The following is a 113,974-nucleotide window of genomic DNA, read 5'->3' on the forward strand; positions in this document are numbered from 1 at the left end:
TGCTTTGGTGGGGTCTTTAAAACATTTCCCAACTAAAGAATAGAATCGTAAAGGAAAAGTGGTACTGTTCCAACCTGCAATGTCTGTTATAATTAGGTTATTAGTTTCCCAGAGCATGGTATTCTCGTGTCGTGAGCAATGGTCTGCTAACTGGATGGGGTTTTCTTATTAATAAGCTGGCTGCTTCGGCTTCTCTTTTAAAGGAATGTGGATCATAGTGATTTTTCCTTTTAATTGTATTGCTCAGAAATGAGGCATATCCTAAAAATCCTGGAGAGCTGTATTTAATGCATTTTTGCACTAATTGGTCCTTAGTTTAATTCTGTTATATCCCTTTATTTAAAAAAAAATTCATCATACCAAAAAGTATAAGTGAAAATCCCCTTTAAAACAAAACAAAAAAATGAAATAAAATTAGGCAAATTGACAGACAATGAGAGTTTTACAAACATGATAGGTATTCTGCTCGGCAATTTGTAAGTTTATATCTTATTTAAGGATAAAGGTAAATCATTCAAGGCAGTTACCAACCACTAACTTTTTGTTTTCATTTTTGTCTTGTAGAAGGTTTATATCTTGTTTTACCTTGGCTCATTAGTGTTTAAAAATGTACTGATGATGTGCTTAGAGAAATTCCTGGGGCTTTCTTCGTCGTAGATCAGAATTTCACCAGGGAGTAAAATTACCTGAAAATGTAAGAAGTTTTAAATAGCTTTTCACACAAATTAGATGCAACTGTTCCCATGTCTGAGTACTTATTTAAAAGAAAGGTAAAGATTGGCCTGTTAGAAAAGCATAATGTGAGCTTTGGATTACTGGATTTTTTTTTTTTTTTTTTTTAACACACCTCAAGAGGACATTTGAAAACACTGTTCTTACCCTTGAACCCTGATGTGGTTCCATTATGTAAATATTTCAAATATTAAAAATGTATATATTTGATCCTGGGGACTCATATTCTTTCAGAATCATGTAAATAAATGGCATCATGTTGTAATTGTGTGGTGCATACTAGAAAACTTAAAAATATGGGCTGAATTTTTTATGGACTTGATTTTTATGACTATTGGTATCTAAAGGTCAAGGAAGCCATTTACATTATTTTGGATGAATCTACTATACATCTATGGAAATGCCTCTTTTTATTATTTTAAATTCTGGTTTCTCAACGGAAAATTTCAGAAAAGATGCCCCTTGCCATTTTCGTTTATTTTTCAGTCTTTTCTTAGACACACCCCCAGCCTAAGACCTTGTTCTTAGGCTGTAAGCAGTTTATTGTGTCTGTCTTTTCTTAACATACTGCACTGTTGCTGTTTCAGCATCATATTATGTTGTTTTTATTTAGCCACTATTAACATGAAGGTTTATTCAGGTAGATTTGATTTCCTTTGCTTAGTTTCTTCTACTGCTCTGTCAACTATACTTATCTTAAAGGGCCACTCTAAAAACAAGGGAGATCTCGTAATCTGAAACCTTTGGGGAGATGTACTCTTTACTGCATAACATCTCCAGTGAGGTTTGTGACAGGACCTCAACTAAATATATGAATTTGTGCAAGTTCATACATTAAAGTTTCTGCAGCAGAGTGAAAATTGGTACAGTAAATGTGGTAGAAACTGTTAATCGCTTAATGCCAGTTTAAATCATGTTTTGTAACCAAGCTTCAGTAAAAGCCTTTAGATTGTCAGAGTTGGTTGTTTTATAGAATTGTATATATAAAGAATTAGACATTAAACAGGCATATTCTAGTGTCTGAAAATACACGTAAGAAATTTCTATTAAGTTGCTTGAACTTTGTGGGTTAATTTTACCATAAACCCATAAATTAATTTTAGTTTGAAAACCTTATACAGTATGAATTCATTTTGCCATTTCAAGTTGTTATATAAAGAGCATGAAAGTCTTTTTTTGTTGTTTTTTTTGGGGGGATTTGTTTTTTTGTTGTTGTTTTTTTGTTTTGTTTTTTTTGTTTTTTTTTTTTTGAGAGGGAGTTGTGCTTTTGTCGCCCAGGATGGAGTGCAATGGCGCGAGCTCAGCTCACTTCAACCTCCGCCTCCCGGGTTCTGGAGATATTCTGCTTCAGTTTTCTGAGTAGCTGGGATTACAGGTGCCCACCACCACACCCGGCTAATTTTTTGTATTTTTAGTAGAGACAAGATTTCACCTTGTCGGCCAGGCTGGTCTCAAACTCCTGACCTCAGGTGATCCACCCGCCTCAGCCTCCCAAAGTGCTGGGATTACAGGCGTGAGCCACCTTGCCTGGCCAAAGCATGAACATCTTAAGAACCAGTCTTGATCTGGCAATTAGAATACTACTTTTCTTTATTTGTCCCTAAAAACAAAATAAAGTATGTACATCTGTTCACAAGGAAGAAAGGTAAGTTTGAAGTTGTTTTTTTTAAACTTTAATGTGACCCCAAATCATCTGAGGAGTGCTTGTAGAAATAGAGACACTGAAGTAGCAGCGCTGGGGTGGCGCCGCAGGCTTTGCATTTCTGGACAGCTCCCAGCTAATGTTATTGCCAACTGATCCAAGGACTACATTTTGATTAGCACTTTAAGGTGTCTATTCAGTATTATTTTATCCTAACAAACTACATAAATGGAGCTGAATTTTCCTTTAAGTAGATTTTAAAGGGAAAAACATTTTTTGAGGCAAATGCACATAATTCATGAACGTAATGTAATCTTGCAAAATTATGCCTGAGAAAGCCCTAATATTCTAGGCTTTTTTTCCATCCAGCCCTGAAAATTTTTTCTGTAGATAACTTTATGTTGTAGCTTATTCTGAATCTTATTATAGCACTTCCCTGTAAACTATGTAAGTGTAAGCTAATGATTATTTTGTGAAGAGTGCTGTTTCAGGTATTAATCTGGCATGAATACTAGATATAGTAGAAAAACTGAGAAAATATTTAGCTTGAGAGCCAATTTGAACTAGACACTATCATTTTTTTCTCCTTTTTTATGGAATAAATTTAATGCAAATAAGTGTAAGCAGATATACAATGTTTAGATGAGGCTTATTTTCCCAACTCTTTTTAACAAGTTTTATGATGTCCCCAATTTATACCCAAAAGACAGCTGAGAGGTTTTATGTCAAATTGATTACAAACTTCTCTGGGTTGTATTTCAGTCTTCTGTTAAGTATGAAATTGAGAAATAGTTTTGCTCAACAAAAGATGATGAGGAATTGATTTGTGAATGTCACTGGAGGTAAAAGGGTATGAGAAGGAATCCCAAGCAAGCAAAGAAACAGTCTAGGTGTCAAGAAGAAAACAGGGAGGTATATACCAAACCCAGGAGCTACTAATATAACAATCATACTATAGACCGAAGTGAACTTACACTTTTTGATAAACTGATAGATTTTTTGTAATGTGATTATGGTAAAATACTGAAATATTTATGTTAATTTATTTGCATTTGAATGCTTACATTTTTAATTGACAGAATCTTTGCATTTCATTACTTGAGTCATGAAGGCCAAATTAAAGAATGGCAGTCTAAAATACCCAGGAAAAAAAGATAATTTCTAGAAACAAAAATAAAAATTCTTTTCAAGCCATGTTGTTTGAATTAAATGATACTCCTGAGTCTGTCTATTTTTTTTTTTTTTTTTTTTGAGACAGTGTCTTGAACCCAGGAGGTGGAGGTAGCAGAGAGCCGAGATTGCGCCACTGCACTCCAGCGTGAGCAACAAGAGCGAAACTCCATCTCAAAAAAATACATACATATATTTCTGGTAGCTGATCATCTAATGGTGGCAAAAAAAAATTACATGAGTTCAGGAACATCATTAGACATAAATACAAAATACTATGTGAATTATCAAATGTGATAAGCTAACAGAGGAAATGGGAAATAGGAAGATTCTCAGTAGAAGTAGTAATATGTGGAAGGGGCCTTAGAGGTCACCTAGTCTATTTTGCCCATAGTAATTATGTCAGTAGTCCCTGCAGGTGGTTTATCTAGAGGAGTATATATGGCGTTCTAATTCGTGGTCTAGCATTGCACTATTAAATAACCACTAATGACAAGTAGCTTTACATGCATTCACGTGAAATCTTTCTGTTTGTTTGTTTGAGATAGGGTCTGCCTCTGTCACCCAGGCTGGAGTGCAGTGGCAAGATCTTGGCTCACTGCAACTTCTGCCTCCTGGGCTCAAGTGATCCTCCCACCTCAGCCTCCCAAGTAGTTGGGACCACAGGTGCACACCAACACACCCAGCTGATTTTTGTAGAGGAAGGGTTTCACCATGTTTCCCTGGTGGGCTTTGAACACCTGAGCTCAAATGATGCCTTGATCTCTCAAAGTGCTGAGATTACAGGTGTCAGCCACTTCACCTGGCCGAAATTTTTTATTTGTTTAGAGATAAGGATTCCCTGTAAAGCTGCAGGGGCACAATTATGACTCTCACTGCAGCCTCGAATTCCTGGGCTCAGTGATCCTCTTGTCCCAGCCACCTGAGTAGCTAAGACTACAGGTGCACGCCACCATGCCTCCTATTTTTTGTGTTTGTGTGGAGATGAAGTGTGTTGTCTAGGCTGGTCTGAAGTGATCCTTCAGCCTCAGCCTCCTAAACTGCTGAGAATACAGGCATAAGCTTTTTTGATAAAGGAAAAACTAGTGAGCATTTCCCATTGTAGAATCCAAAAACATGAAAGTTAATTTTTTCCTGTCAATTTACAGTTTGTAAACGTACCCAGGTGAAGAGACTGGTCTGTTACTGCAGATAGAAAAGTACCAAAACAAAGTTTTACTTTGTTCAGTATACTGTCAAGGCAAGTTTCTAAATGAGAGGGTCCAGGTTCTTGGTTAAGAAGGAACTTAGAATTAACAAAACAGTGACAAACATTTGTGGCAGCGCGCCTCAGAGGGGGCACCAGCTGCAGGGGTCTGCCCACAGACCCTGACCCTGCGATGGATGAATAAAGTACACTGACACACAGATACTCTGTTTTGCCAGTCCTGCTGAGGGTGTCCCACCGCTTACAGACTCCCTGGAGAGTTCTGAAAACAGTTGCAACTAGGCCTCAGTCAGCTAGTGAGGCTTGCATTTATTCAGAAAGACTAACAAAGGCTTGAGTCAACACCATTAGAGGGTAATTGATATTGTGGACTTCCCAAGTAAAAAGCACTTAAGCACCCGTGGTACATCTAAGATTAGTCTTAAGATCATATGAGTAAACAAACTAGGTAAACTACTATGCCTTCCTTTATTACTACTTTAATTTGTTTAAAAGTAAAGATCAGGTTTCCTTCAACCATATCTATCACCTAAGCTATGCAAACTTCTCGGCCTTCCAAGAATTGTGTCTGTCTCTGTAACTATCTTTAATGTTTTTCCCACCAGCCTGATTGAATCCCAACACGTATTCAGAACTTAAGGCTAGAACAAGATGAGGAAGATATGACAGCCCATGATTTTAAGCAATCTAAGGAAACCCATGCTTGCAAAGAATTCAAATGACGTGAGAGCTAATAAGATAAAATGTGGCCATGCACCAAGCCTTGACGGCAATATTTAATCTCATAACAATTCTTATTTCCTCCTATATAAGAAGCATGGCAGCGACACTGTGCATAAATTAAGGCAAACTGTTTTTATGTGAAAATGTTAATGAGGTAGATTCCTTTGGAATCATTAGTGTGAAGAGCTGGTTTTTGTTTTCCCATTGCCTAGGTCCTGACTTTAGTAGTGACTGATCCAGCTTTTCTAGTCTAACAACCCTCTCCCCCAAGTAATTCTTTCATGCCCTGCCCTTCAGCTTCATCTTTTACCACTTACTATTGGGTTTTGCCACCATTTATTTTATCATTCACTTATCTGTTCCTCTTCCTAAGTTACAAACGCTTCTGAAGCAAAAGGAAATGCATCACTGCAGAGAGTCTAGGACCTTTAGTGTTATTTGGTCATTTACTGTTCATACACTGCAGCTTTTACTGTTTTGAACCTTCATTGCTATAGTAGGTATTGAAAAATACTGAACGACCAGAAGTGATTTGATTTCTCCCTCATCTGGTAAATAATCTTTTTTTTTTTTTTGAGATGGAGTTTTGCTCTTATCGCCCAGGCTGGAGTGCAATGGCGTGATCTCGGCTCACTGCAACCACCACCTCCTGGGTTCAAGTGATTCTTCTGCCTCAGCCTCCTGAGTAGCTGTGATTACAGGTGCACGCCACCACACCCAGCTAATTTATTTTTTATTTTTTATTTTATATATATATATATATATATATATATATAGTTTTTTGAGACAGAGTCTCGCTTTGTCACCAAGGCTGGAGTGCAGTGACGAGATCTCAGCTCACTGCAACCTCCGTTTCCTGGGTTCAAACGATTCTTCTTAGCCTCCCGAGTAGCTGGGATTACAGGTGCACACAACCACACCCAGCTAATTTTTAAATTATTTTTTATTTTATGTATATACATATATATATTTTTTTTTTTTGAGACAGAGTCTTGCTCTGTCACTAAGGCTGGAGTGCAGTGATGAGATCTCAGCTCACTGCAACCTCTGTTTCCTGGGTTCAGACGATTCTCCTGCTTCAGCCTCCTGAGTAGCTGGGATTACAGGCGCAACGACAGCATGCCTGGCTAATTTGTGTATTTTTAGTAGAGGCAGAGTTTCACCATGTTAGTTAGGCTGGTCTCGAACTCCTGACTTCGTGATCTGCCCGCCTCAGCCTCCCAAAGTGCTAGGATTACAGGTGTGAGCCACCACGTCCAGCCTAATTTTTGTATTATTAGTAGAAATGGGGTTTCACCATGTTGGCCAGGCTGGACTCAAACTCCTGACCTCAGATGATCCACTCTCCTCAGCCTCCCAAAGTGCTGGGATTACAGGCGTGAGCCACCGCCCCTGGCAAATAATCCTTTCTTTTCTTATTTCTTTTTCTTTTTTTTTTAAAAAAAACAATTATTATGAGGCGCCTTCTCTCCAGTTTATGACAGAATCCACCTTACCCCTGTTTTTGTAAGCAAACGTACTCCATGCATCCCAATCTAGAAGACCCTCTCCCCCATGGCACTGTTTTCTAACTACATTCTACAGTTTCTTGAATGTTGCTCAGGTATTTCCTTTATCTGCTTTCTCCCTCGGGTCTGGAACATGGAGGAACAACATAAAAAATTTATCTTAGATCCTATCTCCTTTCCATTATACTATCAGGATTCCAGAAATAGTATTTTATATATGCCTTCCAGATTTCTTGAGTTTCACTCAACCTATTCCAGTTTGTACTTCACCATTCCTTTGATGGCTGGTGACAGCCTGTGTGAGAAACAGGCATGTAAGAGGTGTAAAAGGAAAATAAATCTTGGGGACCCCAAATCACTAAGCTAAAGGGAAAAGTCTAGGTGGGAACTGCTTATGGCCAACCTGCCTCCCATTCTATTCAAAGTTACCCCGCTGCTCACTAACATGGATGCATATCTGATTGCCTCCCTTCAAAAGGCTAATCAGAAACTCAAAAGAATGCAACCTTCATCTCTCACCTATCTGTGACCTGCAAGCCCCCTCCCAGCTTGGAGTCTTCCTGCCTTTGCTTCAAGTTGTCCCACTTTTCCAGACTGAACCAATGTACTTCTTACATATGTTGATTGATGTCTCATGTCTCCCTAAAATGTATGAAACTAAGCTGTGCCCCGACCACCTTGGGCACATGTCAGGACTTCCTGAGGCTGTGTCATGGGCGCATGTCCTCAACCTTGGCAAAATAAACTTTCTAAATTAACTGAGACCTGTCTAAAGTTTTCAGGATTAACAGAGGCTATTCCTTAGTTTGTCTTTTAGCACCATGTACATTTCCTGTCTTCTTGGGACTCTTACTTGGTGTCTAGGATATCACTTTTTCCTTGTTCCTGTAGTCTGTTTTTCCCAGTGTCTTGCTGGCTTTTCCCTGGGTGTTCATATTTATAAAAAGATGAAGGTAAACAGGGCAACATAGCAGGACCTTGTGTCTACAAAAAAAAAAAAAAAAAAATGCCAGGCAAGGTGGCATGTGCCTGTAGTCCTAGCTACTTGGAAGGCTGAGGCGGGAGGATCGCTGGAGGCAAGGAACCCAAAGCTGCTGCAATGAGCTTTGATTGTACCACCTTCCAGGCTGGGCGACAGAGTGAGATCTTGTCTCTAAAAAGAGTAACAAAAATTTTTAAAAGATGTAGGTTTCATGCGCGTCCGTGTGAAGAGAGTCCACCAACAGGCTTTGTGTGAGCAACAAGGCTGTTTATTTCACTTGGGTGCAAGTGCGCTGAGTCGGAAAAGAGTCAGCAAAGGGAGATGGGGTGGGGCAGTTTTATAGGATTTGGGTAGGTAGTGGAAAATTATAGTTAAAGGGGGTTGTTTTCTTGCGGGCAGAGGCAGGGGTCACAAGGTGCTCGGTGGGGAGCCCCAGAGACTTCTTACCCAGGAGAAGGAATGTCACAAGGTAATGCCATCAGTTAAGGCAGGAACCGGCCATTTTTACTTCTTTTGTGGTTCTTCTGTTGCCTGAGGTCATCTGGATGTATACATGCAGGCTTGGGCTCAGAGGCCTGACATTCCTGTCTTCTCATATTAATAAGAAAATCAAGGCTGGGCGCGGTGGTTCACGCCTGTAATCCCAGCACTTTGGGAGGCCGAGGCGGGCGGATCACGAGGTCAGGAGATCGAGACCGTCCTGGCTAACGCGGTGAAACCCCGTCTCTACTAAAAATACAAAAAAATCTAGCTAGGCATGGTGGTGTGCGCCTGTAGTCCCAGCTACTCGGGAGGCTGAGGCAGGAGAATGGCGTGAACCCGGGAGGCGGAGCTTGTAGTGAGCCGAGCTGCGCCACTGCACTAGCAGCCTGGGCAACACAGCCAGACTCCGTCTCAGAAAAACAAAAGAAAATCAAAACGAAATAGTGGTGAAGTGTTGGGGTGGCAAAAATTTTGGGGGGTGGTATGGAGAGATAATGGGCAATGTTTCTCAGGGCTGCTTCGAGAGGGATTAGGGGTGGCGTGGGAACCTAGAGTGGGAGAGATTAAACTGAAGAAAGATTTTGGGGTAAGAGGTGATATTGTGGGGTTGTTAGAAGGAGCATTTATCGTATAGAATGATTGATGATGGCCTGGATGCAGTTTTGTATGAATTGAGAAACTAAACAGAAGACACAAGGTCCAAATAAGACGAGAAAAAAGGTATTAAAGGAGTAAGAATTGAGAGGACCTAGGACATCCAGTTAGAGAATGTCCAAGGGGGTTCAGTGTAATTATTTGCTTGGTTGGCGAGTTTTTGGGCTCTATCCTTGAGTTTTTTTTATGTTGTCACATACCAGGCCAGATTGATTTAGGTAAAAACAACATTCTTCATTTAGAAATATGCAGTCTTCCTTTTTCAGCAATGAATAAGTCAAGGCCTATTCCTGTCTTTTTATATTAATAATAAAAACAAAACAAAATAGTAGTGAAGTGTTGGTGTCATGAGGAGAACAGGAAGCTGTTTGGTCCCATTTGCAAACTGAATTTTGGGAGTAAGGAAAACTAGCGTGCATGTGCCTGTCCAATTAGCAGGTAGACACATGTAGGTAGAGGAGCCACAGAGGAATAAGAGAACTTGTGCAAGGCAAAACTGGAAATGCAAAGTGAAAAGATGAGAAAGAGTACTAAAAGAGGTGTCTTGTACCCAGACTTCTAGGGATCCAGCTAGGGTGGCAGCCATCAGAGGTTGTAATGGGGATTGATGGTGTAACTGCGTAGAGGGGGAGGTTCGATTTTCATGGTGTATGAGAAAGCACTGAGTGTCTATGAGCAACCTTTCACTGTTATTTACGGGGCTGGGTATAAGATGTGGTTCAGGACTTGTGTTGGGTGCTAAGTGAGAAGCTGGGTTGAAGTCGGGCCCATGGGCAATAGTTACTGTTGGAGTTTCAATAAAGAGTGAATAGAGCTGGAGGAGTCGAGGGGCGGACAGTAAATGTGAAAAGTGTGAGCAGGCTATTAATGCTTGAAGGTTGTGAGAACTGTTGAGGGTAAGTGGAGCATAGCTTGTGATTTTGAGAGCTTCCAGAGGTATTAAAGCGGCAGCTGCTGCTGCATGCAAACATGAGGGCCACCCCAGAATTGTGAGGTCAAGTTGTATAGACAAAAAGGCTACAGGGCGCAGTCCTGGTTCTTGTGTAAGAATTCCGACCACACAGTCCTGTACTTCAGCTGTGTGTAATGAAAAGGGTTGGGATGAGTTAGGGAGAGCTAGTGTGGGAGCAGCTTCTAGGGCTGTTTTTAAAGAACGGAAAGAGGAGTGGGGAAAGGATTTAAGATCTATGGGGTCAGCTAGGTTTCCTTTTGTGAGTTTATATAATGGTTTAGTCAGGATGGCAAAACCAGGTATCCAAAGGCGAAAGTACCTAACCATGCCTAGGAAGGAAAGGAGTTGTTGCTTTGTAGAAGGGATTGGGGTTTGGGAGATTAGCTGGACACGATTAGCAGGGTGAGCACGTGTGTTTTTATGAAGAATTAAGCCGAGATAGGTAATGGATGAGGAAGAAATTTGGGTTTTGGAGGGGGATACGCGATATTCCTTTGGGAACAGATGTTGGAGGAGCAGGAGGATGTCCTGTTGGGAAGATTTGTAGGAGGGGCTATAAAGTAGAAGGTCATCAAAATATCGAATAAGGTGAGAAGCAGATGGACAGAAAGAAAGTAAATCATGAGAAAGGGCTTGACTGAAGTAATGGGGGCTGTCCTTGAAGCCTTGCGGCAGTACAGCCCAGATAAGTTGCTGAGGCTAATGGGTGTCAGGGTCAGTCCAAGTGAAAGCGAAGAGAGGCTGGGATGAAGGGTGCAAAGGAATAGTAAAGGAAGCATGTTTGAGATCCAGAACAGAATAATGGGTTGTGGAGGGAGGTATTGAGCATAGGAGAATATATGGGCTTGGCACCGTTGGGTGGATAGGCAAGACAATTTGGTTGATAAGGCGAAGATCTTGGACCAGCCTGTAAGACTTGTCTGGTTTTTGGACAGGTAGGATAGGAGAGTTGTAAGGAGAGTTTATAGGCTTTAAGAGGCCATGTTGTAACAGGCAGGTGATAACAGGCTTTAACTTTTTTAAAGCCTGCTGTGGGATGGGATATTGGCGTTGAGCAGGGTAAGGGTGATTAGGTTTTAATGGGATGGTAAGGGGTGCATGACTGGTCACTGAGGAGGGAGCAGAAGTATCCCATACTTATGGACTAAGGTAGGGAGACACAAGGGGAGGATGCGAAGGAGGCTTTTAACTGGGGAAAAGGGTGGCAATGAGGTGTGGCTGTAGCCCAGGAATAGTCAGGGAATCAGATAATTTAGTTAAAATGCCTTGACCTATTAAGGGAGCTGGGCAGGTGGGGATAACTAAAAAGGAGTGCAGAAAAGAATGTTGTCCAAGTTGGCACCAGAGTGGGGGAGTTTTAAGGGGTCTAGCAGCCTGGCCGTCAATACCCACAACAGTTATGGAGGCAAGGGAAACAGGCCCTTGAAAAGAAGGTAATGTGGAGTGGGTAGCCCCCGTATTGATGAAGAAGGGGATGGACTTACCCTCCACTGTAAGAGTTACCTAAAGCATCTGTGATGGTCCAGGAGGCTTCTGAGGCGATCGGGCAGCGTCAGTCTTCAGCCACTAAGCTGAGTGGGTCTGGGAAGGAGTCGGCCAAGGAACATTGGATTTGAGCTCCAGGAGCTTTAGGAGCAGTGGCGATGTGAGTCGGACAACCTGACCTCCAGTGGGGGCTCGCATAGACAGGGCACGGCTTAGGAGGAATCCCGGGCCGCGGGCATTCCGAGGTCCAGTGGCCAGGCTTTTGGCATTTGAAGCAAGGTCCACGAGGAGGTTTTGAAGGAGCCCCTGGGAACTGTGGCTTGGATGTTCTGAAGTTTTTGTATGCTGGAGACGTGGTTGTGGGTTGTGTTACAGCAGAGGCAAGTAGTTGTAACTCAGAGATGCGTTGTCACTTGGCTGCCTCTTTATTATTGTACACCTTGAAGGCGAGGTTAATTAAGTACTGTTGTGGGGTTTGAGGGCCAGAATCCAATTTTTGGAGTTTCTTTTTTAATGTTGGGAGCAGATAAAATGCATATTGAGAATAAGATAGCCTTAGGGCCGGGCGCGGTGGCTCACACCTGTAATCCCAGCACTTTGGGAGGCCAAGGCGGGCGGATCACCTGAGGTCAGGAGTTTGAGACCAGCCTGACCAACATGGGAGAAACCCCATCTCTACTAAAAATACAAAATTAGCCAGGTGTGGTGGCGCATGCCTGTAATCCCAGCTACTCGGGAGGCTGAGGCAGGAGAATCACTTGAACCCAGGAGGCGGAGGTTGCAGTGAGCCGAGATCAGGCCATTGCACCCCAGTCTGGGCAAAAAGGTGAAACTCCATCTCAAAAAAAAAAAAAAAAAAAAAAAAAAAGAATAAGATGGCCTTCTGGCCCTTCTGGGTCTAGAGCAGTGAAGCATCTAAGGGTTGTTGCCAAACGGGCCATGAACTGGGCTGGGTTTTTATATTTGATGAAAAAGAGCCTAAATGCTAACTGATTTGGGAGAGGTCAGGTAAAGAAAAAGGAGCATTAACCTTGACTGTGCCTTCAGCTCCAGCCACCTCTTTAGGAGAAATTGTTGGGCAGCTGGGGGAGGGCTAGTCACGAAACAAAACTGTAAGCTAGACCAGGTTTGAGGAAGGGAGGTGATAGAAGGATTATAGGGTGGGAGAGTGGAGGCTGAGGAAGAATTGAGACCTGGCTTGGCCTGGTGAGGAGCAGCCTGGGGAGAAGGGGAGAGGTCAGATGGGTCCGTAGAAAAGGAGGATTTAAAGAACTCAGAGCTTGGGGTGGAGACTGAAGGAACACACAGGAGAGAAAGAAGAAAGATTTGGGATGAGTTGCATTGGGAGCAGAGACTAGGGAGGGATCAATGTGTAAAAGAATGCCTGGACGTCAGGCACCTCAGAGCATTTGCCCATTTTTTGACAAAAATTATCTAGATCTTGTAGGATGGAGAAATCGAAACTGCCGTTTTCTGGCTATTTGGGACCATTGTCGAGTTTGTACTGGGGCCAAGCAGGGTTGTAGAAGAAAATAAGGTGTTTTGGTTTTAGGTCAAGTGTAAGTTGAAGAGGTTTTAAGTTCTTGAGAACACAGGCTAAGGGAGAAGGGGGAAAGGAGGGTGGAAGGTTGCCCATAGTGAAGGAGGCAAGCCCAGAGAAAAGAGAGGGTAGAGACTTGGAGTGGGTAGTGGTACTTGCCACCCAGGGGAGGAGGTACTTGCCACCAAGGGGAGGTGGTACTTGCCACCAAGGTGAAGGATCAAGGCAGGGGTCCCCGTGGTGATCAGACACCTCTGAAATGTGAGTGAATAATCAAGCAGGCATCCCTGCAGTGATTAGACACCAAGGGAAAACTGTCTTCCCGAGTCCGTGACCAGTGCCAGAGTTTTGGGTCCACAGATAAAATGTGTCTCCTTTGTCTCTACTAGAGAGGAAAAAGAACTGGAATTGGAAGGACAGGGAGAGTGAAGCGTAGTGAGAAGGCTGAAGAAGAGAGTGAAAAGGCCGCTTACCCAATTTGAAATTGGTGAGATGTTCCTTGGGCTGGTTGATCTGAGGAGCCGAGGTCATAGGTGGATAAGTCCAGAGACTTATTATCAGGGAGAAGGAATGTCACAAGGTAATGTCATCAGTTAAGGCAAGAACTGGCCATTTTCACATCTTTTGTGGTTCTTCAGTTGCCTCAAGCCATCTGGATGTATACATGCAGGCTTGGGCTCAGAGGCCTAACAGTAGGACATAAAGAATATGAGAAGAAAATTATCTGAAGGCTGGTTATTCAAAGTTAGGGTTTGCTCTTTTTAAAAATCTTACTGCCTTTTTCTTGCAGGATTTCTTTTTTTTTTTTTTTGAAAAACAGAGTCTCACTGTGTCTCACAGGCTGGAGTGCAGTGGTGCAAACTCGGCGCACTGCAACCTTTGCTTCTCAGGTTCAAGCCTCAGCCACCTGAGTAGCTGGGATTACAGGCCTGCATCACCATGCCTGGCTAATTTTTGTATTTTTAATAGAGACGGGGTTTCACCATGTTGTCCAGGCTGGTCTTGTACTCTCAACCTCAAGTGATCCTCCTGCCTTGGCCTCCCAAAGTGCTGGAATTACAGGCATGAGCCACCATGACCAGGCATTCATGAAAAGTTTTCATGACATTCTGTGAGGTGGGTGGACCATAATTTATTGTACCACATTTATTTATTTATTTATTTATTTATTTTTATTTTTTGAGACATAGTTTCGCTCTTGTTGCCCAGGCTGGAGTGCAATGGCACGATCTTGGTTCACTGCAACCTCTGCCTTCCAGGCTCAAGCAATTCTCCTGCTCAGCCTCCCGAGTAGCTGGGATTACAGGCATGCACCACCAGGCCTGGCTAACTTTTTTTGTATTTTTAGTAGAGACAGGGTTTCTCCATGTTGGTCAGGCTGGTCTTGAACTCCTGACCTCAGGTGAGCCGCCCACCTTGGCCTCCCAAAGTGCTGGAATTACAGGCATGAGCCACCGCACCCGGCCTGTTGTACCTTATTTAGTTTCCCAATTTTTTGCTATATAATATTCCATAATATCTTTGCCCAAAATTTTTGTAGATTGTTTCTAAGAATAGTTCATCAGCATTTTAAGACATCCTACTAATATTAGCAGACTGCAATCAGATTGAAGTAGTTCACAAATAGATGGGTTTTAGCATATATTTGTTCAATACTGAACTATTGTATGTATCAGGCACTGTTACGTATCAGGCACTGTTCTCAGCACTTGTAAAATGTATATGTGCTGCCGACAAGCACGAGCACTTGTAAATGAACAAACTAAAATCCCTACTCTTGTTAAAGTGGGGGAGGGGAAGAATTTTAAAAACATCTTTTTTCGTTCAACCTTCTCCCACAACTTATCTTTCATTCTGCTAATGGAAAATATTACTTTTGTTCTTAAATATGAAGCTTTTGTGTGTAAAAAGTATTAGAATCTGATGTTTTTGAGCAGGGTTGGCAGTGGGTTGGTGGGGAGGGATTGCAGATTGATGCAATAGGAATGTGAAGGGATAGCTTGGGGTGCATTTTATTTTTTTATTTTTATTTTTTGAGATGGAGTCTTGCTCTTTTTTTTTTTTTTTTTTTTTTTTGAGACGGAGTCTCGCTCTGTCACCCAGGCTGGAGTGCAGTGGAGCGATCTCGGCTCACTGCAAGCTCCGCCTCCCGGGTTCACGCCATTCTCCTGCCTCAGCCTCTCTGAGTAGCTGGGACTACCGGCGCCTGCCACCACGCCCGGCTAATTTTTTGTATTTTTAGTAGAGACGGGGTTTCACCGTGGTCTCGATCTCCTGACCTCGTGATCCGCCCGCCTTGGCCTCCCAAAGTGCTGGGATTACAAGCGTGAGCCACCGCGCCGGGCCAAGAGATGGAGTCTTGCTCTGTCTCCCAGGCTGGAGTGCAGTGGCGCGATCTCAGCTCACGGGTTCAAGTGATTCTCCTGCTGCAGCCTCCTGAGTAGCTGGGATTACAGGAGCGCGCCACCACGCCCAGCAAATTTTTTTGTATTTTTAGTAGAGATGGGGTTTCACCATGTTGGTTAGGCTGGTCTTGAACCCCTGACCTCAGGATCCGCCTGCCTCGGCCTCCCAAAGTGCCGGAATTGCAGGCGTGAGCCACTGCGCTCGGCCGCTTAGGGGTGGATTTTTAAAGAAACTTTAGAAGAATGTAACTTGCCCAGATACCATGTACCGTTAATTTCATTTTGGTTTTTTGAATACCCGTGTTTGACATTTCTCCATTCACCTTGGTTAAATAAGGTAGTATTCGTTTTTTTTAGTTTTAGCTTTCGGATATATGTGTAAGTGTGGTATGCTGCCTAATGAATTAGACGTTGGTACTGCCTTTACCAAAACTGGACAAAGAGCTGGCAGATGCAAAAATCAAGTGACCCAGCAAACCAGACACATTTTCTGCTCTCTGCTAACTTGCCACCTGGAAAGACTGGTTGTCAAAGTTGGAGTCCAAGAATCGCGGAGGATGTTTAAAATGCAGTTTCTCAGGTTCTCGCCACCTACCAGAAGTTTTGATTCATTGGGTGGTCGGAGAGGGCAGAGATATTTGCAATTTTAACAGCATTCTCTTGATTGTGATGCTGCTGATTCGCAAATAGGTACCCTACAGAAATGACAGGTGTTAAATTTAGGATGGCCATCGCTTGTATGCCGGGAGAAGCACACGCTGGGCCCAATTTATTAGGGGCTTTCGTCCTCAGCTCGAGCAGCCTCAGAACCCCGACAACCCACGCCAGCGCTCTGGGCGAATTCCGTTAGGTGTGGAAGGCCAGGTGGAGCTTTGGGTTCTCCACGCAATCGTTGCTCCAGGCTGGAGGCCCCGCCCCCTTCCTCCTGGCTCCTCCCCTCCCCCGTGGGCCGGCCGCCAACGACGCCAGAGCCGGAAATGACGACACCGGTGAGGGTTCTCGGGCGGGGCCTGGGACAGGCAGCTCCGGGGTCCGCGGTTTCACATCGGAAACAAAACAGCGGCTGGTCTGGAAAGAACCTGAGCTACGAGCGGCGGCGGCGGGGAAGCGTATGTGCGTGATGGGGAGTCCCGGGAAGGCAGGAAGGCACCGCGTACACGGGCGGCCGCGGGCAGGGCCCGGCCGTTTGTGGCCGCCCGGGCCGCGGAGCCGGTGTCCTAAGAGATGAGGGGCGGGGCGCGGCCGGTTGGGGCCGGGGAACCCCGTGTGGGAAACCAGGAGGGGCAGCCCGTTTCTTGGGCTTCGGGCGCGGCCGGGTGGAGAGAGATTCCGGGGAGCCTTGGTCCGGAAATGCTGTTTGCTCGAAGACGTCTCAGGGCGCAGGTGCCTTGGGCCGGGATTAGTAGCCGTCTGAACTGGAGTGGAGTAGGAGAAAGAGGAAGCGTCTTGGGCTGGGTCTGCTTGAGCAACTGGTGAAACTCCGCGCCTCACGCCCCGGGTGTGTCCTTGTCCAGGGGCGACGAGCACTCTGGGCGAAGTCCGCACGCCTCTCGTTCGAGGCGGAAGACGAGGTCTGATGCTTTCTCCTTGGTCTGGACTGTCTCGAGGCATGCATGTCCAGTGCCTCTTGTGTTTGCTGCTGCTTTCCTCTCAGATTCTTCTCACCGTTGTGGTCAGCTCTGCTTTAGGCACATTAATCTATAGTGGAGGCTGGGATGGGTGAGAGAATTGAGGTGACTTTTCCGTAATTCAGGTGAGATGTGATTAGAGTTCGATCTGCGGTGGTGGCAGAGGCTTACAAGAAACACTAACGGGACATGGGAACCAATTGAGGATCAGGGAATAAAGTGTGAAGTTGACTAGGAGGTTTTCAGTTTAGAACGTGGCGGAGACATTCTCAGAAATAAGGAAGTTAGGAAGAAAGAACTGGTTTAGAGAGGAGGGCGAGGAAGTGGTTTGGAAGTGTCACTTTTGAAGTGCCACTTTTGAAGTGCCAGCAGGTGAAAATGCCCTGTGAACAGGACTGGAGCTGAAAACAGGAGTCAGTTCCATAGATTTCCAGTTGATGTTGGAGCAGTGGAGAAGTCTAAGCTAAGGAAGGGGAAGAGAAGGCCAAGGCAAACACTTAGGAACACTTGTAACGAGGGGGTGGAAGAAGAGCAAGGAGCCAGCTGAGGAGAATGAGTGTGGTTGGAGAACCACCACAGCGCAGGGTCGCCAGAGCTGAGGAAGGGGAGGGAAGCTTCAGGAAGGAAAAGGTTGGCAGGGATTTTGAGTGTTAGGCCTGGTGTAGCAGAAGGAACAGAAGATTTAGAGCAGCACTAGCCAATAGAAATAAAATGTGAGGCTCGGCGCGGTGGCTCACGCCTGTAATCCCAGCACTTTGGGAGGCCGCGGGGCGGATCCTTGAGCTCAGGAGTTCGAGACCAGCCTGGACAACACGGCGAAACACCGTCTCTACAAAAAATTAGCTGGGCTTGGTGGCGCGCGCCTGTAGTCCCAACTGCTCCCAAGCGAGGCTGAGGCAGGAGAATCACTGGAACCCGGGAGGAGGAGGTTGCAGTGAGCCAAGATTATGCCACTGCACTGCAGCCTGGGCAAAAGAGTGAGATTGTCTCAAAGAAAACAAAACAAAAACAAAATCTTTTTTGTTTTTCTTTTGGAGAAAAGGCATACAAATTTATTAGCAGGCACACTGGGAGAACCACAAGGTGATTATCCCTATTTTAAATTTTCTAACAAACATACTATATTTATTTATTTTATTTATTTATTTTTCTTTTGGAGACGGAGTCTTGCTCTGTCGCCCAGGCTGGAGTGCAGTGGCGCGATCTCGGCTCACTGCAAGCTCCGCCTCCCGGGTTCACGCCATTCTCCTGCCTCAGCCTCCCCAGCAGCTGGGACTACAGGCGTCCGCCACCACGCCCGGCTAATTTTTTTGTATTTTTAGTAGAGACGGGGTTTCACGGTGTTAGCCAGTATGGTCTCGATCTCCTGACCTCGTAATCTGCCCGCCTCGGCCTCCCAGAGTGCTGGGATTACAGGCGTGAGCCACCGTGCCCGGCCGGCTATTTATTTTTTTAGAGATGGGAGCCTCACTGTGTTGCCCAGGCTGGTCTTGAACTCCTGGAGTCAAGTGATCCTCCTGCCTTGGCCTCCCAGAGTGGTGAGATACAGGCACAAGTCACTGTGCCCAGCCATAAACACATTTTTAAAGGTAAAAAGAGGCCGAGCGCAGTGGCTCACCCCTGTAATCCCAGCACTGTGGGAGGCCGCGGCGGGCGGATCATGAGGTCAGGAGATCGAGACCATCCTGGCTAACACGGTGAAACCCCATCTCTACTAAAAAATACAAAAAAAAATTAGTCGGGCGTGATGGCGGGCGCCTGTAGTCCCAGCTACTCCGGAGGCTCAGGCAGAATGGCGTGAACCCGGGAGGCGGAGCTTGCAGCGAGCCGAGATCGCGCCACCGCACTTAAGCCTGGGCGACAGAGCGAGACTCCGTCTCAAAAAAAAAAAAAAAAAAGGTGAAAAAAGGCTGGGTGGCCGGGTGCGGTGGCTCACGCCTGTAATCCCAGCACTTTGGGAGTCCGAGGCGGGTGGATAACCAGGTCAGGAGATGGAGACCATCCTGGCTAACACGGTGAAACCCCGTCTCTACTAAAAATACAAAAAATTAGCCAGACATGGTGGCGGGCGCGTGTAGTCCCAGCTACTCAGGAGGCTGAGGCAGGACAATGGCGTGAACCCGGGAGGCGGAGCTTGCAGTGAGCCGAGATCACGCCACTGCACTCCAGCCTGGGCAACAGAGAGAGGCAGTTTTTTTGTTTTGTTTTGTTTTGTTTTTTAAAAAAAAGGCTGGGCGCAGTGGCTCACACTTGTAATCTGCCAGCACTTTGGGAGACCGAGGCAGGTAGATCACCCGAGGTCAGGGGTTCGAGACCAGCCTCGCCAACATGGTGAGACCCTGTGTTTACTAAAAATGCAAAAAATTAGCCGGGTGTGTTGGCGTGTACCTGTTATCCCAGCTACTCGGGAGGTGAGGCAGGAGAATCGCTTGAACCCAGAAAGTGGAGTTTGCAGTGAGCCGAGATCACGCCACTGCACTCCAGACTGGGCTACAGAGCGAGACTCCATCAGGAAAAAAAAAAAAAAAGGGTAAAAAGAAACAGATGAAACCAATGTGAATAATTTATTTTAACACAATATACCTAACATTTTTATTTCAATATCTAACCAGTATAAAAATTTACTTGTTTTGCCCTCTAGATAGTAAGCTCCTTAAGTAAACAAGAAGTAATACCTGATTAATTAGAATTCCCAACCCTCATCAAGTGTGTGGTTATATAGAAGAAACCCAGGAAGTGTTTGTTGATTGAAAGGTGTTAATACTCCTGCTTGGGTGAGAGTGAGGAAAAAGGTATTAGTGTTGACTTTTCACAGTGCCTTGTACGGTTTCTTGTTTAAGTTGATCAAAGCAAAAGAAAGACTGCAGGCAATGATAAATGTAACAAGTGATTTACAAATTAATTAGATGTAAATAATCATTTTTTATTAAAAATTAGTTGTATTTTGTCCATTTCCACAGAGAATTTTAGACAATGATTTTGAATAATCATATCTCTCTTACAGAGTTATTGAAATTAAATAACTTATTGGGAAAGATTCTTTATAATTATACAAAGGTATATAGGACCATAGTCTCATATCCAGAGTTCTGAAATCCGAAAACTAGAAGGTTTTTCTTTTTTTTCTTTTCTTTTTTTTTTTTTTGAGACGGAGTCTCCCTCTGTCGCCCAGGCTAGAGTGCAGTGGCACAATCTCAGCTCACTGCAACCTCCGCCTCCCAGGTTCAAGCAATTCTTCTGCCTCAGCCTCCCGAGTAGCTGGGACTACAGGCGTGTGCCACCACACTGGGCTAATTTTTGTATTTTTAGTAGAGACGAGGTTTCACCGTATTGGCCATTCTGGTCTCGAACTCCTGACCTCGTGATCCACCTGCCTCAGCCTCCCAAAGTGCTGGGATTACAGGCGTGAGCCACCGCACCTGGCCAAGGTTTTTCATAACTAATTTGACAGCAAAATCTGGCCTAGTTAAAGTCTTTATTTTCTTTTTTTAATGTGATTTAAAACTATTCATTTGTTTCACTATAGCTTAATAATTTGTTTGCTTTTCTGCTTCTAAGACCCTGTAGGGGCATTATATAACTTCTGGCATTTGCATAGTACCTTTACAAAATCCAAAAAAATCTGAATTCTAAACACATTTAGTCCTAAAAGTTACAGATAAGGGATTCTGGACTTGCAATTCTAAGTCTTTGTTCGTTTTTATTGCATTTTCTGAGCCAACATAACCATTATTTAAAAACAAGTTGCTATAGTAACTCTACATTACAGACCTCCCCCAAACTCAGCAGTTCAGAGTATGTATTCTCACTCAGAGCTCTGCTTCGTTGTAGGTAGGTCTGTGGATCAGTGGGGGCAGTTCTTATTTGTATGCCTTATTCTGGGGCCCAGGCTGAAGGGGCAATGGCTATCCATGATAAGCTTTTCTCAAGGCACCAGCAGAAGTACAAGAAGTCAAGGCCAACTGCACAAGCATAGTTCACATGTCTGCTTATGCCACATCTGCTAAGATTGCATTGACCAAAGCAAGTCATATGATCATGCCCAAAGACTTAGGAGTTGGTAGTAGACTGCAACCACCATGCAGCCAAGCAAACTACAGAGCCAAGCCTATAACATCGCTGGAGAGAGGTGTATTCCTCCCTTGGCCAGGCTGGGGGAGGGAGTGAATATTGGCTGAATAATAATCTAATCTACCACAGATGGTTAACAGAGGTGGAGTGGGATGGAAGGAGAAAAAAAAAAATCACCAAATGGGATGTATCACTACCCTTGCTCTTTTTAGCGTCTACTGCTTTCACAAAGCCTTTTATAGGGCTGGAGAAATGATTTGCTCCTAGTCTCTTAAAAACCAGAGGAGTCTTTTGAGGATGTATTCCTAAAGTTTTTAAATTAGTTTTAAAAAGTTTTTTATTAATTTCAATTATAGGCTGAGCACAGTGGCTCACTCCTGTAATCCCAGCTAAGGTGGTGGATCACCTGAGGTCAGGAGTTTGAGATCAGCCTGGCCAACATGCTGAAACCCCCATCTCTACTAAAAATACAAAAAATTAGCTCGGCATGGTGGTGGGCATCTGTAATCCTAGCTACTCAGGAGGCTGAGGCAAGAGAATTGCTTGAACCCAGGAGGTGGAGGTTGCAGTGAGCCATGATCGTGGCATTGCATTCCAGCCTGGGCGACAGGAACCAAACTACATCTCAATAATAATAATAATTTCAATTATAGGTTGGAATTTAGAGTTTGGTTACATTTACTATTGGATGTGAACCTTTAAAAACTCAAGTAGGGGCTTTTCCAGCCCATTCATAACATCAGAAGTTGGGCCATCTGTCCAGGGAGAAGCTTTCAAAGTAACACTAAGGCTGATTAAATACTTTTGTAAAATAAAGAATAAATCACAAGCTCATTGGCACTTGAAAACTTAGCATTGCAATGCAGATGCAGCAGAAAATACTTGTAGCAGTTTTCTCAGTGAAAGAGAAACTAGTCAAGTAGCTTAGAGACATTAAAACAAGCCACAAGCCCTTTGTGCTAGAAATCATGGTTAAAAGTCCCCTGAAGATGTTTTTCCACAGTACAAATTTTGTTTATATTTATGTCTGAGAGTGAAAAAAGAAAATGGTATCAATAAGTAACCATGTTCTGTAGGACTTTGAGGTTTTGTTGTTACATTGGGATGTAGTGAGAGAAAAAAACGTATTAATAATTTTCTGTTGGTACTTTCTTGAGTTACATTTTTAATAAACTTATTTTGAGATTCTAAACATTGCTCCTGTGATAATTTCTGAAGTGCTGATGGGTAGAAGGTTTTCTGGTTAGACTTCTGTTCAGCACATATGAGCTTTGAGATTATTTGTAGTTCTCCTGGGGCTTTTTAAATCTCTTTGTATATAATAGATAAATTCTAGTTTCCCATCAGAGAAGGATTTCTTTTTCCTTTTGTCTGATTGAGCAAGTGTCTTGAGATTAAGAAAATGGATGTCAGTGAATTCAAGTGTTGTGCTCTGTCAGTTTGCAGCAGGTGACCAGAGAGCAAAAACACCAAAGTAGATTCTGTCCCTACTCCCACCTACTCCTCAATTCAGGTCCCATGAAAGATCCTCAGATCCAAGTAACTGTTTGTTGTTGTTTTTGTTGTTCACAGGGCTAAGAAAGTTCACGGCTAAAAATGTTAAAAAGTCTCCTAGTGTCTTTTACCATGCCGCCTGAACAGTGGGCTCATTGACCGCCATGCAGTCCTCAATTGTTTTCAGCTGTTACTGGACCAAAATCAAATCTAGCTTTGCCTGCCCCTTTCTTTGTACCAGTAGCGCTTGTTTGTTCACCAGGCCTGACTGAAGACCTAGCCCTGTTGCCTGCCTCTGCTTCCTACCGAGCCCCCTGTAAAGAGCAGCTCTCCCAGGGAGGCTCACCTTGTAGCATTGTGATCTTCGGAAGCATCAAGGGAGGCACAAGATTTCTCTGGGTGAACTGGAAAAGACTTGGTATGGGTATCAGAAGACTTGGGTTCTGGAACTGGCATTGTTTACACTCGCTCCGTAACTCTGTGCAGGCAAAATCTTTCACCTTTTCTGAGTTTTTTTTTTTACATGTCAGTACAGATTCCTTTCCTCATGAGGTTTCTTTAAGACTCAAATGGAAGAATAAATGTGAAAAGAACTTTGAAGATAGTATTGGAAAATGCTAAAGTGACTGCTGTATTATTGATGATTTTTACGGGATTTGTCTGAGAAAGCTCCAGTATGACCAGATTGTACCAGCTTGTATGGTTTCTTGTAATAACTGAACAGATCCTATTAGCATAGGGTAAAAATGGAAACTACTTGTTTTAAAATGACCAGTGGCTGCAGTGGCTCAGGCCTGTAATCCTGACTAGTTGGGAGACTGAGGTGGTAGGGTTGCTTGAGGCCAGGCAAGACCAGCCTGGGTGATACAGCAAGACCCTTTCTCTAAATGAAAAACTAGCCAGCCGTGTAATCCCACCTGCTTGGGAGGCTGAGGTGGGAGGATCGACTGAGGCCAGGAGTTCAAGGCTGCAGTGAGCTATGATTGCCACTGTACTTCCAGCCTGGGTGACAGAGTGAGACCTTGTCTCTTAAAAAAAAAAAAAAAAAAAAAGATTTGCATTATAGCTTATCCTTTTTTTTTTTTTTTTTTTTTGAGATGGAGTCTCACTCTGTCACCCAGGCAGGAATGCAGTGGCGTAATCTCGGCTCACTGCAACCTCTGCCTCCTGGGTTCAAGTGATTCTCCTGCCTCAGCCTCCGGAGTAGCTGGGACTACAGGTGTGCGTCACCATGCCCGGCTAATTTTTGTATTTTTTAGTAGAGATCGGGTTTCATCATATTGGCCAGGCTGGTCTGGAACTCCTGACCTTGTGATCTGCCCACGTTGGCATCTCAAAGTGCTGGGATTACAGGCGTGAGCCACTGTGCCCGGCCAGCTTATACTTTTTTAAAAAAAACATAAATACTAGGATATTGAGATTATTGAAAATGCTTTTAGTGCTTCAGTTGTGAATTTATACTTAGAGCAGTTTTTGAAGTTTAAGATCTCATTTACTTGTAAGTAATAGATTTACTAGTAATCAAAATCGCTTCAAAATACCATAATCCTCATTGCTGTAAACTCCTATGGGGCAGGTATGGAGTTTTATAAAGAGGCAATATAGTGTACTCTGTGAATTCCAACTCCTTGCTTGCCAGATGTGACCTTAAGCAAGTTAACTTCTGTGTGCCACATTGTTTTCATCTGTAAAAGGATAAAGTGAATATAATAAATTAGTTTGTTAAGCCTTAGTTTAATAATGTCTGTCTCTAAGTTTTCCATATAAGTTGACAGTGTCTTTCTTGTTTGGTGAATAATCATTCTTATTGTTTAATAGTATCTCTACTAAATGTATTGTATAAGATTATACTAATCTTGTTTAGTACATGGTAATCACTTCTGCTCATATTTAACCTATAAACGTAATATAGTTTATTTATATACCATTTATTTTATTTTATTTTATTTTTTGAGATGGAGTCTTGCTCTGTCACCCAGGCTGCGGTGCAGTGGCGCAATCTTGGTTCACTGCAACCTCCACCTCCCAGGTTCAAGCGATTCTCCTGCCTCAGCCTCCTTAGTAGCTGGGATTACAGGCACAAGCCATCATGCCCAGCTAGTTTTTGTATATTTAGTACAGACAGGGTTTCACCATGTTGGCCAGGCTGGTCCCGAACTCCTGGCCTCAAATGATCTGTCTGCCTCGGCCTCACATAGTGCTGGGATTACAGGCATGAGCCACCACGTCCGGCCTACTTACCTTTTATTTTTGCTTGCATTACCCTTTCTTTGCCTTGTTTCATTTGGCTAAGACTGTCTTGTTTACTTGTTTGTTTCTGAGGGATTATATGAGAGTTCTATGGGTTTTTCCATAATGGAGTGTTACTTCTATTATTTTATTATTTGTTTTTTTGAGACAGGGTCTCACTCTGTCACTCAGGCTGGAGTGTAGTGATGCAGTCACTGCTCACTGCAGCCTCGACTTTCTTGGCTCCAGTTTCTTGGCTCCAGTGATCTTTCCACCTCAGCCTCCTGAGTAGCTGGAACCACAGGCACCCACCACCCACACCCAACCAATTTTTTTTTGTATTTTTAGTAGAAACAGGGTTTCACCATGTTGGCCAGGCTAGTCACGAACTCCTGGCCTCAAGTAATACGCCCATCTCAGCCTCCCACAGTGCTGGGATTACAGGCATGAGCCACCGAGCCCGGCCTCATGCAATTTATTGACTACTTCACTGAAAGTGAACTTGTATGGATACTCAAAAAGTACAGTTTGTACTGAATACATATTGTTTTTGCGTCATACTAAAGCTGAACAGTTCTAAACTGAACTGTCATCAGGGACCGTATGTATTGTGAAATCTTAATTTTGTCCATATTAGAAGACAGGAACAGGGCTGGTCGTGGTGGCTCACACCTGTAATCCTAGCACTTTGAGAGGCTGAGGTGGGTGGATCACTTGTGATCAGGAGTTTGAGACCAGCCTGGCCAACATGGTGAAACCCAGTCTCTACTAAAAATACAAAAATTAGCTGGACATGGTGGTGCACACCTGTAATCCCAGCTATTCGGGGGGCTGAGACACGAGAATTGCTTAAACGCAGGAGGTAGAGGTTCCAGTGAGCGAGATCGTGCCACTACATTGCAGCCTGGGTGACAGAGCAAGACTGTGTCTCAAAATAAAGACAGGAACAAAGGTATCAATAACTCTAAGTATAGGTTAAATTCCCACAAAAATCTAGTTTTAAAAAATCTTTTTTTTTTTAAACAGTCTCACTCTGTTGCCCAGGCTGAGTGCAGTGACGAGATCTTGGCTCACTGCAGCCTCTAATTCCTGGACTCAAGCAGTCCCCCCACCTCAGCCTCCTGAGCAGTTGGGACTACAGATGCTTGAACCCAGCTAATTCATTTTTTGTAGAGATAGTGTCTTGCTATGTTGCCCAGGCTGGAGACTGATCTGCAACTCCTGGCCTTAAGCTCTTTATTTTTTAAGCAAATTTGCACGATGTTTTCAATTAATATGAATTTGCATTTCGCTGATCTCATGCCAGCTGACAATGGGCTGAAAGTGAGGGGAGGAGAAAGATGGACGTGGTATATAAAAGCATTTATGATAAAGTGGAACGTCACCTTGGTTAAAAATGTGTAATGATTTGAATGATACAAATATAAATAGTTAAGGGTTATTTTGAACTTGATACCTTTGCTAGAGGAAAAATTACTTTATGCATTTTTGATGAAAAATCATTAGAAGAAAAAAATGGAATATTTAGAGGAAAGAGTATCCTGATGTTAAAAGTGAAAATGAAATAGGACATTGAGAAAATTTTTTTATGTAAATGTGTATATGGTAATGTATTAATTAGCGTTAGGTATGTACACGGATTTTTGCCTTCTATATTTCTGAAAACCTTTTGTGAAAAGGAAAAGTTGAAATCATAAAGAATTGGCTGATGGAAATTAAGGTAGACAGGCAAATGGGAATGTGGCCCCCCCCCCAGAGGGTGAACTCTGAGAGACACAGTCGTCCCTGTAAATAAGGCTGCACCAAGATCAAAGGAGAGGCCTGAGGCTGGGAGTCAGGAGTCAGCCATTCTTTTTTTTTTTTTTTTTTTTTTTGATACGGAGTCTCGCCTCGCTCTGTAGCCCAGGCTGGAGTGCGGTAGCACCATCTCAGCTCACTGCAACCTCCACCTCCTGGGTTCAAGCGATTCTCCTGCCTCAGCCTCCTGAGTAGCTGGGATTACAGGTGTGCGCCACCACACCTGGCTAATTTTTGTATTTTTAGTAGAGACGGGGTTTCACCATGTTGGTCAGGCTGGTTTCGGACTCCTGACCTCGTGATCCGCCCGCCTTGGCCTCCCAAAGTGCTGGGATTACAGGCATGAGCCACCGCTCCCGGCTGAGTCTGCGATTTCTTGCCAGCTCTACCCAGTTGTGTCATCTTAAGCAAGTCACTGAACTTCTGGATTCCCTTCTCCTTTTGTAAAATAAGCATGTTATCTGTTCATCCTGCCTTGGGCATTGTGATAAGGATAAGATGAGATTATAGAATTCTGCAAAATTTAAAGTGCTAGACAAATGATTTTATGAAAATATAACGATTAGGTTGAATTTGGTCAGCATAGAAAAAGGAATGTTGAGGACAACATTCCTTAAGATTAACTCAGCTCCCTTTGCTGGAAATCAGAAGTCATTAAGTATCTTTGTGGTTGAAAATGTTTGGTGTCTCAGGCGGTTCTACTTATTGCTAAAGAGGTCTACCTTGAGCTTATAGTAAATTTGTCAGTTAGTTGAAGGTCGTGACAAATTAATACATTCCTGGCTTACAAATTGATCTTATAAGTATTTGATTGGTTTAAATGAATTTACTAGGATTTAACTAACAATGGATGACCTGGTGAAATCCTATTTCAGACCTAATCTGGGAGCCTGCAAGTGACAACAGCCTTTGAGGTCCTTAGACAGCTTGTTCTGGAGGAGAACACATGAAAGAGAGGTTTGTTTCTGCTTAATGTAATCTATGAAAGTGTTTTTTATAACAGTATAATTGTAGTGCACAAAGTTCTGTTTTTCTTTCCCTTTTCAGAACCTCAAGAGGCTTTGTTTTCTGTGAAACAGTATTTCTATACAGTTGCTCCAATGACAGAGTTACCTGCACCGTTGTCCTACTTCCAGAATGCACAGATGTCTGAGGACAACCACCTGAGCAATACTGTACGTAGCCAGGTACAGTGTCAGTCTCTGAAACTGCCTTTGCCAGACTGGATTCACTTATCATCTCCCCTCATCTCTAAGAAATGCTGAGGGGGCTGAGCAGGCTTTCTCTACTTTACCAAATTTATAATATATTTGTTGAACTTCAGCTGATTGCTGGGGGACTCAGGGCTGTTTAACACATAGGTGTTGATACAGTTCCTACCTAACTCACATATCACCACCTCAGTTGAAGCCTTCTCCAGCTTCCCAAGGTGTGCAGCACCTCATAGTTCATGTTGTTTATTATTTTACCTATCTTGCTCTTATTCTTCTACGGCTGAGTCCATTTTATTTATCAGTAAATATTCATTATAATTGTACAATGCAAGGATAAGTGTAGAAGTTCTAACAGTTCGAAGGAGGGATTCAGGAAAAGAATCTGTGCTGTCGGACAAAGAGACTCCTCACCAGCTACATACACAGACATGAAATTTGACTGCAACTCTACTAGCTAATCATCATAAGTGAGAGCAGAGGCCAGGCGCGGTGGCTGATGCCTGTAATCCCAGCACTTTGGGAGGCTGAGGCAGGCAGATCACCTGAGGTTAGGAGTTCAATACCAGCTTGGCCAACATGGAGAAACCCTGTCTCTACTAACGATAGAAAAATTAGCTGGGCTTGGTGGCAGGTGCCTGTAATCCCAGCTACTTGGGAGGCTGAGCCAAGAGAATCACTGGAACCCAGGAGGTGGAGGTTACAGTGAGCTGACATTGCGCCATTGCACTCGAGCCTGGGCGACGAACGAAACTCCTTCTCAAAAATAAATAATAAATAAATAGAGAAAGAAAAAGAAAGAAAAGAAAAGAGAGAGAGAGCATGGATGTCCTGTGAGACAGTTGGAGTATCTATGGGATTTTTAGAGGTGGAACCAGAATAGAGGAAAACATAAGGCCAACTATAAGCTATCCAGTTGCACTAGGTGTGGGGTCAGATTTTCCTCTGTTAGGACCAGAGAGCAGAGTTAGGAATAGTGGTGGAAGTTACCAGGCAATAAGGTCTGGATCAATAAAAAGAACTTTCTCATAGCCTGGCATGGTGGTGCATGCCTGTAGTCCCAGCTACTCAGGAACTCAGGAGGCTGAGGTACGAGGATTGCTTGTCTAAGAGTTTGAGTCCAGCATGGGCAACATAGAGAGGTTCTGTATTATTATTATTTTTTTTTAATTTTCCCAGAGTTATGGTACATCTGGGCTGCCTTGTAGGCTTGTGTGTACTTTTCACTACAAACAGTCACAAAAGTCTGGAAGGCCACTCTAGCAAGATCTGTAGAGGATTAGTCTGTGAATTCAGCAGTTGAACTAGAGCACTGAATGGCCTGGAACTTCCTTTTACACTCTGAAGATTTAGGATTCTTCACTCATCAGTAAAATTAGGTAATTTACTAGATAATTTGAAAATTCTTTCCCAGCTGGAAAGTTTTGATGTGCCTAGAAGGTAGGATGGCCAGTTGTCCCAGTTTGTCTAAAACTAGAGGTTCTAGAACACAGGACTTTCAGTTTTAAAATTGGGACAGTCCTGAGCAATAGGATCAAGTCAGTTACCTACCAGAGTATAATCAAATTGAAATAATTTTGGATCTGACTAACCAAGTCTTATTCAATTAGTTGACTTTCTTGTTTAACTTCGAGTACTATTACAGTTCTATATTGTTACAGTTCAAATAGAAGATAACATCTAAAGCACTTCTCATTCCAAAGGTTAAATCTTGCCTTTGGCTTCATTTCTTCAACTCTAAGCAAATACTGTGACGAGCTGCTATAGCCTGGAAAATAGTTTTCCTTTTGTGGGCTGCTGTGCATAATCTCATTCATAGTAAAGGGATTTGAAGTTTGATGACAGAATAGTCAGAGAGCTGAAGTTGTGTTTGTTTTTTTAGCCCAAATATTTATTTCTCAAGTTTTTGTTGTGAAATGTTTCAAGCACATACAGAAAGTATGGCACATAAGGTAATAGGCACCCATGTACCTATCACCCAACTTTATTAAACCTTAACTTCTTATTTGCTGTTTTTTTGATAAGCTTTTTTTGCTTCTATTGCTTATTGATCCTACACTAAATAAACCCTAACTATACAAAACAAGATTTTGCATTTAATTTGAAAAGAGACTAGTTATATGACAAAAAATTGCAGATAAAATTGAAGTGCCCCTCCCCCATTCCTTTTCCTCTTTTCTCAGGATAGTTACTGTCCTGAATTGAATATTTATCATGTTTAATAAAATTGAGTATTAGGCTTACTATAATATTTATGTACATAAATCATATCACATTATGTAATACACTTGGCATGTTTTAAAACTTTAGGCTAGGTGTGGTGGCTCACTCCTGTAATCCCAGCACTTTGGGAGGCCAAGGCTGGTGGATCACAAGGTCAGGAGTTCAAGACCAGCCTGGCCAACATGGTGAAACCCTGTCTCTACTAAAAAAAAAATACAAAATTTAGCCAGGCGTGATGGCAGGCGCCTGTAATCCCAGCTACTCCAGAAACTGAGGCAGAGAATTGCTTGAACTCTGGAGGTAGAGGTTGCAGTGAGCCAAGATTGTACCACTGCACTCCAGCCTGGGCAGCAGAGTGAGACTCTGTCTCAAAAAAAAAAACAAAAAAAAAATGCCAGGTGCGGTGGCTCACACCTGTAATCCCAGCACTTTGGGAGGCGGAGGAGGGTGGATCACGAGGTCAAGAGACTGAGACCATCCTGGTCAACATGGTGAAACCCCGTCTCTACTAAAAAAATACAAAAATTAGCTGGGCATGGTGACGCGCACTCATAGTCCCAGCTACTCGGGAGGCTGAGGCAGGAGAATGGCGTGAACCTGGGAGGCGGAGCTTGCAGTGAGCCGAGATTGCACCACTGCACTCCAGCCTGGGCGACAGAGCGAGACTCCATCGAAATTAAAAAAAATTTTTATGGTTTATGTCTGAAAGTTGAAGAGAATTTCCACATGTATGTTAGTATATGTTGCAAAAGAGACTATGTAGAATTTTGGGCATTCATGTATATGTAGATGCATGTAGCTCTAGCATTCGTTTTCTCTTGTGAATATATAAAAATAATTCTGTTTACAAACATTTGGTAGGTTCCAGTTTTTCACAATAACTGACAGCGCTGCAGTGACATACTAATTCATTAGTCTGTGTGCACTTGTGTGAGTTTCTCAAAGATAGTTGCTGTGATTGAATATATGGATCTTAGAACTATTTTAGAGATTGCTAGGATTCTTCCAAAGTGGTTATGTATCAAGAGTATATTGCAGGCCAGGCATGGTGGTTCACGGCTGTATTACATCTATCTTGGAAAAATAAGAGAAGAAAAGCATGGGTGATCTTGGTGATTTCCCCCTTTCATTTTCTAAATGTTGTATAATACAGTTATTTAATAATTTAAAAAGCTATTTTGAAAAAGTAATCTCACTCTGTCACCCAAGCTGGAGTGCAGTGGTGCAATCTCAACTCACTGCAACCTCGACCTCCTTGAGACCAGGATGGTCTCAAGTGATCCTGCCACCTCAGCCTCCCAAGTAGCTGGGACCACAGGCTCATGCCACCACACCCAGCTAATTTTTTGTATTTTTAGCAGAAACGAGGTTTCACCATGTTGCGCAGTCTGGTCCTGAACTCCTGAGCTCAAGTGATCCACATGTCTTGGCCTCCCAAAGTGCTAGGATTACAGGTGTGAGCTACTGCGCCCAACCTTATATATATCTAGATATCTAGATAGATAGATATATCTATCTAGATATCTAGATATATATACATATATTTTTGAGACGGAATCTCGCTCTGTTGCCCAGGCTGGAGTGCAGTGGCACGATCTCGGCTCACTGCAAGGTCCGCCTCCCGGGTTCACACCATTCTCCTGCCTCAGCCTCCCAAGTAGCTGGGACTACAGGCGCCCGCCACCACGCCTGGCTAATTTTTTGTATTTTTAGTAGAGACGGGGTTTCACCGTGTTAGTCAGGATGGTCTCGATCTCCTGACCTCGTGATCCGCCTGTCTCGGCCTGCCAAATATTTTTTATATTTTTTAATGTGAGGAAAGCTCACAAAAGAATAGTATGCTACCTGAGGAATATCTGTGGAAAGGGATCAAGCATTCGAGGTTTTCTGTGATGACTGACTAAAGTCATGGAGTTAGAACAGCTGATACAAAAGAAACCAAAAAAGGCCGGGCATGGTGGCTCACACATGTAATCCCAGCACTTTGGGAGGCTGAGGCAGGCGGATCACTTGAGGTCAGGAGTTTGAGACCAGCCTGGCCAACATGGTGAAACCCCATTTCTACAAAAAAAAAAAAAAAAAAATGGGTGTGGTGGCATGCACCTGTAGTCCCAGCTACTCAGGAGACTGAAGCATGAGAATTGCTTGAACCCAGGACTCAGAGGTTACAGTGAGCTGAGATTGTGCCACTGCACTCCAGTGTGACAGAGTGAGACTGTCTCAAAAAAAAGAGAAGAAAAAACACAAAAACTGGTTAGCATGAGATCTTTGAGAGCATTCTTATGTTCTTATTGGTAATTGGAGTTTATATTATGCCCCTTTCATCAATAAAAGCTTCAGTTATGTTTCTTAGTCTCCATTTGAAAAAAGAAATGTTCGCTGGGCATGGTGGCTCACACCTGTAATCCCAGCACTTTGGGAGGCCAAGGTGGGCGGATTACTTGAGGCCAGGAGTTCCAGACCAGCCTGGCCATCATGGTGAAACCCCATCTCTATTAAAAATACAAAAATTAGCCAGGTGTGGTGGTACCCCCTTGTAATCCCAGCTACTTGGGAGGCTGAGGCAGGAGGATTGGTTTCAAGGTTCACCTGGGAGGTCAAAGCTGCATTTAGCCGAGATCACACCATTGTACTCCAGCCTAGGTGACAAAGTGAGACCCTGTCTCAAATAAATACATAAAAATAAACAAAAAGCAAACCTATAAGCTATTTAAAGGACCTTGAGGAGAAAAAAAATAAATGGGTGATCTAAATTTAAATAGAATCTGCAGCTCCAGTTAGCCTTTGACAGTGTTTTTGTATCATTATAGTTATGAATTTGTTTTCTCAGTTGTGTTAAAGTGGAGTAAGGCAAAAAAGAACTTAAAGTCTCAACGACCTCCAGAGAAACATGCTAGCTTTTGCATGAGTAAAATCTCTTAGGCACAAATCTTAATAATATGTTAAGAAACTTTAGGCTTAAGCCTAACATAACAGCCCCATAAGTGTTCAGTATTATCTCTAACCAGTTATGTCAACTGTTTGTGGAAATGACAGCCTTTCTTGGCGTTAGAGGAATGGCTAAACCCCTGACTCCAGGGAATCACAAAGCTTGGTCAGATGCTGAATGGAATTATGTGTGTGGTTGGAAACATGTTCCCTATGATTAATAAATGTTTTCAAGTTTTCCACTTAACTTGCCAGTTCTTTGGTTAAGCCACTCTTCTAGTCCTGTCCTACAGAGCAGGCTTAGAGCCCCGCATTTCTCATTGTAGAAATTCAAACAATATCCATTAAGTCTTTTTTTTTTTTTTTGCGCATTAAGTCTTAAAGGATTAATACATTTTCTTTCCTTTTTTTTTTTTTTTTTTTTTTTTGAAACGGAGCCTCCCTCTGTCGCCCAGGCTGGAGTTCGGTTGTGCTATCTCGGCTCACTGCAGCCTCTGCCTCCCAGGTTCAAGCGATTCTCCTGCCTTAGTCTCTCAAGTAGTTGGGATTAACAGGGTTGTGCCACCACACCTGGCTAATTTTAGTATGTTAGGTAGAGATGGGGTTTCACCATGTTGGTCAGGCTGGTCTCAAACTCCTGACCTCAAGTGATCTGCCCACCTAGGCCTCTCAAAGTGTTGGGATTACAGGCATGAACCACCGCACCCGCCAATACATTTTCTTACAAATATTAATTATTGAAAAAATGTATTTTAAGTAAATATTCAGACTATAAATATATCAGCATAATTGAATACATTATAACCACGTAGACATGTTAACTGCTTACATGTGTGCATGAAATATTAAGGGAAAATGGTAGAATATTTGTAAACACTTATAACTATGTAAACATGGGTGTATATATTGAAAAACATTAGGATTTGGGGTGTTGTAAAAATAAGTTTCTGTTTTCTTTATAAAATTGCCTAAGTTCATATTCAACTACAAACAATTATAAACTTCATTGTAGAGCTAGATGTGGCTCATGTCTGTATTCCTAGTACTTTGGGAGGCTGAGGCAGGAGGATCTCTTGAGGCCAGGAGTTTGAGACTAGCCTGGGTAACATAGCGCGATCTTGTCTCTACAAAAAAAAAAATGTGAAAATTAGTGGGGTGTGGTAGTGTGCTTCTGTGGTCCCAGCTACTTGGGAAGCTGAGGCAGGAGGATTGCTTGAGACTAGGAGGTTGAGGCTGCAGTGAGCTGTAATCATGCCACTGCACTTCAACCTGGGCAACAAAGTGAGACCCCGCCTCAAAAAAAGAAAAAAATGTGTGGCAAAAACTGCCATGAACAAAGTCCAAAACAAACTAGGACAAAGGCTTGAAATATATGACAGATATATCCCAATATACATAGAATTCTTATGAAATTAAAAGGAACATGAACAACTAACTCAGTAGCAAAGGTTACAAGCAATATTTATGGAGTAAGAAATAGAAATGGCAATAAATATATGAAAAGCCTAGTTGATCAGCCTTACTAATAGAGATAAAAATTAAAACTTCACTTCTTACCTATCAGTGAGTTAAAATTGATACACTGCTGCTGAGGTTGTAGGGAAATAGGCTTTCTTGTATGCTGTGTTCTTTGGAGTTAAGTTAATATTTATTTGGAGGCAAGCTCTTAATTGAATCTACAGATACACATGCCTTTTGGAACTAATTTAGGAATTTAACCTAATCTAATCTCACCTAGCATTTCACTTCTGGAAGTTTATCCTATAAAAATATTACCAGAGAAGTGCCAAGAATTTTTATTGAAGTTTTATTTATAACAGTGAGAATGTGGCAGTAATCTCAGTCTTTATCATTAATTGCTTATGGTTTACCCAGTTAGTAGTGCAAAGGTACTGGTTAACAGGGTCTCTTGACTAAACAGTTGGACTTTGAATCTCCATTCTAGAACTTCTTAGCACTATGATCTTTGGCAAATTAACTGGCCTCGCTAAACTTCAGTTTCTTTATCTGTTAAATGAAGTTTATAGCAATTAACTTAGAGTTTTTTTTTAATTAAATGAGATAACCTGAATGATTAGTACACTACCTAGCACATACTTGTTCAATAAATATTAACATTTCTTATCAAAATTGCCATATTTAAGAATGAGGTATATTTATATGTCTAGCATAGAATCAAATATATATTATCATTATTATTTTTTTTTGAGACAGGGTCTCCTTCTGTCACCCAGGCTGGAGTATAGTGGTGTGATCATAGCTCACTGCAGCCTCGAAGTCCTGGGCTCAAGTGATTCTCCCATCTCAGCCTTGTGAATAGCTGGGAGTACAGGTGTGTGCCACCATGCCTGGCTAATTTTTTTTGCTGTTAGTTTCACTTTTTTTGTAGAGCTGGGGTCTCGCTATGTTGCCCAGGCTGGTGTTGAACTCCTGGGCTCAAGCGATTCTCCCGTCTCGGCCTCCTGAAGCATACAGATTTTTTAGGGCAGTGAATCTATTCTGTATGATACTGTAATCATGGAAACCTGTCATTGTCTGTTTATACAAACCCATAGACTGTATAACACTAAAAGTGAACCCTAAAGTAAACTGTGGACTGTCAATGTAGGTTCATCTGTTGTAACAGTTTACCACAGTGGTGCGGGATGTTGATAGAGAGAGGCTGTTGGAGGGGGTATGTGGGAACTCTCTGTACTTTCTGCTCAATTTTGCTGTGGATCTAAGTCTGCATTTAAAAATATTTTATGGCTTGGTGGCTCATACTTGTAATCCTAGCACTTTGGAAGACTGAGGCAGGTGGATCACTTGAGCTCAGGAATTTGAGACCAGCCTGGGCAACATGGTGAAACCCCATCTCTATGGAAAAAAAAAAAAAAGTAAATAATACTAATAGTAATTAACTGGGTGTGGTGGCATGTGCCTATAGTCCCAGGTACTTGGGAGGCTGAGGTGGGAGGATGACTTGAGCCTGTGAAGTGGAGGTTGCAGTGAACAGTGATCGTGCCACTGCACTCCAGCCTGGGCAACACAGCCAGACTTGGTCTCAAAAAATAATAATAATAAAATTAATAATAAAAATAAGAATATTTAGAAAGAAATGAGCTATCAAGCCACAAATGCAAAAGGCTTCAAGTTCCTGTCTTTTAGAAATACATACTAAAATATTTATGAAGGAAATGATATATCTAAGATTTGTCTCAAAATAATACTGGAGTGGCAAAGTGAGCGGGGGAGTAGATGAAACAAGATTAGCATGAGTTCATAATTATTGAAGTTGAATAAATTGCACATGGGCTTCATTGTACATTTCTGACAGTATTTGTTTGAATTTTTTCCATAATAAAAAGTTTTGTTTTGTTTTGTTTTTGAGATGGAGTCTCGCTCTGTCGCCCAGGCTGGAGTGCAGTGGCATGATCTCGGCTCACTGCAAGCTCCGCCTCACAGGTTCATGCCATTCTCCTGCCTCAGCCTTCTGAGTAGCTGCAACTACAGGCGCCCGCCACCACGCCCAGCTAATTTTTTGTATTTTTAGTAGAGACGGAGTTTCACCGTGTTAGCCAGGATGATCTCGATCTCTTGACCTTGTGATCCGCCTGCCTCGGACTCCCAAAGTGCTGGGATTACAGGCATGAGCCACCGCGCCTGGCTTTTTTTTTAAAATAGCCTTACAGGTAATACCATGCTTAAGTCATCATTCTCATATTTAGCTACCAAGATTTTTCCTTTTGGAAATCCTTCAGTATTCTAATACCACTTTCCTCTCATATGACACTTTTCAAAGCACCTACACACTCCCTTGAGAAAGATACTTTTTTTTTTTTTTGCGATGGAGTTTCACTCTTGTTGCCCAGGCTGGATGGAGTACAGTGGCACGATCTAGGCTCACTGCAACCTCTGCCTCCTGGGTTCAAGTGATTCTCCTGCCTCCGTCTCCTGAGTAGCTGGGATTACAGGCACGCACCACCACACCTGGCTAATTTTTTTTTTTTTTTTTTTTTTAAACTACAGATGGGGTTTCACCATGTTGGCCAGGCTGGTCTCAAACTCTTGACCTTAGGTGATCCGCCTGCCTCAATCTCCCAAAGTGCTGGGATTACAGGCGTGAGCCACCACGCCCAGCCCCAAGAAAGATACATTTTTAAAAACAGCTTTATTGTGGTATAATTAACATAAAATGTACATACTTAAAGTATACAGTGTGATGTTTTGATATATATGTATACTGTTGAAACCACCACCACAGTTAAGATAATGAATATGTCCATTACCTCCAGAAGTTTCTTCATGTTTTGTTGTAATCTCTCCTCCTCCTCCCTGATTCCTTCCCATCCCCAGGCAACCATGTTTTGTCACCGCGCCCAGCCATTTACTATTATGATACTATTTTATATAAATAGTATCATACAGGCCGGGCATGGTGGCTCATGCCTGTAATCCCAGCACTTTGAGAGGTCGAGGTGGGTGATGACTTGAGGCCACCTGGCCAACATGAAACCCCTTCCCTACTAAAAATGCAAAAATTAGCCAGGGGTGGTGGTGTGCATCTGTAATCTCAGCTCTTCAGGAGGCTGAGACATGAGGATTGCTTGAACCCAGGAGGCAGAGGTTGCAGTGAGCTGAGATCGTGCCACTGCACTCCAGCCTGGACAACAGAGTGAGTCTCTGTCTGAAAAAAAAAAAAAAGTCATACAGACTCTTGTCTGGCTTCTTTCTTTCTTTCAGCATAATTATTTTGAAATTCGTCAGTTATGTGGTTCCTTTTTATTGCTGAGTTGTATACCACAGTTCTTGATCTATTTACTTATTGGTAGATATTTGGATTTTCAGTTCTGAAGCTTTATAGATAGTGGCTGTTACGGATATTCATGTAGAGATCTTTGTATGGGCATATGCTTTATCTTGAGCAAATACCTAGGAGTAGAATATGATCCAATATGGTAGATGTATATTTAACTTTTTTTTCTATCCATCCATCCATCTATCTATCTATCTGTCTATCTATCTGTCTATCTATTTATTTTTGAGACGGAGTTTCGCTTTTGTTGCCGAGGCTGGAGTGCAGTGGCGCGATCTTGGCTCACTGCAACCTCTGCCTCCTGGGTTCAAGTGATTCTCCTGTCCCAGCCTCCCCAGTAGCTGGGATTACAGGCGCCTGCCACCACGCCCAGCTAATTTTTGTATTTTTAGTAGAGACTAGGTTTCTCCATGTTGGCCAGGCTGGTCTTGAACTCCTGATCTCAAGTGATCTGCCTCGGCCTCCCAAAGTGTTGGAATTACAGGCGTGAGCCACCACACCTGGCCAGTTTTTATTTATATTTTTTATAGAAGATGGAGTCTTTCTATGTTTCACAGGCTGGTGTTGAACTCCAGGCCTCAAGTGATCCTCCCGCCTTGGCTTCCCGAAGTGCTGGGATTATAGGCATGAGCCTTTATGCCGAGCCTTATATTTAACTTTCTAAGGTACTACCAAAGAACTTTCCAAACTGGTTGTATAATTTAACATTTCTACCAACAGTATGAGTTCCAGTTCCTCCACATCCTGTCAGTACTTGATACTGTCAGTCTTTTAAATTTTTTAGGTCTTATAAAAAGGTATATAGTTATATCTCATTTTGGTTTTAATTTACATTTCTCTATTGAGTAATGATGTTGAGTTTCTTTTCATGTGCTTGTCATCCTGATATCTTCTTTGGTGACTTGTCTGTTCAAATCTCTTGCCCATTTAAAAATTGCTTTCTTAATGGATTTTGAGAATTATTTACATAGTCTGGATACAAGTCCTCTGTAATATATATGATTTGCAAATGTTTTCTCCCAGACTGTGGCTTTTCTTTTTATTAACAGCGCTTTCTGAAGGGCAGATTTTTTTTTTTTTTTTTTTTTTTTAAGAGACAGGGTCTTGCACTGTCACCCAGACTGGAGTATAGTGGTGTGATTAGAGCTCACTGCAGCCTCAAACTCCTGAGCTCAAAGAATTCTTCTGCCTCATTCTTCCAAATAGCTAGGACTACAGACGTGTGCCAGTACCCAGCTAATTCCATTTGTATTTCATTGATTGTGTTTTTGGTGTCACATCTGAAGAAACTTTGGCCTACCTCAAGTTCTCAGGAGTTTTTTCTTACATTTTCTTCTGGAAGCTTTATAGTTTCATGTTTTACATTAGGTCTGTGGTCCTTTTCCAGTTGATTGTTATACATGGTCCAAGGTATGGATCAAAGTTCATTTTTCTGCATATGGATATTCAATTGTTTCAGCACTGTTTTTTAAAAAAGATTATTTTCTCCACTGAAGTGCCTTTGTACCTTTGCAAAAATCAGTTGTCCATATATGTGTCAATCTGTTCCATCAGTCATGGTTCAAAGGCTGTTCTCCTGGGGAGGCTTTTGAATTTGAAAAACTGAAACTCTATACTCATTGAACAACCTTATACCCGTTGAACAACTCCCCATTTTCCATTTCTTTCAGCCCGTGGCAATATACTTTCTGTTTCTATAACATTGACTACTTGAGTTTTTTTCTTTTTTTTTTTGATGACAAGATCTCACTCTGTCGCCCAGGCTGGAGTGCAGTGGCATGATCTTGGCTCATGGCAGCTTTCACCTCCTGGGCTCAAGCAGTCTTCCCACCTCAGCCTCCTGAGTAACTGGAACTACAGGTGCACCCCATCATGCCTCGCTAATTTTTTAATTTTTTTGTACAGACAAATTCTCACCATATTGGCCAGGCTGATCTCAAACTCCTGGGGTCAAGTAATCCCCCCACTTTGGCCTCCCAAAATACTGAGATTATGGGTGTGAGCCATCATGCCCAGCTGGCTAGGTAGTTCATATAAGTGGAATCATACATTATTTCTCTTTTAGTGACTTGCTTATTTTGCTTAGCATAATGTCCTCAAGGTTCATCTATATTGTAGCATGTGGCAAGATTTCCTTTTTAAGGGCTGAATAATATTCTGTGTTATGTATATACCACATATCTGTGAGCAGACATTTGGGTTACTTCCACTTCTTGGCTATGCTGAATAATGCTGTGGTGAAAGTGGCTATGCACATATCTGTTTGAGGTCTTGTTTGTAATTCAATTCTTTTTTATGTAGACTCATTGGTATATATATATAAATGGGATTGCTGGGTCATATGGTAGCTTTGTTTTTAATTTTTTGAGGAACCTCCATATTGTTTTCCATGGTGGCTGCACCATTTTATATTCCCACCAACAATGCATAGTGGTTCCAATTTCTTCACAACTTTACCACCGCTTGTTACTTTCTGTTTTTTGGTAGTGGCCATCCTAACGGGTGTAGTGTTTTTTTGCATTTTTCTAATGATTAGTGATGTTGAGCATCTTTTCTTTTTTTTCCCCCCATATTACACAGATGTAGAGCATCTTTTCGTGTGCTTGTTGGCTATTTGTATATCTTCTTTGAAGAAATATCTGTTCAAGTCCTTTGCCCATTTAAAAAAATCTAATGATTTGTTTTCTTCCAATTGTTTAATTGTAGGATTTTTTTTTTTTTTTTTTTTTTTGAGACAGAGTCTCGCTCTGTCGCCCATCCTGGAGTGCAGTGGCGCGATCTTGGCTCACTGCAAGCCCCACCTCCCGGGTTCACGCTATTGTAGGACTTTTTAATGTATTCTGGATATTAATCTCTTAGCAGATACATGATTTGCTTTTTTTTTTGTTGTTGTTGTTGTTGTTACAAGGTTTTACTCTGTCACCCAGGCTGGAGTAAAGTGATGCAATCTGGACTCACTGCAACTTTTGCCTCCCAGGCTCAAGCAGTCCTCTCACCTCAGCCTCCTGAGTAGCTGGAACTATAGGCACTTGACACCACACCCAGCTAATTTTTGTGTTTTTTGTAGAGACAGAGTTTCACTATGTTGCCCAGGCTGGCCTTGAACTCCCAGGCTCAAGCAATCCACCTGCCTTAGCCTCCCAAACTGCTGGGATTGTAGACGTGAGCCACCACACCCAGCCTGATTTGCAGATATTTTCTCCAGTTCTGTAGGTTGCCTTTTCACTCTGATGACTGCTTCCTGTGGTGTATAGAAATTTGGTGTAGACCCATTTGCCTATTTTTGTTTTTGTTCTTCAATTTCTCTTAGCAATATTTTGTAAGTTTCATTGTACAGGATATTTGGGGATCTGTAAGACTACCCTCAGGTTCAGTAATTTGCTAGAAAGACTCAACTCAGAAAAGGTTTTATACTCAAATTATAGTTTAGTACATTGAAATGATATGGATTAAATTTAGCAACAGAAAAAGACACATAGGGCAGGGTCCAGGAGACACCCCAGGCACAAGCTGTCAATAGTCCTCTCCCAGTGGAGTTGTGCACACGGTGCTTAATTTTTCCAGCAACAGTGTATGACAACACATGTGGAATATTGGCAACCAGGGAAGCTGGATGAGCCTTGGTGTCCAGGTCACACATGGCTGACTTCAGTTTTCTGGCTCCTTTAGAGGCCAAGCTGATACTGTGTGACACAAGGCCCTCACCATAGATCACATTGTTAGCAGAAACTTGTTGGCATGACCCAATGCCTCATGTAAACAAGGGAAATTGTTTTTCTTTTTAACTAATTTAATTTTTTTTTTTAGATGGAGTCTCACTCTGTCACCCAGTCTGGAATGCAGTGGTGTGATCTGAGCTCACAGCAAACGGCCTCCCAAGTGATTCTCATGCCTCAGTCTCCCCAGTAGATGGAATTAAGGCATGCACCACCACACCCGGCTAATTTTTGTATTTTTAGTAGAGATGGGGTTTCACCGTGTTGGCCAGGCTGGTCTTAAACTCCTGGCTTCAAGTGGTCCACACACCTCAGCCTCCCAAAGTGCTGGAATTATAGGCGTGAGCCACTGCACCCAGCCAGGAAGTCTTAACAGGACAGATATTCTAAGGGTTTAGAGGTTGTCTTCCAGGAGCTGGGCAGGGAAAAAAATCCTTTTTTTGCCTGTGCAGAGTTTGGACAACCTTGATGTGCTGAGTCTTGTACATCTTTTCATCCTTCAGGTTTCAGGTCATGTTGTGGTACTTCCTCAGACAGGTATTTTCTGGCCGTATTATTTAAAAGTAGTCCCATACCAGGTGTTCTGTATCACATCACCTTGTTTATCCCCTTTTTTTTTTTTTTTAACTGCTCCTTGCAGAGCTGAGCTAGCCCATAGGCAGTGCACTGAGAGCAGCCTGTTTATTCCTTTTATAGTACTATCCCACTGTAATTATCCTGTTTATTATCTGTCTCCCTCTGCTTGAAAGCAGTTCATGAGAGCCAGGAACCTTATCTCTTTGCTCCCTGTTGTATCCCTGGCACTGCACCTAGCACAGTGTCTGGCACATAGCTGGCATTTACCTTTTTCAGGGGGGACAGTTCCCAGTGACAACTAGAAAACGTGCTAGACAAATTTTAAAAGAGCTGTAACACTTATTTTAAAAATTAATTAATAATTAGAAATTAAGGCTGGGCACAGTGGCTCACGCCTGTAATCCCAGCACTTTGGGAGGCCAAGGCAGGCGGATCACCTGAGGTCAGGAGTTTGAGACCAGCCTGGCTAACATGGCGAAACCCCGTTTCTACTAAAAGAAAAAAGAAAAAAAAAAAAACCAGGTGTGGTGATAAGCGCCTGTAATCCCAGCTACTTGGGAGACTGAGGCAGGAGAATCACTTGAACCTGGGAGGCCAAGGTTGCAGTGAGCCAAGATTGCGCCACTGCACTCCAGCCTGGGCAACGGGAGCAAAACTCCATCTCAAAAAAAAAAAAAAAGTTATATGGAAAAAGGACATAGATGAAAAAGCACTCAACCATCCTGATAATAAGAGAAATAGATATTAAAATTATGCCAAGATTCCATATTTCTCCCATCAGATTGGTAAAAATCTAAGCACTTGCTAACATAAGGTGTTAGCAACAGTGTGGTGAAGTAGGCAATCTCTTGCATTGCTGATTCTCTAAATTGGTGCAATCCATAGAGAGGGCAATTTGGCATGCTCTCGTTCTCTCTCTCTCTCTCTCGCTCGCTCGCTTGCTCACACGCTCTCTCTCCATGAGAAGGAGAAAGAGAGAGAGAGCGCGTGAGCAAGCGATTGAGCGAGAGAGAGCACGTACCTGCAGTCCCAGCTGCTCAGGAGGCTGAGGTGGGAGGATTGCTTGAGCCTGGGAGGTCAAGGCTGTGGTAAGCTGTGACTATGCCACTGCACTGCAGCCTGGTGACAGAGAATCTGTCTCAAAGATAAGAAGAATGAGGATATTCTTTATGTACTGATGTGTAGAAAATCTCTAAGATGCATAGTTAAGTGGAGAAAACAAAATGCTGCATGGTGCATTTACTGTACTACATTTGTGTGAAAAGGGGGAGTAAGAGTATGTGTTTGTATTTGCTTGCATATGTAGAAAGAAACTTTGAAAGGATTCACAGAACAATAACAGTAGTAAGCAGGGGGATTAGGAAACTAGGGAGATTTTGTACTCTATACCTTTTAATACTTTCTTTGAAACCACGTGAATGTTTTACCTGTGTATTTATTTATTTTTAATTTTTGCTTTACCTGCTTTTAAACAAATAAATTGTACTTTTTTTGAAGAGCTCTATTTTTATTTCCTTTTGATTATCATCTGTAGATTCTTATGTCACATTTTACTTTAACAGCACATTTAGACAGAATACAGTCTTTAAATGGAAGCCGACAATTTATTTCCCTGGAAAATTTTTGAAGTACAATAACATTTGATTGATTGAACTTTATTTAGTAAGAATTCTTAGCAAAATTCCCTCCCAGGCACACCTACATGGTGCTTCATTTTCAGTGAACTACAAATCTCTGAAACCCAAAACTCCAATCTAAAAGTACAAGATGGCTGGACTCGATGGCTCATGCCTGTAATCCCAGCACTTTGGGAGGCCAAGGTGGGAGGATTGCTTGAGCCCAGAAGTTCAAGACCAGCTTGGGCAACATGGTGAAACTTTGTCTCTACAAAAAATTAGCCGGGCTTCACAAACAATCTTGTAGAAGTGATTCATTAATTAACTCAGCAAACAGAGTACAGGAGACACTAGAGATCCAGCAAAGGTCAATAACATGTGCTGTCCTTAGAGAAAACTTTTATTCTAAGGAGATAAAGATGAATAATCAAGGGACTAACAGGAGCTACATCAAATAATCACAAGTATGCTTCAGAGAATTAAAACCAGATCAACGTAGAGAAAGGCTTCCTTACATTCGATAGTCAGGAAATTCTCTCTCTACCAGGAGGGAACTGAGTGACAAGGAATAGTCAGGTGGGAGAAGGGCATTCCAGATGAACCAGCCCTGAGTGGGGAACTAGAAGGCCAGTTTGAGAAAAGGAATGGAGAGAGGAGGAACAGTTTGTGGTCAGAGCAAGGACCAAACCATTTTAGACTTCATGAGCCTAAGAAATTTTGATTTTGTTATGAGCATGACAAGAAGCCATGTAATCGAGTTTTAAACAAAGGAATGACATGATCTCATTTTGTTTAAAAAAAAAAAAAATCATCCTGGCTGTAGTGTGGAGAATGAACTAGGGGAGCATAAAAGCAGAAAGACCAAATTAGAAGCCTATTAACAGTAATCCAAATGATAGATAATAGTGGTTTGAACCACAAAGATTGTGGACATAGAAAGAAGTAGATAGATCCAGGAGATGTTTTGGAGGTATTCTAGCAGAATTTGCTGGATGACTAGACAGAGGTACTAAGGCAAAGAAAGGAATCAAGAATAATTCCTAGATTGGGGACTTCCTAGAAACTGGGAGAATGGTGCTGCTGTTTACTGAGATAAATGGAGAAGACAGAATAGAAGCTTAGAATAGAGTTCTAGGAGAGGTCAGAGATGGAGATCAACATTTGGGAAACAGATTTTTCTAATTCCATAGTGCCTACAATTTTCTATCAATAGACTAAAAATGTCTGGAATTTTATATGCAGTTTCATTTGGACAATACCCTAAGAGGAGATCAGTTATACCTTGGCCCCTGCTAATAGCCATAGGAATGTGTATATGTAGAATAAATGATAAAACTACTGAATGGTTAATATGTGCCAGACACCATGAGATATGTCCTTGAAGTACTATCCCAGTAGAATTTACAACAACCCTATCAGGAGATACTTTTTTTTATCACCATTTTACAGATGAAGACACTGAAGTTCAAAGAGGTTAAATAACTCGCCCCAAATCACACTATATAGAAGAGAAATCTGAATCCTGGTAGTCTGACCCCAGAACTTGGGCTAATTACCACTGTATAATACAGTGTCACTGGGGTAAACCCAAGATGTGATAACATAAGTTAGAGACTTTTAAATTACAAATTTCACACACTGTGATTTCACCCATAAAATGTAGTGATTCAGCCATAGTCTTCTGATTAGTTGGAGTACCCTATACAATACTTTAGGAACTTGCTTCTTTTATTTTCATATATATATGTTCATTCATAAATTAAATCTGGACAGCCAGTAAATCTGCCATTTTTATCTCTAACCAACACTTCTGTCACCAAATTGTACTTTTTTTGTTGTTTTTTTTTTGAGACGGAGTCTCATTCTGTCACCCAGGTTGGAGTACAGTGGCACGATCTTGGCTCACTGCAACCTCTGCTTCCTGGGTTCAAACGATTCGCCTGCCTCAGCCTCCCAAGTAGCTGAGATTACAGGTGCCCGCCACCACACTGGCTAATTTTTGTATTTTTAATAGAGACAGGGTTTCACCATTGGCCAGGCTGGTCTTGAACTCCTGACCTCGGGTGATCCACCCGCTTCAGCCTCCCAGAGTGCTGGGATTACAGGCATGAGCCACCATGCCTGGCCCAAATTGTGCTTTTTTTAAATAAATTAAAACAGTATTTTTTTCCTTAAAGATGGTGTCTCACTACATTCCCTGGCTCAAACGATTCTCCTGCGTTAGCCTCCTGAGTACCTGGGACTATAGGTGTGTGCCACTATTCCTGAAAACATAATCAGTTTTGAAGGTAGTGTCTGGGCTGGGCGCAGTGGCTCACGCCTTCAATCCCAGCACTTTGGGAGGCCGAGGTGGGCGGATCACCTGAGGTCAGGAGTTCGAGACCAGCCTGACCAACATGGATAAGACTCAATCTCTACTAAAAATACAAAAAATTAGCCGGGCACGATGGCGCATGCCTGTAATCCCAGCTACTCAGGAGGCTGAGGCAGGAGAATTGCTTGAACCTAGGAAGCAGAGGTTGTGGTGAGCCAAGATCGCACCATTGCACTCCAGCCTGGGCAACAAGAGTGAAACTCCATCTTAAGAAAAAAAAAAAGTAGTGTCTGGCCGGGCGCGGTGGCTCACGCCTGTAATCCCAGCATTTTGTGAGGCCGAGGTGGGCGGATCATGAGGTCAGGAGTTCGAGACCAGCCTGGCCAACATGGTGAAACCCTGTCTCTACTAAAAATACAAACATTAAGCTGGCGCAGTGGTGGATGCCTGTAATCCCAGCTACTCGGGAAGCTGACGCAGGAGAATTGCTTGAACCTGGGAGGCAGAGGTTGCAGTGAGCCAAGATTGTGCCACTACTAGGTGACAGAATGAGACTCTGTCTCCAAAATAATAATAATAATACTAATAATTAAATAAAAGTAGTATCCAGCGTACTACAAAGAGGAAGGGTTTGTGAATGTGTATGTTACTGTTAAGTTAAACAGTGTTCTAGTATCCATCTCATTATCAACCTTGGGCAGGGCAAGGTTGAGTTGGCTAATGTTCATTACAAACCAGATCATCCGGTTGGGGACTGTGAATGAGCATATGATTGCCCCTTTCATGCTAGACTTAGCTAATTAAACTGTTCATATGACCTAAAAGGATGGCTGTGGTGCCATAGAAAGAAAACAAGTTTTGAGGCAAGAGACTTTAGTTTGATTCCTACCTCTGCTGTTTTCTGGTTGTGAGATTTTGGATCAGTTGCTTTTGTGTTCATTTACCAAAACTTCTCAAGACAAAAAGAATAAATGAGATAATGTGACAGTGCCTTGTAAATATCAAATACTATATAGAGATAGCTATTATTACTTGTGTGTTTATTGTGAACATTGATCAGCCAATCAAGTTGTTCAGACTTGTACTGCTGAACATCAGTTGCAGATATAACATTCTTGGCAGATGACTTAATCACCTCCTTCTGTGGAAGAATAGAAGATAGACAGCTCCTTGCTGTCTATCACACTATGTTCTGGTCCCTTTGGCCTCACCTTCCATATAACCATTTCCATTCTACTGGGCTTTAGCCACTCTGGTGACTTGAGTTCAGCAAGAATAACCTTTCTTGATGGGTGGTGTATATATTTCTACCTTTTATGCTTTAGAATAGTTTCCTTTTCATTTCTCATAGGGTTTGGGTCTTCATAACTGTTTGAAGAGAAATCCTGACCTCCAGACTGAAGGAGAGCGCACCATGCCTTTATAACGCCAGCCTCGGTCTTTTTTTTGTTCCCCTCTGTCTTAGTTCATTTTGTATTGCTATAACAGAATACCACAGACTGGGTGATTTATTTATTTATTTATTTTGTTGTTGTTGTTTGTTTTCTTCTTTTTTGTATCTTTTTAAATTCTTTTTGTTGTTGTTGTTGTTGAGACTGGGTGATTTGTTTATTCAGCTCATGGTTCTTGAGGCTGGAAAGCCCAAGAGTATATGGTACCAGCACCTGAGGAGGATTATGCCATGGTGGATAGGCAGAACGGCAAGAGAGAGCTTGCTTTTATAACAAAGTCACTCCCATGATAACTAACCTACTTCTGCGATAACAACATTGCAGGTTCAGTATCTCTGATTTGAAAGTCTGAAATTCAAAGTGCTCCCAAATCTGAAACTTTCTGAGTACCAATGTGATGCTCAAAGGAAATGCTTATTGGAGCGTTTTAGATTTTGGATTTTTAGATTTGGTATGTTCAACCTGTAAGTATAATGGAAATATTCCAAAATGCAAAATCTGAAACACTTCTGGTCCCAAATATTTCAGATAAAGGGATACTGAACCTGTAATCCATTCATGAAGGCAGAGTCCTCATGACCCAATCACCTCCTAAAGGCCTCACCTCTTGATACTACCACAATGGCAACCAGGTTTCCAGTACATGAATTTTTAAGGGGATCATTCAAACTATAGCACCCTCCTTTATCCCTTAACCTATTCCGTTAGTTTTAATCCCCACTTTGTCTCTTCCTCTAATCTTCAGTCTACACTGTGACATGATAGGTATGCTCAAGTCTCTAACAGCTCCAAAATAACCTTTTCTGTTTTTTGGGTTTTTTTTTTGGTCTTCATTTCTGGTGGGTTTGGATAAAAAAAAGTTTTTCAAGTTAAATCCCTCTCTATTGCAAGCCCCTTCCACCTTTTTTTTTTTTTTTTTTTTTTTTTGCTTCGAAGAATGATTGCCTTTACCTTCTCAGTTCTCAGTTATTTTCCAGCCCATTATGATTTTATGACCTTGATACAGAAGGGCTGGGCTCCTGGCTAAATTTCACCCTTAAACCTGAAACTGTGACCCTAAGTGAAAACAGCTGACCCCATTTTTCCCCACCCAAATGTTGTCTCTTTGGCCTGCCATGCCCCTATCCTGTGCCCATAAAAATATTTCAGCTGGGCTGGGTGCGGTGGCTCACTCCTATAATCCCAGCACTTTGGGAGACCGAAGCAGGTGGATCACCTGGGGTCAGGAGTTCAAGACCAGCCTGGCCAACATGGCAAAACCGTATCTCTACTAAAAATACAAAAATTAGTTGGGCATGGTGGTGGGCACCGTAATCCCAGCTACTTGGGAGGATGAGGCAGGAGAATTGCTTGAACCCAGGCGGCGGAGGTTACAGTGAGCCCAGATTGTGCCAGTGCACTCCAGCCTGGGCAACAGAGTGAGACTCCGTCTCAAAAAAAAAAAAAAAGATTTCAGCAGCTGGCAGAACAATATAAGCAGCTGACGTCAGGGATATAAATGGCTGAGTGTTGGAAATACAAGCGGCTGATTGTCGGAAATACAAGCCACTGAGTGTTGGTGATACAAGTGGCTGAGTGTTGGAGACTATGGATGGACGTGGCTAACTTCAGATGGTGCAGCTTTGGAGAATAGGCCCAGCCGGAGATGGCCTGGCTTCAGGGAAAGATCACCTTCTTCCCATATCATCCCCTTTTCAACTCCCCATCCTGCTGAGAACCACTTCCATTGTGCAATACAATTTTCTGCATATACTACCCTTCAATCTGTTCATGTGATCTGATTATTCCTGGACACTGGAAGAGAACCTGGGTGCCAAGAGGAGAGGGCAGGGGCTGCCACCCTGACCCTCCACTGAGCTGGCTGGCACCTGGCCATCCCCGAATGGCCGAGTTGAAGGAGCATTGATTGTAACACACTTGGATGCTGCTGCATGGCTGCATAGAGCCTGCGCCTGCCAGAGAGGAGCAACTGGCTGGTTCCTGCATTCGCTTACTCTGGTTCCCACACTTACTCACTCGCTTGCACACTCTCTCTTGCAAGGGGTTTGAGTGTGTGGTGGCTGAGTAAACGAGCCACGCTCCGAACCATGTGGGGGTCAAGGGAATTATCCCGTCTCATCTCAATCCGACTTCCCTCTTCACTGTTTTACTTTTGTAAAACCCTTGATGAACTTCCATTGTCAATTCAGGGTCTTTTTAGCTCTCATCCTGCCAGACTGTTGATGACACCTCTGATTTGTGCTCCACTTTTGGCTTCTGTTAGTTATATTGATTCCTGAGTTTTCTTCCCTCTCCTCTATTCTCTTAATCTTGTTTTCTGGTTTTCTGACATCACCTGCTGGTTAAGCTTAGGGGTTATTTACACTTCTCTCCTTGGTCATCTTTTTACTGTATTTTTCCCTCCACAGCTATTTCATCCATTTCTGAGGCCTGAGATTTCATCCATTTCTGAGGCTATAGAGAGCAGCGACTTCCTCTGACTCTTCTGAGCTTGAAATTCCTATTGGTAACTGCCATTGGACTTAACTGCCTGGTTATATCTCTAACTAAAGTACTTCTCTCTTCCAGCCTGTTTATCTTATTGTGTTCCATTGTGTTCCTTATCTCTACCAATGCTAGTTCCTTATGCTAGAAATCTCATTCATTGCCACTCAATCAAGTTTGCTAAAAATGAAACATCTGATTGTGTCACTTATTCAACCTTACCAATTTTTTTTTTTTTTTTTTTTGAGCCTTGCTTTGTCACCCAGGCTGGAATGTAATGGCACGATCTCTGCTCACTGCAGCCTCCACCTCCCAGGTTCAGGTGATTCTCCTGCCTTAGCCTCATGAGTAGCTGGGATTACAGGCATGTGCCACCATGCCCGACTAATTTTTATATTTTTAGTAGAGACGGGGTTTTACCATGTTGGCCAGGCTGGTCTCAAACTCCTGACCTCAAGTGATCCGCCCACCTTGGCCTCCCAAAGTACTGGGATTTCAGGCACCTGGCCTGTTACTTCTTGATTATATGCTAAACAAGGGGTGGATTATTCATGAGTTTTCTGGGAAAGAGGTGGGCAATTCCCAGAACTGAGGATCCCTCCCCTTTTTAGACCATACAAGGTAACTTCCCTACATTGCCATGGCATCTGTAAACTGTCATGGTGCTGGCGGGGAGTGTCTTTTAGCATGCTAATGTATTATAATTAGCGTATAGTGAGCAGTGAGGATAACCAGAGGTCACTCTCCTCACCATCTTGGTTTTCGTGGGTTTTGGCCAGCTTCTTTATTGCAACCTGTTTTATCAGCAAGATCTTTATGAGCTGTATCTTGTGCTGACTTTCTATCTCATCCCGTAACTAAGAGTACCACCTAACTTCCTACGAATGCATCCCAGTAGGTCTTGGCCTTATTTTATCCAACCCCTATTCAAGATAGAGTTGCTCTGGTCCAAACGCCTCTGACACAAGGATTTTAAAGTCTTATTAATTAAGGTAAGATAGTTCCTTGCATAAGTGGTTTGAAATCACAGAAAGCTGAGTTTGAAAAAGTTGTTTGGAGCTGCAGCCAATAAACAAGGTTTCATGCAGGTGTCAGTATTTCAGCTACATCTCAAAGGATAAATACAATTGTATTATGTTGGGATGAACAGGGAGAATGGAGCAAGCCAAGACCCAGGTAAAAGAGAGGACCTGAATGCCTTCAGTGAACAATGATAGATAATCTAGACTTTTAAACTGCATACTTCCTGTACATTGTTTTATCTTGCTTCAGGTTTTTAGAACTCATAGTGACAGGTCTGTTGTTAATCCCAGGTCTAACCGTTACCTTGATTCTGCTGAGAATCTGATTTACTGAAAATGTTTTTCTTGTGCTTATAGAATGACAACAGAGAACGGCAGGAGCACAACGACAGGCGGAGCCTTGGCCACCCTGAGCCATTATCTAATGGACGACCCCAGGGTAGCTCGCGGCAGGTGGTGGAGCAAGATGAGGAAGAAGATGAGGAGCTGACATTGAAATATGGCGCCAAGCATGTGATCATGCTCTTTGTCCCTGTGACTCTCTGCATGGTGGTGGTCGTGGCTACCATTAAGTCAGTCAGCTTTTATACCCGGAAGGATGGGCAGCTGTACGTATGAGTTTTGTTTTATTATTCTCAAAGCCAGTGTGGCTTTTCTTTACAGCATGTCATCATCACCTTGAAGGCCTCTGCATCGAAGGGGCATGACTTAGCTGGAGAGTCCATCCTCTGTGATGGTCAGGAGCAGTTGAGAGAGCGAGGGGTTATTACTTCATTTTTTTAAGTGGAGAAAAGGAACACTGCAGAAGTATGTTTCCTGTATGGTATTACTGGTTAGGGCTGAAGTTATGCTGAATTGAACACATAAATTCTTTTCCACTTCAGGGCCATTGGGCACCCATTGCTCTTCTGCCTAGAATATTCTTTTCTAACTTTGGTGGATTAAATTCCTGTCATCCCCCTCCTCTTGGTGTTATATATAAAGTTTCGGTGCCGCAAAAGAAATAGCACTCGAATATAAAATTTTCCTTTTAATTCTCAGCAAGGCAAGTTACTTCTATATAGAAGGGTGCACCCTTTCAGATGGAACAATGGCAAGCACACGTTTGGACAAGGGAGGGGAAAGGGTTCTTATCCCTGACACACGTGGTCCCTGCTGCTGTGTTCTTCGCCTATTGGCTAGGGTTAGACTGCACAGGCTAAACTAATTCCGACTGGCTAATTTAAAGAGAATGATGGGGTGAGTGCTTTGGCAGGAGTCAGGGCAGAGCAGGTAGCAGGTAATTGAAATGAGGGTGGAGCAGGTGATCAGAATGAGTAGGGTGGAGTAGGTAATCGAAAAACATTGCTTTACAAGGAAGTTAAGTTTAAAAGTAGAAGGCAAAGAATTGAACATACATATTCTTTGAAATTTAGAACTCACATCTAACATTGGCTTAAATGTTAAATCCTCAAAGATAACATTCCTGTTTCTCATAACAGGATTAAGTCCTTCTTAGTATCTTTTCTCATAGCAACTTGTTTTTTCTCACTTGTCACAATTTGCAAATATATATTTATTTACATTGTTTATTTAATGCCTGATTTCCTTCTTTATTGCAAGGCCTGTGAGGGTACTGAGTCTCCAGGGTGAGGTGTATAATAAATGGCCAAACAAATCGTCAATTCAAAGGATGAACAACTAATTCAAGCCAGCACTCTCTAGACTCTTGGGGGGCTGTCATGTGGATTTCCCGGTGCTGCTGTTGTCAGCCCTTGGCCTCCAAGAAAAATGCTTGATTCAAATGTCATCTAGTTCCATCTCTAGGACTCTCATGGGGTCCAAAGAAGAGTTTTAATTGAGTTTTAGAATTTGAAGTTGTGAAGTGTCTGAAAAACTACATGGTGTTCTGAAAGCCAAACTTTTAGCCTTTTGGGAGGGCATCTAAGACAGCAGATGAAGGGCAGGGGTTAGAACTAGAGGGATTGAAGAATATTATCTGTATAGGTTAGGGTTAGGTTTGGCAACGTATTATAGAACAAACATTGGCAAGCTACAGCCACAGGCCAGATCTGTCTGCTACCTTTCCACAAAGGTGTAATAACAAGTTATTCACAAATTTGTGAATAAACTTTCATTGGAATGTGACCATGCTCCCTGGTTTATACATTGTCTGTGGCTCCTTTCACGCTACAGTAGCACAGTTGAGTGGTTGCACTGGAGACCATATGACCCATAGAGCTTAAAATATTCACTGTCTGGCTTTTTACAGAGATGTTTCTAACTTTGTTAGTAGAAAATCAAAACAATTGGTTTAAATAATGCACATACTTTCTCTCTCATAGAGTAGTGCAGAGGTAGGCAGTCCAGATTAGTATAGTGGCTTCACGTTCATCAAGGACTCAATCTCCTTCTTTCTTCTTTAGCTTCTAACCTCTAGCTTACTTCAGGGTCCAGGCTGGAGCCCTGACCTTCATTCTGACAGTAGGAAGGAGTAGAGGAGAAAAGTTCATAGGACATGTCAGCAGAATTCTCTCCTTTCTTAGAAGTTCCATACACAACACATCTCCCTAAAAGTCATTGCCATTATTTGTTCTCATAGCCATCCTAAATATAAGGGAGTCAGAAGTAAAGTGTTTTTGGCTGGGAATGTTGGCACCTGGAATAAAAATATTTTTCTGTGAATGAGAAACAAGGGGAAGATGGATATGTGACATTATCTTAAGACAACTCCAGTTGCAATTACTCTGCAGATGAGAGGCACTAATTATAAGCCATATTACCTTTCTTCTGACAACCACTTGTCAGCCCACGTGGTTTCTGTGGCAGAATCTGGTTCTATAACAAGTTCCTAATAAGCTGTAGCCAAAAAACATTTGATGAAGTATTATGATTATTTCAATATAAAGCACCCACTAGATGGAGCCAGTGTCTGGTTCACCTGTAAGTCCTTCTTTCCATATGTTAGATATTTTCTTTGAAGCAATTATTTTAGAGTGTAGCTGTTTTTCTCAGGTTAAAAATTCTTAGCTAGATTGGTGAGTTGGGCAAAAGTGACTTATAAGATATGAATTGAATCGAGAAAAAGAAAATTCTGTGTTGGAGGTGGTAATGTGGTTGGGGATCTCCATTAACACTTACCTAGGGCTTTTGTGTTTGTTTTATTGTAGAATCTATACCCCATTCACAGAAGATACCGAGACTGTGGGCCAGAGAGCCCTGCACTCAATTCTGAATGCTGCCATCATGATCAGTGTCATTGTTGTCATGACTATCCTCCTGGTGGTTCTGTATAAATACAGGTGCTATAAGGTGAGCATGAGACACAGATCTTTGCTTTCCACCCTGTTCTTCTTATGGTTGGGTATTCCTGTCACAGTAACTTAACTGATCTAGGAAAGAAAAAATGTTTTGTCTTCTAGAGATAAGTTAATTTTTAGTTTTCTTCCTCCTCACTGTGGAACATTCGAAAAATAGAAAAAGGAAGCCAGGTGCATGTGTAATGCCAGGCTCAGAGGCTGAGGCAGGAGGATCGCTTGGGCCCAGGAGTTCACAAGCAGCTTGGGCAACATAGCAAGACCCTGCTTCTATTAAAGAAAACAAAAAACAAATATTGGAAGTATTTTATATGCATGGAATCTATATGTCATGAAAAAATTAGTGTAAAATATATATATTATGATTAGTTATCAAGATTTAGTGATAATTCATGCTATTTTGGATTTCAATGCCTTTTTAGGCCATTGTCTCAAAAAATAAAACCAGAAAACAAAAAAAGGTGTAACTGAAAAATAAACATTTTCATATAATAGCACAGTCTAAGTGGGTTTTTGTTTGTTTGTTTGTTGAAGCAGGGCCTTGCCCTGTCACCAGGCTGGAGTGAAGTGCAGTGGCGCGATTTCGGCTCACTGTAGCCTCAACCCACCAGTTTCAAGCGATTCTTCTGCCTCTGCCTCCCAAATAGCTGGGATTACAGGCGTGTGCCACCACACTCGGCTAATTTTTGTATTTTTAGTAGAGATGGGGTTTCACCATGTTGGCCACACTGGTCTCGAACTACTGTCCTCAAGTGATCTGCCCACCTTGGTCTCCCAAAGTGCTGAGATTACAGGCATGAGCCACTGCGCCCGGCCCTAAGTGGTTTTAATATTTTGATTGACAGTATACTGAAGAAATATACTCTAAGACCTCTGTGAATCTCCTCATTCACAAATAACACTGTAGGATATAATGGTCCCTATAAAATACAGTATAACTAAAATCAGATTTTCATATTGGAGTACAGAACAATAAAGCCATCTTCAGATGCTGGTATTAAACTCACTGGTGACTGGTCACACCTTGCCTAAACTGGTAGCCATCATGCACCCTCTCACCATTTCTACTATACTACTTCCTTCCTTGGGAAGTGGGGCACTGGGAGGTTGTACGGGAAAGACACAGACCCACCCTTCTCAGCCTCTCCTCCCCAGCTCACTCTTTTGCCAAGTTACCTACTGCTGAGTTTCAGCCAACTAGCACGTTTCAGACTCATACCTTAGAAAAAATTACACATTATCACAAGTCATGCACCTTTTAAGGTCATTTTCAAATAATAGAAATTAATGTTTGGCCAGGCATGGTGGCTCATGCCTGTAATCCCAGCACTTTGGGAGGCCAAGGCAGGAGGATTGCTTGAGGTCAGGAGTTTTTTTTGTTTTGTTTTGTTTTTTTTCCCCCGAGACAAAGTCTCACTCTTGTCCCGCAGGCTGGAGTGTGACAGCGCGATCTTGGCTCACTGTAAGCTGTGCCTCCCGGGTTCAAGCAATTCTGCTTCAGCCCCCCGAGTAGCTGGGATTACAGGCACCTGCCACCATGCCCATGTATTTTTAGTAGAGACTAGGTTTTACCATGTTGGCCAGGCTGGTCTAGAACTCCTGACCTCAGGTGATCCACCCGCCTCAGCCTTGCAAGTGCTGGGATTACAGGCGTGAGCCACCATGCCCAGCCGAGGTCGGGTTTGAGACCAGCCTGAGCAACATAGTGAGACCTATCTCTACCAAAAAAAAAAAATTAACTTTCCAAATGTAGGAGTCTACTCTGTTTCCTTCTAGTATTTATTTCTGTATACTTTTCTAACATGGTTAAAATGTATAATCAATATGTGTCCTTTTACTTTGGTGTGAACATTTTTTCTACTTTCTTTCAGCCTCCATGGTTTCTGATAAAAATCAGTCATTCGAATCACTGTTCTTCTAAAAGTAATACATTGTTTTGTTCTGGTCACTTTCAAAATTTTCTTTTTCTTTTCAGCAGTTTAATTATGGGACTGTGTGAGGATTTCTTTGTTCATTCTATTTGGAGTTCACTGAGCTTTTTGAATCTCTAGGTTTATGTCTTTTACCAAATTTGGAAAATTTCGAACCATTATTTCTTCAGAATTTTTCTGTACCACATTCTTTACTCTCTTATTTTTTTTTTTATTTTTATTTTTTGAGGCAGAGTCTCACTCTGTCGCCCAGGCTGGAGTGCAGTGGCGCGATCTTGGCTCACTGCAACCTCTGCCTCCCTGGTTCAAGCGATTCTTCTGCCTCCGCCTCCCAAAGTGCTGGGATTATGGGTGCCTGCCACCATGCCTGGCTGATTTTGTTAATTTTTAGCAGAGATGGGGTTTTACCACGTTGACCAGGCTGGTCTTGAACTCCTGGCCTTAAGTATTCTGCCTGCCTGGGCCTCCCAAAGTGCTGGGTTACAGGTGTGAGCCACCGCACCCGGCCCTTTTTTTTTTTTGAGACCGAGTCTCGCTTTGTCACCCAGGCTGGAGTACAGTGATGTGATCTCGGCTCACTGCAGCCTCAGCCTCCCAAGTAGCTGGGATTACGGAGATGTGCCACCATGCCGAGCTAATTTTTGTATTTTTATTAGAGATGGGGTTTCACCATGTTGGCCAGGCTGGTCTTAAACCCCTGGCCTCAAGTGATCCGTCTGCCTCAGCCTCCCAAAGTGCTGGGATTACAGACGTGAGCCACTGTGCCTGGCTCTTTACCCTGGGAGTGACGACCAAATAACTTTTTATTCCACAGGTCTCTGAAGCTGTTTATTTTCCAATTTTTTTCACTATTGTTCTGGTTAGGTAATTTCTATTGATCTGTCTTCAAGTTTCCTGAAATTTGCATTTTGTTATTAAACCTATTCAGTGAAATGTTTTTGGTTATTTTTAGTTCTAAAATACCTATTTAGCCCTTCTTTACATTTTTTTATTCTGAAACTTAAAACTTTCCTTTCATTTTAAGAGTGTTTGCCCTTACTTCTTGGAGCATTTTTATGCTCCAAGGATGTTGATATTTTTGTTTTATTGGCCAATTGATCTGATTGGGTTAGGTCCAGCCAGCCTTGTCAAAGCCTTTACAGTGTTGCTCAGATCTGCCCCATGTATATGCCACCCAGTCACCAGTATGGGACTGGTATAGTGGTGTTCTATTTGTAATTCTGTCGTCAGGGTCGGTGTGTAGTGTTGAGGATCACCTCCATACCCACTCACTTTGGGAATAGACCCGCAAGTTTATAAACAGCTTTAAGAGATTGCTTTCATGAGTTTCTCTCTTTCTGTGATCTCCCTGTGGTTTCTTGGGCTTCCCTTTTCCATTCCTGCAGCCGAAAGTGGACTTTATCTTCCTAAAGTCAGGGCCAAAATGTGGGAGGAGAGAGAGAAATAAAGCAAGGGCTATTTGCCCCACTCTCTCGGGACTGACATTCCTCCAGTCAGAGAGTAAGGATTCCCTCCCTCTGAATTTTAGGCTTCTGCCACCCACATTACCATCACCACAGGATCGTGTGAGGACTGGGCATACAAGAATGGAGAAAAGGGGAAAAGAAGGCCGGGCGTTGTGGCTCACGCCTGTAATCCTAACACTTTGGGAGGCCAAGGCGGGTGGATTGCCTGAGCTCAGGAGTTTATGACCAGCCTGGGCAACATGGTGAAAACCTGTCTCTACTAAAATACAAAAAATTAGCCGGGCGTGGTGGTGGGCGCCTGTAGTTCCAGCTACTCAGGAGGCTGAGGCAGGAGTATTGCTTGAACCCGGGAGGCGGAGGTTGCAGTGAGCCGAGATAGTGCCACTGCACTCCAGCCTGAGCTGCAGTGCGAGACTCTGTCTCCAAATAAAGGAAGAACAACTGGATTTTTACACTCTCTGGGTGTTAGGAGACCTCTTTCCTGATCCTCAAGCCAGAACTAGGGGTCTTCTGGAGCTCCCATTGTCTTGCTAATGCCCACTCAGGTTGTACTGAGTACAGGTGGAGGGAAAAAAGTGGTCGGCTCACTGCTAGTACTTCTAATTCCCCAGCCCACCTACCTCTCATTACTTTTCATCTTTTACAACCAGCTGCTGCCTGCTTTCTGCCCAGGTTTTGTAACTGTGTTCAGTGGGACAGAGAGAGTGGAAGGTGCTTACTCCATCTTATCTGGAACCTTTCTTAATATATTTTTTGTCACATTTGTGCAGCTTTTATCCATCTTTCATTTTATTTTTTTTTTGAGACAGAGTCTCAGTCTCTTGCCCAGGCTGGAGTGTAGTGGCATGATCTTGGCTCACTGCAACCTCTGCCTCCTGGGTTCAAGTGATTCTCCTGCCTCAGCCTCCCAAGTAGTTGGGATTACCGGGACACACCACCATGTGTGGCTAATTTTTGCATTTTTAGTGGAGATGAGGTTTCCCCATGTTGCCCAGGCTGGTCTCGAACTTCTGACCTCAGGTGATCCACTGGCTTCGGCCTTCCAAAGTGCTGGGACTACAGGCCTGAGCCACCATGCCCAGCCTCATTTGAGACAGTTTAAGAGGTTTGTATTCAGCCAGATCTCCACATTTACTTGTTCATTTGTGTTGTGATGTTTTTTAATGTTCAAGTCTTAGCACGCACAAACAATTATATAGAAACAAATTGTTTACTTTGACTCCCAGTATAAGTAAAAGGAGCTTTTGAGTCAGAGATTCAGTAACTTGCCAGAGCCTGTTTGGAAATAAACCCTGAGGATTTCTCATATCAGTGGTTGGTTATGCAATGTCTGTGGCAAGCCCTAGAAGCTAAAAGACCAAACCTTAAAATGTTAAAAACAGAAAAGGCAGTTAATTATTATACATAATTTGTTATAAAAGGAACTATAACTTATTAAAGTCAGATGATTTCTGGCCTTGATAGTTTAGGGTTTAGAGAAGATACTGTTATGTACTGTAAAACAGCAGGGCTGTTTTCTTTCATATCCTTTAGCACAGGAAAGCTGAACTAGGGATTTTTGCAAGATGAGAAAGCCCTGTTGAAATGTGTGTGTATAACATAGTAATAAAAGAAATGCATATGAAAATAACAAATTAACATTTGGCGTATTGACTTTGTCAAGATTGGTCTTTTTTTGTCAGGTAACTAAGCCAGTGTGTATTAATTAAATCAGTAATTAGAAAAAGTTTGTACACTTTGATTTAGTAATTTTGCTTTTATGATATATTCTAAAGAAGGAATTAGAAATTCAGGAAAATATTTGTGAAGTAGGATGTTCATTTTAATGTAAATTAAAATTGGGGAAAGAAAGGGAAAACAATACAGATTCCATGCATAAGGCAAAGGTTCAATTGTGGGTTTATCCATATGAGTAGACTATTACTTTGTAATTTAAAAATCATAGTTTCAGCTGGGCGCAGTGGCTCATGCCTGTAATCCCAGCACTTTGGGAGGCTGAGGTGGGCGGATCGCCTGAGGTCGGAAGTTCGAGACCAGCCTGACCAACATGGGGAAATCCCATCTCTACTAAAAATACAAAAAAATTAGCCGGGCATGATGGCGAGTGCCTGTAATCCCAGCTACCCCGGAGGCTGAGGCAGGAGAAGTGCTTGAATCTGGGAGGCGGAGGTTGCGGTGAGATTGCGCCATTGCACTCCAGCCTGGGCAGCAAGAGCAAAACTCCATCTCAAAATCAATCAATCAGTCAGTCAATCATAGTTTCACGCCAGATGCAGTGGCACGCACCTGTAGACCCAGTTACTTGGGACCCTGAGACGAGATGATTGCTTGAGCCCAGGTTTTCCAGTCTAGCCTGGGAAACATAGTGAGACCCCAGTCTCTTAAAAGAAAATCATATTTTCAAATAATATTTGGTGGCATGAGAATATGTTTGTAATAAAAGATTACATTTGTGAAAGCAGAATGTAAATGGTACACTAGCTGATTCTCACTGTTAAAAGGTCTTTACACACGCCTATACATGCAGATAGAAAACATGTCTGAAAGGGAAACGGTTTTGTTTTGTTTCGTATTGTTTTTTTGAGACAGTGTCTCACTTTGTCACCCAGGCTGGAATGTAGTGGCACTGTCTTGGCTCACTGCAACCTCCACCTCCTGGGTTCAAGCAGTGCTCCCACCTCAACCTCCCTGGTAGCTGGGACTACAGGCGTCTGCCACCACGCCTGGCTAATGTTCGTATTTTTAGTAGAGACGGGGTTTTGGCATGTTGGTCAGGCTGGTCTCGAACTCCTGACCTCAGGCAATCCACCTGTCTCAGCCTCCCAAACTGCTGGGATAACAGGCGTGAGCCACTGTGCCTGGCCTGAAAGGGAAATGTTAATATTAATTTTGGTTGTCACTGGCCATTAGAATAGTTTTCTTCTTTTAGTGTTTCTGTGTTTCTTAAGTGTTATAAGCATATGTTACTTTTGATTCAGAAAAATGCTATTTTTAAAATAAGCAAGACTGGGCACGGTGACTCTCATCAGTTTGGCTGAGACCAGAGGATCACTTGAAGCCAGGAGTTCAAAACCAGCTTGGGCAACAGAGTGAGACCCCCCACCTCTACAAAAAATAAAAATAAAATAAATAAAAAATTAGCCAGGCATGGTGGTGTACCCACGCCTATAGTCTTAGGTACTAGAGAGGCTGAGGTGGGAGTATGGCTTGAGCCCAGTGGTTCGAGATTGCAGTGAGCTACGATCATGCCACTGTACCCCAGCCTGGGCAACACAGTGAGACCCTATCTCAAAAAATAATTAAAAAAAAAATTGGGGGGCTCCTGTAAGGTACAGTTAAAAAAAATTAAAATTAGGCCGGGCACAGTGGCTCACGCCTGTAATCCCAGCACTGTGGGAGGCTAAGGAGGGTGGATCACTTGAGATCAGGAGTTCAAGACCAGCCTGGCCAACATGGTGAAACTTCATCTCTAATACAAAAATTAGCTGGGCGTGGTGGTGGGTGCCTGTAATCCCAGCTACTTGGGAGGCTAAGGCAGGAGAATTGCTTGAATCTGGGAGGTGGAGGTTGCAGTGAGCCAAGACCGTGCTACTGCACTCCAGCCTGGGCAACAGAGTGAGGCTTCATCTCCCAAAAATAAATAAATGAAATTTAAAAAAGAAATAAATAGGAACATCTCCTTCTTCCCTTGCCAAAAAACCAAGGCGAAAAGCGTCTCTCAAGAAAGATGAGAACTTCAATTATTTAATATTTACTCTGGTCCTTAATTTAAAGCTTAATAAGGAATCCCAGTGTACATCTCCCACTGGTATTGTCTGTCTTGGCCAAGACAGACAAGTTTTAAAGAGTGAGATAAAATTTAGGCTAAAGTTGAAGTATTTGGAGGGAAATGTACAGGTGTTCTCAGCTTACCTTTTTTGTTTTTTTTGAGATGGAGTCTCGCTCTGTTGCTCAGGCTGGAGTGCAATGGCACGATCTTAGCTCTCCACAACCTCCGCCTCCCGGGTTGAAGTTATTCTCCTGCCTCAGCCTCCCGAATAGCTGGGACTGCAGGCATGTGCCACCATGCCTGGCTAATTTTTGTATTTTTAGTAGAGATGGGGTTCATCATATTGGCCAGGCTGGTCTTGAACTCCTGACCTCATGATCCGCCTGCCTTGGCCTCCCAAAGTGCTGGGATTACAGGCGTGGGTCACCGCGCCCGACCTCTCAGTTTACTTTGATATGTATTAATAATAACAAAGACTAATGGATGAGGAGCTAGACAGAAATTTTATAAACCAAGTACTGCGAAATATGAATGGTAGACTCTAGGTGATATATGGGTGTTCACTGTAAAATTAATTAAATGTTGCTGTGTGTTTGAACATTTTTGTAACAAAATGTTGGAAAATTTTGTGGAAGAACACCAGAAACAACTTTGTTGTATTTGGATGGTCAACTTAATTTAGAATATTCAAATGTTGGCTAGGTGCGGCCTAGCACTTTGGGAAGCCAAGACCGGTGGATTACCTCAGGTCAGGAGTTCGAGACCAGCCTGACCAACATGGAGAAACCCTGTCTCTACTAAAAATACAGAATTAGCCAGGCGTGGTGGCACATGTCTGTAATCCCAGCTACTTGGGAGGCTGAGGCAGGAGAATTGCTTGAACCCTGGAGGTGGAGGTTGCGGTGAGCCGAGATTGTGCCGTTGCACTCCATCCTGGGCAACAAGAGCGAAACTCCGTCTCAGAAAAAAAAAAAAAAAGAATATTCAAATGTCCAAGGAGTACCAATATCTAGGTAAAGCCATTCTGTTGGCCTTTGCCAAATTGTACTATTTTATAAAGTTGTTTTAAAGAGAGATGTGGGCCGGGCGTGGTGGTGCACATCTGTAATCTCAGCACTTTGGGAGCCTGAGGCGGGCGGATCACTTGAGGTCAGGAATTTGAGACCAGCCTGTGCAACATGGCGAAAACCTGTCTCTACTAAAAATACAAAAATTAGCCTAGCGTGGTGGCGCGCACGCATGGTCCCACCTACTCAGGAGGCTTAAGCACGAGAATTGCTTGAACCCAGGAGGCAGAGGTTGCAGTGACCTGAGATCACGCCACTGCACTCCAGTCTGGGCGACAAAGTGAGACCCTGTCTCAAAAAAGAAAAAAAAAAGTGTACTTTTTAAGGGTTGTGGGACCTGTTAATTACATTGAAATGCTTTCTTTTCTAGGTCATCCATGCCTGGCTTATTATATCATCTCTATTGTTGCTGTTCTTTTTTTCATTCATTTACTTGGGGTAAGTTGTGAAATTTTTGGTCTGTCTTTCAGAAGTAATTACCTTTGTGCTCTGTAGCTATCACTTAAAGCCATGTACTTTGTTGATGAATTACTCTGAAATTTTAATTGTTTCCACATATAGGTCATACTTGGTATATAAAAGACAAGTCAGTATTACTAATTGAGACATTCTTCTGTTGCTCCTTGCTTATAATAAGTAGAACTGAAAGAACTTAAGACTACAGTTAATTCTAAGCCTTTTTGAAGATTATATATTCTTCTAGTAGAAGTCTGTGAGTCAGAATGTTAAGAAAGGGTTTTAAGAATGTATAAAAACCAGAATAATTGATTTTCATACTTCTATATTATTTTTTATCAGTGACTCTTTTCTTTCTAATGAAATCTTATATGAAATTTTCATATATAATATAGAAAAAAGTGGATCTAGTCAAACAATAGTGAAGCTCAGAGATGTGCCATCGTGGCCTTTTTCTCAGCTCAAGTGGCAGAATACAGTTTGTAAACAATTGCACTAGCTCTTAAATTCGAAGAGGCAGTCAAACTAATAAATAAATTGGAGAGTTACTTCTTTGGTAAAGGATTAAGGGAAATAACCACAAACAAAAGAAGCAAATATGAGAATCTATGTGAAATGGATGATATTCTAGAAAAAAAATTATCAAAACTGACCCCTGAAGAGAGAGAAAATCTAAACAAAGAAGAAATACAGAAAGTTACGGAAGAAGTTTCCACCCCACCTGCACAAATAGCAATAGTACCAGGCCCCAGTGGATTAATGGGGAAATTCTGTTAAACCTTTAAGGAATGGTAACTCTAATACTAAGTGTTCCAGAACATATAAAAAGAAAAAAAGCTTCCAGATTAATTTTATGAAGCCAGCATAACATTGGTAGCTAAAGCCCCACAAGTTATCAAGTAAAAGAAAACTATTGGTCAGTTATATTTATTGATCTCAAAAGAATAACAGAATATTAAGAGAATTCAGCAATAGATTAAAAGAATAATACTTTTTTTTGAGTCTCACTCTGTCGCCCAGGCTGCAGTGCAGTGGCATGATCTCGGCTCACTGCAACCCCCACCTCCTGGATTCAGGCGATTCTCCTGTCTCAGCCCCCTGAGTAACCGGGACTACAGGTGCACACCACCATGCCCAGCTAATTTTTGTATTTTTAGTAGAGACAGGGTTTCACCACGTTGGCCAGGATGGTCTCGATCTCCTGACCTCGTGATCCACCCGCCTTGGCCTCCCAAAGTGCTGGGATTACAGGCCTGAGCCACTGCACCCTGCCATAATAATACATTTGACCAAGTGGAGTTTGTTTGCAGAATGGAAGATTGGTTCATTATAAGTTGCTGTATTACTAGATCATCATCTCTGTATGTGCTAAAAGGCATTCGATAAGATTCCACACCTGTTCTTGATCAGATTCCTTAATAAATAGATAGGGTCGGGTGTGGTGGCTCATGCTTATAATCTCAATACTCTGGGAGGCTAAGGTAGGAGGATAGCTTGAGGTTGAAAGTTGGATACCAACCTGCACAGCATAACAAGACTTTGCCTCTACAAAAAATAAATTAGCCAGTTGTGGTGTGTGCCTGTAGTTCTAGCTGCGTGGGAGACTAAGGTGGGAGGATAGCTTGAGCCCAGGAATTCAAGGCTGCAGTGAGCTATGATTGCGCCACTGCACTCCAGCCTGGGTGACTCAGTCTCTAAAAATAAATAAATAACTAAATCTCTAACATTATAAAATGTATGTATCTCATTCTAAAGGCCAATGTCATCCTCATAGGGAAACTAGAAGCTTGCCTATTAAGGTCAGGAATGAGATGGAGGTTTTCTTTTCTTTTTTTTGTTTTTTTGTTTGTTTGTTTTTTGTTTTGTTTTTTTCTGAGACAGACTCTCACTCTGTCATCCCGGCTGGAGTGCAATGGTGTGATCTCGGCTCACAGGAACCTCTGCCTCCCGGGTTCAAGCGATTCTCCTGCCTCAAGGCCTCCCAAGTAGCTGGGATTACAGGCGCCTGCCACTATGCCCGGCTAATTTTTGTATTTTTAGTAGAGCAGGGGTTTCACCATGTTGGCCAGGCTGGTCTCGAACTCCTGACCTCAGGTGATCCACCTGCCTCCGCCTCCCAAAATGCTGGGATTACAGGCCTGAGCCACTGTGCCCAGCTGAGATGAAGGTTTTCTTTATCACCAATTATCTAGCATTTCTCTGTTGGGACTAGCAAACACAATTAAACAAGAGAAAGAAATACGAACTGTATAATTTGGAAAAGAAGGTTAAATTACCAATATTTGGAGATGAAATGATTGTTTACTTTGTTTTAGAACTAACCGAAAACCAATTCAAATTACTAAGTAAGTTTGGTAAGGCAATTGATTACAAAATTAAACAAAAGTCCCCTGTCTGGGTGCCATGGCTCATGCCTGTAATCCCAGCACTTTGGGAGGCCGAGGCGGGTGGATCACCTGAGGTCAGGAGTTCGAGACCAGCCTGGCCAACACGGTGAAACCCCACCTCTACTAAAAATACAAAAAATTAGCCGGGTGTGGTGGTGGGTGCCTATAATGCCAGCTACTCGGGAGGCTGAGACAGGAGAATGGCGTGAACCTGGGAGGTGGAGGTTGCTGTGAGCCGAGATTGCACCATTGCACTCCAGCCTGGGCAACAAGAGTGAAACTCCGTCTCAAAAAAATTAAATAAAATGAAAACACAAATCAATAACCTTCACATAAACAACTAGTTAGAAAACACAATAAAAGGACAAGTCCCATTTATGATAGCAGCAAAAAAGATTAAATATCTACGAGTAAACAAGAATTGTGCAAGCCCTGGACACTGGTGAAGCAGAGATGCCAGCTGAGGTTCTGCCCCCAGCTCCCCTTAAGCTGAGCAGTGTGGAGAACATCTTGCACAGGCTGCTGACTGCCTTCCAAGAAGCCCTTGACCTTTACCATGTGTTGGTCTCCCTTGACCGGGTGGGCACCGAGCAGTAGCAGGTGTAGACTGAGCTGGCCTCTACCTTCCTTTGGATCCACAGCCAGTTGTAGGCCAACAACTGGGTGGATGGGTCTGATGTGGCTCCAGGCCCTCTCCAGCTCAGGTTACCCCTCCTTACGTACATTGTATTCAGAGCTGCTAGTGCAGGCTGTGCAGAGGAAGGCAGGGGGCACTGAGGGCCAGCAGTCCCTGCTCCTGCTTCTGAAGAAATAGATATTTTAAGTGAAAAAACTTAACAGCTTAGAGGGGTGAAAAAGATAATATGCAAGATCTATTATTGAGAATTTTAAGGCTGGGTGTGATGGCTCACACTTGTAATCTCACCTATTTGGGAGGCCGAGGTGGGAGGATCCTTTGAGCCCAGGGGTTCTAGACCATCCTGGGCAACATGGTGAAACTCCATCTCTACAAAAAATACAAAACTTAGCCAGGCATGGTGGTGCATGCCTGTAGCCCCAGCTGCTTGGGAGGCTGAGGCAGGAGGATCACTTGAGCCAAGGACTTTGGGGCTGCAGTGAACTATGATTGTGCCCTCTATCCAGGGTGACCGTGAGACCTTGACTCTATTTAAAAAAAAAAAAAAATTAAAATATGCTATCATTTGTGTCAAGTAGAAAAGTATATGTATGATATGTATAGACTTTTTGGAAGGATGTACATGAAATTAATAGTAGTGCTTTCCAGTCAGGCACGGTGGCTCACACATGTACTCTCAACATTTTTGGAGGTGGAGACAGGAGGATTGCTTGAGCCTAGGAGTTCATAGCCAGCCTGGGCAACATAGCAAGACCCCATCTCAAGAAAAAATAGTGCTTTCCTCTAGAGAGGGGAACCATGGGGCACAGTGGGGAGAAAACCTACTTTTCACAGTATCTGTTGTAAATTTTATATCTTATTCATGTATTACCTAGCCAAAGATTAATAAATAGATTTTTTTTTTTGTTTTGTTTTTGTTTTTTAGTTCAAGGATACCGGAAATGCTTAATATAAATATCTACATTGTCCAGAAATTTCAATGTTTACTCTATTTTGGAATTTCAAAGTGGGAGAGGGATCATTTTTTTGGACGGTACCTGAAACTCAAAGTTTATGCCTAAAGGCGTGCTTGCTTTCTCCTCAGTTACCTCAGGCATCTTCTACAGTTGCAACCTCTTTGTTGTTAGATGGTGGATTTTTCCTCCCCAAAATTAAAATAGTATGTTCTTCATTATAAAAATACTTAACATTCATTGTTTTTTTAAAAAAGACATTATATAAGATTATAAAGAAGAAAAATGACCAGATTCCCACCACCTAAAGATAAGTCCTGTCATCCTTTCAGGAATTAATATATCGATTTCTCATCTACTCTTCTCTCACACTACTTTGCATAAATGGGATCATAAATGGGATCCTATATTTTTTCAAGCAACAGTGTGTTATGCCTATATAACTCAATGTTTATATGTGTATATTAAAAAATGTATTTGTGTATATATGTATATATGTGTGTGTGTGTATGATGATTCTTCTCCCGCTTTGAAGGTGAAAGAAAGCACACCTTTATTTAAGCATAAACTTTGGGTTTCAGATACTGTCTGGAAGGATGATTTATCTCCCACTTTGAAATTCCAAAATACATACATATATATATATTTTTTTCTTTTCTTTTTTAGTGTTAGGATCTTGCTCTGTTGCCCAGGCTGGAGTGCAGTAGTGTGATCGTAGCTCACGCAGCCTCCAACTCCCAGGCTCAAGCTATCTTCCTGCCCCAGCCTCCTGAGTAGCTGGGACTGCAGGCATGTGCCATCACCTTTAGCTAATTTTAAAATTTTTTTGTAGTGATAGAGTCTCACTGTGTTGCCCAGGCTGGTCTGGAATTCCTGGCCTCAAGTGATCCTCCCACCTCAGCCTCCCAAAGTGCTGGGATGAGAGTGTGAGCCACTGTGCCTAGCCTGCATATATCTATTTTTAATGACTGCTAAATCTCATTGTATGAAAATTTATGTCCTAGCTATAAAATTTATTAGCACGTTTAATTTTTTCTAATTTCAGATGTTTTAAACTAATATTTCCCAAAGCATAGTATGGCATTTTAGGTATTATGTGACCTTTTTTCCTGTTTGTACTTATTTTTATAGTTATGGCCTGTGCAACTGGTTTCCCATTTATATGAATGATACAGAGCTTCCTGTTAAGAAAAAGTTCAGCTTGGGGAAAAAAAGTGAATTGTTCAACTTGAGGGAAAAAAGTGAATTAATTGGCCAGGCACCGTGGCTCATGCTTGTAATCCCAGCACTTTGGGAGTCTTAGGCGGGTGGATTGCTTGAACCCAGGAGTTTTAGACCAACCTGGGCAACATGGTGAAACCCTATCTGTACAAAAAAAATTAGAAAAATTAGCTGGGCATGGTGGCACACACCTGTTGTCCCACCTACTTAGGAGGCTGAGCTGGGAGGACCACCTGATCTCCGGAGGTCAAGACTGCAGTGAGCCGTGATTGCACCACTTTACTCCAGCCTGGGCAACAAAATGAGACCCTGGCTCAAAAACAAAAACAAACAGAAAAAGAGTAAATTAATTTAAAGGGAAGTATTAAATAAATAATAGCACAGTTGATATAGGTTATGATAAAATTATAAAGGTGCGATATTAATATCTAATGTTTGGGAGCCATCACATTATTCTAAATAATGTTTTGGTGAAAATTATTGTACATAAATCTTTTAAAATCTGTGTAATTTTTTTTCAGGGAAGTGTTTAAAACCTATAACGTTGCTGTGGACTACATTACTGTTGCACTCCTGATCTGGAATTTTGGTGTGGTGGGAATGATTTCCATTCACTGGAAAGGTCCACTTCGACTCCAGCAGGCATATCTCATTATGATTAGTGCCCTCATGGCCCTGGTGTTTATCAAGTACCTCCCTGAATGGACTGCGTGGCTCATCTTGGCTGTGATTTCAGTATATGGTAAAACTCAAGACTGATAATTTGTTTGTCACAGGAATGCCCCACTGGAGTGTTTTCTTTCCTCGTCTCTTTATCTTGATTTAGAGAAAATGGTAACATGTACATCCCATAACTCTTCAGTAAATCATTAATTAGCTGTAGTAACTTTTTCATTTGAAGATTTCGGCTGGGCATGGTAGCTCATGCTTGTAATCTCAGCACTTTGGGAGGCTGAGGCGGGCAGATCACCTAAGCCCAGAGTTCAAGACCAGCCTGGGCAACATGGCAAAACCTCATATCTACAGAAAATACAGAAATTAGCCAGGCGTGGTGGTGCACACCTGTAGTCCCAGCTACTTAGGAGGCTGAGGTGGGAGGATCGATTGAGCCCAGGAGGTCAAGGCTGCAGTGAGCCATGATTGCATACTGCATTCCAGCCTGGGTGATAGAACAAGACCTTGTCTCAAAAAAAATTTGGTTTTTCAAGAATTTTGAGGTTTTGACAAGCTGGCCAATATGGTGAAACCTTGCCTCTACTAAAAATACAAAAATTAGCTGGGTGTGGTGGTGTACCCCTGTAATCCCAGCTACTTGAGAGGCTGAGGCAGGAGAATTACTTGAACCCAGGAAGTGGAGGTTGCAGTGAGCCGAGATGGTGCCACTGCACTCTAGCCTGGGTGGCAGAGCGAGACTCTGTCTCAAAAAAAAAAAAGCGAAAAAAAAAAAGCACAAGCAGAGTGGTAGACACACCAACTGCTCAATTCATTTTTTAAACGATTTTTTTTCCTTTATATCTTACTGCATAAGCTTTTTTCTTTTTTTTGAGAAAAAGTCTTGCTGTGTCACCCAGGCTGGGGTGCAGTGGCGCAGTCATAGCTCACTGCAACCTTGAACTCCCGGGCTCATGCGATCCTCCCACGTCAGCCTCTCGAGTAGCTAGAACTACAGGTGTGTACCACCATGCCTGACTTTTTTATTTTTTGTAGAGAGAACGTCTGCTATATTGCCTAGGCTGGTCTTGAACTCTTGGGTTCAAGCAATCCTCCTGCCTTGGCCTCTCAAGGTATTGGGATTATAGGTGTGAGCCACTGCATCTGGCCTCAATTCACTTTTAAAATCAAAATTAGGTTACCTACTTTTTATAAGGTAATGTGTAGAATTATTCTTTTAAAAATAAAACCGATTTGGACAGTGTGAGATTCACATTCTGTAATCACCAGTGTGACATGGGTCCTGAACAGTTAGAACATACTCCAGCCATTAACCCAGGCAGCTTTCAGGTATGTACTCTGTGGCTGTTGCCCTGTATGAAAGCCAAAAAGGGATCCATTTTCAGAGATTAGTATGTGACCCCTTCTATATTATAAGGCCATGGCCATACTCTTTTTTTTTTCCTTTTTGTTTTTTTCTTCCAAAGACAGGATCTCTCTCTGTCATCCACACTAGAGTACAGTGGCATGAACGTGGCTTACTGCAGCCTCAAACTCTTGTCCTGGGCTCAAACAATCCTCCCACCTCAGCCTCCAAAGTAGATAGAACTATAGGCATGCACTACCATGCGTAATTAAAAAAAAAAATTTTTTTTTTGCAGAGATGAGATCTCACTGTGTTTCCCAGGCTTGTCTGGAACTCCTAGCCTTAAGCGATCCTCCCACCTTGGCCTCCCAAAGTGTTGGGATTGCAAGCATGAGCCACCATGCCTGGCCATACACTTTTTTTTGAGACGGAGTCTGGCTCTGTCGCCCAGGCTGGAGTGCAGTGGCGTGATCTCGGCTCACTGCAAGCTTCGCCTCCCAGGTTCATGCCATTCTCCTGCCTCAGCTTCCCAAGTAGCTGGGACTACAGGCATCTGCCACCACGCCCGGCTAATTTTTTTTTATTTGTAGTAGAGACGGGGTTTCACCGTGTTAGCCAGGATGATCTCGATCTCCTGACCTCATGATTCACCCGCCTCGGCCTCCCAAAGTGTTGGGATTACAGGCATGAGCCACCGTGCCCGGCCTGGCCATACACTTTTATCACTATTTACATACTTACTAAAATCTTTGGGGGCCTGTAATAGGAAACATCATCCTCATTTGATTGACGAAGAAGTCTGTGGAAATAGGATTGAACTGGTTCTGTTCTTGTATTTGAGTAATCAGTTGTGGAACTATAGAAGTCATATACTCTCTCTGACTTTCATAATTACCTTATGTTGTATAGTACTTCATGGTTTGCAAAGTAACCATCTATTCTTGCTTAGGTGTGAATAAGAATGCCAGGTCTGGAGACAGAATGTCTGGGTTCAAATTCTACTCATCACTTTTTTTTTTTTTTTTTTTTGAGATAGAGGAGTGCATTTTTTTTTTTTTTTTTTTTTTTTTTTTTTTTTTTTTTTTTGAGATAGAGGAGTGCAGTGGCTTGATCTCAGCTAACTATTATACTCTACCTCCCGGGGTCAAGCGATTCTCCTGCCTCAGCCTTCTGAGTAGCTGGGACTACAAGTGCGCACCACCACGCCCAGCTAATTTTTGTATTTTTAGTAGAGACGGGGTTTTGCCATGTTGGCCAGGCTGGTCTCAAACTCCTGACCTCAAGTGATCTGCCCGCCTCAGCCTCCCAAAGTGCTGGGATTACAGGTGTGAGCCACTGCGCCTGGCCTACTCATCACTTACTAGCTATTTGACCACACAAGTTACTCAACTCCTATGTCAGTTATGAAGATTAAATTAAAGGATCCATTTAATACAATAATACACTTAGAACAATGTCTATCAGTAAATTTTTTCTGTTTTAAGAAACAGGATCTCACTCTGTCCTCCAGGCTGGAGTGAAGTGGCACGATTATAGCTCACTGTAGCTTCAAAAGCCTGAGCTCAAGCAGTCCTCCTGTCTCAGGCTTTGAGTAGATAAGACTACAGGCACAGGTTGGTGTTGACCTCCTGGCCTCAAGCAGCCTCCCAAAGTGCTGAGATTACAGGCATGAGCCACTATACCCAGCCCAGTGTTATATTTTTATATAATCCTATGAAGTATCAAGGCAGTTATTATCCCTGTTTTACTGCTAAGAAACTTGAAGTTTACAGAGGTAAATTATTTGCCTAAGCTTAAACTCTGATCTTGAATCTGAATCCCAAGTCCAATATTCTTTTCACTGTATTACAATATTTTTACCATCAACCCTCCATTCTGTCTGCACATCATACAAATGAGTATCTCTACAGAACTTTGAGTTCCTTTTAAACAAAAGAGATTTTTGTACCCAATGTTTAGTGATTCTCGGCTCCATTTTTACAAGGTTTCAAGATTTAATTTGTCAAAAAAGTTCTGAAATTTTCAAAGCACAAGCAATTTTAATTTAATTGCTCTAAAAAATAAGCAGATTTATCATTTAGCAATTCTTTAAGGGAGAGTGTATCATAAAACAAGTAGTACCAAATGTGGCAGAGTCAAACAAGTTGAAAATCTCATTACTTCAGAGCAAGGCAGACTTCTCATTCAAACAAATTGAAGTAGAAGTGGTGAGAGTAGAGGTTTCTTTGTGTATGTGTTTTATTACTGTACTATATTATATTATAGTTCTATATATACTATATCATATTGTACATATACATATTATTATACAAAGAGACATGACCACTTCGAGGCATGAAATTTTTTTTTTTTTTTTTTTTTTTGAGACAGGGTCTTACTCTGTCACCTAGGCAATGGCGCCATCTTGGCTCACTGCAACCTCCACCTCCAGGGCTCAAGCAATCCTCCCACCTCAGCTTCCTGAGTAGCTGGGATGATAGCACCATGAGCTGCTAATTTTTTGTATTTTTGTTAGAGATGGGGTTTTGCCATCTTGGCCAGGCTGATCTCAAACTCCTGAGCATGAGTGATCTGCCGCTCAGCCTCCCTAAAGTGCTGGAATTACAAGCATAAGCCACTGTGCCCGGCAAGACATGAAATTTTTAAATGTAAATGCATCTAAGTGACAATAATGTCAACACAAGCTATCAATTCTTCCTTTACAAGTTTAGCTATACCTGTTTTATATTTTTCAGTGTTTAAAATTATTTTTATATTCTGAATTTTCTTTCTTTCTTTTTTTTTTTTTTTGAGATGGAGTCTCGCTGTATTGCCCAGGGTGGAGTGCAGTGGCGCGATCTCAGCTCCCTGCAAGCTCTGCTTCCTGGGTTCACGCCATTCTCCTGCCTCAGCCTCCCGAGTAGCTTGGGACTACAGGCGCCCACCACCACACCCAGCTAATTTTTTGTATTTTTAGTAGAGACGGGGTTTCACTGTGTTAGCCAGGATGGTCTTGATCTCCTGACCTTGTGATCTGCCCACCTCGGCCTCCCAAAGTGCTGGGATTACAGGCGTGAGCCACTGCGCCCGGCCTGTATTCTGAATTTTCATGACAGAAACTGAAAGAAAAAGTGCAGTTGATGGAAAGAAATGGTATAAACAGGAATAACAGCCATATTGTTTCCTCTCTGATTTATTATTTTTGTAAAATAAGCTACTTTTCAGCACCACATATGTTCTGAGACCTGAATATTTGTGACCAAAGAGTAAAGAAGTAATAAACTTTATCTTGCAAAGAGTTATTATTTATTTAAATTTACTGCCCTCTTACTTCAAGTATTTCTCAGTAGTACGTAATACTGCTTTTAAAAAGGAGAAAGGATTAATTTCTTCTACTCTGCTCTTCATATTTTGAAAAGTTCAGTCAAATCCCCTTTATTAAATTCATCTCGGAGTAATCTTTTTATTTATAGTTCATATCCGTGATTAGTTTAGAAGTGACTTCTCCCTGTTTCTGCTCACTGTAGGTTGACAACTGCTTAAAATAGTCTATCTCACCATTATCTCTGCAGCTTTCCTTTAAACTGGGAAGACTTATTCCTATACCCCAGTAACGATACACTGTACACTAAGCAAATAGCAGTCAAACCCAAATGAAATTTTTACAGATGTTCTGTGTGGTTTTATTTTGTTTAGGTTGTCCCCCCCACCCCCACCAGTTCACCTGCCATTTATTTCATATTCATCCAACATCTTTTTGTGTAAAAAGAGACAAAAAACATTAAACCTTTTTCCTTCGTTAATTCCTCCCTAACACCCATTTACAAGTTTAGCCCATACATTTTATCAGATGTCTTTTCTGTTTTTCTTTTTCTAGATTTAGTGGCTGTTTTGTGTCCGAAAGGTCCACTTCGTATGCTGGTTGAAACAGCTCAGGAGAGAAATGAAACGCTTTTTCCAGCTCTTATTTACTCCTGTAAGTATTTGAGAATGATATTGAATTAGTAATCAGTGTAGAATTTATCAGAACTGAAGCACATGTAACTATGGTCATTTTCATGGTACTTGGTCTCATCTTAAATGCACAGCATTCCTGGAACTCCTGCAGGTCTCTTTGTTTCCTTGCAAACAATTGTCTTCTACCTGATGTTGATTCAAGAGAGTTTTCAATATGAATAGAAAGAAAGAAAATATTTAGATATTGGGGAACCAGCATTCCCATTTTAAAACCTGTTAGGAGTTATTGATTAGGGCAAGCTCAAGGATTCCTTTGAGTGACTGGTTTAGATATCTTTCTGCTATTCAGTGATCACTGGGGAGCTGAGATTGTTGAGCGGAAGGGTAATGTGAGCAGAGCCGTGCCTTTGTAAGTGGCAGCACTGTGTGAGATGAATTGGTGGGGTGGATACTGAGATCATGAGAGGCATACTAAGCATAATTAAGATGATATTGCCATGATCTAGGTGGAAAGTAATGGGGGTTTGAATTATGGTAGTGGCAGTAGCAATCAAGGGAAAGAGTTGATAAGAGGATTCAGAGGTAGAATCAATAGTTCTAGCAACTGAGGAGAGAAGTTGTAAGCTGGAAGGAAAGGTGATGAAGAAAAAATGCTTTGCTGTGTTTTCTTGTTGTTGTTGTTGAGATAGGGTCTCACTCCCACCCAGGCTGGAGTGCAGTCGTGTGATCATGGCTCACTGCAGCCTCGACCTCCCAGGCTCAGGTGATCCACCCACCTCAGCCTCCCGAGTAGCTGTGACTACAGGCACGCACTACCAGGCCTGGCTAATTTTTTGTGTTTTATGTAGAGACAGGGTTTTGCCATGTTGCCCAGGCTGGTCTTGAACTCCTGGGCTTAAGCGATCCTCCTGCCTTGACTTCCCAAAGTGCTTGAGTTACAGGTGTGAGCCACCATGCCTGGCCATGTTTTCTTGTGTGAGGGATCTGTTCAGTTTTATATCTTTCTGTGGCTCATATCTAATTTAGTTGACAGTACCTGTGGGTCACTGAAGTAGACATTGCTAGCAGAAGTTTAGAAATGAAATACTAGAGCTTGGGAAAAAGTTGATAATTCGAGATAGAGACTTGAAGGACATTAGCAGAGAGGTGGTAGTTAAGCTCTGTGAGCTGGCGAGCAATTCAAATAAAAGCCGAAGAGAAGAGGAAGACAGGGGTCAAACTTTGTCAACTACTGTGTTTAGAGAATGAGACAATGAAGAGAGGATACTACAGGAAGTAGAAAAAAATACTGGAAAATTGGGCAAGCCAGTATTTTTCACTTAACAATATCATTACTGTCTTTTGATGTCAGCACATGAAATGGCTGCATGGTGTTCTCTTACGTAGATATTCAGTGGTGGGTATCCTCATTGATAGACATTTAGATAATTTCCATTTATTTTCTATCACAGACAGCATTTACAGAGTGCATCCATGAACTTATGAATATTATTATAAAATGTATTCTTAGAGTAGAATTGCTAAGTCAAAGGATGTATTTAAATTTTGATAGTTTGCCATATTGCTTCCTAAAAAAGCTGTGCCTGTTTACATTCCCTTCAGTAATATGAAAGTATCAATTTCCTTACCCCTTTGGTGTTTTGGTTTGTTTTGTTTTGTTTTGGAGACTGAGTCTCGCTCTGTCACGCAGGCTGGAGTGCAGTGGTGTGATCTCGGCTCACTGCAACCTCCGCCTCCTGGGTTCAAGCAGTTCTTCTCCCTCAGCCTCCAGAGTGGCTGGGATTACAGGCGTGTGCCACCACGCCCAGCTAATTTTTTGTGTTTTTAGTAGAGACACGGTTTCACCATGTTGACCAGGCTGGTCTCGAACTCCTGACTTCAGGTGATCCGCCCGGCCAGGTCTCCCAAAATGCCAGGATTATAGCTGTGAGCCGCCATGCCCGGCCACCGCTTTGTTAATACTTGCCTGTGTCTGTGCATACATGCATGTGTGTGTGTCTGAGAGAGAAAGAGATCTAATAGGCAAAAAAATAACATCTTGTTTTATTTTTTGTTTGTCTAATGCTTTGGGTGATTATTTGAACTTTTTTTCATGTGTTTCTTAGCTACAGATCTGAATTTATTTTGTAACTGGCTTGGTATAATCTTTTTCATATTTGTGAAATTAATCTTTTTTTTGTGTGTGTGAGACAGAGTCTCTCTCTGTCACCCAGGCTGGAGTACAGTGGCGCAATCTCAACTCACTGCAACCTCCATCTCCCAGATTCAAGCAATTCTCCTCCCTCCGCCTCCCAAGTAGCTGGAATTACAGGCACATGCCACCACGCCTGGCTAATTTTTGTATTTTTAGTAGAGACGGGATTTCACCATGTTGGCCAGGCTGGTCTCAAGCGATCCAACTGCCTCGGCCTCCCAAAGCATTAAGATTACAGGCGTGAGCCACTGCTCCCAGCCCTGTAAAATTAATCTTAATTATACAAGTAATTCATTATCCTTGAAAAAGGATAAAAATTACAGATAAATTTCACGGTAACTATCATCTCTAATCTTAATGCCTTATCAAGTACCCCTGTTATCAGTTTGATGTATATCCTCGTAGATTTTTTTTTGCCAATTTTTCTGTTGAGTTACTGGAAAAGCAATTTCAAGGAGAGAGGCTGGGCGTGGTGGCTCATGCCTGTAATCCCAGCACTCTGGGAGGCCTAGGTGGGCGGATCACTTGAGGTCAGGAGTTTGAGACCAGCCTGGCCAACATGGTGAAACTCTATTGTCTTTACCAAAAATATAAAAATCAGCTGGGTGTGGTGGCGCACGCTTGTAATCCCAATTACTTGGGAGGCTGAGGTGGGAGGATCACTTGAACCCAGGAGGCGAAGGTTACAGTGAGCCATGATTGCACCACTGCACTCCAGCCTGAGTGACAGCAAGGCTTCATCCCTACCCTCCCAAAAAGAATATCATTTTTTATAAAGAAGTAAAGGTAATGAGGACTAAGTAAACCATACAGTATTTGCTGTCTAAGATGTCATTAGTGACATTGAAGAGAGCAGTTTCAGTAGAGTGATAGAACCAGAAGCAGTACTCCAAAGGGAAGGTACATATGTGTTCATGCATGTCTCTGTGTTTTGCCAGTGCTGGCAGTGGAAGTGATGGTGTAGGCAGAGAATGGGTGGTGAAGAAGGAGAGGTATAGTAAATGTCATTCACTACATCAAAGATTCCTGTCTCACAGGCAGAGCAGGTGGTGACCTGACAGGAGAACAGGTTTCAGGAAAGGTGTTTCAAGGAGAGGGAAGATTCAATTTTATTTTATTTATTTATTTATTTTTTGAAACAGAGGCTTGCTCTGTTGCTCGGGCTGGAGTGCAGTGGCGTGATCTTGGCTCACTGCAACCCCTGCCTCCCGGGTTCAAGCGATTGTCCTGTCTCAGCCTCCGGAGTAGCTGGGATTATAGGCAGCCACCACCACATCCGGCTAATGTTTGTATTTTTAGTAGAGTCAGGGTTTCGCCACATTGGCCAGGCTGGCCTTGAACTCCCCACCTCAAGTGATCCACCTGCCTTGGCCTCCCAAAGTGCTGGGATTACAGACATGAGCCACTGCACCCGACCTGTTTTATTTTATTTTTGAGGCGAGTCTTGCTCTGTTGCCCAGGCTGGAGTGCAGTGGCGCAAGCTCAGCTCACTGCAACCTCCGTCTCCTGGGTTCAAGCAATTCTCCTGCCTCAGCCTCCCAAGTAGTTGAGATTACAAGCTTGCGCCACTATGCCTGGCTAATTTTTTTTTTTTTCTCCATATTTTTAGTTGAGCCACAGGTTGGGAGAAGGGAAAATACATTCTACTCAAAGTGAGTCCATGGCAAAAGTGTGAGTACAGGGATGGGTGAGGAATTAGGACCAGACTTTCAGTCTGCAGCAACATTAAACATGTATGTTAATTTAATACTCAGAAAGAAGCATTTATTCTGTTTTAAAATATCTCACATATAATATTTCTTTTTTTTTTTTTTTTTTGAGACGGAGTCTCTCTCTGTCGCCCAGGCTGGAGTGCAGTGGTGTGATCTCGACTCACTGCAAGCTCGTGAGAGGAGAATCCCGGGTTCACGCCATTCTCCTGCCTCAGCCTCCCGAGTAGCTGGGACTACAGGCGCCCGCCACCACGCCTGGCTAATTTTTTGTATTTTTAGTAGAGACAGGGTGTCACCATGTTAGCTGGGATGGTCTCGATCTCCCGAGCTCGTAATCTGCCCGTCTCGGCCTCCCAAAGTGCTGGGATTACAGGCGTGAGCCACCGTACCCAGCCTATCATATATAATATTTTTAAAACTCACGTCTGTGCTCGCTTTAGCAGCACATAATAGTAAAATTGGAGTGATACAGATGATTTGCATGTATTTTTTAAAAAGCTCTCAAGTCTATTTAATGACCACAGAACATGAGACATTCTGAGATATTTTAGAAACAGTTAAACATATATGGGAAAATAGGAGTATAAACCCTTACCTCCTGTGTAGATCAGGTAGGTTCAAGATTGCGTCTGTTCTTTTGTAATACTAAATGTCTGGTGAAGATTTGAGGAATTTATATAAATCATTGAGTTTGAGAGGTTTTGGTTTTTTTTGTTTTTGAGATGGAGTTTCACTCTTGTTGCCCAGGCTGAAGTGCAATGGCACAATCTCGGCTCACTGCAACCTCCGCCTCCCGGGTTCAAGCGATTCTCCTGCCTCGGCCTCCTGAGTAGCTGGGATTACAGACGCCTGCCGCCACGCCCGGCTAATTTTTTGTATTTTTAGTAGAGATAGGGTTTCACCATGTTGGCCAGGCTGGTCTCGAACTTGTAACCTCAGGTGATCCACGCCTCACCCTCCCAAAGTGCTGGGATTACAGGCACGAGCCACTGCACCCGGCCTTTGTTTTGGTTTTTCAACAGAATGTAAGAATTTTTTCTTACATTTTTCTTACATTTTTTCTTACATTCTGTTTTTTAACAGAATGTAAGAAAACAGCAATGCCAATGAGTACTTTTTCCCTGAAGTGGATATAAGCATGAATATAAAACGTTTTAAATCAGTCATCCTGGCTATTTTTTCTCTAAAAATCAATAAATAATTCTTTTATGCATTTTAATACTGTCTCCCAGTTTAGGGTATTCAGTTTGCAAAATGCTCTTACTGACAGGAAATGTATGAGCATTTTTGTTTTTTACTTTGTCGTTTGACAGAAAAAATATACACCTACTCTGTGAGCTAATTTATTCTTACCTAGTGGTCATTAGTAGAAGTGGTTCACTCTGGGAGCTTAACTAGAAGGGAAACTAACAATTCCTTGAGGTAGATCATTTTATCTAAAGCTTTTTGATTTCAGATCAGTTGGGGGTGGGTATATTATGTTAATTTTTAAATCTGCATATCTTCCAGCTGGGCATGACTATAATCCCAGGACTTTGGGAGGTAGAGGCAGGAGGATTGCTTGAGCCCAGGAATTCAAGACCAGCCTAGGCTACATAAAAAAAATATTTTTTTTCTTTTCTTTTTCTTTTTTTCTTTTTTTTTTTTTTGAGACAGAGTTTCGCTCTCATTGCCCAGGCTGGAGTGCAATGGCATGATCTCGGCTCACCACAGCCTCCGCCTCCCAGATTCAAGCAATACTTCTGCCTCAGCCTCCCGAGTCGCTGGGATTATAGATGTGCACCACCACACCAGGCTAATTTTGTATTTTTAGTAGAGACACGGTTTCTCCATGTTGGTCAGGCTGGTCTTGAACTCCTGACCTCAGGTGATCTGCCCATCTCAGACTCCCAAAGTGCTGGGATTACAGGTGTTAGCCACTGTGCCTGGCTTTTTTTTTTTTTTTTTTTTTTAATTTAAACAAGAAATCTGCTTATTTTCCTGTTGATCTAAGGTGTTTGTGTTAAGGTAAAAGAAAAAGTGATTTTTAAAAAAAATATTATTTTAGGACTATTTAACAAATATACTATTTATGATAATTAACATGGGGTTAGCAAACTACTGCTTGAAGCCAAATGTGGCCCATGGCTTGTTTTTGTACAGCTTATAAGCTAAAAATACTTTTTACATTAAAAAAAAAAAAAGAACAAGGAAGAATATGTGATGCATAAAACCTGAAATGTTTACTCCCTGGCCATTTACAGAAAAAGTTAGCTGCTGGCCATTGATTTTCATGATACTATTAACTGCTAAAACAAAGGGGCTTGTAGCTATATTTTTTCATACTTGCGTAAAGAAAGAAAACCTAATAAATTGCTGATGCCTTCATTTCCAGAAGGCTATAGAAATCCATAAACAGGCAGGGTGCAGTGGCTCATGCCTGTAATCCTAGCACTTCGGGAGGCTAAGCCAGGAGGATTGCTTGAGCCCAGGAGTTTGAGTCCAGCCTGGGCAACATAGTGAGACCCTGTTTTTAGAAAAAATGAAGATAAAAAACTAATCCATAAACCTCATACTTGGTGGTTGCCCTTCAGTTTTTCTTCTTTAGATCTGGATTTAGTTAAACAGTGTATTGCCTGCCTGATTTCTGTTAACTTTTGATCATTTGGTTGGTTTATCCTATAATGAAACTTGGTTGACCTCAAAAATAGCAAGGTGGTCATTCAGCCTCTTTGATTGTGTATTTCTTTCATAAGTTCTTCAAGAAGCCTGAGTATTAGAAACATGGATAAAATTATAGTGATAAGCCAGAGAGACATAAATGCCAAGTATCTCGTTTAAAATTACTGTGACCAGGCTGGGCGTGGTGGCTCACGCCTGTAATCCCAGCACTTTGGGAGGCCAAGGCGGGCAGATCACGAGGTCAGGAGATTGAGGCCATCCTGGCTAACACAGTGAAACCCCATCTCTACTAAAAAAAATACAAAAAAATTAGCCAGGCGTGGTGGTGGGCGCCTGTAGTCCCAGCTACTCGGGAGGCTGAGGCAGGAGAATGGCGTGAACCCAGGAGAGGGAGCTTGCAGTGAGCCGAGATCGTGCCACTGTACTCCAGCTTGGGCGACAGAGCAAGACTCTGTCTCAAAAAAAAAAAAAAAAAAAAAATTACTGTGACCAGATTGGACTCAGCTTGCTGCTGGCATTTGGTTCCCGCCATAACCCCATATGTCATGTGTTTGCTTATATGTACTTTTGTGTTTTTGTTGGTGTATCTTCAGGGTGAGTTCCAAAATGTAATATTGCTGGGTTAAAGGATTAATGCACATGTAGTTTTATTAGATGTTACCAAATTTCCCTCCAATGGGGATTATACCATTTTTCATTCCTGCCTGAAATATATGAGAGAAGCACCATTTTAAAGTTTTCACATTGTCTCTGAACTAAAATGTGGTATAGATGCACATGTGTGTATCTAGATCTAGACTGATATATTGATATACATGTATTTTTGTAGAAGGGGCACAGAGGAGGCCACTTGACTATCCCTATTTTGTTTATTGCTTTTAACGTTTTTTCTCACTCCAAGTTTAAAACATAGTTTAGCATTATTGAACATTGTAAAAGTGAGACATAATATGAAGGAAATTTACTCTGTGCATCTTTTGAATTATAATCACCGTCTGAGGCTTTTGTGAACTCCAGTTTGTCCTGGAATTTAGAACATTCAACTAGTCCAGCTGTTGTTTCAGTGGAATCTTGCTGGCCTCAACAGTTTTCCTTTTGGTTACTTTTCAGGGACTAAAAATGATGATGAAGAGTTTTGTGATAGTAGGTGCAGTTTGAGTACTACAGTAAACGTTCAGTTTCGGAACTTTTTCTTTTACCTGCTAAAACCAAAGAGGACCTTTTTTTATTTTTACTTCTGATTGTTGAACAGTCTTAAGGCAGCATTAGGAAGACTGGTGATTTGTGTGGAGAAATGATGACTTGTTGTTTATGCATACTTTGTGTGTCCAGTGCTTACCTGGAATTTTGTCTTTCTCAACAGCAACAATGGTGTGGTTGGTGAATATGGCAGAAGGAGACCCAGAAGCCCAAAGGAGAGTATCCAAAAATTCCAAGTATAGTGCAGAAAGTAGGTAACTTTTATTAGATAATATCTTGGTTTTTCAGGGTCACTGTTATCTTATAAGCTAACAGTATAGCAATGTTTTATCATCTTTCTTTGGTCATAGACTCCTTTGAGAATCTCTTGAAAACTATAGTAATGCCCAGTAAATACGCAGATAAATATTTAAGGAGTTCAGATACTCAAAACCCAACAATACAGTCAAAGCACCCTAGGTTAAGACACCTCCTGTTAAATACAGAATACCAGCATGGAAAGGTTCAGGTTGAGGTTATGATTTTGTTTTTGTTTTTTGTTTGTTTTTTAGAAGTCATGATTTTAAAAAGAAAAAATAAACTCTCTCCAAACATGTAAAAGTAAGAACCTCCTAAAAGAAACAAAAAAGAGACAATAAAGGAAAAATAAGTAAACAAAAAAAGCAAAATATAAACAACATAAAAATGAGAACTTCTTGTCTAACATGGCCAGAGTAACTGAAATGTGATTTGAGATGTGCTGATGTTTATACTGAGAAGATCAAATATTCTAGGTGGATATGACTTTTTAGAAGAGGATAAGAATGACTTAGGATGAGCTGGGTGCAGTGATGTGTGCCTGTAGTCCCAGCTACATGGCCAAGGCAAGAGGATCACTTGAGCCAAGGAGTTCCGGATTACCCTGGGCAACTTAGTGAGACCTTACCTCAAAAATAATAATAATAATGAATAATAATAATGACTTAAGAGAGTGAAAGGCCCTCTAAGGACACTACAGAACATATTAAGAACACAAGTTAGAAGTTGTTATTAGATGGAGTTGAGGGGGAGCTTTCATTCAATTTTTTGGAATGGAGGCTACCTTCCCACACACACTAAAAAAAAAAAAAAAAAAAAGGTTGAGGAATAACAGCACAGTATAAATAGTTTTTTTTTAAAAAGCTTACTTTTTGAAAGAAAAACAAAAAAGGGCTAACTTTTATGAGGAATCTGAAAAACAACAGGCACAGTAAATATTGGTGAGGAAAAAAAGGCCTTAATTGAGTTGCTGTTTGTCAGGAAAGGGAGAGTTTATGTTTTATAAAGCCAGGAAATGTTCAGAGTTAGCATTTGGGCAACTGCAAGGAAGGTACTTTCAACCAGGAATTCCTATTTGGAACTCAGAGATGTCAGTCTTTATTATGCAGTAAGCAAGGCAGCAGAACAAGGTCATTAGACCCTCACGGGATCCTTAGGGTGCTACTTTGCTAGCCAGAAACCTCTGTGGCTGGTGGCATCTTTGCCTGAGATTTGCTCAGGCCCACTGGGCTCATTCCACCTACTCAGCCTAGCTAGCTATGCTTGGCTTTCACTACCAGCTGGACCCCATGCCTGCCAAAGGCAAGCCAGGCATGGAGCAGCGAGGAGTTCATGAGCAAGTGAGTGCAGGGTCCAGCCACTGCACACAGCCAGGCATGCTGGCTGCAGCAGGGCAGGCAGCTGCAGACTGGCTCCCTGCTGCAGCTAGACCAGGCATTACCTAAGCGGCTGCAGGCCACTACCACTAGTAAACCTGATAGAAAAGTAAGAAATATACTGGAAAGAATTGCCACAAGCCTGGCTCTTGTGTTAACTTTGTGTTAACCTTGTGTTAACCTGGGGAACATGGGGGCGCCCAGAAGCTTGGAGATGCCAGGAACTGGAAAACCCCAAAGAAGGGGGTCACAGCCCTGGCTTAGGGAACTCCTGAGTCTGGACTGCCCGAAGGGCCACATCTCTTCACTCTTTCTCTCCTCTCTCCTCCTCGTCACCTGCAACGTGGGCAAGCAGGGGGCACGTTTCAGCCCTGTTTGTCTTATGGTTCTTTCAATCCTGCCATTCAGCAGGTCCCAAATTCTTGTCCTGCATCCAGGAAGAATGAAGTATGTGGACAGCTGGAGGGAGAGCAAGATGAAGAGGTGCTTTATTGAGCGACAGTACAGCTCTCAGGAGACCCAAAGTGGGTAGCTCCTATCTGCGGGCAGGTCGTCCCATTGTCTCTGCAGTTCTCAGTGGAGAGGAGACCTGGAGCGGGTAGCTCCTGTCTGCAGTCAGGTCATCCTGATGTCTGTAATCCTCAGTGGAGAGGAGACCCGGAATGGGTATCTCCTATCCACAGGCAGGTTGTCCCATTGTCTCTGCAGCCCTCAGTGGAGAGGAGACCCGGAGTGGGTAGCTTCTTTCTGCAGGCAGATTGTCCCTTCATCTGCCCAAGTCTGACTGAGTCTGGGGTTTTTATGGGCTTCAGAGGGGAGGAAGTAACATGCTGCTGGGTCCATGGGCGGCCATGAGCGGGCCCAGAAAAAGCACCATAAGTTCTCACTGTGGTCTGTGGAACTGGGAGCTTGGCCTCCAGGCTTCAGGCTTTCCCTGACTTGAGGTGGTGCTTCACCAGGGAACTTCCCCTTTCCGCCTAGGAGCCTATCTGCCTCCTGCTGCCATCAACCTGCTGTCCATAGCTCCCATGGCACCCAGGCTGTTCATGCCAAAGGGTGCCTGCAGGCCCACGGTAAGCTGCCCTCAGCCGCTCCTCAGTCTCCCTCCCATGCTCGTTGGCACCCAAAGTCCGGAGGGGGCCAGGGTGGCAGGGGGCTGGCATGTCGGTGCTGCCCCAAGCGCCTGCACACCTGGCCAGGTCATGACAGTGCCCAGCCTCAGCCACAACTTTGCTCTGAAATTGGAGCCTGCAGAGGCAAGGGGCTTCCTGGACCCCTGAGAGCACAGGGATGCCCAGGTCTACAGCCACAGCTGGGAAGCTGCAGCTGTGGGACTGCAGGGCTTCCGCCACACCAACTCAGAGGGGAGCAGGGCTCCTGCCTGTTCTGGCTCCTGCCAGCTCACAGAGCATGCTGCCCCAGCTGCACCTCCCCTGCTGCTGCTGCCATCAAGACCACGAGTAAACCTGATAGAAAAGTAAGAAATATACTGGAAAGAATTGCCACAAGCCTGGCTCTTGTGTTAACCTGTGTTAAGCTAAAGAAAATCAAATGATTGTCTGTGAGCATGTAGGTATATATGTATGTGAGTATGAGTGAGTGAGTGATAGAACAGAATTTCATTCATTTTACAGGTGTTGACTGAGCACCTGACTATGTGCTAGGCCCTGGGGGATATAGCACTGAACAAGATTTCCCCTGTCTTTGTGGAGCTTATAGTCTATTTGGGGAGATGGTCAACAAATTATTACATAAATAATTCATACAGTTGTGATAGGTACTACAAAGAAGACATTTAAGTTGCTATGAAAGTTTATAATAGGGGAATTTTACATATCCTGGAAAGTCAAGGGGTGCTTCCCTGAGGAAGTGATAATAGGGGACGGCCCACTGAAGGATGGAGGAAGAGCTTTCCAAGAGAGGTACAACATGAGCAAGGGCTTTGAAATGAGAAGACTGGATGAACTGCAGGCTTCCTCAGTGAGAATGCTGCTGGTATTTTGGGGGGCACAGTTCTTTGTGGGACTTTCCCTCACATTGCAAGATATTTAACATCCCTGGCCCCTCACCCACTAAATGCCAATAATGGCTTTGAGGCTTTGCAATAATCAAAAACTCCTCCATCCTAGTTATTTCCAAACACTCCCTGGAAGGGAGGTGCTATCCCTAGTTGAAAATCACTGTGTTAACAGAACTAGAAGTTACATTGGAACAAAAGGGCATAGGGCTCTAAGAGGGATATCTGTGCAAGGAAAAAACAACCAAAAGAACTGAGAGATTACCTGATGTGGTTGAACTCTGTCAGAGCATTTCAGGATAAATTAGTCATAGATAATAATATAAAATTCATCAATGGAAAAAAATGAGGTAGTTTTCCAAAGAAAACAAAAACTTCCTCAAAAAAGCAAATGTAATTATAGTATATTCTGGCTATAGCAAAGTAGTTTAGTTGTGAATATTATTTGCATAGTGAGAATATAAAACTGAATTTAATATAAGGTTATGGCACTGGGAAGACGGGAAGAGTTACATTTGCGTGCAGAAAAGGATGAGACCTAATGCTTTGTCTTCTCTATAGAAGGTGAATAAGTACCTCAAATTAAAACATCAAGTTATGGCACAATGAGCATGCTACTTATAATTAATTATGGAGGTAAATACCAAAAGGGGTGGCTAAAAGAGTTTAAAGTAGGAATGTATCAGAAGTGAGGAGGGAAGGGGTAGAAAAGGGACTGCTGTTTTCATTTATAAATCTTATTCTTATATTATTTCATAAACTCCAAACCAGAGAAGATTCAGGTTTTTTGGAGACCTGGATAATAAAAAGAATACAAAACTACCAATACAAAATTGTGAGGGCTCTCCCAGAGGAAGCCATGCAAGGAAGAGCCCTGAAGCTCACAAGCTTTACTTATTCATGGTAAATCTACTTCTGCTCTGAACATGTATTACTTTTATAAAAAATGAAGGAAGAATAAAAGTACTTTGAACTTCACTTATATATTTTAATTATTTTTAATGTATGGAAGTTTTTTAAGACTATCATGCTCATCATTTTCAATGAGATATCGATAGTCATTATAATGAAATGACTGGCCCATAAAGACATTCACTGCCTGCTCCTTTCCAATCCACCCTCCAGATGAAGCCACTTTTATAACTTTGTCACCAAATCCAGGAATGAGTGCCAACAGTTAGGAAGCTTTCAGTTGCAAAAGATAAAAAGCCCAACTCAGTTGCCTTAAACAAAGAAGAAATGTATTCTTTCACGTGACAGGAAGGCCTGAGGTGTAGGCATTTGAAATTTGTAGGGTTGGTTAATTTGGTGGCTCAGGGATGTTTTCAAGTAGCCCAACTTCCTACTCTACCATCACTAGTGTATAGGCTTGGTCTTCAGCCCAGTGCTCCTCGTGGTCATGATAGCTGTAGTTCTAGGCATCATGTCTAGATAAGGCAACATTCAGGGGTAGAAGGGGACTGTTTATTTTTTCCTTTAGTCTCTCTTAAAGAGTGAGAAAAATTTCCCCAGGAATCCCAGTGGACTTTGCTTCACCACTCATAGGTTCACACCAAATTACAACCCCACAGCCTTAGAGCTTTTGTTAGGAAGAGGCTTGGTGGGATTACCATGCTTGGCTTGGCTTGGTCAGGATTCACCACCACAGTCATGTGGGAGAGGGGTGGGAACCCAAACAATTCAGGATTCTGCCCTCAGGAAATGAGGGAGAAAATAGCTGTTGGATAAACTACCAGCAGGCACTGCTACAGCCCATGCTTTGTGGTTTAAGGGCCAGCTAGTTACAATGACAGTTAGCTAGTTACTGTTTCCATGTAATTTTCTTAAAGGTATTAAATTTTTCTAAATATTAGAGCTGTAACTTCCACTTTCTCTTGAAGGCACAGAAAGGGAGTCACAAGACACTGTTGCAGAGAATGATGATGGCGGCTTCAGTGAGGAATGGGAAGCCCAGAGGGACAGTCATCTAGGGCCTCATCGCTCTACACCTGAGTCACGAGCTGCTGTCCAGGAACTTTCCAGCAGTATCCTCGCTGGTGAAGACCCAGAGGAAAGTATGTGCATGTCTCTGTGTTGCAAAGTCATGGATTCCTTTAGGCAGCTACATTATCAACCTTTTTGAGAATAAAATGAATTAAGAGTGTTACAGTCTAATTCTGTATCACATGTAACTTTTATCTTTTATTTGGAAATATCAGTAATAGTGCTTTTTTTTTTGAGACAGAGTCTCGCTCTGTCGCCAGGTTGGAGTGCAGTGGCGCGATCTTGGCTCACTGCAAGCTCAGCCTCCTGAGTAGCTGGGACTACAGGCATGCGCCACCACGCCTGGGTAATTTTTGTATTTTTAGTAGAGATGGAGTTTCACCATCTTGGCCAGGCTGGTCTTGAATTCCTGACATCGTGATCTGCCTGCCTCAGCCTCCCAAAGTGCTGGGATTACAGGCGTGAGCCACTGTACCCGGCCTCCCCTCAGACTTTTTAAGTTGGCATTTTACAGCCTGACCTTTTGGCATTTATTTTATAAAGTAAAAGATTTTTTTTTTAATTATTCCAGTAAGCCTTCATGGCTGTAATACATTTGTCTTCAAAGATTTTATTAATATGTCTCACTCTGCTGTAGAGAGATCTGTGGATTTGCATGATACAACCTTGTATATTATTATTCCTTTTGTTGACAAGTGCTATATTTTATTTTAAAGAAAATCAAAGGGATTTAGGATATTGGCAGAAATGCAAGTATTTCTTCAGTGTCTAAGATGTGTTGCCACTTGATAGATTTAAGTTAACACTTAAGGCTTCTTAGGAACATTATCAGCCACTAAAGCCCTTTGGTTAGGGCTCAGTCATCTTTTCAGTTAGTCTTAGAGATGTGGTTCATTGAATAAGACTTTAGCATATTTTCCAACTAAGTTATTTTTGGTTTTCTTGTTTTTGCAAGAGTGAAACTTGATTAAAACATTACAACAAGAATATCAAGTAGTTTTAAAGAAACAAACACCTAGGTTCCTTAGCATCTTTAATCATTAGTCACTAATTATTATGACCTTGACATATCCATCAGTTTGAGGAGAACACTTTTTACACCTTGTCCTCAGTCTTTTAACTGAGTCAGAACTTTCACTGGGCATATTCATGACTTTACTGCTTGGCTGAGTTTTTCAGATATCAAAGCCCAGCTGCAGCCTGTGACTTTCACACTCCTGGGAAAGTAGACGTATCTGCCTGCTCTTATAGCAGGCTTTAGCTTGCCTTTGCTGGGACTTTGTTCTGCCCTCAGTTACCACCATAATTAGGTTGCCTCTTCTACTTTCCTCTTTTCTCACAGGCACCAGGAGCCAGAAGAAATAATATAATAGTTGTTGACCAGAGCAGCAGCATAATTCTTTCATGACTGCCTATTCTAATTTGAAGATTCCCTCTCCTGAGAGGACTCTTTGTGTCCTCCTCCTCCTCATCGCCAACTTTTTTTAAAAAAAGCGAAACTCAAGTATTGCTCCTCCTAACTTCAGATCAGTATTTTCTTTCTCTGAAGGCAATGCAAAGTAATAACGGACGTGCTTCATCATCTTAGCATTCAGCACACATGTCACCATCTCTGATGGTGTGAGTATGTTAAACTAGACTTATGGGTACTTACCAAAAGGTTCAGTTTTCACTAGAAGTCAGTTGCTAAAAGGCACAAATATCTTCTAAAGCAACCTGTTAAAAGTCAACATTTAACATTTAATTAGAAAACTGATCAAAGGATCTGAATGTGTAGTTCTCCAAAGAAAATGTAAAAATGATCTGTAAACACATAAAAAGATACTCAGCATCATTAGCCATCAAGGAAATGCAAATCAAAACCACTTCATACTCACTAGATTGGCTGTAATAAAAAAGACAATAACAGGTGTTGGTGAGGATGTGAAGAAACTGGAATCCTCATACACTGCTGGTGGGAATGTAAAATAGTATAGTGATTTTGGAAAACAGTTCGGTAGTTCTTCGAAAGATTAAATATGACCCAATAATTCTACTCCTAGGTATATACTCAAGAGAATTAAAACATATGTCAACACAAAGACACGTATACAATGGTCATAATAATATTGTTCATAACAGGCAAAAACAGAAACAACTCACATGTCTATTAACCGATAAGTGGATAATAAATGTGGTATATTCATACAATGGAATATTACTTGGTTATAAAAAGAAACAATCTATCATTAGTACACTTAGGATGAGCCTGTTACTGGCATGTTGGCTGTGGGAAGTATATCTTGAAATTCACTGAAAGACCAACTACCGCTGGGCGCAGTGGCTCGAGTGCCTGTAATCCCAGCACTTTGGGAGGCCAAGGCAGGTGGACCACCTGAGATCGGGAGTTCGAGACAAGCCTGACCAACATGGAGAAACCCCGTCTCTACTAAAAATACAAAATTAGCTCAGTGTGGTGGCACATGCCTATAGTCCCAGCTACTCGGGAGGCTGAGGCAGGAGAATTGCTTGAACCCGGGAGGTAGAGGTTGCATTGAGCTGAGATCATACCATTGCACTCCAGCCTGGGAAACAAGAGCAAAACTCCCATCTCAAAAAAAAAAAAAAAAAGACCAACTACCTTCACAATGAATAAAAATGTCTTACATTTCTAATTAAAATCTTTGTTCAGTTTTATTATTCAGCTTTAAAAAGAAAGGGAATTCTGACATGTTACAACATGAATAAATCTTGAGGACATTGTACTAAGTGAAATAAGCTAGTTACAAAAAGAAAAATACTGTATGATTCCACTTACATCAGAGTAGTCAGAAAGTAGACTGGTGGTTGCCAGGGGTTAAGGGGAGAGGAAACGAAGAGTCGTTTAACGGGTGTAGAGTTTCAGTTTTACAAGATGAAAAGAGTTCTGTGGATGGACGATGGTGATGGTAGCACAATGATGTGATTGTACCTAGTGTCTTTGAACTGTGAACTTTGAACTTGAACTTAAAAAGGGTTAAGATGTTAAACTTGATGGGTATCTTACCACAGTTAAATTTTTATTTGTTTTTTATTTTTTTATTTTTTGAGAGAATTTCGCTCATTGCCTAGGGTGGAGTGCAGTACCGGGATCTCAGCTCACTGCAACTCTGCCTCCCAGGTTCAAGCGATACTCCTGCCTCAGCCTCCCGAGTAGCTGGGACTACAGGCGCACATCACCATACCTGGCTAATTTTTGTATTTTTAGTAGAGACAAGGTTTCACCATGTTGGCCAGGCTGGTCTTGAACTCCTGACCTCAAGTGATCTGCCCACCTCAGCCTCCCAAAGTGCTGGGATTACAGGTGTGAGCCACTGTGCCCAGCCAAAAAAAAATTTTTTAAATACCATTAAGAAGTGGAAAATAAGGCCAGGTGTGGTGGCTCACACCTGTAATCCCAGCACTTTGGGAGACCGAGGTTGGTGGATCACCTGAGGTTTGGAGTTTGAGACCAGCTTGGCCAACATGGTAAAACCTCGTATCTACTAAAAATAGAAAATTAGCCGGGTGTGGTGGCGCATGTCTATAATCCCAGCTATTCTAGAGGCCGTGGCAGGATAATTGCTTGAAATCGGGAGGTGGAGGTTGCAGTGAGCCAAGATCACTTAAAAAAAAAAAAAAGGAAAATAAGCTACCAGCTGAGAGAAAATATATGCAAATCATATTGAAGTCCTGTTAAAGGACTTGTATTTAGGATATATAAAGGATGCTTACAGCTTAATAAGAAGACGATAGCCCAAATTTAAGATAGGGAAATGCTTTGACTAGACATTTTACCAAAAGAGATCTATAATGGCTAATAAGCACACGAAAAGATGCTCAACATCATTAATCAGAGTGGCTAGAATGAAAAAGGCTAACAATACCAAGTGCTGGTGAGGATGTGAAGAAACTGGAACTCTCAGTTGCTGGTGGAAATGCAGACTGGTACAGCCAGTGTGGAACGTGATTTGGCAGTTTATTAAAAAGCTAAAAGCCTAAACTTACATAGCCCAGCAATTGCACTCCCAGGAGTCTACCCAATGGAAATGAAAACAGTCCATCCCCACAGAGATATGGACATAAATGTTCATAGCAGCATTATTCAGAGTAGCCCCAAATTAAAAACAATCCAGATGTCCATCAACTGGTAAATGGATAAGCAAACCATATAATGGAAAACCATTCAGCTTCCAGTAACTTCCAAGAAACTGTAGACACGTGCAGTATCATGGTTAAACCTCAAAAACACTATATTAAGTAAAATAGGCCAGGCATGTATTGTATGAGTCATATGAAATGTCTAGAAAAGGCAAATTTATTGAGATAGAAAGCAGATCACTGGTTGCTTAAGGCCTAGGGTAGGAGTGGGGATTAACTGTAAACGGAAAACGGGTACAAGGTACCTTACTGGGGCAATGGACATGTGGATTGTGATGATAGTTAAATTGTACAGCTCTCTCTCTCTATAGTTGTACAGCTCTGTTAATTTTCCACAATCAATGAATCATCTCTTCCAGTTTTATGAGATAAATCATAGTCCAATGAAGCTTTTTTAAAAAATAAGATGATAGGCCATGCGCGGTGGCTCACGTCTGTAATCTGAGCACTTTGGGAGGCCAAGGTGGGTGGATCACGAGGTCAGGAGTTCGAGACCAGCATGCTGAAACCCCGTCTCTATCAAAAATAAAAAAATTAGCCAGGCATGGTGGCATGCGCCTATAATCCCACCTACTCAGGAGGCTGAAACAGGAAAGTCGCTTGAACCTGGGCGGCAGAGTTTGCAGTGAGCCGAGATCATGCCACTCCACTCAAGCCTGGGCCACAGAACAAAACTCCATCTCAAAAAATATATATATATAAATTAATATGATAAAATGATGCCTATCTCAGAATTCTTGTAAGGATTTCTTAGTACAAGTGCTGGGTATAAACTATATATTCAATAGATGACGATTATTACTTATTATTGCTATTGATAAATAACAGCAGCATCTACAGTTAAGACTCCAGAGTCAGTCACATAGAATCTGGAACTCTTATTGTAGAAAACCAAAAAAGAAAGAAAACACAGCTGAAGCCTAATTTTGTATATCATTTACTGACTTCTCTCATTCATTGTGGGGTTGAGTAGGGCAGTGATATTTTTGAATTGTGAAATCATAGCAAAGAGTGACCAACTTTTTTATATTTGTAACCTTTCCTTTTTAGGGGGAGTAAAACTTGGATTGGGAGATTTCATTTTCTACAGTGTTCTGGTTGGTAAAGCCTCAGCAACAGCCAGTGGAGACTGGAACACAACCATAGCCTGTTTTGTAGCCATATTAATTGTAAGTATACACTAATAAGAATGTGTTAGAGCTCTTAATGTCAAAACTTTGATTACACAGTCCCTTTAAGGCAGTTGTTTTAACCCCAGGTGGGTTAAATATTCCAGCTATCTGAGGAGCCTTTTGATAATTGGACCTCACCTTAGTAGTTCTCTACCCTGGCCACACATTAGAATCACTTGGGAGCTTTTAAAACTGTAAGCTCTGCCCTGAGATGTTCTTATTTAATTTAATTGTGTAGTTTTTAAAAGTTCCCCAGGAAATTCTGGTATTTCTGTTTAGGAACCGCTGCCTCAAGCCTAGCAGCACAGATATGTAGGAAATTAGCTCTGTAAGGTCGGTCTTACAGGGATAAACAGATCCTCCCTTAGTCCCTGGACTAAATCACTGAGAGTTTGGTGGTGGTTTTGCATTTAATGACACAACCTGTAGCATACAGTGTTACTTAAGACAGCAAGCATCTAGTGAGAGCATCTAGTGAGAGGAGCTGGTGCCATGCATGACCCCACATAGATCTTGCTGATAATGCTACAGCATGAACCCTGAAGCTTTCAAAACTATGATTTTTTTTTTTTTTGAGACGGAGTCTCTGTCGCCCAGGCTGGAGTTGAGTGGTGCAATCTCAGCTCACTGCAACCTCCGCCTCCCAGGTTTAAGGGATTCTCAACCTCAGCCTCCCGAGTAGCTGGGATTACAGGTGTGTGCCACCACGCCCAGCTAATTTTTGTATTTTTAGTAGAAACAGGGTTTCACCATGTTGGCCAGGCTGGTCTTGAACTCCTGACCTCAAGTGATGTGCCTGCCTCGGCCTCCCAAAGTGCTGGGATTACAGGCATGAGCCACTGCACCTGGCTTTTTTTTTTTTTTTTTTTGAGACAGGGTCTTGCTCTGTCGCCCAAACTAGAGTGCAGTGACATTATCTCAGCTCACTGCAACCTCTGCCTCCTAGGTTCAAGCAATCCTCCTGTCTCAGCCTCCTGAGTAGCTGGAATTACATGTGTGCACCACCACGCCTGGCTAATTTTTGTATTTTTAGTGGAGATGAGGTTTTGCCACGTTGCCCAGGCTGGTCTCAAACTTCTGACCTCAAGTGATCTGCCTGCCTCGGCCACATAAAGTGCTGGGATTACAGGCATGAGCCACTGCACCCAACCTAAAAACTATGATTTAAGTAAACAACCCATAAAATATTTCTTGCTATTTTTACTAAAGATGTGATATCTTGGCCGGGTGAAGACTTTCTAGTGTTTCCGTAACTAGGGTAAAAAATGAACTCTATTATATGGCTTGTATATGTGTTTACAAGAAAGCAGTGTACTCCTCATAAATAAACTTTTATTTTATTTTATTTTTTAAACACTGCAGCCTCATCATGCTTCACGGAGGAGCCTGTATGGGAAGAATGCTCCCGCACAGCATAGAGAATGCTCTTCACCTCTGGGTTTTTAACCAGCCAAACTAAAATCACAGAGGCCAACACATTATTTAAGATAGAAATTTCTGTATCTTTTAACTTTTTTTCAAAATAGTTTTACTTATTTTCAGATTCTATTTCTTTCCTAGAATTAAGGGATAAAATAACAATTTGTGCATAGTGAACCCTATGAAACAAACAAAAGCTAGGTTTTTTTCATAGCTCTTCTTCCAGATTGAATGAACGTCTGTTCTAAAATTTAACCCCAAAGGAAAATATTCAGTTAACTATCTTAAAAACCAAGACTTGTGATTGAGTTTTGCCTGAAAATGCTTTCATAATTATGTGTGAATGTGTGTCTTTCCCATCTTCTCCACAGGGTTTGTGCCTTACATTATTACTCCTCGCCATTTTCAAGAAAGCATTGCCAGCTCTTCCAATCTCCATCACCTTTGGGCTTGTTTTCTACTTTGCCACAGATTATCTTGTACAGCCTTTTATGGACCAATTAGCATTCCATCAATTTTATATCTAGCATATTTGCAGTTAGAATCCCATGGATGTTTCTCCTTTGACTATAACAAAATCTGGGGAGGACAAAGGTGATTTTCCTGTGTCCACATCTAACAAAGTCAAGATTCCCGGCTGGACTTGTGCAGCTTCCTTCCAAGTCTTCCTGGCCACCTTGCACTATTGGACTTTGGAAGGAGGTGCCTATAGAAAACAATTTTGAACATACGTCATCGCAGTGGACTGTGTCCCTCGGTGCAGAAACTACCAGATTTGAGGGACGAGGTCAAGGAGACATGATGGGCCTGGAAGTTGCTGTACCCCATCAGCAGCTTGACGCTTGGTCACAGGACGATTTCACTGACACTGCGGATTCTCAGGACTACTGTTACCAAGAGGTTAGATGAAGTGGTTTAAACCAAACAGAACTCTTCATCTTAAACTACACGTTGAAAATCAACCCAATAATTCTGTATTAACTGAATTCTGAACTTTTCAGGAGGTACTGTGAGGAAGAGCAGGCACCAGCAGCAGAATGGAGAATGCAGAGGTGGGCAGGGGCTCCAGCTTCCCTTTGATTTTTTGCTGCAGACTCATCCTTTTTAAATGAGACTTGTTTTCCCCCCTCTTTGAGTCAAGTCAAATATGTAGATTGACTTTGGCAGTTCTTCTCAAGCACTGACACTCATTACCGTCTGTGATTGCCATTTCTTCCCAAGGCCAGGCTGAACCTGAGGTTGCTTTATCCTAAAAGTTTTAACCTCAGGTTCCAAATTCAGTAAATTTTGGAAACAATGCAGCTATTTCTCATCAATTCTCTATCATCTTGAAGTCAAATTTGGATTTTCCACCAAATTCTGAATTTGTAGACATACTTGTAGGCTCACTTGCCCCAGATGCCTCCTCTGTCCTCATTCTTCTCTCCCACACAAGCAGTCTTTTTCTACAGCCAGTAAGGCAGCTGTGTCGTGGTAGCAGATGGTCCCATTATTCTAGGGTTTTGCTCTTTGTATGATGAAAAGAATGTGTTATGAATTGGTGCTGTCAGCCCTGCTGTCAGACCTTCTTCCACCCCACAGCAAATGAGATGTATGCCCAAAGACGGTGGAATTAAAGAAGAGTAAAATGGCTGTTGAAGCACTTTCTGTCCTGGTTTTTTGTTTTTGTTTTTGCTACACAGTAGGTCAGAATTTGAACGAATAGCCAAAAGCTGGTGGTTGATGAATATTGAACTAGTTGTATCAACACAAAGCAAGAGTTTGGGGAAACCCATATTTAACTTGGTGAGCTGTGGGAGAACCTGGTGGCAGAAGGAGAACCAACTACCAAGGGGAAAGAGAAGGGGCCTCCAGCAGCGAAGGGGATACAGTGAGCTAATGATGTAGGAGGAGTCTTAGATTATTCTCATCAGCTCCACAATGGGTGCTTTGTGGTCTCTCCCGGAGTTACCTTTCCTCTCAATGTACCTTTGTGTGAACAGGGCAGTGGAGGTGCATGCTGCAGTTACCATGGAGTTCAGGCTCTGGGCAGCTCAGTCAGGCAAAACACACAAACAGCCATCAGCCTGTGGGCCCAGGATGAAGGCTTGTGGGGCGAAACCTTCTTTAACACAGAGAGCCCTTAGTTATCCTGATCAGACTGTAAGCGTTTATGAGAAACTTAGTTTCCTCCTGTGGCTGAGGAGGGGCCAGCTTTTTCTTCTTTTGCCTGCTGTTTTCTCTCCCAATCTATGATATGATATGACCTGGTTTGGGGCTGTCTTTGGCGTTTAGAATATTTGTTTTCTGTCCCAGGATATTTCTTATAAGAACCTAACTTCAAGAGTAGTGTGCGAGTACTGATCTGAGTTTAAATTAAAATTGGCTTATATTAGGCAGTCAAAGACAGGAAAAAATAAGAGCTATACAAAGAAAGGGGGATTTAAAGTAGTCAGTTCTATCATCTCAATTCATTTTTTTCCATGAAATCCCCTTCTTCCAAGATTCATTCCTTCTCTCAGACATGTGCCAGCATGGGTATTATCATTGAGAAAGCACAGCTACAGCAAAGCCACCTGAATAGCAATTTGTGATTGGAAGCATTCTTGAGGGATCCCTAATCTAGAGTAGTTTATTTGTGTAAGGATCCCAAATGTGTTGCACCTTTCATGATACATTTCTTCTCTGAAGAGGGTATGTGAGGTGTGTGTATTCAAATCCATCCTATGTATTACTGATTGTCCTGTGTAGAAAGATGGCAATTATTCTGTCTCTTTCTCCAAGTTTGAGCCACATCTCAGCCACATTATAAGACAGTGTACAGAGAACCTATCTTTCCTTTTTTTTTTTAAAGGACAGGATTTTGCTCTGTTACCCAGGCTAGACTTGAACTCCTGGGCTCAAGTAATCCACCTCAGCCTTCTGAGTAGCTGAGACTACAGCCAATCTTATTTCTTTAAATCATTCATCTCAGGCAGAGAACTTTTCCCTCAAACATTCTTTTTAGAATTAGTTCAGTCATTCCTAAAACATCCAAATGCTAGTCTTCCACCATGAAAAATAGATTATCACTGGAAAGAACAGTAGCAATTTCCATAAGGATGTGCCTTCACTCACATGAGACAGGCGGTGGTTATAGAGTCAGGCAAAACCAGCAATAGAGTATGACCAGCCAAGCCAATCTGCCTAATAAAAAGATGGAAGACAGTAAGGAAGGAAAGTAGCCACCAAGAGTCTGAGTCTGACTGGGCTACAGAATAAAGGGTATTTATGGACAGAATGTCATTACATGCCTATGGGAATACCAATCATATTTGGAAGATTTGCAGATTTTTTTTCAGAGAGGAAAGGCTCACCTTCCTGTTTTTGATTCTCAATAGGTTTGTGTGTGTTCCTAGAATCACAGCTCTGACTCCAAATGACTAAATTTCTCAATCAGAAAAAATAGAAGCTTTCTAAGCAACTTGGAAGAAAACAGTCATAAGTAAGCAATTTGTTGATTTTACTACAGAAGCAACAACTGAAGAGGCAGTGTTTTCACTTTTAGACTCCGGGATTCCCATTCTGTAGTCTCTCTGCTTTTAAAAACCCTCCTTTTGCAATAGATGCCCAAAGAGATGATGTTTATTACTTGTTATTTACTTGGCCTCAGACAGTGTATGTATTCTCGGTATAACTTGTAGAATGTGAAATATAAGTTTAACTACCGAATAAGGTCTCCCAGGGTTAGATGACTGCAGGAAGCCTTTGATCCCAACCCCCCAAGGCTTTGTATATTTGATCATTTGTGATCTAACCCTGGAAGAAAAAGAGCTCAGAAACCACTATGAAAAGATGTGTTCAGTGTTTTCTGTGGTTCCCGTAGGTTCTGGAGTCTGAGGATGCAAAGATGAATAAGATAAATTCTCAGAATGTAGTTATAATCTCTTGTTTTCTGGTATATGCCATCTTTCTTTAACTTCTCTAAAATATTGGGTATTTGTCAAATAACCACTTTTGACAGTTACCATTACTGAGGGCTTATACATTGGTGTTATAAAAGTGACTTGATTCAGAAACCAATCCATTCAGTAAAGTACTCCTTCTTCTCTAAATTTGCTGTTAGACATAAGGAACAGTTTGACCTGCCCTTCTCCTCACCTCCAAGGGTATTCTGAACATTGAATTTGGAAAGAGACTTGAAAATTGGACATTCGGTTTTGCCCTTGGGCTGGAAACTATCATATAATCATTATAAGTTTGAGCCTAGAAGTGATCCTTGTGATCTTCTCACCTCTTTAAATTCCCACAACACGAGAGATTAAAAACAGAGGTTTCAGCTCTTCATAGTGCTTTGTGAAATTGCTGGCCAGAGTGTACCAACAAAGCTGTCATCGGGCTCACAGCTCAGAGACATCTGCATGTGATCATCTGCCTAGTCCTCTCCTCTAATGGGAAACACCTCAGATTTGCATATAAAAAAGCACCCTGGTGCTGAAATGAACCCCTTTCTTGAACATCAAAGCTGTCTCCCACAGCCTTGGGCAGCAGGGTGCCTCTTAGTGGATGTGCTGGGTCCACCCTGAGCCCTGACATGTGGTGGCAGCATTGCCAGTTGGTCTGTGTGTCTTGTGTAGCAGGGACGATTTCCCAGAAAGCAATTTTCCTTTTGAAATACGTAATTGTTGAGACTAGGCAATTTCAAAATCAGCTGCATATAGTAGCAAGTACAGGACTGTCTTGTTTTTGGTGTCCTTGGAGGTGCTGGGATGAGGGTTTCAGTGGGATCATTTACTCTCACATGTTGTCTGCCTTCTGCTTCTGTGGACACTGCTTTGTACTTAATTCAGACAGACTGTGAATACACCTTTTTTATAAATACCTTTCCAATTCTTGGTAAGATATAATTTTGATAGCTGATTGCAGATTTTCTGTGTTCGTCAGATTAATAAAGACCGCATGAATCCAGCTGTGCTAGTGTTTTTTACATGAAAGTATCATAATGTAGAACTGTAACTCGCAGAACTGTCTAGCACTTAGCAAGAAACAGTTTAGAATACAAAAATTAGCCGAGCGTGGTGGCGGGTGCCTGTAGTCCCAGCTACTCGGGAGGCTGAGGCACGAGAATCGCTTGAACCCAGGAGGCAGAGGTTGCAGTGAGCCGAGATCTCACCACTGCACTCCAGCCTGGGTGACAGAGCGAGACTCTGTCTCAAAAAAAAAAAAAAGTGTAGAAACAAATACATTGTTTCTATTCTTAACTCATAAGAAAGTGGTATGGATTATAGCACACCACACCTCTGAAGAGTGTAATATTAAATCTGTTTATAAAAGCCTCAAAGCAGCTATCCTTAATACATTCTGAAAGATATTTTTTCTAGTAACTTTCACATTAATGTAAATATGTCAGAACAAACTGTAAACTTATAAGACGTATGTTGTACAGTGCAGATATGTGCTGGAGGATTATTTTTTAAAGAAATTATGTAGGTCACACTAATGGGAAAAGGCAACATTACTTTTATTGACCTGGTAGAGCATAGAATGTCCTCTCACTCCATTCCCCGAACTTGATAAAACCTTTTGTTTCTAAACAGTAAATAACATACAATGTTGGAAATGATTGATCAGAAATACATTTATGGCAGAAAAACCACAGTTGGCCATGGTCTTCAGAAGGGGGCAGATAAGACATTGATGTGTTCCCGGCTACATCTGCTAAGGGCATCAGGAAGCAGGGAGTGTTTATTCCCTCCTTTGAGAATTGGAGGCATCATTCGTTTTCATGGCTGTTTTAGGCAGTGCCTGTGGAGTCTCCTACAGAGGCATCAGGACTTGGGAGAGGTTTCTGATTTTTAGGGGTCCTGACAATGGTGTTTTTTGTTTTTTTTTTTTTTTGAGACAGAGTCTCGCTCTGTCACCCAGGCTGGAGTGCAGTGGTGTGATCTCGGCTCACTGCAAGCTCCGCCTCCTGGGTTCATGCCATTCTCCTGCCTCAGCCTCCTGAGTAGCTGGGACTACAGGCGCCCGCCATGTCCAGCTAATTTTTTTGTATTTTTAGTAGAGATGGGGTTTCACCATGTTAACCAAGATGGGACAATGGTGTTCTTGATGAGAATGAGGAGGGACTTTGAGCAGGGTTGAGAAGCAAGGGTAGTGAGGCTGGGTTTCCTGTGTCTCTAGGTAAGTTCCCTAGCTTTCCACCAGCCCATGCCACACCTTCTTCCTGGGGACCCTTCTGTGTGCAGTGTGGAGAGTAGCTTAGGATCTGGTTAAAAGGGAAGTGACAGCATAATTGAGTACGAGTGCAATGTTGACTTGTCAGTTGAATGAGAAAGCAGAGTAAAGGAGAGATCCACAAAAGCAGGAGTTTAAAATCAGAAATTTCTCAGAAAGAAGGTTTTTTGTTATTGTTTTGGAGACAAGGTCTGGCTCTGTCGCCCAGGCTGGAGTGTAGTAGCGTGATCACGGCTCACTGCATTGTTGAACTCCTGGGTTCGAAGGATCCATCTCAGCCTCCTGAGTAGCTGGAACTACAGGTGTACACCACCTTGCCTGGCTAGTTATTTTTTATTTTGTGTAGAGACTGGGTCTTGCTTTGTTGTCCAGGCTGGTCTTAAACTCCTGGGCTCAAGTGATCCTCTCAGCTCAGCCTCCTGAAGTGCTGAGATTATAGGAGTGAGCCACTGCACCCGGCCAGAAATAAAGTTTTGAACTGAGTTTGGAAAGGGGGGAAAAGCCTGAATTGGCCAAGAAGGCAAAGGCTAAAAATCAGGAAGATGGAAGTATCTGGGAGACACCTATGGATAATTGGTTTTTGAATAAAGGTGGTGATTTATTCAGAGGAAAATCCAATTAGCTAACCAAATCTGTTTTCATATTTACTTAGAATATATCCCCTTCATCACATGACTTGTAGCGACCTAGAGGATGATGACCTAATCTACCACAGGGGTCTTTCAACATGTGGAGTGTTCCATGCTTGGAGAAGGTTGATTTGCTTGCATGGACTGTCCTGTGCCTGGTATGCCACGCCCTTCAAAGGGAGCAACGGGAAAAGCCTCAGGAGCCAGATTTGTTCAAGTCCTAATTGTTGGCAGAAAGGGAGACATGGTCTTGCTGCCTCTGTTTCTTCTACTTTTTTTTTTTTTTTTTTGAGATGGAGTCTTTCTCTGTCGTCCAGGCTGGAGTGCTGCAATCTCGGCTCACTGTAGCCTCTGCCTCCTGGGTTCCAGCGATTCTCCTGCCTCAGCCCTCTGGTAGCTGGGATTACAGGCACATGCCACCAATGCCCTACTAATTTTTTTTTTTTTTTCATATTTTTAGTAGAGATGGGATTTCACCATGTTGGCCAGACTTGTCTCGAACTCCTGACCTCAGGTGATCCGCCCGCCTCGGCCTCCCAAAGTGCTGGGATTACAGGCATGAGCCACTGTGCCTGGCCTGCTTTTTTTTTTTTTTTTTTTTTTAATTTCGTAGGATTTGATATAGACTATACATAACCCAAGGTCAATTTCTCATGCATAAGAGGAAAGGATTTTCTTATCCTTATAGAGTAAACCTATGGCATACCTCAAGGTGGACCTGTAGGTGAAAGTCTGATTGTGATTTGTTTTCTTGGTAGTAGACTAAACTCAAGGATAGAGTACACATATGATGTAAAGGGGAAACAAGACTTGGAGCTAAACATGATACTACATTTAAATACCTGAATTTGAGAGTGCTTTCAGGGCTAGTGTGTCTCCATACAGGGGTGGAGACATAGTGGTCTTTCAAATGCTCGATGAGAAACCGAGGAGAGAAATTTGGAACTTTATCTTGCATTCAGGTTTTCAAAAATGTTGTCCTATGACTTGTAATAACTGGTTTTTCTGTTTACTAATCAGATTTACCCACATATATCATAAAATAGTATTAAACTTGTTTAGTGAGATAACTGAGTTTTAACTTATGTGGGCTAGATGTATGATTTATAAATTTATAATTTATAGTTTATAAATTTATACATGAATGTATGAGTTCTTCAGATTTTCTGAAATGTCGAAAATGGCTTCCATGCCTCCTCCTCCCTCAGGGGACATCTGCTCGGGAGGCCTTGTTTTGGTGTCTCCTAGCCCAGCTTTCCTTTCCTCCTTGCTCCCAGTTCAGGGATCTTTTCTATAATCACCCAGCTCCAAGGTCATCTAGTTTAAAATGTCACCAGGCTTGAGGACCGGAACATCCCAGCAGAAGGGGAAGGGCTTTTTATCTTGGGGAACCTGCACAGGCCCAAGCGCAGTCTGAGGACACGGTAAGGGCGTTGGAGGCCACGCTCGGTTGCAGGGGTGTCTGCCTTCACTTTGGTTCATTTCATATCTGCCCCCTAGGCCGGGGCTGGGAGAGCTGAACCAGTGCTTCACAGTTTGTTTGTTTGTTTATTTTTATTTTTATGTGTTTTTTTGAGATGGAGTCTCGCTCTGTCGCCCAGGCTGGAGTGCAGTGGCGCGAATTCGGCTCACTGCAACCTCTGCCTCCTGGGCTCAAGTGATTCTCCTGCCTCAGCCTCCGGAGTAGCTGAGGTTACAGGCGCCCACCACCACACCCAGCTAATTTTTGTAGTAGAGACGAGGTTTCGCCATGTTGGCCAGGCTGGTCTCGAACTCCTGACCTCAGGTGATCTGCTCGCCTTGGCTTCCCAAAGTGCTGGGATTACAGGCGTGAGCCACCGTGCCAGGCCAGTGTTTCACGTTTTATAAATGTGGCTTCTCTGGCTCTCAGGTTACTTCTGTGGGCTTCCAGAAATTCCAGGATATTTTAGGCCCTTCGGCCTCTGTCAGACCTGAAAGTGAAGCCAGCCTGCCCGGGCTAATGTGCTGTTGACGGCACAGGCCATTTGCACTGGCGATAGAGGGTGCTGCCCACTGAGCCAGGGCGCCCCATTGTGTCAGATGGGCCCATGGCGATAGAGCCAGAGCAGCCCACTTGAGGGAGGAGACAGGGACCTGGCTCCTCTGCCTGTCCGCACATGGCAGGTCATCTCTGGGGACTCTGTTTTCTCAATTGTCAAGGACCAGAATTCCCTCTTTCCCCTCTTGCACTATGGATAAAGGCATAGACATGTTATAAGTGATTATGCAGCTTTTGTCATTAAAGATATGTAATAACACGGTTCACCAAGATACTTCAAGCATTTGGTAATTATTGCATGAATTGATTTTTGTTTTTAAGTCAAAACATACTTTGGTAAACATTCCTGTGAAGGGAGGCCCATTCCAAGTCTCAGATAGAGTTGGAGTGCCACCAAGACCCCGCCTGGGGCCCTGCTGCTCTGCCAGTCAGCTGATGGGCTCCTTTACCCTCTCTCTTCCTGGCAGTGCTCCATGGCCGTGGGAAAGAGGATGAGGCCTCGCCACTCCGCGGAGGGCCCCCTGGCCCGCCCCAATGCTGAAGACAAATCTGGCCCCATCTTCCCACTGGGAACTTGGCCAACCCAGATGTTCCCGCAGCCCCTCCCTCCACCCCTCGCTCCCTGGACGGGGCCCATCTCCAGCGCATTTTTCTCACTCCAAGCTCCTTCCTTGCCAGATGGCTCTGCCCGAGGATTCTGCCCCAGGCTGGGAGGGGCTGGGGACCTGATTTTCTCATTTCCCTGTGGTTTGGCATTCCCGAGTCTTCCCTCGCCCCTGTCGTTTTCAGAGCGAGCCCCACCCTTGTCTGCAGACTCTGGCTCCCTGGACAGGCAAAGGGAAATGCCTGGGTCACCCGGATGCCTCTGAGCCCGGTGACAGGAGCTAAGGATGGCAAATACAGACCGAGGGGCCACCCTGCCACTGCCTGACCTTCCAGGGAGCTTGGGCGCCGTCCCACTTCTGAAACTCCTGGCAGTTGCCCAATAAATGGTGAGTCAGTGAAGGACTGTAGGGGTGACTGCGGGGTCTGCGGGAGGGGATTTCCGTGCAGAATGATGTCAATAGGGCATGTGTGTGGGAATTGTTGTAAGAACAAACATTAACCAGCTTTTGCCCCTGTTTACAAGGCTGTGCTGGAGAGTGCGGAGCCGAAGTCAACCAGCCTTATCCCTTCAGGAGACCTGAATTTATAAATGGTGGTCAGGATGAAGCCAAACAGGATTCCTCCCCCAGGTCACGTTTGTGACATCTGAAGAGATGTATTGGTTTGTCTTTGGTCATTGTCACCACATTGGATGCAGGAGGAATAAAGGATAGGGCGGTTGTTAATACATACCCCACATTTAACCAAGAAAAGCCCCAGAGGAAGGTACTGCTTCATAAAACCAATGTCCCTTGAGCATGTCCCTTAATATGCCACAGACACTATGCCAAGCCCATCACAGGCATTGTCTCCTGTCCTCACCCCACCCTATGGGTAGGGCCTGTTAGCCCCATTTTACAGAGAAGGAGGAGCACTCCCAGAGTCACTGCCTGCAGGGAAGTGGGAGAGGCTGCGCCCCCAGCACTGTCAAGGACGGGGCACTGGACCCCATTTCTGTTGAACCGAATCTTCGTCTGAGTGGGCCTTGGTAGCGCAGTCTCACAACCTCTCTCAACTTTCTCACTAAAGCTGCTCAAGCAACAGAGGACAGAGACCCTGAGGGATGTGGACACAGTTCAAGGTGGCAGCCTTAGGTGGAGAGTTCTCTGGAGTTTTACCAAAACCAAAAGTTTTATTTCATAATGTATGCTTTTTGTTGTCTTACTGGGTAAAATACAACATAAAATGTACCATCCTAACCATTTTTGAGTGTGCATTTGGTGACATTAAGTTCCTTCGCAGTGCTGTGTAGCTATCACACGCCCATCTCCAGAGCTCCTTCCTCACCACAAAACAACTCCCTGCTCCCCGCCCCAGCCTCCAGCACCCCCATTCCAGCTCTGTCTCTGTGAATTTGACTACTCCAAGAACCTCACAGGAGTGGAATGACCCGCTATTCATTCTTCTGTGACTGGCTTATTTCACTTAGCGTGAAGTCCTTGAGGTTCACGCATGTTGTTGTAGACGTGTTTTAATGTTAAAAAAAAAAAAAAAAATGGCTGGGCACGGTGGCTCATGCCTGTAATCTCAACACTTTGGGAGGCCAAGGCGGGCAGATCATCTGAGGTCAGGAGTTCAAGACCAGCCTGGCCAACATGGCGAAACCCCATATCTACTAAAAGTACAAAAATTAGCTGGGCATGGTGGCAGGCACCTGTAATCCCAGCTACTCAGGAGGCTGAGGCAGGAGCATCACTTGAACCTGGGAGGCAGAGGTTGCAGTGAGCCGAGATCGTGCCACCGCACTCCAGCCTGGGTGACAAGAGCGAGACTCTGTCTCAAAAAAAAAAAAAAAAAAGCCATCACCAAAAATATTTGACACCACCATACACACTCCTAATCTTAAAGTTGATGTTCCCAGAAGCTGTGCCTTATTTATTCAGTGTCTTCCTGTGATGCTAAGGTCACAAGTTCTGGTGCGAGAGACACTGACCAGCCAGGCCTCAGCTCCCAGCTCTGGCCGAGCAGGACAGCCCGTCACAGTCTGCCTTTTAGTGCCAATGCTGCCTGGAGGCCTGCGCTGGAGGCCGCGGTCGACACGGATGTGTGCCGCTCCCCTTCGGAGAGGATGCCACCTCCAGCTTTCTGCTGCCTCACTTTGTTCTCAGAGTTTGGGGTGGTGGATTCCTGGGAATTTTCAATTTTAGTATTTATTTTTATTTGCATCAATCTATTGTCTTTTAAAAATGAGAAAACTGCCATGCAGGAAGGTTGGCTTGCCTGAGATGTTACGGCCAGGAGTGGCAGACCCAAGACTGCCCAGGCTTCGTGCCTCCCTACTCCCTGCCTCCAAGCTTGGACCACGTTCACGGCACCACCAGGACGTGATTCCAGTAGGCTACCCCGCCCACCACGTCACGCAAATGCTGCTCATCTGAATCCCATCTGCTCTGCGTTATATTGCGTTTAATGGGCAAAATTTACAAAGCTCTGAAAACTGAAAGGTTTCTTATAAATTTGTCCATAATACCTGACTGAACTTTATGCCCTTTAGGAGGACATTTGTGTGTTTTGCAGCCGAGCTATGAGTGTGTATGTGTAGTGGTTTTGCTTGTTGATTTGTTTTGATTAAAAAGGGCTTCTGGCCGGGTGCGGTGGCTCATGCCTGTAATCCCAGCACTTTGGGAGGCTAAGGCGGGCGGATCACGAGATCAGGAGATCGAGACCATCCTGGCTAACATGGTGAAATCCTGTCTCTACTAAAAATACAAAATAATTAGCCAGGCGTGGTAGCATGCGCCTATGGTCCCAGCTACTCGGGAGGCTGAGGCAGGAGAATCGCTTGAACCCAGGAGGTGGAGCTTGCAGTGAGCCAAGATCGCACCATTGCACTCCAGACTGGGCAACAGAGCAAAACTCCATCTCAAAAAATAAATAAATAAAAAGAGGGCTTCTGGCCAAGCACAGTGGCTCATGCCCATAATCCCAGCACTTTGGGAGGCCAAGGTGGGCAGATCACCTGAGGTCAGGAGTTCGAGACCAGCCTAGCCAACATGGTGAAACCCCATCTCTACTAAAAATACAAACATTAGCTGAGTGTGGTGGCGTGTGCTTGTAATCCCAGCTACTGGGGAGGCTGAGGCAGGAGAATCGCTTGAACCCGGGATGCGGAGGTTGCAGTGAGCCAAGATCGTGAAAAGAGGGCTTCCAACCTGCTGGGAGTATTATATAATATGCAGTTTAGTAACTTCTAAAACCTGGAAAATTCTCAGTTCTGAAACACGTTTGGCCTCAAGAGTTTCTGATAAGGGATTGGGACCTAGATACATAGAATTACAGTGATATGAAAGCTGTAAAAATAAAGAGCTTAGACCCAGTTTTGTGTCTGTACATCTTTCCGTGGCATTATACTATAAAGCAGGGGTCCAGGATAACAGGTCCCCACAGAAATGAGAGCTAGAGAAGCACTGCAAAAAAAAAAAAAAAAAAAAAGAAAGAGGAAAGAAAACTTATTTTCCCTCCCTTCAGCTTCGGGGAAGTCTTGTTTTAGGATTGCGAGGCACTGGCCCACTGACTTCTGGGTTGTGTTTCCAGGTCTTTGGCCCGAGACACAGGCTGTCTCTCAGTGTCTGGGCTGAGAAGCATTCAGGTACAGAGGCTGAACCCACAGCGTTGATGAGAAGTGTCCCAGGAGCATGGTGGAGGGCGAGACCAAGAGGAAAGGATCTAAACGGCCTTGACTGCTGGCCTCTGGGGCTACCAATCCAGGGCCCCTCTCCGTGACAGTCCCCCAGGGACAGCACCAGGGACCTCGGAGCCTGGCTCACTGGATTCATCACAAGAGAAAAGGGACTTGCTGCCCTCTGCAACCATCCGAGGGGCCACCAGGCAGCCAAAGGACACTAGGCTTGCCTGGGAGGCTGGGGTGCCCACCTGGAGCTTCAAGGCCCAGAGACACCCTCCAGGCCTGTGCTCTTGAGCTGGCTCCATGCCTTACGCCGACCTTTGTGGGGTCTGGGCCATGAGCCGCTCTCCCCTTTGGGAAGTGAGGGTGGGTTCTTCACAGCAGCTCCCTTAATGTCTCAACCAGCTTCTCCAAAGGAGGCCGTGGTCGGGGTCCCTGTGGTCGGAGTTCGTGTTCACCTGGGGCAGAGGGGGTGATATCTCTGCCGGCTGGAGCTGCTGGCTGGGAGCTAGTCAGAATCAGCATTGGAAAGCCCCTTCCTTTCCCACTGTCTCCGCTGTCCTTCCCCGGGCATTGTCCTGCCTCCACACAGCCTCTCCCGCATCCCGGTGCCCTTTCCGGGATCTGAGTCAGCATGGGCCTGGTGTCACTGAGGGGACATCCCAGGAATTCCTGTTCTTTCCCTCTGGATGGCCTTCTTGTCTGCGGGAAGGGTGGGAGGAGCTATTATATATTTCTGTCTCAGCTTTAAGAGTAAAACTCCCCTCCAAAGGCCAGGTGGCTTATCTCCTGACAGCCACTTGTCAGACACACTGAGCCCTGAATTCCCACTGCAGTGGTCTGGCGTGGTGCTTCAAAGGGCTGACTTGGATATGGCAACGCAATGGGGGAAGGAAGGTTGAGGTGGCATCTGGAAGCACAGCACGGAGTGGAGTTTTGACCCTCGCCTTCCCACCGTTCCCAGCATTTGAATGACTGTATTAAGGGAAATGAATATATGTACTGGGGGGCGGGGAGAAGTTAGAGAAAGAAATGCAGCAGCCTCAGATGTGGAGTGTCTTTTCTCCTTTTGGATTCCTAGTGGGCTATGGTATTGGTTCTATGACTTTTATAGTAAAAATGTCTGAATACTCTGATTGTAAAATTCAGTTTAGTCTAAACGGACACACATAGCACTTAGAATGCAAGTCCCCACTAGAGCGTAAACTCCCCGAGCAGACCTAGTGAGCTGGAGTCCACGCCTGGGAGAGCTGACTGCATCTCTTCCCAACTCCACGTCTGGTGACATCACCTTGGTAGCTTGAAAACAGACATGGTGGGAGCATCTACACCAAACACCGTGAGAAAGAATCCACCTGCACAGCAGTGCTGCCTCCTGCAGTGAGCTGAAGCTTAAACAGTTACCACCACTGGGCGGGTCTCTCCCAGCTTCTAGCACAGCATAGGCACTCACATATTTGGATGAACAACCTCCAAATGAAGGACGAGGGAAGCAGCATCCTCTAAATTCAGTTCAATGGGAGTTCACAAATACCCTGTCCTGGTGGACATGTGTTTTCTGGGGCAGCTGCCATCTGAACTTCCACCTGGGGACCCTGCCAATTCTTGTTTCTCAAGTCCTGGCCATCAGGGTACAGGCATGTTCCTGTGGGGGGTGAGCCTACAAGGACCCTTCAGGGTTTTTTCTAGGGATGGCATGTGTCAGCATTGCCTAAAAGTGGTGATGACACGAGTTCAGCGTCCAGTGGAAGAGCAGCATAGATCCTAACTGGAACTGCTCCTGGACCACAACTAGGACATCGTCGGGGGTCCAGCCCACGCGCGTGCCTGATTCTTCAGCCCTCCTGTCAATCTGCGATCTCCCATTGCCCCTCCTAAGCAACTCTCCTGTTTAAGCTGACTCAGTCCTTTTCTGTGGTGTGCAACCAAGAACCCCAAGGGATGGTTCAGGCCCTCTGAGAGCAGAGGCCGAGATGAGACTAGATGTGCGAGAGATCTACAGGGGAGCGCCTGTGAAGGTAAATTGCGGGGAGGAGGAGGTGCAGGGGGAGTCTTCAGAACCTGGTGTGGGGCTGAGTGCAGCCGCTGGAGGCTGGTCACCAGCTACACTTCTCAAAGCCCCTCTCTTGAGGCAAACCTTCAGGGCCACCACGAACCTCTGGTCCAGGGTATAACATGAAAATGGATCTCCCCTCTCCCTCTCCCTCTCCCTCTCCCTCTCCCTCTCCCTCTCCCTCTCCCTTCGGTCTCCCTCTCCCTTCGGTCTCCCTCTCCCTTCGGTCTCCCTCTCCCTTCGGTCTCCCTCTCCTTCTTTCTTTGGTCTCCCTCTGTTGCCGAAGCTGGACTGTACTGCTGTGATCTCAGCTCGCTGCAACCCCCCTGCCTCGGGCTCCTGTGATTCTCTTGCCTCCGCCTGCCGAGTGCCTGGGATTGCAGGCACGCTCCGCCACGCCTGACTGGTTTTTGTATTTTTGGTGGAGACGGGGGTTTCGCCGTGTTGACCCGGGCTGGTCTCCAGCTCCTGGCCCCGAGTGATCTGCCCGCCTCGGCCTCCCGAGGTGCTGGGATTGCAGACGGAGTCTCGCTCACTCAATGCTCAGTGTTGCTCAGGCTGGAGTGCAGTGGCGTGGTCTCGGCTCGCTGCAGCCTCCACCTCCCAGCCTCCTGCCTTGGCCTCCCAAAGTGCTAAGATTACAGCCTCTGCCCTGCCGCCACCCCGTCTAGGAAGTGAGGAGTGTCTCTGCCTGGCCGCCCATCGTCTGGGAACTGAGGAGCCCCTCTGCCCGGTCGCCCTGTCTGGGAAGTGAGGAGCCCCTTTGCCCGGTCGCCCCGTCTGGAGGTGAGGAGCGCCTCTGTCCGGCCACCCCGTCTAGGAAGTGAGGAGCACCTCTACCCGGCCGCCACCCCGTCTGGGAGGAAGTGAGGAGCGCCTCTGCCCGGCCGCCCAGTCTGGGAAGTGAGAAGCACCTCTGCCCGGCCGCCCCGTCTGGGAGGTGAGGAGCGCCTCTGCCCGGCCGCCCCGTCTGGGAGGTGAGGAGCGCCTCTGCCCGGCCGCCCTGTCTGGGAGGTGAGGAGCGCCTCTGCCCGGCCGCCCCATCTGGGAAGTGAGGGAAGTGAGAAGCACCTCTGCCCGGCCGCCCCGTCTGGGAGGTGAGGAGCGCCTCTGCCCGGCCGCCCCGTCTGGGAAGTGAGGAGCGCCTCTGCCCGGCCGCCCCGTCTGGGAAGTGAGGAGCGCCTCTGCCCGGCCGCCCCGTCTGGGAGGTGAGGAGATCCTCTGCCCGGCCGCCCCGTCTGGGAAGAGAGGAGGGCCTCTACCCGGGTGCCCCGTCTGGGAAGTGAGGAGCGCCTCTGCCCGGCCGCCCCGTCTGGGAGGTGAGGAGCGCCTCTGCCCAGCCGCCCCGTCTGGGAGGTGAGGAGCGCCTCTGCCCGGCCGCCCCATCTGGGAAGTGAGGGAAGTGAGAAGCACCTCTGCCTGGCCGCCCCATCTGGGAGGTGAGGAGCGCCTCTGCCCGGCCGCCACCCCGTCTGGGAGGAAGTGAGGAGTGCCTCTGCCCAGCCGCCCCGTCTGGGAGGTGAGGAGCGCCTCTGCCTGGCTGCCACCCCGTCTGGGAGGAAGTGAGGAGCACCTCTGTCCGGCCGCCCCGTCTGGGAGGTGTGGAGCGCCTCTGCCCGGCCGCCCCGTCTGGGAAGTGAGGAGTGCCTCTGCCCGGCTGCCTTGTCTGGGAGGTGTACCCAACAGCTCCGAAGAGACAGCGACCATCGAGAACGGGCCATGAGGACGATGGCAGTTTTGTTGAAAAGAAAAGGGGGAAATGTGGGGAAAAGAAAGAGAGATCAGATTGTTGCTGTGTCTGTGTACAAAGAAGTAGGCATAAGAGACTCCATTTTGTTCTGTACTAGGAGAAATTCTTCTGCCTTGGGATGCTGTTGATCTATGGCCTTTCCCCCAGCGCTGTGCTCTCTGAAACATGTGCTGTGTCAATTCAGGGTTAAATGGATTAAGGGCGGTGCAAGATGTGCTTTGTTAGACAGATGCTTGAAGGCAGCATGCTCTTTAAGAGTCATCACCATTCCCTAATCTCAAGTACCCAGGGACACAAACACTGCAGAAGGCCGCAGGGACCTCTGCCTGGGAAAACCAGAGACCTTTGTTCATGTGTTTATCTGCTGACCTTCTCTCCACTATTATCCTATGACCCTGCGGTGTCCCCCTCTCCGAGAAACACCCAAGAATGTTCGATGAGTACTTGATTAAAAAAAAAAAGAAAATGGATCTCTGCCCTTGCAATGTTCACAATTATGAGAGAGAAAGAGAAACAACTACATCACTGCAGTAGTTTGAAAGTGCTAGGGCAAAGCCCGGCACCAATGGGAGTGCAGAGGCAGATGTACAGGAAGGCTTCCTGGAGGAGGTGAATCCTGGGAGCCCGGAGGCTCTTGGCATTTTGCCCTCTCTCTTCTCTCCAGCCTTCCATCCCAAACCAACCACACAAAGAGATCTGGCCACTTCTTTCTTAGCCTCATCCTTAGATCTGCGACTGTGGAGATTATGAAAATGTAGAGAATTGAGGATACACATGGCGGGAGCATGGGACAGAGAAATTTAACAAAAATTTTTTTAGAGACAGGGTCTCGCTCTGCTGCCCAGGCTGGAGTGCAGTGGTGCAATCATAGCTCGCTGCAGCCTCAACATCCCAGGCTCAATTGATCCTCCTGCCTTAGCCTTCCAATTAGCTTGGCCAGCGGTCCCCAACCTTTTTGGCACCAGGGACCAGTTTTATGGAAGAGAATTTTTTCAGATCTGGGGGCGGGGTGGGATGGTTTCGGGATGAAACTGTTCCAGTCTAAAGCCTGATCCTGTTCAGATCATCAGGCATCAGAGTGTCCTAAGGAACGCACACCCAAGATCCCTTGCATGAGTAGTTCACTATAGGGTTCATGCTCCTGTGGGAATCTAATGCTGCCACTGACCTGACAGGAGGCGGAGCTCAGGCAGTAATGCTTGCTCACCTCCTGCTGTGTGCCCGTTCCTAACAGGCCATGGACAGGTACCGGTCTGTGGCCTGGGGATTGGGGACACCTATCTTGGACTGCAGGCAACTGCCACCATACCTGGCTAATTAAAAAAAAAAAAATTTAGAGATGGAGGGTCTCACTGTGTTGCCCTGGCTAGTTTTGAACTCCTGGACTTAAGCAATCCTCCCTCCTCAGCCTCTCAAATTGTTGGGACTCCAGGCCTCTCAAAGTGTTGGGACTCCACTTGCGCCCAGATCAGAACTAACTTTTATTCTGCATCTAGTAGGAATTTTATGGAAACCAGTTACTTCCCTACTCTACCACCTACTGTATGAGTTTCAGGTGAGCAAGTTGTGGCTTAAGGAGGTGACCCAACCTGCCCACGCACACACACAGTGAGAAGCAGAGCAGCCTTCCAGTCCAGGTCTGCCTCCACCCCAGACTACCCCAAACCTCCAATGCAAGGGCGTCTCAGGTGCAGCCAGTGAGTGGCATAGGGCCAGCACAGAGGGGACTTGACAATGGGAAGGAAGGTCTTACAGTTTTTTCTGGAATCTTCTTTCTAAACCACCCCATTTTAATGCATCAATTCTGTTCACCACATCTCTGTGAGGTAGGCAGAGGAGAAATGAGGCTTAAAGAGAAATTCCTGCCCAAGCCAGTAATTGGTAGGGCCTGGCTGGTGGGTCTAAGACAGCCCCTTACGACTGAGTGTGGGTTCTGCCTCCCAACCTCAGAGTCCTCTTTGCAGCTGGGGTGAGGCATAAGAAATCACAGCCCTGGGTGTCTGAGAAGAAAGGATCATAGGAAAAGCAGGGACACAGCAGGAAAGTGAGCTCCTTGGGCCTCAGCTTCCCCCACCCTGCAGCGGGAGAAGCATTTTCCTCCCACTTAACAGAGGACCTTTGACCAAGCTCAGAAAAGTCCCAGCTGGTGGGGACAGGGAGTGGGGCTTGTTGAATGGAAGAAGCATTTTTCCTTTTTAGAGAGGCTGCATGATTCCACTCCCCTTTCTCTGCCAAGCTTTATCTTTGCTTCAGAATTCACACAACTCCCCAGGGGCCCCGCTACAGCCGCTGCTCCTCCTGTCTTCATTGATAGGTAAGAAATGCGCCTGATTTAAACTGATTTAAACTGGCCATGTTTTAATAAGTATTTTGTCCAAATAGGCAGCTGCCGGAGCCAGGGGGCTGAAGCGGGGCTGAGCTTCCCGCTGGTGACTTCTCTTTGCCCAAATGAGGCCAACGGAGAAGTGGCAGGGCCAGCAAGAGGCTAAAGGCAGAAGAGTGCGGGGGAAGGGGACCAGCCTTCGTCACCACCGCCCCCCTCAACCTCTCCCCAACTTCCCCCCAACCTCCCTCGTGTCCAGGGCCAGTTTCTAAAGATGAGTGAATTCCAGTTTCAAAAAAGGAATGGCAGGCAAAGAGTGTCTTGGTTGTGAAAAAGGACAATCAGGGAAACAAATTAAGTTGATCACATGT

General features: G+C 43.4%; 1 protein-coding gene, 1 long non-coding RNA gene and 1 other non-coding gene across 11 annotated transcripts; 2 read left to right on the top strand and 1 right to left on the bottom strand.

Moving 5' to 3' along the window:
• Nucleotides 1-16,444: 16,444 nt before the first annotated feature.
• On the top strand, nt 16,445-96,005 carry PSEN1 (presenilin 1). 9 transcript variants are annotated; one of them, XM_054448322.2, is made up of 12 exons: nt 16,445-16,592; nt 27,578-27,659; nt 27,750-27,889; nt 51,396-51,646; nt 54,188-54,329; nt 62,938-63,005; nt 68,743-68,963; nt 74,095-74,193; nt 82,105-82,191; nt 87,512-87,685; nt 92,823-92,941; nt 94,735-96,005. In XM_054448322.2, exons 3-12 carry the CDS (start codon nt 27,803-27,805, stop codon nt 94,888-94,890), a joined length of 1,404 nt encoding a protein of 467 aa, XP_054304297.1. In that variant the 5' UTR covers nt 16,445-16,592; nt 27,578-27,659; nt 27,750-27,802; the 3' UTR covers nt 94,891-96,005. The 9 variants fall into 9 exon arrangements, with proteins under 9 accessions (XP_054304297.1, XP_054304302.1, XP_054304303.1 ...); XM_054448327.2 differs by having other exon boundaries at nt 16,448-16,596; nt 27,750-27,877; XM_054448328.2 differs by having other exon boundaries at nt 16,448-16,592; nt 27,750-27,877.
• Nucleotides 42,429-42,492, bottom strand: LOC129013374 (U7 small nuclear RNA). The gene has a single exon (XR_008493860.2). It is a non-coding gene; the product is annotated as a U7 small nuclear RNA (small nuclear RNA).
• A 4,812-nt stretch (nt 96,006-100,817) lies between the features above and the next one.
• LOC134738158 (uncharacterized) lies at nt 100,818-105,325 on the top strand. Its single transcript, XR_010123753.1, has 3 exons — nt 100,818-101,345; nt 103,675-104,199; nt 104,337-105,325. It is a non-coding gene; the product is annotated as an uncharacterized LOC134738158 (long non-coding RNA).
• The last annotated feature ends 8,649 nt before the right edge of the window (nt 105,326-113,974 follow it).

The sequence above is a fragment of the Pongo pygmaeus genome, chromosome 15 (genome assembly GCF_028885625.2).
Source record: "Pongo pygmaeus isolate AG05252 chromosome 15, NHGRI_mPonPyg2-v2.0_pri, whole genome shotgun sequence".
Lineage (NCBI taxonomy): Eukaryota > Metazoa > Chordata > Mammalia > Primates > Hominidae > Pongo > Pongo pygmaeus.

Bases quoted from the DNA above. Each gene is read 5' to 3' on its own strand.
- PSEN1 (XM_054448322.2), top strand. From the start codon at position 27,803: ATGACAGAGTTACCTGCACCGTTGTCCTACTTCCAGAATGCACAGATG. The intron at 63,006-68,742 runs GTAAGTTGTGAA...ATTTTTTTTCAG, and splicing joins TTTTCATTCATTTACTTGGG to GGAAGTGTTTAAAACCTATA. The intron at 92,942-94,734 runs GTAAGTATACAC...TCTTCTCCACAG, and splicing joins GTTTTGTAGCCATATTAATT to GGTTTGTGCCTTACATTATT.